Source organism: Aristolochia californica, unplaced genomic scaffold (genome assembly GCF_029961685.1).
Source record: "Aristolochia californica isolate CCGP_79_NKW_82.1479 unplaced genomic scaffold, dmAriCali1.0.hap1 SCAF_11, whole genome shotgun sequence".
NCBI lineage: Eukaryota > Viridiplantae > Streptophyta > Magnoliopsida > Piperales > Aristolochiaceae > Aristolochia > Aristolochia californica.
The window spans coordinates 14,168,819-14,295,697 of record NW_027181782.1 but is presented as its reverse complement, the minus strand read 5'-3'; the positions used below and the strand labels follow the sequence as shown (position 1 = coordinate 14,295,697).

General features: G+C 35.8%; 2 protein-coding genes across 2 annotated transcripts; one reads left to right on the top strand and one right to left on the bottom strand.

The window, feature by feature from the left end:
* Positions 1-22,586: 22,586 nt before the first annotated feature.
* LOC137944645 (protein transport protein SEC23 D-like) lies at positions 22,587-92,550 on the top strand. Its single transcript, XM_068790351.1, is given in 13 exon segments — positions 22,587-23,015; positions 23,018-23,101; positions 23,253-23,353; positions 23,355-23,426; positions 23,553-23,739; positions 24,814-24,959; positions 25,069-25,223; positions 86,260-86,341; positions 86,444-86,559; positions 86,649-86,744; positions 90,199-90,322; positions 91,147-91,231; positions 91,905-92,550. Coding segments are annotated over 13 exon segments (1,800 nt in total). The 5' UTR covers positions 22,587-22,675; the 3' UTR covers positions 92,117-92,550.
* LOC137944442 (probable DEAD-box ATP-dependent RNA helicase 48) lies at positions 76,109-76,597 on the bottom strand (the record flags this gene model as incomplete). Its single annotated transcript, XM_068790130.1, has 1 exon — positions 76,109-76,597. A coding segment is annotated over one exon (489 nt), but the record flags the coding sequence as incomplete, so codon positions are not given.
* Positions 92,551-126,879: the final 34,329 nt, after the last annotated feature.

The window sequence follows — 126,879 nt, the reverse complement described above, 5'->3', positions numbered from 1 at the left end:
CACAAGATATGAATGAAAGAGTGCAGTTTGTTTCCTCCTTGATCTTCCACCCATGAGCTTCCTTTTCTTTTCTTTCTGAGTTCACCTACGACCAACTCCTGCTTCCAAAGTAAGTGTGCATCCCAGTTATTTTCTTTCAGCCTTCAGAACTTCCCTAAGGGGAAACTTTACATCTTTGTCTGTTTAAGTCTGTACCTCTCTCCTCTAATCCAGGGTCAATCCCAAGCACAGAGTAAAAATATTGTTGTATTCCTCTGATGTTTCACGGTCCATGCGTCCCTTGTTCCTACCCGTTTATACCCAAGGAGGTTTGAGGGCTTTGTTTATCTTGGGACTAAATGCTGGAGCCCGTGGCAGAAGCATTACAGTGCTAGGAAATTGCACACCTCTCTGTGTCTTGGGTTCCCTATACCTGAAGGAGTGAGAATAAAGATTTAAACAGCTTTGATCTAAAGTATGCCTCTCGGGAATTACACATCCTATTTGATTTCAAAAATCCTTTCTATGCTTGTGCTTTTGATTACCCTAGGAATTGTTCTTACATGTTTAATCCATACTGCTTTTATTGTCTGTTAAGAATATCTATATATATTGTGTGTCTATACATAAAAGGTATATTAGGCTGGAAACTACTGGGTGAGGGCTACGCCGTGACAGACGCCTCTGCCTCTTTTGAGCCAAGCGTCGCTCTCAGAAGTCACAACGTCGTCGTACCGTTTATCTTTTTTTGGCTAGTTTATAATTTAATCAAACAGTTTTCTAGAATAATTTTACTCTTCCTATGTATCTTTTACTTATACTTAGCCCTGTTTTACAAAGCTTTACATTACGGTAAAAGATTTAAACTATAGGAACTTATTCTAGCATCCTGTTCTTAGGAATCATAGTAATAGAGTTATTTGGATATTTTGTCTTTCTGCCAGAAAAATTAGAAAATATTCTAGAATCTTATATATTTTTAATTGCTAATATTATAGTCAGAATTTTAGACGCATGATATTTGTTCTAATAGCTTTAGTGATAGTTATCTGTAATCTTTTCATTTTTAATTGTATCTGTTTTACTTTATCTTTATATTCCTATAGAAGGTTCGTAGAAACCCCTAGACAAGTTTTTACACCCAGAAGACAAAGACTTCAAAGACAAAGACCTTCAAATACTCCAGATTTAAATACTCCTGATTAATTTAAATAGAGTACCCCCTTCAATTTGGTATCAGAGTCTATAAGACCTGGAACCTTTCAGAAAAATAGATTATTTAGACCTTAGACTTCCTACAAGATTTGATACAAAATATATAGGACCTAATACTCTTAGGTGTCATTTTAATAGTGAAGAACATATTCTACACGGAAATAACCCTCAGCTCAATAGCATCATAGACCTTATTATAAGTCTAGGAAATAATCTACAAAGTACAATTTAAACAAAATACAAGAATAAACAAGAAACGTAAGAATAAGAACAGACAAATTAGCAGAAAACCTAGATTATCTTAAAACGAGTAAAGGATCCCAACAAAACATAGATAAAGAAATAGATTTAATTACCCAAAAATTAAAAGTTGTCAAAATAGAACCTAGAATATCAGCAACTACAAAATCATGGCACTTTCACAGCGAGGTGAAGGAATCACCTCAAAAATAGGAAGTTCCTCTAGAAACCTTAATATAATAGATAAGATAACAGGAAGAAGAAGTGTAGATCAACGAGACATACAATTAGATGAAATAATAGATATACATCAAGATATTACTTTATTCAGTAACAATCAAGTTAACCTTCTTAATCCTAGACAACTATATAGAACAGGACCTTTAAATTTCAACACTGGATTATTTAGACATTATAGAGAAATTCAAATTAGCTGTGTAGGAAAAGATTCAGTAAACATAAATTTAATAGTAGAACAAGCCTTCAAAGAAATTAAGAAATTATATACTTTGATTCATTTAGGTTTAATGGTCATAGGAGTTAAAGGATTAGGGAGAAAACATTTAGGAACTAAAACTCTTTTTAGCATCTATGATGATAGATGGGCAGATCCTAAAAAGGCTATGTTAGGGATTACCGAAGTAGACATGAACCAGAACGGAGGAATATTTTATTGCTCCCCTGATTTTCTTATAGGATTACAAGATTTTAGGAAATATATTAAAATAGGTATTCAGACAAAAGGATATGAATCCTTTATAGGAAACAATCTTTTATTATGCATTGGATTTTTAGGGAGATGCACTTGTTCTAGTACTACTAGGTTTAAAGTCAAGATAGACGATGTAGTAAATCTAATAGGTAAGGGAATTAAACTAATTAAGTCCATCAAATATTCCCCAGATGTCTTAGCAGGATTAGAATGGAATCTGAAATTTAGAGAAGAAAAAATAATTAGTCCTGAAAAAAGTATTATGTACACTGATACAAAAGGTAATATAAATATTAGACTTAATAGTTATGAACAAAAGAGTACAGAAGATACAAAGTCAATTTCTAGTGAAAATTATGACTTAGTTGATATAGAATTAGAAACATATGAAATAATATACCCTAAAGAATTTGAATTAAAACTGACAGAAAGAGAATTTCTTCATCTAGAAGAAGACTTAATAAAAAATGGAAAAATCCAAGAAGAAGAATATCTCTATTATGACCAAGAAGCCAACATCAGAATAGGAAAAATGCCATTGGAACCTAAAGAAGATGAAAAAATAGAAACAGAAGAAACTCTTAAGTATCAAAGAATATATGGATGAAGAAAGCTCTAATTCTATTCGTCGTAATAGCTATACCACTTACCCAAGAACTCCTCCTAGAGAAGTATATTACTCAAGAAATATGCCAAGGATTCCTTATAGTGATCCAGTAAACTTCGATCATAGGATATGTCCTAAAGGAAAAAGAAAAGAGACAGAAAGACCTATAAAGTTTCAAGAAATGGACAAAGGAAAAATTCTTAATCTTTCAGCCCATGATCCTCAAGAATGGACAACAATATTAGATCTTTGGAAAAACCAAGTAGTCTCAGACTATATCCAAAACTTTCAATCCCAAGATTTAGAAGAAAAGTATAGATACTTAGAAACATTTTTAGGAGAAAGTGTAAAAGACTTATGGGAAAGCTACAAAAGAGGAAATCTAGAAGAATTTGGTCATTTAATGAGTCTTGGATCCAATCCATAGAATTTTGTTAATAAAGTTTATCAGTTAGTAACAAGAGATGATCCCAACTTAGGATTCATTACATTACAAAAAGATGCAGTAGTTTACTTAGAACAACTTAGTCTCCATAATTACAAATATGTTAAGAAATTCCTCCAAGATTACTTTTATTATGCATGCATATCAAGGAATGCATTTAATAAAGATTTAGGTACAAAGTTATTCAGGAAATTACCAGGAGCCTTAGGAAAAGAAATTTATGATAAATGGCAAAATCTAGAAACAGCAAACCCAACAGCAGTTTACTCTATAGGGCAAAGAACTAAATTCATTATGACCATTCTTCAAGAAAAATGTACAGACATCCAAATACAAAGACAACTCAAAGGAGATGACTTTGGGTTTTGCAAACAGATATACACTACTCAAGCTTACGGTTTAAAAGACTCAGGACATAAACCTAGGAGACATAAGAAATATTTCAAAAAAGGATACTTTATCCGTAGGTCAAAAAGTAGAAAACCTTATCTAAACAAAGATAGACATGTCAAAAGATTTAACCCAAAAATAACTTATAAGAATAAACTCTCTTTTTATATTTGTGGGCAAATAGAACGTTTAGCCAATACCTGTCCCAAAAGACAAAACATTAACTCTAGAAGATCTATTCTATTAGAAAATGTCCAACAAGATCTTATAGAAGTAGATGATGTCAGATACAGAATCCATTTATAGCATAATTAGTATACCAAATGCTCCTCTAGACTCTTCAGAATCAGATGAAGACTTAGTCGTAGATACCGAAGAAAACCTTGACCTAATGGACACAACTTCCGAATGTACACATATATGGTCTTGGTATACTGGGCTGGACAGCAATCCTTGTTTTAAATGTGCTTGGTATCCCAGTAAGAAACAAAGAGCTAAATGTAATCAGTGCTTCTTAGAAGCATGCATCCCTTGTCTCAAAATACTTGGTATAGAACCTGTAGACAATATTATCCACAACAGATTACATAACACTAAGCTAGATATCTTGGCTAGAAAGATAGAAAATTGTGAAGCAGAAATCAGTATCCTAAAACACAGACTAGATACATTAGAAAAAGATTCCTATGGTGGGATTATTGTAGGATTAGATGAACTAGAAACCTCTTATGTTTGTAACCAAGACAAAACCGTTTCTAGTATCTTAGTTAGAGCCAAGATTATTTTCCCCAATAAACAATCTTTAACTTTAGATGCCTTAGTAGACTCTGGATGTACTAAATGTATTATCCATAGGAGACTAGTTCCTCTCCAATTTCTTAAGAAAACTACTAAACAAGTCTTTAGTCAACAAGTCAATGGCACATATAACCCATACACCACTTACTTTGATGAAGGCAAGATCCAATTTTATACAAATTGCTCCACCTTTTCTGGATCTTATCCTTTACCATTAACATGGGTTAGAGACCTTAAACTAAAAGTCGACTTTATTTTAGGCCTTAATTTTATCTTTCATAATAATGGCTCCCTTACTATTTCCAGAGATTATCTTCAATTCCATACGGACACCAGTACAATTCCTGTCCGAACCACATACTATCCGAACCACCTCTTCCACGGAGCGTGGTGGTCCCCTAGATTCAGAATCAAAATCCGAATTAAAAACTAGAGAATTAAAAGAATCAGAATCCAAATTAAAAACTAGTTGTCAATGTCAAATTCCAGGTAGTTGTAAACAACTCAATACCCTACTATTCTCGCATTAGAACAACAAATAGACAACAATATAGTTAAATTAGATAATAAACTATTATGTTATGAGCAAGTGGAATTATATTCCTAGATCCGCAAATCACTTGGCGGATAGTCGGGCTAAAACGGGTGTTTTTTTCCAACAGCTTGTTGTGGAGGAAGGTCCTGTTTAGTATGGTTTGTATTTTTTCTCTCTTAGTAATATATTCACACCTTTTTTAAAAAATAAAATAAAATATTATGTTATGAAGAAATAGATGAAGCTTTAACCGAAGTCCTTATTCAACAATTTCAGACTTTTCCTGAAGCCGTAGTTCATACAGGCTTAGTCCCAGTGTCAGTTCAACCCGAGACCTACATCCAACAATTACCAAGTCCTCAAGATTATCCAGAAGAGGTAATGGGTGAAGATGAAGATATGGATGATTGGATAGAAAGATTGATAGATTTAGATTATACTTTCTTAGACACAGAAAAACTATATTTAGAAATAATTAACGTTCATCATAAAGATAAACATCACTTACAACAGATCATAGACAAATTAGACCAATTAGAATATTTTGGAGAGAATCCCCTAAAACATTGGGATAATAATCATATACAGTGTAGATTAGAATTATTAAATCCCAATTATATAGTTAAAACAACCAATATAGAAGCTACTAACCTAGATAGGGAAGATTTTAAACTTCATATCACAGAACTACTAAATTTAGGAACCATTAGAAAATCTATTAGCCCCCATAGATCCGCAGCCTGTATAGTAAGAAAACACAGTGAACAGAAAAGCGGAAAATCTAGAATGGTTATTAACTATAAAAGATTAAACGATAACACTGTTACAGATAGCTATAACATACCAGATAAGTCTCAACTAATTAATAAAATTCAAGATAAAAATATATTTGGTAAGTTTGACTGCAAGTCAGGGTTTTGGCAGGTAAAAATGCACCCTGATAGTATAGAATGGATGGCATTCACATGTCCAGAAGGACATTCTGAATGGTTAGTAATGCCTTTTGGTTTAAAGAATGCACCTGCAATTTTCCAAAGAAAGATGGATAATATATTTAAAAAATATGACACTTTTGTTCTAGTTTACATAGAAGACATTCTAGTTTTTAGCAAAACTATTGAAGAACATATAGGTCATTTACAATTAGTATTAGCCACTTTTATGCAAGAAAGAATCATTATTAGCAAAACAAAAATTGAATTATTTAAAGAATATATAAAATTCTTAGGAGTAAATATAGGACAAAGACAAATAGAATTACAAGAACATATTTCCAAGAAAATTTTAGAAATGCCAGATGATCTATCAGATACAAAACAACTTCGAAGATTTTTAGGAGATGTCAATTATGCTAGACCCTTTATTAAAGACATAGGAAAAATCATTGGCCCTTTGTATGGAAAAACCTCTCCAACAGGCCAAAAATTCTTTCATCAAGAAGATAAAATTTTGGTCAAAAAGGTTAAAGAAAAAATCCAAAAGTTGTCCAAATTACAAATGTCTTTAGACTCCGATTACCTTATAATAGAAACTGACGGAAGTAATTTAGGATGGGGTGGTGTTCTTATAGCTAAACCCCATAAGTATAGCGAGAAAGAGCAAACAAAAAATTGTAGTTATGCTAGCTGGAAATTTAAAGAGAAAGGAAATATGAGTAGCATAGACTCAGAAATCCTAGCAATAATTTATTCTTTAGAATCATTTAGATTATTTATTATTAACAAACAAGAATTCACTTTAAGAACAGATTGCGAAGCTATAGTTAAATATTTTCAAAGAAGTAAAGAAAATAAAATAAGCAGAAGAAGATGGCTAAATCTAGTAGATATTATTACAGGAAATGGGTATAAGATTGAATTTGAACACATTAAGGGTAAGAATAATAGTCTCGCTGATACTCTTAGTAGGAGATTTTTTGACTAAAAAATTATGGTTAATTGAACAGATGGATTTTCCAGACCATCCTCCAGACCAACTTCATCTAGATTTAATAATTATGGTCAAGAATTTCTTAATTTTGGTAGCCAGAAATTAGTAGTTTTTCCTAAATCTAATATTACTTTTAAAACTTTACCAAGCATTTCGGTAACAAAAGAAGAACAATGTTTACTAGACAATTTATGGCTTTCTTATCAAAGAATTCCAAAAGATCAGAAGTATTTCTTAGCCAGCATAAATGGGCTTTCAGAATATTTTTCTCAGAAAAAGAAAAGTTTTAATTTTTATGTAGTTCTTTCTTTCTCCTAATTATTCAATCCTATGGTTCAATTCTCTGCGAGCTAAAATGTCTTCATGTCTCTTCATTTGCAGGGGAAAAAGGTCAGCCTAGTAAGAAGCTCAGGACTTCCTCTAAGGTTTTATAATTTTGAAAACCCCAACTCTCGTTCTGTATTTGGTTGCTTTCCTGCTCTTCCCCTGATTGTTTTTTCTTGGCAGGAGGATTATCGAATTGCTGTTGTTGATGATGATGTTGATTATGCCGAAGATTTTGATGAGGATCGTCGTGAAGGTATTACTTTTATTCATTTTTTTCGTTTTGTTTTAGCTTTTTGTTTTTAGTTTACTTTAGGTGCTTGAATTGTGTTTATGGGTACGGAATATGGATTATGAAGATGAAAGCGAACTGACGAAGAGGGGATGTTCTAAACTTGAATTAAAGCCTGATCATGCAAACCGCCCTTTATGGGCTTGCGCTGATGGCCGGATCACCGTTGTATAAGCAAGCCAATGATTTCCTCATTGCAATTGCTAAGCCCGTTTGCCAGTATTTAAGATGTCCTTCTATTTTCTTCTACATAAAACTCTGTGTGGTTGCTCATTTTCATTTTGTTGGAAAAATGTTGTGCAGGCCAGAGTCTATGCATGAGTATAACTTGGCGCCTCATTCCTTGTATGGTGCTGTTTCTGTTGGGCTCGAGACTGAAACTATAATTACTGTTTTGAACAAGCTATCAAAGACTAAGCTCCCTAAAGAAATGATTGATTTCATTTATGCTTCAACTTCTAATTATGGGAAAGTAAAACTTGTACTTAAGAAGAACCGGTACTTTATGGAGTCCCCTTTCCCGGAGGTGCGAATTTGGTCTCGTATTCTAGCACAAGTGGTTTATTATTATTATTGATGTTGTTATTATCATTATTATTATTCTTATGGTGATGAGGGGAATTTGGAACTTATGCTTTAAATGATACTTGCAGGTGCTGAAGACTTTGCTGAAGGACGAGGTTATATCTAAAGAGAGAATTTATTCCAATGAGGTAATTTAGTTTGCTATTATTTTCTTCATGCATGTCCACTATATTTTTCTGAGGTGTTATTCTGAGTTGTGCCTTTTTATTTTTAGTCTTTTCTCTTATCTTTTTGGCGAGTGACGTAAAATTTACATAGGAGTTTCTATGGATTCATCTATATGCCTATTCTTTACATATTTTACTATTATTCAAAATGGTTGAATTTACCATTTAAATCATGAAGTTGTTTGCTTGTTACAGTGGAAGAAAATAACTTCTGCTCTTGTTCTTTTTCATAGAAGGGAAGTGGAGTTTGAACATCTCTTTTGAAAAAAAAAAAAATTGTGTTGTTAAATAATTTAATCATTTTTTGTCTGCATAGTGAATCAAAACTATCATCTCCAAAGCCACTATCACACTGCAGCATGGATAGATTATTTGTCACTATGGCTAAACCTTCAAATAAATGGTTAAATTTCTATGATAGATCATGAGAACTTTGACACAATTCTGATGGTGATGCAAACTCTTGATCTACTGTTTAGGGTTCACAAGGAAGTGATGTATTTATAGTTAGCAAAGCTTTGAGTGAAATGGATGGTGGTGGTCATCAGAAGTTGTTCATTGGAGCTGATGTGGCAGCAGTAGCTGAAGAGAAAGAAACCCATTCTTTTGAAATAGATCCTGCTCAGGTAGGGTGGTCTATGAATGATGATGTATATTTAAGTGATTAGTGGTTATAATTTTTTTTACCTAACTTAAACATTTACAGGTTGAAAGTGTCAAGCAAAGGTGCTTACCAAATGCATTAAATTATCCCATGTTGCAGGAGTATGACTTCAAAAATGATACAGTAAGCTTTATTTCTCACAAATGCTTGATGTTCTGCCAGTTTTGTTCCTTGTCACACATCATGGGTATGTTGTTGACTTGATGTTGCTAACTGCAGGTGAACCCTGACTTAAACATGTAATTGAAGCCTCAGGCTTAGCCACGCCCATACCAGGAAAAGAGTCTCAGTAAAATGTTTGGAAATGGTGAGGCCTATTGTAAGACAATATTTTTCATGTCAATATAACTCTCCAGCAAAATAGTTGAGACTGTTGAAGACATTGTGTAGAATTCTCAGAGAGGCTACATTGGCTAGTGCAATAGAACTGGATATTACACACATTGGTTATCCATGATTTCTTCCAATTTCATGTATAATCTTACTTCATCTTGGTACTGATTGTCACATAGGCCAAACATAATCATGCTTACCAGTGGACATCTCCATCATGATAGGTGCAATTTCAACTGATTTTTCTATTACCAAAAATTTAAAGAATCATGTAGTTGGAAGTAGGCTGCTCTCTTTTGTAGTGTGGAATACCAAATGTCTGACATGGTCTATTTAAAGTAACTTATCAGGAACTTTGGTGGTGATGCTATTGGATGAAAAAATTTAAATTTCAGAACTTCCGTTGTGGTTGCCAGTCATTTGGAGTTGTTGTACTGACATAGTGCCTTGTGATATCTTATATCGCGATCTATATCATATAAGATTCTATATCAAGAATATGTTAATGAAGCATAATATTATCATATCCATTCTTGATAATCCTTTTCTACATTTGCTTTCATTTTCTCCTATCAAATAGTCTGGTTGTTCCATATATTTCTTAATAAATTCTTTCTTTTTACTTGTTGTCGTTGAAAAAAAATTCTTGTTGTGCCTTGGTTTTTGTGTTTTCTGCCACAAATTAGTTGAACTACATTTTACTGATTGGTGTTCTGCATCTTGTCCAAGCAATTTTGATTTGTTGTACGTTTATATTTGAACTTTTCTTCTTATATTACTTGACCTTGTAGATGTAATGTCGAGAACTTGTGTTCGATTATTTGCTATTTTGAGGGTGCCAGCTTTGGATGTACCACCCAAGAGGTGGCCTAGAGTTGGTTGGTCAATGCTACCACATGCTTGCACTTGCAAAGACATCATGCTACTGAGTTATGTAGGAGTTTGTCCTATGTAGAGGATTGAATAATGTGGCAATGATGAGGCTGTCAATTTGCTCTAACATGAGCGAGCCTCTTCATGGTATGAGCCCTCAATTGGTGGGTGCAAGCTGTCGATTGTCAGTCACTTGTTAGAAATAATGTTGGTTTTGAAGAAGACCACCTTGGATGTGTATACCCAGAGGCTTTCATTTAAGAAATGATCTCTTAAATACGATGCTAGGTTCACACCTTTCTTTAAACATTTGTGTCTTAAAGTTGAGATTTGATTATTTTGTTTACTTCTCTGTGTAGCTTGGTCTTTTCTGTTTCGATTATAGATTTTTCAGCATGAGGGTGAACTTGTAGTAAATTGTAGGAAGAGCAAGATCAGGAATTATAGTTCTTCCTTGTGGGGCCGGGAAGTCTCTTGTTGGTGTCTCTGCAGCCTGTCGAATACGAAAGAGTTGCCTCTGTTTAGCAACAAATGTTGTTTCTGTAGACCAGTGGGCCTTCCAATTCAAGTTGTGGTCTACTATTCGAGATGATCAGATATGTCGTTTCACTTTTGATAGTAATGAGAGATTTCATGGTAATGCTGGTGTGGTTGTACAACTTATAACATGGTTGCTTTTGGCGGGAAAAGGTCTGAAGAGTCTGAGAAGATAATTGAGGAGATAAGAAATCGAGAATGGGGTTTGCTTCTCATGGATGAGGTACATTTCTTGTGTAAAGCTATATTTTAGTTATGTGTGTATGCTTTGGACTTATAGTAGGTGTTTAATGGAAGAAAGGAAAAATTGATGTCAATGGCAAAAAGCGACATAAAATATGAAATAGAGTATGGGCTACGATCCAAAACTCTCACCTATTAGATAATTTTAGTTGTTAGACCATGAGGGAAAACTATTTTGAACTATGACCTAGACCCTCTTGCTGAGTATAGGTTCTTAAGTGGATGATTTTCGGAGCAACTGCTTCAGCGTAGCTAAGTTGTTTGTTGTATATACAAAGTGCATTTATGCAGCATCATTTCTTGATCATTTTGGTTAGCGAATTGTGTGTTGTCACTATTGGATGTGGATTGCACACTAGCCTTGTGAGGTTAAGCAGTTCCTGACATGGATATATGATCTTGGTGCTCTTAAATAAAGATTTCACTAAATTTAAACTCTTTCACACTGTTGATTTACACATTTTTTACTTCGGAGATTATCTACCTGCTTCCTGTGCTTTCTAATTGAATTTTTCTTACTGTTTCCTTTTATTTGGGTTTCAAACGGTGTTTTCAGGTGCATGTTGTCCCTGCACATATGTTTCAGAAGGTCATTAGTATCACTAAATCTCATTGTAAACTTGGGCTAACTGGTCAGTATTGGTATTTGATGGATTTTGGATCTGCCCTTCTTAAAGAATGTTGTCTTCACTCTTCATATTTGCTAGGAACTGACTTTCGAACTTCATACCACAGCCCTCGTGAGAGAGGATGAACGTATCACAGATTTGAACTTCCTTATTGGCCCTAAATTATATGAATCAAACTGGCTGGATCTTGTAAAAGGAGGGTTCATTGCAAATGTCTAGTGTGCTGAAGTATGGTGTCCAATGACAAAAGAGTTTTTTTTAGAATATTTGAAGAAAGAAAATTCTAAAAAAAAATAGGTTAGTTACATATGCTCTCTGCACTCGTTTGTATTTTCACCTTTCTAGATTATTCATAAATTTGGTTATGTAAAAAAACAGTTTCTGATTTTGATTGCCTTAAATATGAAATATGTTATGTCCTATATTTCTTATTGACAGCTGTTATGCATTGTGAGAGCTTGTGCCTTTTAGCATATAGTAATTTTACACCTTTAAGTGTATATCAATTGACAATGCAATTTTTAGTGACATTACAATTTTCCAACAATTTCGAGGTGTTAATAGTCCTGTTCCTAGACTAATTTAAGTGAATTTACATTTTAAAAAGACTATCTAATTGTACTTTATTTTTTCAAGTGGATGGGTTTATTAATTTAATCTGCATGAAGCTGACTTCGTTAATGAATTGCCCATAGTGTTGAAGTAACTTGATTTTGACTTCAACCAACTTAGATCTCTCTTTTGGTAGGAGTCAGCATATGTAGAAGTTCACCCTTCAGATGAGTATGCCATGATTTTGGTATTGAACAAGTACAATCTTTGCAGTTTTATTTCTTGTACTGGGGAATTTCACACTGAAATCATGGAAATGCACCGTCATAAACTAATTGGATTGTTATTAAAAAATACATTGATACTGTGTTTATGTCATCATGCTCTTATTTTTAGGATGTTAACAGTCTGCTTCACCCAAAGAGTATTTCTATTAGTTACTCTTCTTTCCTACTTAACTGTTCTTATATTTTATTTTTTGAATAAAATTGTGGTCTTATTTATTTCTTTGCAACGGTCTTTATTCTTTCAGGCTTTATATATAATGAACCCAAATAAATTCAGGGCATGTGAGTTTCTTATCCGGTTTCATGAACAACAGCGCGGTGATAAGATCATTGTGTTTGCTGATAATCTTTTTGCACTTACTGAGTATGCTATGAGAGAGAAAGAGAGAGAGAGAGAGAGAGAGAAAGAAAGGAATTTCAAAAGGGAGCAGACGGTAGAGGTGGGGCAGAAGAAGAAAGAGACAAGTCCCCCATCACTGAAAGCCTAGGGAAAAGAGCCATCACAGAAGCTAGCTCTGCATATTTCGGGTGAATTCTGCAACTGGATCAAGAAAATCGACAGTTCAGCTTTTAGGGATTTTTAGTTCTTCCGATGAAAACCAAAAATAAAACCCACATCCCAAAAACTCACTCTCCAGTCAAATTATGCGAAGTAAAGCCCAGAGTTGTCTCAACTTTTCAGTTGCAGAAGATTTTAACTCTCAGAGCAGGGGGCGGGTAACAGATAATCCATCAAAGTCTCCTCTCGCTCTTGTTCTCACCCTCTCGGCCGAAGAAGAAGAAGAAGAAAAAAAAAACAAGGAGAAGAGGAGAAGATATAGGACGGAGAGGCTGCAGAAGAGGGGAAGATATAGGATTGAAGAGACTGTAGAAGATTACAGAGGAGGAGTCTGGTTTTGTTTATGGTTTTGGTGGCAAGTGAGGTGGCCGGCCTTGCAATTATCCTGACATGGGTGTTGGATTTTGTCTTGTAATGAAAGGGAAGAAGGGGATTGGAAGTCTGTTTAGCTCACGGGCCAGGCCATATCATGAGCAAATCATTTGTAATTACTTTTAAGACTCTTAGGGTTCCGCCGCTTTTGGGGCTGGATGGAGTTTATTCCACCATTTTGGAGTCTTCCATCTTTAAGCTCGTTTAGGTATCAATAGAGAAATCAGCCTCCCCTAGCTTGATTCAATTTTTATTATTGACTAATCATATGTAGATGAAATTTATTTATCTAAATATACAATTCAACCCTCTTAAAATGTTGTAAAAAATCAACTTTGTGCATAAATAATTGATATTGAAACAATCAAGACCACATGTAGGACTTACATGAAATAGAGAAGGAGGTAGGACTTAACCTTTGTTAACCCATTATTTCTAAAATACAAAAAAAGTCATTTTCTAGCCATAATAACTAATTTTTTAAATGTTGGAACTCGTGCTATTTAACCCAAACACACCCCGAACAAACTTTCTCTCTCATCACAGTGAAAACCAAACCTCCTAAGCCCTCCCGCATGATTCAAGGAGTTTTTTACCTCCTCTAAAGCTTGAAAGGAAGCCAAACTCGATAATTTTTTTCATTGACCTATGTATTTTTTTACTTGATCATTTAAATCCTTATCGAATGCTTATATTTCAGCCTTTTAAATGTGTGCCAAGTAATTTTAAGTTCATATTTGAATCAATCATAACATTGTGAATAGCTGTGCGGTTGACAACCATTTGAAATCAATTTTGGAGCATCAATAATATCAATACATGTTTGTATGTTGTTTTAGTGGGGTATTTGAAAGGGCCTTTCTTAAGTATTAAAATGTGGATCAAATCTAAGTATTTGACATGCATATACTTTGAGATATTTCAATCATTACATTAAGTAGTTGTATGTGCATTACCCAGTTTGCAATTAAAACCAATCTCGAATTTACATGAAGACTACACTTTTTAATCAAGTCATTGAAGATTATATTGACTTGATTATATTTTTAAATCTGTCATTAATGGATATTTTAAATTGCTAATTACATGGGTAAGTACTTAGAGTTGGTGTACTTATTTGCTTGTGTTTAGATTGTTAAAATCTATCTATTAACATGTAATTTACATTGGACTATATTCTAAGCAAGTAATCATTTGCAATTGGGTCAAACTTTGAATAGGTAAAATCGTCCTAATTCCAAAATTATTTGAGAAAAATTATCGTGGTTGAGAATAGAAGTTGGAAAGTTGTGTTTGTTGTTGTGTGAGGCATAAGACCTTGTAGGTAGGCGGTGTTGAAAATCTTTTTGTAGGTTTAAGTTGATGTGCCTAGTGAGTTGTTGCAAATTTGTGGAAAAGTCTAGGCTAGACCACCCTAGTTAGCTATTGGAAAAACCTTTTGCCGGTTAGGCTAGTGAGCTTAGTGAATTGTTGTAAGTCCTTGCATGGCTAGTATTATAATTGGCCTTAAAGACAATTTATTGTAAATATCATAGGCCAACCCCAACTTAACGGAGTTTCAAGGTGCCAAAACATCTTGGGAGGGGGACTAGCAATCTGTGAAAGAATTATGAACCACCTAAAAATATTGTATATGTGTACTTTCTATGTGATTACTCCGGCTTGTACCTTGATCACTATGCATAAATGTAAACTGTGAAATTGGTTTTAAACTATATATTTAGTTTTACACATTGGATTAATTGAAGAAACAAATACATACATTGGAATTAAGCAAAACCATTTAAAATTAAAAGCAAAAGTTAACAAACTTATTCACCACCTGATAGATGCCATATTCTGACATGAGAACTAGGTTAATTATAATAGAATAACCTTTATAATTGTGTTATAGGTGGTTATTTATCGGTTTTCAAATGAAATGAGTATTTATTGAATTTGGCATTAATCACTGTCGATATTGCATATTTTTCTCTCCTGAATTATATTTCATTGTTTTTAAGGTTTATTTCTTCCTGAAATGCTTTTTATAGATTCAATTATGGAATTTCAGGAGAATTTTGGTGGAGAAGGAGATATTTACCAAAATGCCCTTAGTGAAATGGAGGTGATTTCTAGGGCAAATCGTTTTAAAAAAAATAAGATGGTATTAAAGGAAAAGAGGAGCGTCGAAGGCGAGAGGAGAGCGTCAAGAGAAAACAGGGGGCATCGACCAAAACAGAGGACCTTGGACCGGAAACAAGGGAAGACCCGAGAGGAGTTTCCCATCGTCGTTCGCCGCGCCACTGTCTTTCGCCGCGCCACCGTCGTCCACCGCCGTCCACCGCCGTCCAGCAACCGAGAACAAACCCGAGGAGAGCTCGAGAGAGTCTCCGTCGAGGTGAGTTCGACAATGCTAGTTTTCGCTCGCCAGGCCGGGAGGTGATCCGAGAGGGCTTCTCCGGTGCCAATTCCGCATTCTGACCATCCTCCGACGTCTATTACATATTTTCGACCATTCCCGGAGCTATTCTGACTCCGACCGAGACTCGAGAGAGCCGGTTAGAGGACTTCAGCTCTGTTTCGTTCTTCGCCGGACGTCAACTCCCTCCGTCGGCTTCTATCCTTCGTCGTCGGCGTCGTCTCTACCTCCGGCCACTCACTCTTGCTACCCGAAGCCATCAATTTTGGGAAATTGCAGCACCCGTGAGAACGAGTTGCTGCCCGAGCGAGAGGAAGGAGAAGGGGAGTAATTCGTCATTTTTTAATTTAATTTTTTATATAGTTTGAACTTAGTTTTGAATGTTTATTGAATCTGATTTGATAATTAATGTTTATTGAATATTTATTTTCCAGATATTTGATTAAATTAGCTAATTAGGGTAGGATTATAATTGAGGTTGGATTTTGGTATTTTAATCCAATTTCTGTCTTTCACTCTATGCGCCCGAGAGGGGCTAGACGCAAGGATTGAGAAATCGGATCCGTGGTTACGTGGCGCTCGAGAGAGGCACGAATCACCGTAAAATCCAGAGTTGACGTTTCCTGTTGTGCAAGTAGTTAACCAGATGATTGCTTGATAATTTAGGATATAATTAGTGTTTAGTTAATATTAATTCATCATATTTGGTTAGGCTAGTTGACTGAAGAATACACAAAATTCAGTCCTCCCTGTGGATATGACCCTCGGTTCCCGCTAAATTACATGAACGATTCGTACGCTTGCGAGGTATTAAAGCCGATGTAACTAAATTCTACATCAAGTTTTTGGCGCCGTTGCCGTTGATCACTATGCATAAATGTAAACTGTGAAATTGGTTTTAAACTATATATTTAGTTTTACACATTGGATTAATTGAAGAAACAAATACATACATAGGAATTAAGCAAAACCATTTAAAATTAAAAGCAAAAGTTAACAAACTTATTCACCACCCTTCTAAATTTGTTCCTTGCCAACCTTACAAACTATGCCTAATATATACAAAGCATGTGAGAGCATATAACATATTGTGGCCTTTTATCTCCAACTCAGTTTTTTTTCTAAATTTCACATCTATTAAAATCCCAACCCCAAAGTTAGGAGTCTCACAATGAGAATCTGCACCAGATAGAAAAAGGAACTGTTGGCCATCTCTATGTAGGATCCCTTTTGTTCCAGGTTCATAATAGACTACTCAGTCCCTCCCCCACCCCCCACCAAACACAAAAACCCTAGTTTCGATTTCCATGCTTTGATCCTCAGATCATCATTCCCATCATCATCGTCATCTTCGATATCATCTGCGACTGAGTCCTGGGCCCAGACTGACATCTTCTTGTCGATATCAGCCACCATCGCCAACCAGTGCTTGCATGCCTGGCCATGTGTGCGCCAAAGGGCATGTCCATGTCTTCTCACAGTTCTTCGTTTCAGCTGCACTTAGAACGAATTAGACACTCCATCTTCAGTTGTTTTAAGTTCAGTAAATCCATATTTGAGCTCTCAGTGGGTACATCTATGTCTGCATGGATATGGTAAACCATGGGAATTGACGTAGTCAATATAACAAACACATGCAGAAGCAGCATATACTGATCAACAAACCCAGATGCATTGCTAGCTCCGACTCCCGTGAGGGGTTCGGTTCTGGCATGCCATGTCCATGTCGACGATTCTGCTTTCACGGTGGGGTTGTTTCCAGCTATTTTCAGTTCCCCTCTACCTCCATTTGTAGGCAGTAGAGTTATTGCTACTATTCCATTCTTGACCAGTTCTTACAATGGATGCCTGAAACAGCATCGTTCCTTGCTCTGCTGCAGTAGGTACATAGACACCTCTGTTGGCATTTCACCATTACAAGAAAGAGAAAAAAAGGGGTCTTGATTCCATTTCCATGGAGATTACATTTTCCTTCTTTTGAGTGGCTGCTCAACAAAATTCACATGTGAGACTGTCTTCCACTATCAAACAGCTGTTCAGAGAGAGTGGTCCCAACAAAATTACTGGGAGACCCAAATGATCTGTCTGATGAAAAAAAGGAGGGTTTATAGTTCTTTCCATGAAGATCCAAGTCAAGGAGGACGACAAAGGACAGAGATGTTGTTTTCTAACGTGGGTTATTCACACTGTAGAGATTGGCATCTGTATCAAGTCGAGATAAAAAGCCAAAACAAGAATGGTCAAGGAAGACATGATTTCTTGATATCTGAAACGCATGGAGCTCAAGGACAGTATAAGAAGAATCTCAAGCAAAGCATATAATGAGAACGAGGTAAGTTAAAGCTGGAGAGTTTTTTTACTCTCTGTGAGAATTTTGAGGGTTTCTAAGCTTTTAGAAACAATAGCTATTCTGGAGTTTCTTCAATGGGATTCTCCTGAATTTTATTTTAAAAGCCCTGATGGGAGTAAGGAATGTTAGCATGTGCTCTCAGGATGCCCTTACTCAATTTGAAGTGTGAACAAACTCGGGGCCTTATTTAAATGTGTTTTTGGAGTTCAACCAGTAGATATGAAAGCCAAATAGTAGGACATTTTTATCAAATTTTGAGCTTTTGGGGTTTGGAGAAGGAGACATTTTCTCTCTCTCTCTCTCTCTCTCTCTCTCTCTCTCTCTCTCTCTTTTTCCTGACTATATTTGTTTTAAATTCATGCAAGTTAAAATGTCAGTGAGGAGAACCCAATCATTGCAAGAGATTGGACTTTCTAATGTGGGTAGGAGGGGCTGTTCGAGGCACCTGAGGGTCCCAAGGAGGTGAATCTCATGTGGTACTAACTTAAAAGGCTCTATTCTTGGAAAGATTTTTTTTAATTGGTTTTCTGCTGTTAATTTTGCTGACACTGGGCTAATTGAGGCATGGCTTGTTAATGGACATTATATTTGGAAAAATTCAGCTGACAAAATAAAGTTATGATCTTTTGTTAATTAAGAACATAAAAAAAATGAAGTAAGAGAGATGAAGATAAGGAAAAAGAAAGAAGTAAAGTAGTAGAAGACGAAGGAAGAAGAAGAAAGAAAAGAGAAACATTTAAAGAGGGCAAACTTGAAAAATTCGACTACACCTCACTCATGCATTGCATTTACTTAAGTATGAGAGTGATTACATGATTGCAAAATTACCCCCAAGGTTCTCAATAAACTACACTCGTACATATTTTAATTAACTTTTAACACTCCTCCTCAAGCTAAGAAATATGCATCAAATAATACCAGTTTGGAGCACGAGGTATCACACTATGCTCCATGCAATGCCTTAGTAAATATATTTGTCAATTGATGTTCAATTCTCATATGAGGGGTTATGATTCTTCCACTTAGTACACTTAATCTTTGGTGAAATGACCATATAATTTGATGAACTTCGTTGGTTCATAAAAAACAAATTATTGGCTATAAAGATAAAGGTCTGATCATCACTTGATAACTATCAATCAAATTTACCTCCACACCAAATTTTGACAAAAGAGATTGTATCTGGATCATTTCACAAGTGATAGGTGCCATAGATTTGCATTCAGCCTCTGTACTTGATCTTGCTATTACTTCTTGTTCATTTACTTTTCAATGCTCCAAATGTTCCCAACAAAGGTACAATAACCAGTGCTTGACTTCATGTCACCTTTTATCTAACATAGTCTCTAGCATAGTAGTCCATCACTTTTATCTGATGCTAATACTTACAAAATATTTTCTCCCTAGTCCTCCTTTTAGATGCTAAAGTATTCATTGAACAGCCTTTGCATGAACTTTTCTATGTTTTCCCATAAACCTACTAACTAGTCCCACAACATACAATATATCGGCCTCATCACCAATAACATATATGAGCTTTCCAACTAAGCATATATAAGAAGTTAGATCTTTTAAAGGAGGAGAACTAGCATAAAATAAATCATGATTAGGTTCTAGTGGTGTATCAACTAGTTTAGCTCCCAATAATTCAATTTCACTTAGAAGATAAATTATAGATTTCCTTTGAGACAAAATAATACATGATTTGTTTCTTGCCACATCTATTTCCAAAAAAAGTATTTAAGAATCCCAAAGTCTTTAATTTGAAAATGCTTTTGAAGATAGGCATTAATCTTAACAAGTCCACCTTTGTCATCTCCAGACAAAATTTTATCATCTACATAAAGTACTATCAATATCACACAACTTGTTACTCTTTCCAAAATAAATATAGATTGATCATAGTTACTTCTATGAAATTGAAACCCTAGAACAACACGATTGAATTGCTCAAACTATGATCGAAGGGTTTGTTTCAACCCATAAATGGCTTTATGCAATTTGCATGCTTTACTTAACTCTCCCTAAGCAACAAAACTAGGTGGTTGTTCTATATAGACTTTTGCATTGAGATCACTGTATAAAAAATGTCATCCAATTGTTGAAGTGAGCATCCCTTTTTCACAACCATAGATATCAAATTGGTTTGAATTTAATTTAGCAACTAGGAAAAATCTCACACGATAGTCAATGCCGTAAGTTTGTATGTGATTTAGTTACCAATTGAGCTTTGACTTGAATGGTAAAGACCCATATGCAATCTACATTTTTGGCATTTAGGGGAGGAATATAAAGAGATACCAAGTACTCTAAGACACAAGAGCAACACTTTCCTCTTCAATTCTAGATTTTCAATGAGGACTCTAAAAAGCTTCGACACAAGTAATGGGAACACATGAAACATCAAGAGTAGACAAAACAAACCTTATAGCAAGAAGAGAATCAATCAAATGATGACAAAAACTTTGAGATGGGAAATCAAGTACATTGTCTAACTCCCTTCCTAATAACAACAAGCAAATGCAAATTAGGAAATAAGGAAGAGGAGGACTCTCCTTCGGAAGAAATGACTACAGGGAGCCTTGAAGAGGCGCATCACAATTCTCAACTCTGCCATTATCTGTATCTTCCAATGCATTCATTGGTAGGACAATAAGTATTTCCCCATGAGAATGATATTTGAACATGTTGGGCCGGTAGTTAAGGATTATCTTAAAAGAAGGAAACATATGTCGAAACATACCAAGTTCTACTTTGAGGGTCATAACATCTATATACCCTTTCTCAAATCTAGGGTAACTCATGAAAAACACTGAATGGATCAATAATACATTTTTTTTCTTGGATGGACTTGAATTATTATTAAATTCCATGGTTTAATCCATATGAACTACGTTTTATAACTTTATATAAAATTTGACTTTTACGATCTTTAAGGTCTTCCACTTTACTTGCCATCTTCATAATAGTTTTCTTTCAATTTTTCCTTTGGGGTATTGACTCAACAACTTAAATCTTCTATTTTCTCGCTCCAACTCATACCATAGACCACTAGAGTGTGTAATAAAGGGTATGTATCTAACAACATCAATACTTTTTTTCACTTCAATTTCCTATTTAATGCACAATTGATGGCAATTCAGCTGTTGTAAGAGATGATTTAGTTAGTTTTAATAGTTGCATAAGACATTAACATCAACGCTTAACGATCATTTGTGTCGACTTAGGAAAATCAAACGGTGAGAAAATTATTTTTTCTTTTACTAATTTTCTCATTGGATGATGTTTTTATTGACAAATTCTCTTAGAAAATTTTCTTGCATTTGTGATGCCATTGAAAATAAAATAAAATAATAATTATGTGGCTGTAGTGTTTACAATTGGAACAAAATAAGAAATTAAATATAGAAAATGAGCAATCAACAAAAATCTTCTTGGCTTACTTTTCCCATGATATCAGATTAAACAATAAGAAACATAGTTATTTTTTTAAAAGACAAGAAGATCAAAAAGAAAACTTTTTCTATTCATTAAATAGTGCAAATATTAGAAAAAAATTAAAAAAAAAATTCCTCTATTTATTTTTCTTATAATGTTCTATCGGCATATACACACCCTTAAATTTTTTATGACTCGTTACATGTAATCTCCATAACATAAGTAAAATATGTGCTAGCTAGGGTATACCTTGTTATTTTTCAATCATGTTTCTCATGACCTCCACAAACTTGAGGTTACATTGTCCTCATCAAAGACTCGGGTCCAACACATAATCAAAACTAGGAGTGTGCGAAAAAAAAAAAACTTAAATTCACTCCGTTGGGTGGAGAAGGGATAGAAGGAGAAAACCCTAAGTTCAGGTCAAGTTTGGGACTCGAGGTCCAACACATAATCAAAGTTAGGAGTGGGCAAAAAAAAAAAAACTTAAATTCACTCCGTTGGGAGGAGAAGGGATGGAGGGAAAGAAACCGAAGTTGGAGGTAGGCTTGGGTTTTCCCAAATTTGGCCTAAACTTGATGGAAATACCTTATTGATATTTTTTTAAAATTAAAATAACATATATATAAAACTTATCTATTTTTTTATTTTTTATTATTTATATTTTGACATTGTATAATAATTTTATGCATTGTATTCTTTAACTATTTTTATATTTAAAAAATATTTTAATTGGAGAATTACTAGGTTGATTTGGGAATGAGACAATGGATAATGTTTGATTTCTAAACCGTTCGGGTTTCTGAGTTGGGGTTCGGGTTCTCAAAACCGGACCCATGCTTTCGCCTCTGAATTAACCCGTTTTTTCTTTGGCCGGACTAGCTCAAACGGCGTTTATTATATCGCTGGTTTATACGAATCGAGGCAAGCAGGGTACGAAGTCTGTGTGTTTTTTTTCTCCCTCATTATTTGGGTTTTTATCGACCTCGCGACTCTGCAACTCTGCTGCTGTCTTCTCGTCGATGGCGGTTAGGGCGACAGTATCTCGTTTCCCGACCGATCCCGATGCACAGGAAGCCTCCGGCCTTCCTTGGGGAGTCACCGTTTCCCCATTTTCTCCAGTTGACGAGCTTGGTAACCCCCCTGTTTCCGGGTCCAACGGTAACCTTGTTCCTAGCTGCGATTAGGGCGACAGTATCTCGTTTCCCGACCGATCCCGATGCACAGGAAGCCTCCTGCCTTCCTTGGGGAGTCACCGTTTCCCCATTTTCTCCAGTTGACGAGCTTGGTAACCCCCCTGTTTCCGGGTCCAACGGTAACCTTGTTCCTCGCTGCGATTAGGGCGACAGTATCTCGTTTCCCGACCGATCCCGATGCACAGGAAGCCTCCGGCCTTCCTTGGGGAGTCACCGTTTCCCCATTTTCTCCAGTTGACGAGCTTGGTAACCCCCCTGTTTCCGGGTCCAACGGTAACCTTGTTCCTCGCTGCGATAATTGCTGGGCGTATTTCAATTCCTACTGCGAGCTTGAACAATGGGCTTGGACTTGTGCTCTTCCTAGTTTTTTGTTGTACTTCTGAACATAAATGCAGCATCTGAGGAGTTTTTGGAGTTGATCAAAAGTGCGCTACTGGCTGCTTTAGAAGGTGGGCAATTGTTTATCTCAGTATTGGCCTTCATAAGGTGATCAATATTTTAGAAGATCACCCTCAGCTTTTCACACATTTGTGGTTGCATTGGTAATTATTATTCTTGTTATGATAATGTTTTAATACCAATTACCTTTTACATTTGCAGCACTTGGGCCGGGTTCTCTGTTTGGGCTTGTTACATTCAGTCATAAGATAGGCTTATACGATGTGCAAGGACCCATACCAGTTGTCAAAAATGTCTTTATTCCCCCCAGATACAGATGCTTCATTGCCCTTTGAGCTTGAAGATGCCATGCCATTGTTTTCTTTCTTGGCTCCTGTATGTTTATGATGGACAATGTCAACATACCCTTGACTTCAAATTGTTAAAAAAAAAGAATCTCTACCAACACTACAATCAATTGGAAAATGGATTTTAGCGAAGGTTTGGTTCATTCTCCAACAGGTAGATACTTCCAAAGACCGAATAGCTGCAGCCTTGGAAACACTGAAACCTACAACTTCATGGGAAAGAACTATAGCTGCTGGACAAGGACTTGATGGTATATTATTAGGTGGCAGAGGTTTTGGAGCTGCAATGGAGGCTCTAATTAACTACCTTGGATCAGAATACGGAAATACATTTGCACTGGGTATGGTAAAGTCCAATTCTTACTTCCCTGTGCTTCTTTTACATTATCATGGACCAAAATAAATTAACATATGTTTCTTTTATAGTCATCTTTGTTCTAACTATTTAGTGATGTTTGTTGAAAATCAAGTAAATGCATATTACCTGTAAATGGATTTACAGAATGACATTTTGTTTCTTAGGAAGTGGTCTTGAATTGCAAAGCCTCCATCCTCGGATGAGAAAAGGCTTCTGATTCCCATTGAGGATGGAGCAGTGCTATGAGGAAATTTCGGTTAATCTTTCAACTTATTGACATCTAGTGGCACCAGATTTAGATCATCAAACATTCTTGCAGCTACTGCCACCAAAGTGTGTCATCCATGTTTGATGTCTTCCTCTTTTCCATGCACAAGATATATCTGGTTCTGTTTTCCTTATGGGTAGACTTATTCTTTCAACTAAAATCTATCATTAACTTTTTTCTAATAAAATCTTTTTCATTATTGAAAAAATGGCCTGTACCCCTTATTGCTGGATGCTCTCTCTTTAAAAAAGTTGAGTGTTTTCATTGTTCTTTTCCCATTGATGTTCATTAGTCATATGCATGCAACTTATTGTGAGGGATAAATCTGGAGAGTCATTCCTTGTTTTTCTATTCGTATTTTTGAAGATTTCTGCTTTGAATCTAGGATTGTCTTTATCCCTCACTATGAAAAGTATATGTTAATTCTATTAATTATGTCTTGTGAAACCCTAAATGTTGCCAATTGAAAGAATTGGTTTTTCAATGGTTGATTATCAGTTTCCTGGAAAAGCACTGGTCACAATTTTTTTGGATACTTCCTCTTACCAGGTAATAACATGTTCTTTTCCTTGGGTGAAGTGTTTCCTCTCAAGGGCGACAATAGGGGCCTGGAAGAATATCTTGTCTCAATTTACCTTTCTGAATTTTGTTTTCTTAAAATTGACTGTACTAATTGTATTAGTATTTATAAACATTCGTTTATTGGTTATGTGGCTCCAAAATCGACTGCATTAGTGATTATCAGCATTTGTTTATTAGATATTTATGTGGGTCAAAAATTGATTGCAGCTAGGGTTTTTACATTTTTGTCTGGTCCTCCTGATTATGGAGCCAGTCAATTAGATACAAGGCGTTATGGTGAGCAATATGCCAGTAAAGGAGAGGATGCAGACTGTGCACTGCTTCCTGAGCAGACACCCTTCTACAAAGAACTGGTAAATTGCCTTATGCCTTATGCCTCTATATACAACCAAGTGCTGAAATGGTTGAGTTTTGTAGAATCTACAGACCTTTGGAAAAATAACCCATGATGACTTTGCACAGGCAGCTGTTGCTGTTCAATCGGGGGTTTGTGTGGACATATTTGCTGTTACCAATGAATATACAGACTTAGCTTCATTAAAATTCCTTAGCATCGAGAGTGGCGGCTCACTGTTTCTGTACTCTAATACTGATGACTCTACACTTCCTCAGGACATGTAAGTTGATTTGCTTATATCCATCATTTTGAGAAATCATACTTTTTTTTTTTGTTGTGAATGAACGTGGAATCACTTTTTTTGAATGATTGAAGAATGACATTTTTTTTGAAATGATGTAGAATGACATTAACTGTTCATCTGCATTGAAGAGTAAAATTCACTCTTAATTACTCAGAAAATATTTTTTTAATAGGGATCATTTTTTTTTAAATCGATTTTGGTGAGACGATTTGGCCTGCTCATTCATTCATGGGGTGCCATACTGTGAAAAGATCATGCTTGTAATGTTAGAGCTTAGGTGTTGCATGGGTTCAGTTATGCAGTGGAAAGTTGAATTTACTTTTACCTGTGTCGGCCTAGTTGCGTCCTCGGGATAACCCACACTAGTCAGCCTCCCTTGCATACAAATAGTTGGCACACGATAAACCTTTTCTCATATACACAAATCTGTCTACATACAAGATATTCGAGTGCTCCTTTGAGTCTCTTTGTCAATGTCTGATTGATTAACACTCATCCAGCCCCCCTATATGTAGTTGGGGAAATTGCTGGCCACATGCCCCTTCGAATGGTCATGTGCTTCTTGGCGCATGCCTCCTCATGTACAACTGCCCCAGCTAACACCCCATGACCCACGTGACTAGAAACCGTTTAGGAACCATTATAAGCTGAATTTTGATGGTAGCGCCTTTGGGAACCCGGGTTTGGATGATTTTGGTGGGGTGATTTTTGATCCGGGGCGGCACTGCCATACTCTCTTATTGTGGCCCTCTCGGAATTGCTGACTCGACCATTGCTGAGCTCTCTGGTCTCCTTCACGGCTTGTGTATTTTTAAGGATCGCTTTAGTGGTCTCCTTATCATGGAGGGAGACTCCAAGGTCGTCATCGGATGGTGCTCCACCTCATCCTTCCCCCGTGGCGTCACTGGCAGATTTTTTTTGACATTTTGGATATTGTATCCACCATTTCTTGTACTTTGTCTCATATACTTAGATCAGCCATTTCGGTTGCTGATTTGTGTGCCTAGGTCCCCCCTTTAATATCTTATTGTTAGGGGAGGTCTCCCTTGATGTATCTTCCCTTTCTTTGAAATAAGTTTATCATCATTAAAAAAAAAGTTGGCTGCCACTAATCTGACTTGCCTCCATGCCTTGGTGTTCAGGCACTAGTCCGTATGTGCCCAGCCTATACGTGCAGTGCCTAGGGGTGGCATCGAGTCGAGTCGAGCCGAGTTTGAATCTGCATATGTTCAAGTTGGGCTTGATTTAAATACTTCGAACTCAAGTTAGAGCCGAGCCCAGCCTTAAGCTTAAAATTGGAATTGAGCTTGAGCAGGGTTCAAGCTCCAACCTACATTTAAAACTTTGCATAAAATACAAGTCAAATAAACTGTGCATAAAATTATGCATAAATTTTACTTAAAATTGGGCATGACCTTTGTACATAAACTCTGCATAAAATTGTCTATAAATTTTGCATAAAATTGTTTATAAACACTGCATAATATTATGCCAATGGGACTAATATAAAAACATGACCTATATACAAAATGTGACTTTCATATACATTTCCCACTCTCTTGAGCCTAGCCAAACTCGAACCTGTATATGTTCGAGCTTTGCTTGATTTGAATACTTTGAACTTGAGTTCGAGCTCAAGCTTAGCTTTGAGACTAAAATTGGAATCGAGCTCAAGCCCAAGAATTTTAACCAAATTTGAGCTCAAGCTCGAGTCGGGTTTGAACTTTAACCTACATTTAAAACTTTCCATAAAATACATATTTAATATTAAGTTCAAAGAATCCTAAAAGTATGGAAAACAAATAGAGACAATCTTGCATATCAGAGTTATTAAGAAACAAAATATGACTAGATCTATAACTCATAAAGGATCTCAAAATAATTTGTATTGCATAAATTCTGTACTACATTGCATGGAGAGAATAAGGATGAAGGAGATCAAATGGGAGAAATGAGCTTACCTGTGGCTGACATATATTCTGTGACTTTCGTCTGCAACGCCCAGGTCAGCAATGTCTAAATGCGGTTGTGCGATGAAGAGATTGATAGCGCTGAAGATGGAACATGGCGGAAATAGGTTGAGGAAGGACTGAAATACGAAACTTCCGTAAAAATCTGAGCATGCATATTACTAGTGGTTGGTAATATGCATGCTCTCTTTTCTTTTCTTTTCCATTTTCCTTGTGCATCCAAACAAGAGAAACCACATTTTTCTTTTTTTTCTCTCTTATTTTTCATGGGCATCCAAACAAGAGAATCGATCTTTTAGTCCCATTCCTCTTCTTGGGTAAATCTTCCTCAACGTCCGTCATTTTTGAATAACTGGTGCGCCCAACACTGTCAATAATACCATACGGTTTGACATTGTGCACAGCCCCTTTAGGGAAAAACCTCGCGGAAGGGAGCCAGTCCTGGTTATGAAAAAGCTGAGTCTCATCCCGCTCCGACCACAGATCGTTGCCTCCAGAAAATTGAGACCTGTTAGCCAAAGCCTTCAATTGCTCGTCGGCTTTGATGGAAAAGAGAGTTGGGGCTCACTCAAGCTCAGAAACTGCGGCTCTAAGTTCTGCCCTCTGCCTCATTTCGTAAATCTGGCACTCACGGCAAAGACGGGCCTTTAGGAGTTGTTTGGCTTTTGTGGCCTGCATCCGCTTCCACTGTCATTTCGAGACTCCGCTGAGGTAGGTACAAGGCCCCCCACCCAGTTTGTCACGAGGTCAGATGAGCCTAAACTCACTTAGGCTAGTGGAACTCCAACTCCCGTGATGGCCTACCTTCAATTCGTCAAAGGTAGTACAACCTCTCACCCCTTAGATCAACGTTGCAAACTCCTTCCTCTCAAATGAAACACGAGCAATGAAAAGATAGAAAGACAATGGAATAGGAAGAGAAAGTAACCTTGTATTAATACTAGAGAAGATTACAAGGAGTGGCCGTCCAAGGTGGAAGGCCAGCACTCTACAAAAACTCTCCCTCTCGTCTATGCTGAATGAATCTACAAGGGTTGAATGCCTTGGTATTTACAGGCTTCAACCCCTCCCTTCTCTCATGCTTCCGTCCAATGAGAGCAGAGATCCTCCCTTATCAAATCTCCTTGATTTGATCCTCCATTCAAATCCTTGATTTGCTCCTTTTTCTTAAAATTCGTTTTACCATTGTTATTTTCCTTAGACACTTTGTTAGCCGAATCATTCTTTCTCTCATATTCGGTTAACTTTTCAGCAGTGGATAAAACTGAAGCTAATGTCTTTACTTCCCGTCTTCTCAATTCTTGCTCAGCCCATGAGAAGTAAAGACATTAGCTTCAGCTTTATCTACTGCTGAAAAGTTAACCGAATATGAGAGAAAGAATTATTTGGCTAACAAAGTGCCCAAGAAAAATAACAATGGTATAACGAATTTTAAGAAGAAGGAGAAAGGGGAGAAGAAGTCATGGGCAAAGGACGCCAAGGCTAGGCCGGAAGAGAAGAAACGAGGGGACAAACAGAAAAAGAAGGTCCATTGTTTCATATGCGAGGGATTGTCTTAGAAAGAGGTATACAATACTAAATTGGAAATTATGGCCAGAAAAATAGAAAACTGTGAGGCAGGAATAACTCTTCTCAAACATAGATTAGATACAATAGAAAAAGATTCTTATGATGGTATCACTGTAGGATTAGAAGAACCAGAATATTCCTACGTATGTAACCAAGATAAATTTTTTTCCAGTATCCTTGTTAGAGCAAAGATTATTTTCCCGAACAAACAATCCCTCGTGTTAGATGCTTTAGTAGATTTCGGCTGTACCAAATGTATTATCCATAGAAGATTAGTTCCTCCTCAGTTCCTTAAGAAAACCAATAAATAAGTGTTTAACCAATAGGTAGAAGGTACCTATAACCCATATACAACCTATTTTGATGAAGGCAAAATCCAGTTCTTTACCAACTGTTCAACTTTTTCTGGATCTTATCCTTGACCTTTAACATGGGTTAGAGATCTCAAACTCAAAGTAGACTTTATTTTAGGTCTTAATTTTATTCTTCATAACAATGGTTCTCTTTACTCCTTGTTTGCAATGTCCTTTTTACAACTATCTTTATAATTAATGTTCTGTCTTTTAGGGCAAGTGTTGGCTAAGTGTTCTGTCTGACAGAACATTAAAAGATAGAAGTGTTTTTGGAACTTCCTTCTGGAAGTTTTTACAACTATCTTTTCCTTCTCTTACGATTGCTTTCATGCTTATACTTTTCATAATATTAGGCATTGTTCTTGTTACCTTAATACTTACTGCTTTTATTGTGTGTTGAGTATTTTCGTTTTTGTTCATATTTACTACTTTATTTTAAGACGTCATTACAGAAAGGTATATAAGGCTGGAAACTACTGGGTGAGGGCTAAGCCCTGACAAACGCCTCTGCCTCAGTTGAGCCAAGCGTTGCTCTCGGTTGTCACAACACCGCTGTACCTTTTTATGTATATTTGGTTAATTAATAAGATAATAAAACAGTTTTTGAGATTTGTTTTGCGAATATTACCTATATATTACTTATACTTAGGATTATTATATAATACCTTAAGAGATTATTGTGCAATATCATAGGAACTTATAGCAACATATTGTTCTTGGTAATAATAGCATTAGAATTATTTGGATATTTTATATTTCTCCCATAACAAGTAGATAATCTTTTAGCCTCTGATATATTCTTATTCCTTAATATTTTAGCCAGAATCATAGATAGTACCTTAGATACATGATTTTTATCTTTGTAGCTTTAACAATAGTCTTTTGTAATTTAGTTATCTTTAGTTTTGTCTGATTTACCTTATTTTTATATTCATACAGAAGATTTGTAGAGACTCCTAGGCAAATATTTATACCTAGAAGACAAGTAATTAGAAGAACCCCAAATAATTCACCTCTAAATACTCCAAATTAAAGCAGATTATAGTAGTACCCCTCCGAATTGGTATCTATAGGATGGGAGGGAGGGAGGCTAAGTGTTTTGACAGAACATTAAAGACAAAAGCGTTTTAGGAACTACCTTCTGGCTAAGTGTTCTGACAGAACATTAAAAGACAAAAAGCGTTTTAGGAACTACCTTCTGGAAGTTTTTACAACTATCTTTTCTTTCTCTTACGATTGCTTTCATGCTTATACTATTCATAATATTAGGCATCGTTCTTGTTACCTTAATACTTACTGCTTTTATTGTGTGTTGAGTATTTTCGTTTTTGTTCATATTTAATACTTTATATTCAGACGTTATTACAGAAAGGTATATAAGGCTGGAAACTAACAAATGCCTCTGCCTCAGTTGAGCCAAGCGTTGCTCTCGGTTGTCACAACGCCGCTGTACCTTTTTATGTATATTTTGTTAATTAATAAGATAATAAAACAGTTTTTGAGATTTGTTTTGCGAATATTACCTATATATTACTTATACTTAGGATTATTATATAATACCTCAAGAGATTATTGTGCAATATCATAGGAACTTATAGCTACATATTGTTCTTGGTAATAATAGCATTAGAATTATTTGGATATTTTATATTTCTCCCAGAACAAGTAGATAATCTTTTAGCCTCTGATATATTCTTATTCCTTAATATTTTAGCCAAAATCATAGATAATACCTTAGATACATGATTTTTATCTTTATAGCTTTAACAATAGTCTTTTGTAATTTAGTTATCTTTAGTTTTGTCTGTTTTACCTTATCTTTATATTCATACAGAAGATTTTTAGAGACTCCTAGGCCAATATTTATACCTAGAAGACAAGTAATTAGAAGAACCCCAAATAATTCACCTCAAAATACTCCAGATTAAAGCAGATTATAGTAGTACCCCTCCGAATTGGTATCTACAAGGAGGGAGGGAGGGAGGCTAAGTGTTTTGACAGAACATTAAAAGACAGAAGCGTTTTAGGAACTACCTTCTGGCTAAGTGTTCTGACAGAACTTTAAAAGACAGAAGTGTTTTAGGAACTACCTTCTGGAAGTTTTTACAACTATCTTTTCCTTCTCTTCCGATTGCTTTCATGCTTATACTTTTCATAATATTACGCATCGTTCTTGTTACCTTAATACTTATTGCTTTTATTGTGTGTTGAGTATTTTCGTTTTTGTTCATATTTACTACTTTATTTTAAGACGTTATTTCAGAAAGGTATATAAGGCTGGAAACTACTGGGTGAGGGCTAATCCCTGACAAATGCCTCTGCCTCAGTTGAGCCAAGCGTTGCTCTTGGTTGTCACAACGCTGCTGTACCTTTTTATGTATATTTTGTTAATTAATAAGATAATAAAACAGTTTTTGAGATTTGTTTTGCGAATATTACCTATATATTACTTATACTTAGGATTATTATATAATACCTCAAGAGATTATTGTGCAATATCATAGGAACTTATAGCTACATATTGTTCTTGGTAATAATAGCATTAGAATTATTTGGATATTTTATATTTCTCCCAGAACAAGTAGATAATCTTTTAGCCTCTGATATATTTTTATTCCTTAATATTTTGGCCTGAATCATAGATAGAACCTTAGATACATGATTTTTATCATTATAGCTTTAACAATAGTCTTTTGTAATTTAGTTATCTTTAGTTTTATCTGTTTTACCTTATCTTTATATTCATACAGAAGATTTGTAAAGACTCCTAGGCAAATATTTATACCTAGAAGACATCTAATTAGAAGAACCCCAAATAAATCACCTCTAAATACTCCAGATTAAAGCCGATTAAAGTAGTACCCCGCGGGAGGGAGGGAGGAAGGGAGGCTAAGTGTTCTGTCTGACAGAACATTAAAAAAGACAAAAGCGTTTTGGAACTACCTTCTAGAAGTTTTTACAACTATCTTTTCTTTCTCTTACGATTGCTTTCTTGCTTATACTTTTCATAATATTAGACATCGTTCTTCTTACCTTAATACTTACTGCTTTTATTGTGTGTTGAGTATTTTTCGTTTTTGTTCATATTTACTACTTTATTTTAAGATGTTATTACAGAAAGGTATATAAGGCAGGAAACTACTGGGTGAGGGCTTAGCCCTCACAAACGCCTCTGCCTCAGTTGAGCCAAGCGTTGCTCTCGGTTGTCACAACGCCGCTGTACCTTTTTATGTATATTTGGTTAATTAATAAGATAATAAAACAGTTTTTGAGATTTGTTTTGCGAATATTACCTATATATTACTTATACTTAGGATCATTATATAATACCTTAAGAGATTATTGTGCAATATCATAGGAACTTATAGCTACATATTATTCTTGGTAATAATAGCAATAGAATTATTTGGATATTTTATATTTCTCCCAGGACAATTAGATAATCTTTTAGCCTCTGATATATATATTCCTTAATATTTTAGCCAGAATCATAGATAGAACCTTAGATACATGATATTTATCTTTATAGCTTTAACAATAGTCTTTTGTAATTTAGTTATCTTTAGTTTTGTCTGTTTTACCTTATCTTTATATATTCATACAGAAGATTTGTAGAGACTCCAAGGCAAATATATATACCTAGAGGACAAGTAATAAGTAGAACCCCAAATAATTCACCTCTAAATACTCCAGATTAAAGCAGATTAAAGTAGTACCCCTCCGAATTGGTATCTAGAGGGAGGGAGGGAGGCTAAGTGTTCTGACAGAACATTAAAAGACAGAAGCGTTTTAGGAACTACCTTCTGGCTAAGTTTTTACAACTATCTTTTCCTTCTCTTCCGATTGCTTTCATGCTTATACTTTTCATAATATTAGGCATCGTTCTTGTTACCTTAATACTTATTGCTTTTATTGTGTGTTGAGAATTTTTCGTTTTTGTTCATATTTACTACTTTATTTTAAGACGTTATTACAGAAAGGTATATAAGGCTGAAAACTACTGGGTGAGGGCTAAACCTTGACAAACGCCTCTGCTTCAGTTGAGCCAAGCGTTGCTCTCGGTTGTCACAACGCCGCTGTACCTTTTTATGTATATTTGGTTAATTAATAAGATAATAAAACAGTTTTTGATATTTGTTTTGCGAATATTACGTATATATTACTTATACGTAGGATTATTATATAATACCTTAAGAGATTATTGTGCAATATCATAGGAACTTATAGCTACATATTGTTCTTGGTAATAATAGCATTAGAAGTATTTGGGTATTTTATATTTCTCCCAGAACAATTAGATAATCTTTTAGCCTCTGATATATTCTTATTCCTTAATATTTTAGCCAGAATCATAGATAGAACCTTAGATACATAATTTTTATCTTTATAGCTTTAACAATAGTCTTCTGTAGTTTTGTTATCTTTAGTTTTGTCTGTTTTACCTTATCTTTATATTCATACAGAAGATTTGTAGAGACTCCAAGGCAAATATTTATACCTAGAGGACAAGTAATTAGAAGAACCCCAAATAATTCACCTCTAAATACTTCAGATTAAAGCAGATTAAAGTAGTACCCTTGGGAGGGAGGGAGGGAGGGAGGCTAAGTGTTCTGTTTGACAGAACATTAAAAGACAGAAGCGTTTTAGGAACTACCTTCTGGAAGTTTTTACAACTATCTTTTCCTTCTCTTCCGATTGCTTTCATGCTTATACTTTTCATAATATTAGGGACAGAACATTAAAAGACAGAAGCGTTTTAGGAACTACCTTCCGGAAGTTTTTACAACTATCTTTTCCTTCTCTTACGATTGCTTTCATGCTTATACTTTTCATAATATTAGGCATCGTTCTTGTTACCTTGATACTTACTGCTTTTATTTTGTGTTGATTATTTTCGTTTTTGTTCATATTTACTACTTTATTTTAAAACGTTATTACAGGAAGGTATATATGGCTGGAAACTTTCAGGTGAGGGCTAAGCCCTGGCAAACGCCTCTACCTCACTTGAGCCAAGCGTTGCTCTCGGTTGTCACAACGCCGCTGTACCTTTTTACGTATATTTGGTTAATTAATAAGATAATAAAACAGTTTTTGCGATTTGTTTTTCGAATATTACCTATATATTACTTATACTTAGGATTATTATATAATACCTTAAGAGATTATTGTGCAATATCATAGGAACTTATAGGTACATATTGTTCTTGGTAATAATAGCATTAGAATTATTTGGATATTTTATATTTCTCCCAGAACAAGTAGATAATCTTTTAGCATCTGATATATTCTTATTCCTTAATATTTTAGCCAGAATCATAGATAGTTCCTTAGATACATGATTTTTATCTTTATAGCTTTAACAATAGTCTTCTGTAATTTAGTTATCTTTAGTTTTGTCTGTTTTATCTTATCTTTATATTCATACAGAAGATTTGTAGAGACTCCTAGGCAAATATTTATACCTAGAGGACAAGTAATTAGAAGAACCCCAAATAATTCACCTCTAAATACTCCATATTAAAGCAGATTAAAGTTGTACCCCTCCGAATTGGTATCTAGAGGGAGGGAGGGAGGGAGGGAGGGAGGCTAAGTGTTCTGACTGAACATTAAAAGACAGTAGCGTTTTAGGAACTACCTTCTGGCTAAGTGTTCTGACAGAACATTAAAAGACAGAAGCGTTTTAGGAACTACCTTCTGGAAGTTTTTACAACTATCTTTTCCTTCTCTTACGAATGCTTTCATGCTTATACTTTTCATAATATTAGGCATCGTTTTTGTTACCTTAATACTTACTGCTTTTATTGTGTGTTGAGAATTTTTCGTTTTTGTTCATATTTACTACTTTATTTTTCGTGCTTTGCTTGATTTGAATACTTTGAACTTGAGTTCGAGCTCAAGCTTAGCTTTGAGACTAAAATTGGAATTGAGCTCAAGCCCAAGAATTTTAACCAAATTTGAGCTCAAGCTCGAGTCGGGTTTGACCTTTAATCTACATTTAAAACTTTCCATAAAATACATATTTAATATTAAGTTCAAAGAATCCTAAAAGTATGGAAAACAAATAGAGATAATCTTGCATATCAGAGTTATTAAGAAACGAAATATGACTAGATCTATAACTCATAAAGGATCTCAAAATAATTTGTATTGCATAAATTCTGTACTACATTGCATGGAGAGAATAAGGATGAAGGAGATCAAATGGGAGAAATGAGCTTACCTGTGGCTGACATATATTCCGTGACTTTTGTCTGTAACGCCCAAGTCAGTAATGTCTAAATGCGGTTGTGCGATGAAGAGATTGAAAGCGCTGAAGATGGAACATGGCGGAAATAGGTTGAGGAAGGACTGAAATACGAAACTTCCGTAAAAATCTGAGCATGCATATTACTAGTGGTTGGTAATATGCATGCTCTCTTTTCTTTTCTTTTCCATTTTCCTTGTGCATCCAAACAAGAGAAACCACTTTTTTGTTTTTTTTTCTCTCTTATTTTTCATGGGCATCCAAACAAGAGAATCGATCTTTTAGTCCCATTCCTCTTCTTGGGTAAATTTTCATCAACGTCATTTTTGAATAACTGGTGCGCCCAACACTGTCAATAATACCATACGGTTTGACATTGTGCACAACCCCTTTTGGGAAAAACCTTGCAGAAGGGAGCCAGTCCTGGTTATGAAAAAGCTGAGTCTCATCCCGCTCCGACCACAGATCGTAGCCTCCAGAAAACTGAGACCTGTTAGCCAAAGCCTTCAACTGCTCGTCGGCTTTGATGGAAAAGAGAGTTGGGGCTCGCTCAAGCTCAGAAACTGCGGCTCTAAGTTCCGCCCTCTGCCTCATTTCGTAAATCTGGCACTCACGGCAAAGACGGGCCTTTAGAAGTTGTTTGGCTTTTGTGGCCTGCATTCGCTTCCACTGTCATTTCGAGACTCCACCGAGGTAGGTACAAGGCCCCCCACCCAGTTTGTCACGAGGTCAGATGAGCCTAAACTCATTTAGGCTAGCGAAACTCCAACTCCCGTGATGGCCTACCTTCAATTCGTCAAAGGTAGTACAGCCTCTCACCCCTTAGATCAACGTTGCAAACTCCTTCCTCTCAAATGAAGCACGAGCAATGAAAAGATAGAAAGACAATGGAATAGGAAGAGAAAGTAACCTTGTATTAATACTAGAGAAGATTACAAGGAGTGGCCGTCCAAGGTGGAAGGCCAGCACTCTACAAAATCTCTCCCTCTCGTCTATGTTGAATGAATCTACAAGGGTTGAATGCCTTGGTATTTATAGGCTTCAACCCCTCCCTTCTCTCATGCTTCCGTCTTATGAGAGCAGAGATACTCCCTTATCAAATCTCCTTGATTTGATCCTCCATTCAAATCCTTTGATTTGCTCCTTTTTCGTAAAATTTGTTTTACCATTGTTATTTTCCTTAGACACTTTGTTAGCCGAATCATTCTTTCTCTCATATTCGGTTAACTTTTCAGCAGTAGATAAAACTGAAGCTAATGTCTTTACTTCCCGTCTTCTCAATTCTTGCTCAGCCCACGGGAAGTAAAGACATTAGCTTCAGCTTTATCTACTGCTGAAAAGTTAACCGAATATGAGAGAAAGAATTATTCGGCTAACAAAGTGCCTAAGAAAAATAACAATGGTATAACGAATTTTAAGAAGAAGGAGAAAGGGGAGAAGAAGTCATGGGCAAAGGACGCCAAGGCTTGGCCGGAAGAGAAGAAACGAGGGGACAAACAGAAAAAGAAGGTCCATTGTTTCATATGCGAGGGATTGTCTTAGAAAGAGGTATACAATACTAAATTGGAAATTATGGCCAGAAAAATAGAAAACTGTGAGGCAGGAATAACTCTTCTCAAACATAGATTAGATAAAATAGAAAAAGATTCTTATGATGGTATCACTGTAGGATTAGAAGAACCAGAAACTTCCTACGTATGTAACCAAGATAAATTTTTTTCCAGTATCCTTGTTAGAGCAAAGATTATTTTCCCGAACAAACAATCCCTCGTGTTAGATGCTTTAGTAGATTCCGGCTGTACCAAATGTATTATCCATAGAAGATTAGTTCCTCCTCAGTTCCTTAAAAAAACCAATAAATAAGTGTTTAACCAACAGGTACAAGGAACCTATAACCCATATACAACCTATTTTGATGAAGGCAAAATCTAGTTCTTGACCAACTGTTCAACTTTTTTTGGATCTTATCCTTGACCTTTAACATGGGTTAGAGATCTCAAACTCAAAGTAGACTTTATTTTAGGTCTTAATTTTATTCTTCATAACAATGGTTCTCTTTACTCCTTGTTTGCAATGTCCTTTTTACAACTATCTTTATAATTAATGTTCTGTCTTTTAGGGCAAGTGTTGGCTAAGTGTTCTGTTTGACAGAACATTAAAAGACAGAAGCGTTTTAGGAACTAACTTCTGGAAGTTTTTACAACTATCTTTTCCTTCTCTTACGATTGCTTTCATGCTTATACTTTTCATAATATTAGGCATTGTTCTTGTTACCTTAATACTTACTGCTTTTATTGTATGTTGAGTATTTTCGTTTTTGTTCATATTTACTACTTTATTTTAAGACGTTATTACAGAAAGGTATATAAGGTTGGAAACTACTGGGTGAGGGCTAAGCCCTGACAAATGCCTCTGCCTCAGTTGAGCCAAGCGTTGCTCTCGGTTGTCACAAGACCGCTGTACCTTTTTATGTATATTTTGTTAATTAATAAGATAATAAAACAGTTTTTGAGATTTGTTTTGCGAATATTACCTATATATTACTTATACCTAGGAATTTATATAATAACTTAAGAGATTATTGTGCAATATCATAGGAACTTATAGCTACATATTATTCTTGGTAATAATAGCAATAGAATTATTTGGATATTTTATATTTCTCCCAGAACAATTAGATAATCTTTTAGCCTCTGATATATTCTTATTCCTTAATATTTTAGCCAGAATCATAGATAGAACCTTAGATACATGATTTTTATTTTTATGGCTTTAACAATAGGCTTTTGTAATTTAGTTATCTTTAGGTTTGTCTGTTTTACCTTATCTTTATATTCATATAGAAGATTTGTAGAGACTCCTAGGCAAATATTTATACCAAGAAGACAAGTAATTAGAAGAACCCCTAATAATTCACCTCTAAATACTCCAGATTAAAGCAGATTATAGTAGTACCCCTCCAAATTGGTATCTACAGGAAGGGAGGGAGGGAGGCTAAGTGTTCTGACAGAACATTAAAGACAAAAGCGTTTTAGGAACTACCTTCTGGCTAAGTGTTCGGACAGAACATTAAAAGACAGAAGCGTTTTAAGAACTACCTTCTGGAAGTTTTTACAACTATCTTTTCTTTCTCTTACGATTGCTTTCATGCTTATACTATTCATAATATTAGGCATCGTTCTTGTTACCTTAATACTTACTGCTTTTATTGTGTGTTGAGTATTTTCGTTTTTGTTCATATTTAATACTTTATTTTCAGACGTTATTACAGAAAGGTATATAAGGCTGGAAACTACTGGGTGAGGGCTAAACCCTGACAAAGGCCTCTGCCTCAGTTGAGCCAAGCGTTGCTCTCGGTTGTCCCAACGCCGCTGTACCTTTTTATGTATATTTTGTTAATTAATAAGATAATATAACAGTTTTTGAGATTTGTTTTGCGAATATTACCTTTATATTACTTATACTTAGGATTATTATATAATACCTTAAGAGATTATTGTGCAATATCATAGGAACTTATAGCTACATATTGTTCTTGGTAATAGTAGCATTAGAATTATTTGGATATTTTATATTTATCCCATAACAATTAGATAATCTTTTAGCCTCTGATATATTCTTATTCCTTAATACTTTAACTAGAATCATAGATAGTACCTTAGATACATGATTTTTATCTTTATAGCTTTAACAATAGTCTTTAGTAATTTAGTTATCTTTAGTTTTGTCTGTTTTACCTTATCTTTATATTCATACAGAAGTTTTGTAGAGACTCCTAAGCAAATATTTATACCTAGAAGACAAGTAATTAGAAGAACCCCAAATAATTCACCTCTAAATACTCCAGATTAAAGCAGATTATAGTAGTACCCCTCCGAATTGGTATCTACAAGGAGGGAGGGAGGGAGGCTATGTGTTCTGACAGAACATTAAAACACTGAAGCGTTTTAGGAACTACCTTCTTGCTAAGTGTTCTGATAGAACATTAAAAGACAAAAGCATTTTAGGAACTACCTTCAGGAAGTTTTTACAACTATCTTTTCCTTCTCTTCCGATTGCTTTCATGCTTATACTTTTCATAATATTACGCATCGTTCTTGTTACCTTAATACTTACTGCTTTTATTGTGTGTTGAGTATTTTCGTTTTTGTTCATATTTACTACTTTATTTTAAGACGTTATTACAAAAAGGTATATAAGGCTGGATACTACTGGGTGAGGGCTAAGCCCTGACAAACGCCTCTGCCTCAGTTGAGCCAAGCGTTGCTCTCGGTTGTCACAACACCGCTGTACCATTTTATGTATATTTGGTTAATTACTAAGATAATAAAACAGTTTTTGATATTTGTTTTGCGAATATTACCTATATATTACTTATACTTAAGATTATTATATAATACCTTAAGAGATTATTGTGCAATATCAAAGGAACTTATAGCTACATATTGTTCTTGGTTATAATAGCATTAGAATTATTTCGATATGTTATATTTCTCCCAGAACAAATAGATAATCTTTTAGCCTCTGATATATTCTTTTTCCTTAATATTTTTGCCAGAATCATAGATAGAACCTTAGATACATGATATTTATCTTTATAGCTTTAACAATAGTCTACTGTAATTTAGTTATATTTAGTTTTGTCTGTTTTACCTTATCTTTATATATTCATACAGAAGATTTGTAGAGATTCCAAGGCAAATATTTATACCTAGAGGACAAGTAATTAGAAGAACCCTGAATAATTCACCTCGAAATACTCCAGATTAAAGCAGATTAAAGTAGTACCCCTCCGAATTGGTATCTAGAGGGAGGGAGGGAGGCTAAGTGTTCTGACAGAACATTAAAAGACAGAAGCTTTTTAGGAACTACCTTCTGGTTAAGTGTTCTGACAGAACGTTAAAAGACAGAAGTGTTTTAGGAACTACCTTCTGGATGTTTTTACAACTATCTTTTCCTTCTCTTCCGATTGCTTTCATGCTTATACTTTTCATAATATTAGGCATCGTTCTTGTTACCTTAATACTTACTGCTTTTATTGTGTGTTGAGTATTTTTGTTTTTGTTCATATTTACTACTTTATTTTAAGACGTTATTACAGAAAGGTATATAAGGCTGGAAACTACTGGGTGAGGGCTAAGCCCTGACAAACGCCTCTGCCTCAGTTGAGCCAAGCTTTGCTCTCGGTTGTCACAATGCCGCTGTACCTTTTTATGTATATTTGGTTAATTAATAAGATAATAAAACAGTTTTTGATATTTATTTTTCGAATATTACCTATATATTACTTATACGTAGGATTATTATATAATACCTTAAGAGATTATTGTGCAATATCATAGGAACTTATAGCTACATATTGTTCTTGGTAATAATAGCATTAGAACTATTTGGATATTTTATATTTCTCCCAGAACAATTAGATAATCTTTTAGCCTCTGATATATTCTTATTCGTTAATATTTTAGCCTGAATCATAGATAGAACCTTAGATACATGATTTTTATCTTTATAGCTTTAACAATAGTCTTCTGTAATTTAGTTATATTTAGTTTTGTCTGTTTTACCTTATCTTTATATTCATACAGAAGATTTGTAGAGACTCCAATGCAAATATTTATACCTAGAAGACAAGTAATTAGAAGAACCCCAAATAATTCACCTCTAAATACTCCAGATTAAAGCAGATTAAAGTAGTACACCTGGGGAGGCAGGAAGGGAGGGAGGCTAAGTGTTCTGTCTGACAGAACATTAAAAGACAGAAGCGTTTTAGGAACTACCTTCTTGAAGTTTTTACAACTATCTTTTCCTTCTCTTACGATTGCTTTCGTGGTTATACTTTTGATAATATTAGGCATCGTTCTTGTTACCTTAATACTTACTGCTTTTATTTTGTGTTGAGTATTTTCGTTTTTGTTCATATTTACTACTTTATTTTAAGTCGTTATTAAAGAATGGTATATAAGGCTGGAAACTACTGGGTGAGGGCTAAGCCCTGACAAATGCCTCTGCCTCAGTTGAGCCAAGCATTGCTCTCAGTTGTCACAACGCCGCTGTACCTTTTTATCTATATTTGGTTAATTAATAAGATAATAATACAGTTTTTGAGATTTGGTTTGCGAATATTACCTATATATTACTTATAGTTAGGATTATTATATAATACCTTAAGAGATTATTGTGCAATATCATAGTAACTTATAGCTACATATTGTTCTTGGTATTAATAGCATTAGAATTATTTGGATATTTTATATTTCTCCCAGAACAAGTAGATAATCTTTTAGCCTTTGATATATTCTTATTCCTTAATATTTTAGCCAGAATCATAGATAGATCCTTGGATACATGATTTTTATCTTTATAGCTTTAACAATAGTCTTCTGTAATTTAGTTATCTTTAGTTTTGTCTGTTTTACCTTATCTTTATATTCATACAGAAAATTTGTAGAGACTCCTAGGCAAATATTTATACCTAGTAGACAAGTAATTAGAAGAACCCCAAATAATTAACCTCTAAATACTCCATATTAAAGTAGATTAAAGTAGTACCTCTCCGAATTGGTATGTAGAGGGAGGGAGGGAGGGAGGCTAAGTGTTCTGACAGAATATTAAAGACAGAAGCGTTTTAGGAACTACCTTCTGGCTAAGTGTTCTGACAGAACATTAAAAGACAGAAGCGTTTTAGGAACTACCTTCTGGAAATTTTTACAACTATCTTTTCCTTCTATTACGATTGCTTTCATGCTTATACTTTTCATAATATTAGGCATCGTTTTTGTTACCTTAATACTTACTGCTTTTATTGTGTGTTGAGAATTTTTCGTTTTTGTTCATATTTCTGCTTTATTTTAAGACGTTATTACAGAAATAGGATTAGATACAAGGTGAAGGATTTACCTCGGAAATAGGTAGTTCTTCTAGAAATCTTAATATAGTAGACAAAATAACAGGAAGGAGAAGTGTAGACCAAAGAGATATACAATTAGACGAAATAATAGATATAGATCAAGACATTGCTATATTTAGCAAGAATCAATTAAACCTTCTTAACCCCAGACAATTATATAGAACAAGACCATTAAACTTTAATACCGGATTTAGACATTACCGAGAAATCCAGATTAGTTGTGTAGGACAAGATTCTGTTAACATTAACTTAATAGCAGAACAAGCCTTTAAAGAAATAGGGGTAAAAGGATTCATTTAGGTCTGATTGTAATAGGGGTAAAAGGATTAGAACGAAAACATCTAGGAACTAAAACCTTACTTAGTATCCACGATGATAGATGGGCAGACCCTAAAAAGGCAATGTTAGGAATCACTGAGGTAGATATGAATCAAAATGGAGGAATATTTTATTGCTCCCCAGACTTCCTTATTGGAATACAAGATTTTAGAAAATATATCAAAATAGGTATTCAGACAAAAGGATATGAATCCTTTGTAGGAAACAATCTTTTATTGTGTATTGAATTCTAAGGAAGGTGTACTTGTTCTAGCACTACTAGGTTCAAGGTTAAAATAGATGATGTAGTTAATTTAATAGGAAACAATGGAATAAAATTAATTAAGCCTATTAAATATTCTCCAGACATTTTAGCAGGATTAGAATGGAACCTTAAATTTAGAGAAGAAAAAATAATCAGTCCTGAAGAAAGTATCATGTACACAGATACTAAAGGTAACAGAAATATTAGATTTAATAGCTATGAACAAAAGAATATAGAAGATACAGAATCAATCTCTAGTGAAAATTATGACCTAGTCAATATAGAATTAGAAACAGATGAGATAATATACCCTAAAGAATTATATATATATATATATATATATATATATATAGAGAGAGAGAGAGAGAGAGAGAGAGAGAGAGAGAGAGAGAGAGAGAGAGTCTGGTCTGCAGCTTCTATACCTAGGGCTTTTAGACAAGGGATGCAAGCTTCTAGGGAACACTGATTGCATTTTAGCTCTTTGTTTTTTGCTAGGATACCAAGCACATTAAAAAGAGGATTACTATCTAACCCTGTATTCCATGACCACGCATGTACACATTCTGAAGTAGTGTCCACTCTTAAGGTTCTTAATTACTCAGAAAATATTTTTTTAATAGGGATCATTTTTTTTTTTAAATCGATTTTTATGAGACGATTTGGCATGCTCATTCATTCATGGGGTGCCATACTGTGAAAAGATCATGGTTGTAATGTTAGAGCTTAGGTGTTGCATGGGTTCAGTTATGCAGTGGAAAGTTGAATTTACTTTTACCTGTGTCGGCCTAGTTGCGTCCTCGGGATAACCCACACTAGTCAGCCTCCCTTGCATACAAATAGTTGGCACACAATAAACCTTTTCTCATATACACAAATCTGTCTACATACAAGATATTCGAGCGCTCCTTTGAGTCTCTTTGTCAATGTCTGATTGATTAGCACTCATCCAGCCCCCCTATATGTAGTTGGGGAAATTGCTGGCCACATGCCCCTTCGAATGGTCATGTGCTTCTTGGCGCATGCCTCCTCATGTACAACTGCCCCAGCTAACACCCCATGGCCCACGTGACTAGAAACCGTTTAGGAACCATTATAAGCTGAATTTTGATGGTAGCGCCTTTGGGAACCCGGGTTTGGATGATTTTGGCGGGGTGATTTTTGATCCGGGTGGCACTGCCATACTCTCTTACTGTGGCCCCCTCGGAATTGTTGACTCGACCACTGCTGAGCTCTTTGGTCTCCTTCACAGCTTGTGTACTTTTAAGGATCGCTTTAGTGGTCTCCTTATCATGGAGGGAGACTCCAAGGTTGTCATCGGATGGTGCTCCACCTCATCCTTCCCCCCGTGGCGTCACTGGCAGATTTTTCTTGATATTTTGGATATTATATCCACCATTTCTTGTACTTCGTCTCGTATACTTAGATCAGCCATTTCGGTTGCTGATTTGTGTGCCTAGGTCCCCCCTTCAATCTCTTATTGTTAGGGGAGGTCTCCCTTGATGTATCTTCCCTTTCTTTGAAATAAGTTTATCATCATTAAAAAAAAAGTTGGCTGCCACTAATCTGACTTGCCTCCATGCCTTGGTGTCAGGCACTAGTCCGTATGTGCCCAGCCTATACGTGCAGTGCCTAGGGGTGGCATCGAGTCGAGTCGAGCCGAGTTTGAATCTGCATATGTTCAAGTTGGGCTTGATTTAAATACTTCGAACTCAAGCTAGAGCCGAGCCCAGCCTTAAGCTTAAAATTGGAATTGAGCTTGAGCAGGGTTCAAGCTCCAACCTACATTTAAAACTTTGCATAAAATACAAGTCAAATAAATTGTGCATAAAATTATGCATAAATTTTACATAAAATTGGGCATGACCTTTGTACATAAACTTTGCATAAAATTGTCTATAAACTCTGCATAAAATTGTTTATAAACACTGCATAATATTATGCCAATGTGACTTATATAAAAACATGACCTATATACAAAATGTGACTTTTATATACATTTCCCACTCTCTAGCCAAACTCGAACCTGTATATGTTCGAGCTTTGCTTGATTTGAATTCTTTGAACTTGAGTTCGAGCTCAAGCTTAGCTTTGAGACTAAAATTGGAATCGAGCTCAAGCCCAATAATTTTAACCAAATTTGAGCTCAAGCTCGAGTCGGGTTTGAACTTTAACCTACATTTAAAACTTTCCATAAAATACATGTTTAATATTAAGTTCAAAGAATCCTAAAAAGTATGGAAAACAAATAGAGATAATCTTGCATATCAGAGTTATTAAGAAGCGAAATATGACTAGATCTATAACTCATAAAGGATCTCAAAATAATTTGTATTGCATAAATTCTGTACTACATTGCATGGAGAGAATAAGGATGAAGGAGATCAAATGGGAAAAATGAGCTTACCTGTGGCTCACATATATTCCGTGACTTTCGTCTGCAACGCCCAGGTCAGCAATGTCTAAATGCGGTTGTGCGATGAAGAGATTGAAAGCGCTGAAGATGGAACATGGCGGAAATAGGTTGAGGAAGGACTGAAATACGAAACTTCCGTAAAAATCTGAGCATGCATATTACTAGTGGTTGGTAATATGCATGCTCTCTTTTCTTTTCTTTTCCATTTTCCTTGTGCATCCAAACAAGCGAAACCACATTTCTCTTTTTTTCTCTCTTATTTTTCATGGGCATCGAAACAAGAGAATCGATCTTTTAGTCCCATTCCTCTTCTTGGGTAAATCTTCCTCAACGTCCCAACACTGTCAATAATACCATACGGTTAGACATTGTGCACAACCCCTTTAGTGAAAAACCTCGCGGAAGGGAGCCAGTCCTGGTTATGAAACAGCTGAGTCTCATCCCTCTCCGACCACAGATCGTAGCCTCCAGAAAATTAAGACCTGTTAGCCAAAGCCTTCAATTGCTCATCGGCTTTGATGGAAAAGAGAGTTGGGGCTCGCTCAACAACCTCCCACGGTCGCTCAAGCTCAGAAACTGCGGCTCTAAGTTCCGCCCTCTGCCTCATTTCGTAAATCTGGCACTCACGGCAAAGACGGGCCTTTAGGAGCTGTTATTTTTTTTGGCCTGCATCCGTTTCCACTGCCATTTTGAGACTCCGCCGAGGTAGGTACAAGGCCCCCCACCCAGTTGGTCACGAGGTCAGATGAGCCTAAACTCACTTGGGCTAGCGGAACTCCAACTCCCGTGATGGCCTTCCTTCAATTCATCAAAGGTAGTACAACCTCTCACCCCTTAGATCAACGTTGCAAATCCTTCCTCTCAAATGAAGCACGAGCAATGAAAGATAGAAAGACAATGGAATAGGAAGAGAAAGTAACCTTGTATTAATACTAGAGAAGATTACAAGGAGTGACCGTCCAAGGTGGAAGGCCAGCACTCTACAAAAACTCTCCCTCTCGTCTATGCTGAATGAATCTACAAGGGTTGAATGCCTTGGTATTTATAGGCTTCAACCCCTCCCTTCTCTCATGCTTCCATCCAATGAGAGCAGAGATCCTCCCTTATCAAATCTCCTTGATTTGATCCTCCATTCAAATCCCTTGATTTGCTCCTTTTTCTTAAAATTCGTTTTACCATTGTTATTTTCCTTAGACACTTTGTTAGCCGAATCATTTTTTCTCTCATATTCGGTTAACTTTTCAGCAGTAGATAAAGCTGAAGCTAATGTTTTTACTTCCCGTGGGCTTAGCAAGAATTGAGAAGACATGAAGTAAAGACATTAGCTTCAGCTTTATCTACTGCTGAAAAGTTAACCGAATATGAGAGAAAGAATTATTCGGCTAACAAAGTGCCTAAGGAAAATAACAATGGTATAACGAATTTTAAGAAGAAGGAGAAAGGGGAGAAGAAGTCATGGGCAAAGGACGCCAAGGCTAAGCCGGAAGAGAAGAAACGAGGGGACAAACTGAAAAAGAAGGTCCGTTGTTTCATATGCGAGGGATTGTCTTAGAAAGAGGTTCCTCAATGCTGCTCAAACTGAGGTGAACAATGGAGGGATTGAGCCTAGGTTGGGCTCCTTAACACTTCTCCATGCTGTTGTCCGTTCAAAGGAAGAAGGCTACTCCACTTCCGGTAAGACCCTTAAGAGAACTTCTTTTTATCTCTCTAACACTTGCTGGACGTACTGTTAGAGTAGTGGTAGACATTGGCGCCACCCACAACTTCCTTTCGTCGGTGGAGGCTAGGCGCCTAAATATACGAGGAGAGAAAGATGGGAGCAAAATGAAAGCTGTAAATTCTGCTGCTCGTGAAGTCCAAGGCATTCCCAAGAACGTCCCGGTGGAGATAGGCAAGTGGGTTGGATTTCTGAATTTTACTATTGTTGTCATGAATGATTTCAATGTGATTTTGGGAATGAAGTTTTTCACGGTTTGTAAGGCATTTGTAATGCCGCATGTTGGGGTAGTGGGGATTATGGACGAGAAAAGTCCTTGTACTATTTCTGAACTTGACAACAATGATGTAACAAAAAAGGACTTAATGCTATCAGCCCTCCAGCTTAAGAAAGGTCTTAAGCAGGGCCGCTCTACTTACATTGCTTTTATTTGTGCTGGTAGAGGTCATGCCTACCCCTAAAGAGATACAAGCCGTACTGCATGAATATAGAGATGTCATGCCTGAACAACTTCCAGCGAGGTTACCACCTAGGAGAGGGGTAGACCATCGCATAGAGCTTGAGCTCGGAGCAAGAAAGCCAGCACAAGCACCATACCAAATGGCGCCCAAAGAGCTGGACGAACTGCGAAGACAACTCAGTGAGCTGCTGGACGCTGGGTTCATAAGGCAAAGCAAAGCACCTTATGGGGCCCCTATACTGTTTCAGACTAAGAAGGATGGAAGTATGAGACTGTGCATCGATTGTAGGGCGCTCAACAAGGTAACTATAAAGAATAAGTACCCTATTTCTCTCATTGCAAATCTCTTTGATCAGTTGAAAGAAGCGCAAGTTTTCTCCAAATTGGATTTTCAAAGTGGTTATTACCAAGTCCGGATTGCTGAAGGAGACGAGGGGAAGACTACTTGTGTAACCAGATATGGGGCTTACGAATTCATGGTTATGCCCTTTGGCCTAACCAATGCACCTGCAACATTTTTCAATCTCATGAGCGAGGTATTTTCCGAATACTTGGACAAGTTTGTCGTTGTTTATTTGGATGACATCGTGGTGTATAACAAGAGTATGGACAAGCACAAGAAACACCTGCGAAATGTTGAGAAATAATCAGCTGTATGTCAAGGAGGAGAAGTGCTCCTTTGGGTTGCAAGAGGTGTCCTTTCTTGGACATTGGATAGGGGGAGGACGGATATGGATGGACAGCAAGAAGGTGGAGGCTGTGCATGACTGGTCGATCCCTTCCAAGGTGATTGAGCTTAGGAGTTTCCATGGTCTTGCAAATTATTACAGGAGGTTTATCAAGGGTTTCTCAGCTATAGCAGCCCCCTTGACCGACCTTCTCAAGAAAGACCAAAAGTGGCAATGGACGGACTCATGCCAAAGAGCTCCAACGGCTAAAGGACACCATGGTGGCTGAACCTGTGCTGCACCTTGCTGATTTCAGCGAGCCGTTTGTGGTAAATACAGATGCCTCCAAACAAAAGGATATGAATCCTTTGTAGGAAATAATCTATTATTATGTCTTGGATTCTTAGGAAGATGGACTAGTTCTAGTACCACCAGGTTTAAAGTTAAGGTAGATGATGTAGTAAATGTAATAGGTAATAAAGGAATCAAATTACTTAAACCTATTAAGTATTCTCCAGATATTTTGGTAGGACTAGAATGGAATCTTAAATTTAGAGAAAAAAAAATAATTTGTCCCGAAGAAAGTATCATGTATACAGACACAAAGGGTAACATAAACATTAGATTTAATAGCTACGAACAGAAAAATACAGAGGACACTGAATCAGCCTCCTGTGAGAACTATGATTTAGTTAATATTGAATTAGAAACAGATGAAATAATATATCCTAAGGAACTAGAATTAAAACTGGTAGAAAGAGAACTTCTTCACCTGGAAAAAGATCTGATAAAAAACAAGAGGATAAAAGTAGAAGAATACTTGTATTACGACAGTGAAATGAAACATTAGAATAGGAAAATTGCGTTTAGAACCAAAAGAAGATGAAACCTTTAGTATCAAAGAATATATGGATGAAGAAAGTTCTACTAATATTCCCGGAAGTAGTTACACTACGTATCCAAGACCTCCACCTAGAGAAGTATATTATTCAGGCAACATGCCTAGGATTCCTTATAGTGAACCCATAAATTTGGATAGAAAAATACATCCAAAGGGAAAACATAAAAGAAATAGAAAGACCTATAACTTTTCAGGAAATGGGCAAAGGAAAAATTTTTAATCTTTCAGCCCATGATCCTCAAGAATGGACAACTGTATTAGACCTTTGGAAAAACCAAGTAGTATCAGATTATATACAGAATTTTTCATCCCAAGATGTAGAAGAAATGTATAGGTACTTAGAAACACTCCTAGGGGAAAGCGTTAAAGCTTTATGGGAAAGCTACAAAAGAAGTAATCCAGAAGAATTTGGTCATTTAATTGGCCTAGGATCCAACCCTTATAATTTTGTTAAAAACGTTTACCAGTTAGTAACAGAAGATGACCCTAATTTAGGTTCTATAACACTACAGAAAGATGCTGTAGTTTACTTAGAACAACTTAGTTTACATAATTATAAATATGTTAAAAAATTCCTACAAGACTACTTTTATTATACCTGCATTTCAGGTAATGCCTTTAACAAAGACTTAGGAATCAAATTATTTAGAAAACTACCTGGAGCTTTAGGAAAAGAAATTTATGACAATGGCAAAACATAGAATCAGCAAACCCTACATCGGTATACTCCATCGGACAGAGAACAAAATTCATTATGACAGTTCTCCAAGAAAAATGTACAAATATCTAGATACAAAGACAACTTATGGGAAATGACTTTGGCTTTTGCAAACAGATATATACTACTCAAGCTTATGGTCTAAAAGATTCAAGACAAAATCCTAGAAATAAAAGATATTTTAAGAAAGGATATTTTATCCGAAGATCTAAGAGTAGAAAGCCTTACCTGAACAAAGATAGACATGTCAGAAGATACAACCCAAAAAGAACTTATAAAAATAAATTATCATGTTATATTTGTGGTCAGACTGAACACTTAGCCAACACTTGCCCTAAAAGACAGAACATTAATTCTAGAAGATCCACCCTTGTAGAAAACGTACAACAAGATCTTATAGAAGTAGATGAATATATGTCAGACACAGAATCCATCTATAGTATTGTAAGCATACCCAATGCTCCTTTAGATACATCAGACTCTGATGAAGATCTTGTCCTAGACCTTAATATTGAAGAAAACCTTGACCTTATGGATACAGTAATAGAATGTACCCATACCTGGTCCTGGAATACTGGTTTAGACAGTAACCCCTGCTTTAAATGCTCCTGGTATCCTAGTAAGAAACAAAGAGCAATATGCACTCAATGTTTCCTAGAAGCTTGTATTCCTTGCTTAAAACTCTTAGGTATTGAACATGTAGAATCCCCTAATCATAATAAGGTATACAATACTAAATTGAAAATTATGGCTAGAAAAATAGAAAACTGTGAGGCAGAAATAACTCTTCTCAAACCTAGATTAGATACAATAGAAAAAGATTCTTATGCTGGTATCACTGTAGGATTAGAAGAACCAGAAACTTCCTACGTATGTAACCAAGATAAATCTTTTTCCAGTATCCTTGTTAGAGCAAAGATTATTTTCCCTAACAAACAATCCCTCGTGTTAGATGCTTTAGTAGATTCCGGCTGTACCAAATGTATTATCCATAGAAGATTAGTTCCTCCTCAGTTCCTTAAGAAAACCAATAAACAAGTGTTTAGCCAACAGGTAGATGGTACCTATAACCCATATACAACCTATTATGATGAAGGGCAAATCCAGTTCTTTTCCAATTGTTCAACTTTTTCTGGATCTTATCCTTTACCTTTAACAGGGGTTAGAGATCTAAAACTCAAAGTAGACTTTATTTTAGGTCTTAATTTTATTCTTTATAACAAAGGTTCTCTTTACTCCTTGTTTGCAATTTCCTTTTTACAACTCTCTTTAGAATTAATGTTCTGTCTTTTAGGGCAAGTGTTGGCTAAGTGTTCTGTCTGACAGAACATTAAAAGATAGATTATAGTAGTACCCCTCCGAATTAGTATCTACAAGGAGGGAGGGAGGGAGGCTAAGTGTTCTGACAGAACATTAAAAGACAGAAGCGTTTTAGGAACTACCTTCTGGAAGTTTTTACAACTATCTTTCCCTTCTCTTACGATTGCTTTCATGCTTATACGTTTTCATAATATTAGGCATCGTTCTTGTTACCTTAATACTTACTGCTTTTATTGTGTGTTGAGTATTTTCGTTTTTGTTCATATTTACTACTTTATTTTAAGACGTTATTACAGAAAGGTGTAAGGCTCGAAAATACTGGGTGAGGGCTAAGCCCTGACAAACGCCTCTGCCTCAGTTGAGCCAAGCGTTGCTCTCGGTTGTCACAACACCGCTGTACCTTTTTTAGTATATTTGGTTAATTAATAAGATAATAAAACAGTTTTTGAGATTTCTTTTGTGAATATTACCTATATATTACTTATACTTAAGATTATTATATAATATCATAAGAGATTATTGTGCAATATTATAGGAACTTATACCTACATATTGTTCTTGGTAATAATAACATTAGAATTATTTGGATATTTTATATTTCTCCCAGAACAAGTAGATAATCTTTTAGCCTCTGATATATTCTTATTCCTTAATATTTTAGCCAGAATCATAGATAGAACCTTATATACATGATTTTTATCTTTATAGCTTTAACAATAGTTTTCTGTAATTTAGTTATCTTTAGTTTTGTCTGTTTTACCTTATCTTTATATTCGTACAGAAGATTTGTAGAGACTCCTTGGCAAATATTTATACCTAGAAGACAAGTAATTAGAAGAACCCCAAATAATTCACCTCTAAATACTCCAGATTAAAGCAAATTAAAGTAGTACCCCTCCGAATTGGTATCTAGAGGGAGGGAGGGAGGCTAAGTGTTCTGACAGAACATTAAAGATAAAAGCGTTTTAGCAACTTCCTTCTGGCTAAGTGTTCTGACAGAACATTAAAAGACAGAAGCGTTTTAGGAACTACCTTCTCGATGTTTTTACAACTATCTTTTCCTTCTCTTATGATTGCTTTCATGTTTATACTTTTCATAATATTAGGCATCGTTCTTGTTTCCTTATTACTTACTGCTTTTATTGTGTGTTGAGTATTTTCGTTTTTGTTCATATTTACTACTTTATTTTAAGACGATATTACAGAAAGGTATATAAGGTTGGAAACTACTGGGTGAGGACTAAGCCCTGACAAACGCCTGTGCCTCAGTTGAGACAAGCGTTGCTCTCGGTTGTCACAACGCCGCTGTACCTTTTTATGTATATTTGGTTAATTAATAACATAATAAAACAGTTTTTGAGATTTGTTTTGCGAATATTACCTTTACATTACTTATACTTAGGATTATTATATAATACCTTAAGAGATTATTGTGCAATATCATAGGAACTTATAGCTACATATTGTTTTTGGTAATAATAACATTAGAATTATTTGGATATTTTATATTTCTCCCAGAACAAGTAGATAATCTTTTAACCTCTGATATATTCTTATTCCATAATATTTTAGCCAGAATCATAGATAGAACCTTAGATACATGATTTTTATCTTTATAGCTTTAACAATAGTTTTCTGTAATTTAGTTATCTTTAGTTTTGTCTGTTTTACCTTATCTTTATATTCGTACAGAAGATTTGTAGAGACTCCTTGGCAAATATTTATACCTAGAAGACAAGTAATTAGAAGAACCCCAAATAATTCACCTCTAAATACTCCAGATTAAAGCAAATTAAAGTAGTACCCCTCCGAATTGGTATCTAGAGGGAGGGAGGGAGGAGGCTAAGTGTTCTGACAAAACATTAAAGATAGAAGCGTTTTAGCAACTTCCTTCTGGCTAAGTGTTCTGACAGAACATTAAAAGACAGAAGTGTTTTAGGAACTACCTTCTCGATGTTTTTACAACTATCTTTTCCTTCTCTTACGATTGCTTTCATGCTTATACTTTTCATAATATTAGGCATCTTTTTGTTACCCTAATACTCAATGCTTTCATTTTGTGTTGCGTATTTTCGTTTTTTTTCATATTTACTACTTTATTTTAAGTCGTTTTTACAGAAAATATATAAGGCTGGAAACTACTGGGTGAGGGCTAAGCCCTGACAAACACCTCTACCTCAGTTGAGCCAAGCGTTGCTCTCGGTTGTCACAACACTGCTGTACCTTTTTATGTATATTTGGTTAATTAATAAGATAATAAAATAGTTTTTGAGATTTGTTTTGCGAATATTACCTATATATTACTTATACTTAGGAGTATCATATAATACCTTAAGAGATTATTGTGCAATATCATAGGAACTTATAGCTACATATTGTTCTTGGTAATAATAGCATTAGAATTATTTGGATATTTTATATTTCTCCCAGAACAAGTAGATAATCTTTTAGCCTCTGATATATTCTTATTCCTTAATATTTTAGCCAGAATGATTGATAGATCCTTAGATACATGATTTTTATCTTGATAGCTTTAAAAATAGTCTTCTGTAATTTAGTTGTCTTTAGTTTTTGCTGTTTTACCTTATCTTTATATTCATACAGAAGATTTGTAGAGACTCCTAGGCCAATATTTATACATAGAAGACAAGTAATTAGAAGAACCCCAAATAATTCACCTCTAAATACCCCTGATTAAAGCAGACTAAAGTAGTACCCCTCCGAATTGGTATCTAGAGGGTGGGTGGGAGGGAAGCTAAGTGTTCTGACAGAACATTAAAGACAGAAGCGTTTTAGGAACTACCTTCTGGCTAAGTGTTCTGATAGAACATTAAAAGACATAAGCGTTTTAGGAACTACCTTCTGGAAGTTTTTACAACTATCTTTTCCTTCTCTTATGATTGCTTTCATGTTTATACTTTTCATAATATTAGGCATCGTTCTTGTTACCTTAATACTTACTGCTTTTATTGTGAGTTGAGTATTTTCTATTTTGTTCATATTTACTACTTTATTTTAAGACGATATTACAAAAAGGTATATAAGGATGGAAACTACTGGGTGAGGGCTAAGCCCTGACAAACGCCTCTGCCTCAGTTGAGCCAAGCGTTGCTCTCGGTTGTCACAACGCCGCTGTACCTTTTTATGTATATTTGGTTAATTAATAAGATAATAAAACAGTTTTTGAGATTTGTTTTGCGAATATTACCTTTATAATACTTATACTTAGGATTATTATATAATACCTTAAGAGATTATTGTGCAATATCATAGGAACTTATAGCTACATATTGTTTTTGGTAATAATAACATTAGAATTATTTGGATATTTTATATTTCTCCCAGAACAAGTAGATAATCTTTTAACCTCTGATATATTCTTATTCCATAATATTTTAGCCAGAATTATAGATAGAACCTTATATACATGATTTTTATCTTTATAGCTTTAACAATAGTTTTCTGTAATTTAGTTATCTTTAGTTTTGTCTGTTTTACCTTATCTTTATATTCGTACAGAAGATTTGTAGAGACTCCTTGGCAAATATTTATACCTAGAAGACAAGTAATTAGAAGAACCCCAAATAATTCACCTCTAAATACTCCAGATTAAAGCAAATTAAAGTAGTACCCCTCCGAATTGGTATCTAGAGGGAGGGAGGGAGGCTAAGTGTTCTGACAGAACATTAAAGATAGAAGCGTTTTAGCAACTTCCTTCTGGCTAAGTGTTCTGACAGAACATTAAAAGACAGAAGCGTTTTAGGAACTACCTTCTCGATGTTTTTACAACTATCTTTTCCTTCTCTTACGATTGCTTTCATGCTTATACTTTTCATAATATTAGGCATCTTTTTGTTACCCTAATACTCAATGCTTTTATTGTGTGTTGCGTATTTTCTTTTTTTTTCATATTTACTACTTTATTTTAAGTCGTTTTTACAGAAAGATATATAAGGCTGGAAACTACTGGGTGAGGGCTAAGCCCTGACAAACACCTCTACCTCAGTTGAGCCAAGCGTTGCTCTCGGTTGTCACAACACTGCTGTACCTTTTTATGTATATTTGGTTAATTAATAAGATAATAAAATAGTTTTTGAGATTTGTTTTGCGAATATTACCTATATATTACTTATACTTAGGAGTATTATATAATACCTTAAGAGATTATTGTGCAATATCATAGGAACTTATAGCTACATATTGTTCTTGGTAATAATAGCATTAGAATTATTTGGATATTTTATATTTCTCCCAGAACAAGTAAATAATCTTTTAGCCTCTGATATATTCTTATTCCTTAATATTTTTGCCTGAATTATAGATAGAACCTTAGATACACGATGTTTATCTTTATAGCTTTAACAATAGTCTTCTGTAATTTAGTTATCTTTAGTTTTGTTTGTTTTACTTTATCTTTATATTCATATAGAAGATTTGTAGAGACTCCTAGGCAAATATTTATACCTAGAAGACAAGTAATTAGAAGAACCCCAAATAATTCACCTCTAAATACTCCATTATAAAGCAGATTAAAGTAGTACCCCTCCGGATTGGTATCTAGAGGGAGGGAGGCTAAGTGTTCTGACAGAACATTAAAAGACAGAGGCGTTTTAGGAACTACCTTCTGGCTAAGTGTTCTGACAGAACATTAAAAGACAGAAACGTTTTAGGAACTACCTTCTGGAAGTTTTTACAACCATCTTTTCCTTCTCTTCCGATTGTTTTCATGCTTATACTTTTCATAATATTAGGCATCGTTCTTGTTACCTTAATATTTACTGCTTTTATTGTGTGTTGACTATTTTCGTTTTTGTTCATATTTACTACTTTATTTTAAGACGTTATTACATAAAGGTATATAAGGCTGGAAACTACTGGGTGAGGGCTAAGCTTTGACAAACGCTTCTACCTCAGTTGAGCCAAGCATTGCTCTAGGTTGTCACAACGCCGCTGTACCTTTTTATGTATATTTGGTTAATTAATAAGATAATAAAACAGTTTTTGAGATTTGTTTTGCGAATATTACCTAGATATTACTTATACTTAGGATTATTATATAATACCTTAAGAGATTATTGTGCAATATCATCGGAACTTATAGCTACATATTGTTTTTGGTAATAATAGCATTAGAATTATTTGGATATTTTATATTTCTCCCAGAACAAGTAGATAATCTTTTAGCCTCTTATATATTCTTATTCCTTAATATTTTAGCCAGAATCATAGATAGCTCCTTAGATACATGATTTTTATCTTTATAGCTTTAACAATAGTCTTCTGTAATTTAATTATATTTAGTTTTGTCTGTTTTACCTTATCTTTATATTCATACAGAAGATTTGTAGAGACTCCAAGGCAAATATTTATACCTAGAAGACAAGTAATTAGAAGAACCCCAAATAATTCACCTCTAAATACTCCAGATTAAAGTAGTACCCCTCGGGAGGGAGGGAGGGAGAGACAGAGAGACAGAGAGACAGAGAGTCTGGTCTGCAGCTTCTATACCTAGGGCTTTTAGACAAGGGGTGCAAGCTTCTAGGGAACACTGATTGCATTTTAGCTCTTTGTTTTTTGCTAGGATACCAAGCACATTAAAAAGAGGATTACTATCTAACCCTGTATTCCATGACCACGCATGTACACATTCTGAAGTAGTGTCCACTCTTAAGGTTCTTAATTACTCAGAAAATATTTTTTTAATAGGGATCATTTTTTTTTAAATCGATTTTGGCGAGACGATTTGGCCTGCTCATTCATTCATGGTGTGCCATACTGTGAAAAGATCATGCTTGTAATGTTAGAGCTTAGGTGTTGCATGGGTTCAGTTATGCAGTGGAAAGTTGAATTTACTTTTACCTGTGTCGGCCTAGTTGCGTCCTCGGGAACCCGGGTTTGGATGATTTTGGCGGGGTGATTTTTGATCCGGGTGGCACTGCCATACTCTCTTACTGAGGCCCCCTCGGAATTGCTGGCTCGACCATTGCTGAGCTCTCTGGTCTCCGTCACGGCTTCTGTATTTTTAAGGATCGCTTTAGTGGTCTCCTTATCATGGAGGGAGACTCGAAGGTCGTCAACGGATGCTGCTCCACCTCATCCTTCCCCCCGTGGCGTCACTGGCAGATTTTTCTTGATATTTTGGATATTGTATCCACCATTTCTTGTACTTCGTCTCATATACTTAGATCAGCCATTTCGGTTGCTGATTTGTGTGCCTAGGTCCCCCCATCAATCTCTTATTGTTAGGGGAGGTCTCCCTTGATGTATCTTCCCTTTCTTTGAAATAAGTTTATCATCATTAAAAAAAAAGTTGGCTGCCACTAATCTGACTTGCCTCCATGCCTTGGTGTTCAGGCACTAGTCCGTATGTGCCCAGCCTATACGTGCAGTGCCTAGGGGTGGCATCGAGTCGAGTCGAGCCGAGTTTGAATCTGCATATGTTCAAGCTGGGCTTGATTTAAATACTTCGAACTCAAGCTAGAGCCGAGCCCAGCCTTAAGCTTAAAATTGGAATTGAGCTTGAGCAGGGTTCAAGCTCCAACCTACATTTAAAACTTTGCATAAAATACAAGTCAAATAAACTGTGCATAAATTTTACTTAAAATTGGGCATGACCTTTGTACATAAACTCTGCATAAAATTGTCTATAAACTCTGCATAAAATTGTTTATAAACACTGTATAATATTATGCCAATGTGACTTATATAAAAACATGACCTATATACAAAATCTGACTTTTATATACATTTCCCACTCTCTTGAGCCTAGCCAAACTCGAACCTGTATATGTTCGAGTTTTGCTTGATTTGAATACTTTGAACTTGAGTTCGAGCTCAAGCTTAGCTTTGAGACTAAAATTGGAATCGAGCTCAAGCCCAAGAATTTTAACCAAATTTGAGCTCAAGCTCGAGTCGGGTTTGAACTTTAACCTACATTTAAAACTTTCCATAAAATACATGTTTAATATTAAGTTCAAAGAATCCTAAAAGTATGGAAAACAAATAGAGATAATCTTGCATATCAGAGTTACTAAGAAACGAAATATGACTAGATCTATAACTCATAAAGGATCTCAAAATAATTTGTATTGCATAAATTCTGTACTACATTGCATGGAGAGAATAAGGATGAAGGAGATCAAATGGGAGAAATGAGCTTACCTGTGGCTGATATATATTCCGTGACTTTCGTCTGCAACGCCCAGGTCAGCAATGTCTAAATGCGGTTGTGCGATGAAGAGATTGAAAGCGCTGAAGATGGAACATGGTGGAAATAGGTTGAGGAAGGACTGAAATACGAAACTTCCGTAAAAATCTGAGCATGCATATTACTAGTGGTTGGTAATATGCATGCTCTCTTTTCTTTTCTTTTCCATTTTCCTTGTGCATCCAAACAAGAGAAATCACATTTCTCTGTTTTTTCTCTCTTATTTTTCATGGGCATCGAAACAAGAGAATCGATCTTTTAGTCCCATTCCTCTTCTTGGGTAAATCTTCCTCAACGTCCGTCATTTTTGAATAACTGGTGCGCCCAACACTGTCAATAATACCATACGGTTTGACATTGTGCACAACCCCTTTAGGGAAAAACCTCGCGGAAGGGAGCCAGTCCTGGTTATGAAACAGCTGAGTCTAATCCCTCTCCGACCACAGATCGTAGCCTCCAGAAAATTGAGACCTGTTAGCCAAAGCCTTCAATTGCTCGTCGGCTTTGATGGAAAAGAGAGTTGGGGCTCGCTCAACAACCTCCCTCGGTCGCTCAAGCTTAGAAACTGCGGCTCTAAGTTCCGCCCTCTGCCTCATTTCGTAAATCTGGCACTCACGGCAAAGACGGCCTTTAGGAGTTGTTTGGCTTTTTTGGCCTGCATCCGTTTCCACTGCCATTTCGAGACTCCGCCGAGGTAGGTACAAGGCCCCCCACCCAGTTTGTCACGAGGTCAGATGAGCCTAAACTCACTTGGGCTAGCGGAACTCCAACTCCCGTGATGGCCTACCTTCAATTCGTCAAAGGTAGTACAACCTCTCACCCCTTAGATCAACGTTGCAAACTCCTTCCTCTCAAATGAAGCACGAGCAATGAAAGATAGAAAGACAATGGAATAGGAAGAGAAAGTAACCTTGTATTAATACTAGAGAAGATTACAAGGAGTGACTGTCCAAGGTGGAAGGCCAGCACTCTACAAAAACTCTCCCTCTCGTCTATGCTGAATGAATCTACAAGGGTTGAATGCCTTGGTATTTATAGGCTTCAACCCTTCCCTTCTCTCATGCTTCCGTCCAATGAGAGCAGAGATCCTCCCTTATAAAATCTCCTTGATTTGATCCTCCATTCAAATCCCTTGATTTGCTCCTTTTTCTTAAAATTCGTTTTACCATTGTTATTTTCCTTAGACACTTTGTTAGCCGAATCATTCTTTCTCTCATATTCGGTTAACTTTTCAGCAGTAGATAAAACTGAAGTTAATGTCTTTACTTCCCGTGGGCTTAGCAAGAATTGAGAAGACGGGAAGTAAAGACATTAGCTTCAGCTTATCTACTGCTTAGAAGTTTACCGAATATGAGAGAAAGAATTATTCGGCTAACAAAGTGCCTAAGGAAAATAACCATGGTATAACGAATTTTAAGGAGAAGGAGAAAGGGGAGAAGAAGTCATGGGCAAAGGACGCCAAGGCTAGGCCGGAAGAGAAGAAACGAGGGGACAAACAGAAAAAGAAGGTCCGTTGTTTCATATGCGAGGGATTGTCTTAGGAAGAGGATCCTCAATGCTGCTCAAACTGAGGTGAACAATGGAGGGATTGAGCCTAGGTTGGGCTCCTTAACACTTCTCCATGCTGTTGTCCGTTCAAAGGAGGAAGGCTGCTCCACTTCCGGTAAGACCCTTAAGAGAACTTCTTTTTATCTCTCTAACACTTGCTGGACGTATTGTTAGAGTAGTGGTGGACACTGGCGCCACCCACAACTTCCTTTCGTCGGTGGAGGCTAGGCACCTAAATATACGAGGAGAGAAAGATGGGAGCAAAATGAAAGCTGTAAATTCTGCTGCTCGTGAAGTCCGAGGCATTGCCAAGACCGTCCCGGTGGAGATAGGCAAGTGGGTTGGATTTCTGAATTTTGCTATTGTTGTCATGGATGATTTCAATGTGATTTTGGGAATGGAGTTTTTCACGGTTTGTAAGGCATTTGTAATGCCGCATGTTGGGGTAGTGGGGATTATAGACGAGCAAAGTCCTTGTACTATTTCTGAACTTGACAACAATGATGTAACAAAAAAGGACTTAATGCTATCAGCCCTCCAGCTTAAGAAAGGTCTTAAGCAGGGCCGCTCTACTTACATTGCTTTTATTTGTGCTGGTAGAGGTCATGCCTACCCCTAAAGAGATACAAGCCGTACTGCATGAATATAGAGATATCATGCCTGAACAACTTCCAGCGAGGTTACCACCTAGGAGAGGGGTGGACCATCGCATAGAGCTTGAGCTCGGAGCAAGAAAGTCAACACAAGCACCATACCGAATGGCGCCCAAAGAGCTGGACGAACTGCGAAGACAACTCAGTGAGCTGCTGGACGCTGGGTTCATAAGGCCAAGCAAAGCACCTTATGGGGCCCCTATACTGTTTCAGACTAAGAAGGATGGAAGTATGAGACTGTGCATCGATTGTAGGGCGCTCAACAAGGTAACTATAAAGAATAAGTACCCTATTCCTCTTATTGTAGATCTCTTTGATCAGTTGAAAGAGGCACAAGTTTTCTCCAAATTGGATTTTCGAAGTGGTTATTACCAAGTCCGGATTGCTGAAGGAGAGGAGGGGAAGACTACTTGTGTAACCAGATATGGGGCTGATGAATTCATGGTTATGCCCTTTGGCCTAACCAATGCACCTGCAACATTTTTCACTCTCATGAGCGAGGTATTTTCCGAATACTTGGACAAGTTTGTCGTTGTTTATTTGGATGACATCGTGGTCTACAACAAGAGTATGGACGAGCACAAGAAACACCTTCGAAACGTTGAGAAATAATCAGCTGTATGTCAAGGAGGAGAAGTGCTCCTTGGGTTGCAAGAGGTGTCCTTTCTTGGACATTGGATAGGGGGAGGACGGATATGGATGGACAGCAAGAAGGTGGAGGCTGTGCATGACTGGTCGATCCCTTCCAAGGTGATTGAGCTTAGGAGTTTCCATGGTCTTGCAAATTATTACAGGAGGTTTATCAAGGGCTTCTCAGCTATAGCAGCCCCCTTGACCGACCTTCTCAAGAAAGACCAAAAGTGGCAGTGGACGGACTCATGCCAAAGAGCATTCCAACGGCTAAAGGACACCATGGTGGCTGAACCAGTGCTGCACCTTGCTGATTTCAGCAAGCCGTTTGAGGCAAATACAGATGTCTCCAAACAAAAGGATATGAATCCTTTGTAGGAAATAATCTATTATTATGTATTGGATTCTTAGGAAGATGGACTAGTTCTAGTACCACCAGGTTTAAAGTTAAGGTAGATGGTGTAGTAAATGTAATAGGTAATAAAGGAATCAAATTACTTAAACCTATTAAATATTCTCCAGATATTTTGGTAGGACTAGAATGGAATCTTAAATTTAGAGAAAAAAGAATAATTAGTCCCGAAGAAAGTATCATGTATACAGACACAAAGGGTAACATAAACATTAAATTTAATAGCTACGAACAGAAAAATACAGAAGACACTGAATCAGCCTCCAGTGAGAACTATGATTTAGTTAATATTGAATTAGAAACAGATGAAATAATATATCCTAAGGAACTAGAATTAAAACTGGTAGAAAGAGAACTTGTTCACCTGGAAGAAGACCTAATAAAAAACAAGAGGATAAAAGAAGAATAATACTTGTATTACGACAGTGAAATGAACATTAGAATAGGAAAAATGCCTTTAGAACCAAAAGAAGATGAAACCTTTAGTATCAAAGAATATATGGATGAAGAAAGTTCTACTAATATTCCCGGAAGTAGTTACACTACGTATCCAAGACCTCCACCTAGAGAAGTATATTATTCAGGCAACATGCCTAGGATTCCTTATAGTGAACCCATAAATTTGGATAGAAAAATACATCCACAGGGAAAACATAAAAGAAATAGAAAGACCTGTAACTTTTCAGGAAAAGGGCAAAGGAAAAATTCTTAATCTTTCAGCCCATGATCCTCAAGAATGGACAACTGTATTAGACCTTTGGAAAAACCAAGTAGTATCAGATTATATCCAGAACTTTTCATCCCAAGATGTAGAAGAAATGTATAGGTACTTAGAAACACTCCTAGGAGAAAGTGTTAAAGGTTTATGGGAAAGCTACAAAAGAAGTAATCCAGAAGAATTTGGCCATTTAATGGGCCTAGGATCCAACCCTTATAATTTTGTTAACAAAGTTTACCAGTTAGTAACAGGAGATGACCCTAATTTAGGTTCTATAACACTACAGAAAGATGGTGTAGTTTACTTAGAACAACTTAGTTTACATAATTATAAATATGTTAAAAAATTCCTACAAGACTACTTTTATTATACCTGCATTTCAGGTAATGCCTTTAACAAAGACTTAGGAATCAAATTATTTAGAAAACTACCTGGAGCTTTAGGAAAAGAAATTTATGACAATGGCAAAACATAGAATCAGCAAACCCTACATCGGTATACTCCATCGGACAGAGAACAAAATTCATTATGACAGTTCTCCAAGAAAAATGTACAGATATCTAGATACAAAGACAGCTTAAGGGAAATGACTTTGGCTTCTGCAAACAGATATATACTACTCAAGCTTATGGTCTAAAAGATTCAAGACAAAAACCTAGAAATAAAAGATATTTTAAGAAAGGATATTTTATCCGAAGATCTAAGAGTAGGAAGCCTTACCTGAACAAAGATAGACATGTCAGAAGATACAACCCAAAAAGAACTTATAAAAATAAATTATCATGTTATATTTGTGGTCAGACAGAACACTTAGCCAACACTTGCCCTAAAAGACAGAACATTAATTCTAGAAGATCCACCCTTGTAGAAAACGTACAACAAGATCTTATAGAAGTAGATGAATATATGTCAGACACAGAATCCATCTATAGTATTGTAAGCATACCCAATGCTCCTTTAGATACATCAGACTCTGATGAAGATCTTGTCCTAGACCTTAATATTGAAGAAAACCTTGACCTTATGGATACAGTAATAGAATGTACCCATACCTGGTCCTGGAATACTGGTTTAGACAGTAACCCTTGCTTTAAATGCTCCTGGTATCCTAGTAAGAAACAAAGAGCAATATGCACTCAATGTTTCCTAGAAGCTTGTATTCCTTGCTTAAAACTCTTAGGTATTGAACATGTAGAATCCCCTAATCATAATAAGGTATACAATACTAAATTGGAAATTATGGCCAGAAAAATAGAAAACTGTGAGGCAGAAATAACTCTTCTCAAACATAGATTAGATACAATAGAAAAAGATTCTTATGATGGTATTACTGTAGGATTAGAAGAACCAGAAACTTCCTACGTATGTAACCAAGATAAATCTTTTTCTAGTATCCTTGTTAGAGCAAAGATTATTTTCCCTAACAAACAATCCCTCGTGTTAGATGCTTTAGTAGATTCCGGCTGTACCAAATGTATTATCCATAGAAGATTAGTTCCTCCTCAGTTCCTTAAGAAAACCAATAAACAAGTGTTTAGCCAACAGGTAGATGGTACCTATAACCCATATACAACCTATTTTGATGAAGGCAAAATCCAGTTCTTTACCAACTGTTCAACTTTTTCTGGATCTTATCTCAAACTCAACGTAGACTTTATTTTAGGTCTTAATTTTATTCTTCATAACAATGGTTCTCTTTACTCCTTGTTTGCAATGTCCTTTTTACAACTATCTTTAGAATTAATGTTCTGTCTGACAAAACATTAAAAGACAGAAGCGTTTTAGGAACTACCTTTTGGAAGTTTTTACCACTATCTTTTCCTTCTCTTACAATTGCTTTCATGCTTATACTTTTCATAATATTAGGCATCGTTCTTGTTACCTTAATACTTACTGCTTTTATTGTGTGTTGAGTATTTTCGTTTTTGTTCATTTTTTTTTTGAAAAAAGTGTGAATATATTACTAAGACAGAATAATGCAAACCTTACTAAACAGGACCTTCCTCCACAACAAGCTATTGGAGAAAAACACCTTTTTTAGCCTGACTATCCGCCAAGTGATTTGCGGATCTAGGAATATAATTCCACTTACATTGTATTTGGGAAATTAAAGTGCATATATCATCAAAAAGATTCCAATGCCGCCATGGGGGTTTGCAAGTCTTCTTACACCAACTGATAACAACTTGTGAATCGCCTTCGACAAATAAAGGTCCGTCCATTCTCTGATGAAACAACTTCAGGCAATTGAACAACCTAGATAACTCGGCAGTCGTTGAGTCTGATATGCCGAGTGGGCCGCAAAAAGAGTGGAGTAATTTTCCTTGGTCATCATGGATAACCCCCCCATATTCAGCTAACCCCAGACAACCTAACGCACTTCCATCAAAGTTTAGTTTAAAAATTCCAGCCGGAGGAAGAGACCAAGTCTCCATAGTCGGAGGGCGGGGGGGGGGGGGGGGGGGGGGGGGAGGACAATTTTGCAAATAAAGGTCCGTCCATTCTCTGATGAAACAGCTTCAGGCAATTGAACAACCTAGATAACTCGGCAGTCGTTGAGTCTGATATGCCGAGTGGGCCGCAAAAAGAGTGGAGTAATTTTCCTTGGTCATCATGGATAACCCCCCCATATTCAGCTAACCCCAGACAACCTAACGCACTTCCATCAAAGTTTAGTTTAAAAATTCCAGCCGGAGGAAGAGACCAAGTCTCCATAGTTGGAGGGCGGGGGGGGGGAGGACAATTTTGCAATAAGATCCCAACTCTCACGAAGAATGATCCCTCCAAAACTTTTGAATTCTTTTCTCATCCGAATCCAAGAGATTACTTGCCCCACAATCTGATTACAGAGAATGTAGTCAGGAAGGGATTTGTTATTAAACCTTCTGTTATTTCGTTCTTTCCAAAGGCCCCAGATAATGTGACCGACGCTGCAGGAGATTAATAACTTTCCAATTTTAGGGAGATTAACCTTAGTAATCGTGTGGATTGAGCATGGGAGGGGGGTAGAAGAGCATGGGAGGGGGGTAGAAGAGCTTTATAGGCAGATGAGACAGAAAACGTACCTTTGGGACAAAGTGTCCATATCAAGGTGTCCGGGCCATTTTTGGCACGGGCCGAAGAAAGACTCGTAATGAGTTCGGCGGCTTCAATAGTTTTTGCTTCTGTGAGCCCTCTACAGAGATTTAGGTTCCAATCACAAGAATTTTGTCCAACAGTAGAAATATAAGCCTCCTTGTTTCTGGCGAGAGAGTAGATTTGACCATAGCAAGAGTTTAGACTTGCCTGACCTATCCACCAATCCGTCCAAAACCTTGTCGTACTTCCAGATCCAATATAACACTTGACAACGGTTTTGAAGACAGGCAACAACTTAGCAATTTTTTTCCAGATAGGAGAATTTGTTATACCTTTCTCCTTCAGTCAACCATCCCAAGAATTTATCTGCTTTACTCGCCACCATGTTTCGCCAAACTAAAGATGGGGTCATGTTGAATTTCCAGATCCACTTCAAAAGCAGGGCCGAATTTGTTGTTGCAGTGTCGCGAATTCCAAGGCCACCCTCAGCAAAAGGTTTACATATGTCAACCCATTTTACAAGGCAATATTTTTTTTCACCATTTTGCCCACCCCATAAAAATCTTCTTTTTAAAAACTCTATTCTCTTCCTTACAGAGGCTGGGCAACAGTACAATGATAAAAAATAAGATGGAATACCATGTAAACATGAATTAATCAGAGTGAGTTTACCAGCTTTAGACAAAAACTTCCCTCTCCATGAAGCCAGCCTACCTTCAAGCTGTTCAATTACTGGGTGCCAAGAAGACTTTTTGGGTAATAAAGGAGAATGGGAGAGGCCCAAATACGTACCCGGAGAGGAGGCAACTTTACAACCCAAATAGTTTGCCATGGAATTAAGAACCAAAGGATCAATATTGAAACCCAGAATGGAAGATTTAGACCAACTTACCTTCTGCCCAGAAGACAACTCAAAGAGGTTCAATAGAGCTTTCGAGTGGGATACTCGAGAAAGTGAACCTTCTCCAAAAAATATAGTATCATCAGCATATTGTAATATAGGAATGTCCTGGTCAGAATCAGTCGAGATAGGCTTAAGCCAACCAGTCCGTTTGGCAAATCCTCTTTTTTGTCCAAATTTACTACTTTATTTTAAGACGTTATTAAAAAAAGGTTTATAAGGCTGAAAACTACTGGGTGAGGGCTAAGCCCTGACAAACGCCTCTGCCTCAGTTGAGCCAAGCGTTGCTCTCGGTTGTAACAACGCCGCTGTACCTTTTTATGTATATTTGGTTAATTAATAAGATAATAAAACAGTTTTTGAGATTTGTTTTGCGAATATTACCTATATATTACTTATACTTAGGATTATTATATAATACCTTAAGAGATTATTGTGCAATATCATAGGAACTTATAGCTACATATTGCTCTTGGTAATAATAGCATTAGAATTATTTGGATATTTTATATTTCTCCTAGAACAAGTAGATAATCTTTTAGCCTCTGATATATTCTTATTCCTTAATATTTTAGCCAGAATCATAAATAGAACCTTAGATACATGATTTTTATGTTTATTGCTTTAACAATAGTCTTCTGTAATTTAGTTATCTTTAGTTTTGTCTGTTTTACCTTATCTTTATATTCATAGAGAAGATTTGTAGAGACTCCTAGGCAAATATTTATACCTAGAAGACAAGTAATTAGAAGAACCCCAAATAATTCACCTCTAAATACTCCAGATTAAAGCAAATTAAAGTAGTACCCCTCCGAATTGGTATCTAGAGGGAGGGGGGGAGGGAGGGAGGCTAAGTGTTCTGACAGAGCATTAAAGACAGAAGCGTTTTAGGAACTACCTTCTGGCTAAGTGTTCTGACAGAACATTAAAAGACAAAAGCGTTTTAGGAACTACCTTCTGGAAGTTTTTACAACTATCTTTTCCTTCTCTTACGATTGCTTTCATGCTTATACTTTTCATAATATTAGGCATCGTTCTTGTTACCTTAATACTTACTGCTTTTATTGTGTGTTGAGTATTTTCGTTTTTCTTCATATTTACTACTTTATTTTAAGACGTTATTACAGAAAGGTATATCAGGCTGGAAACTACTGGGTGAGGGGAAACGCTTCTGCCTCAGTTGAGCCAAGCGTTGCTCTCGGTTGTCACAACACCGCTATACCTTTTTACGTATATTTGGTTAATTAATAAGATAATAAAACAGTTTTTTAGATTTGTTTTGCGAATATTACCTATATATTACTTATACTTAGGATTATTATATAATACCTTAAGAGATTATTGTGCCATATCATAGGAACTTATAGGTACATATTGTTCTTGGTAATAATAGCATTAGAATTATTTGGATATTTTATATTTCTCCCAGAACAAGTAGATAATCTTTTAGCCTCTGATATATTCTTATTCCTTAATATTTTTGCCAGAATCATAGATATAACCTTAGATACATGATTTTTATCTTTAAAGCTTTAACAATAGTCATCTGTAATTTAGTTATCTTTAGTTTTGTTTGTTTTACGTTCTCTTTATATTCATACAGAAGATTTGTAGAGACTCCTAGGCCAATCTTTATACCTAGAAGACAAGTAATTAGAAGAACCCCAAATAATTCACCTCTAAATACTCCAGATTAAAGCAGATTAAAGTAGTTCCCCTCCGAATTGGTATCTAGAGGGAGGGAGGGAGGGAGGGAGGCTAAGTGTTCTGACAGAGCATTAAAGACAGAAGCGTTTTAGGAACTACCTTTTGGCTAAGTGTTCTGACAGAACATTAAAAGACAAAAGTGTTTAAGGAACTACCTTCTTGAAGTTTTTACAATTATCTTTTCCTTCTCTCATGATTGCTTTCATGCTTATAGTTTTCATAATATTAGGCATCGTTCTTGTTACCCTAATACTTACTGCTTTATTGGGTGTTGAGTATTTTCGTTTTTGTTCATATTTACTACCTTATTTTAAGACGTTTTTACAGAAAGGTATATAAGGCTGGAAACTACTGGATGAGGGCTAAGCCCTGACAAACGCCTCTGCCTCAGTTGAGCCAAGCGTTGCTCTCGGTTGTCACAACGCCGCTGTACCTTTTTATGTATATTTGGTTAATTAATAAGATAATAAAACAGTTTTTGGGATTTGTTTTGCGAATATTACCTATATATTACTTATAATTAGGATTATTATATAATACCTTATGAGATTATTGTGCAATATCATTGGAACTTATAGCTACATATTGTTCTTGGTAATAATAGCATTAGAATTATTTGGATATTTTATAATTCTCCCAGAACAATTAGATCATCTTTTAGCCTCTGATATATTATTATTCCTTAATATTTTAGCCTGAATCATAGATAGAACCTTAGATACACGATTTTTATCTTTATAGCTTTAACAATAGTCTTCTGTAATTTAGTTAACTTTAGTTTTGTCTGTTTTACCTTATTTTTATATTCATACAAAAGATTTGTAGAGACTCCTAGGCAAATATTTATACCTAGAAGACAAGTAATTAGAAGAACCCCAAATAATTCACCTCTAAATACTCCAGATTAAAGCAGATTAAAGTACTACCCCTTGGGAGGGAGGGAGGGAGGCAGGGAGGGGGGGAAGCTAAGTGTTCTGTGTGACGGAACATTAAAAGACAGAAGCGTTTTAGGAACTACCTTCTGGAAGTTTTTGCAACTATCTTTTCCTTCTCTTACGATTGCTTTCATGCTTATAGTTTTCATAATATTAGGCATCGTTCTTGTTACCTTAATACTTACTGCTTTTATTATCTGTTGAGTATTTTCGATTTTGTTCATATTTAATACTTTATTTTAAGACATTAATACAGAAAGGTATATAAGGCTGGAAACTACTGGGTGAGGGCTATGCCCTGACAAACGCCTCTACCTCAGTTGAGCCAAGGGTTGCTCTCGGTTGTCACAACGCCGATGTACCTTTTTATGTATAGTTGGTTAATTAATAAGATAATCAAACAGTTTTTGAGATTTGTTTTGCGAATATTACCTTTATATTACTTATACTTAGGATTATTATATAATACCTTAAGAGATTATTGTGCAATATCATAGGAACTTATAGCTACATATTGTTCTTGGTAATAATAGAATTAGAATTATTTGGATATTTTATATTTCTCCCAGAACAAGTAGATAATCTTTTAGCCTCTGATATATTCTTATTCCTTAATATTTTTGCCTGAATCATAGATTGAACCTTAGCTACATGATTTTTATCTTTATAGCTTAAACAATAGTCTTCTGTAATTTAGTTATCTTTAGTTTTGTCTGTTTTACCTTATCTTTATTTTCATACAGAAGATTTGTAGAGACTCCTAGGCAAATATTTATACCTAGAGGACAAGTAATTAGAAGAACCCCAAATAATTCACCTCTAAATACTCCTGAGTAAACCAGATTAAAGTAGTACCCCTCTGAATTGGTATCTAGAGGGATGGAGGGAGAGAGGGAGGGAGGGAGGGAGGCTAAGTGTTCTGACAGAACATTAAAAGACAGAAGCGTTTTAGGAACTACCTTCTGGCTAAGTGTTCTGATAGAACATTAAGTGTTCTGATAGAACATTAAGTGTTCTGATAGAAGTTTTTACAACTATCTTTTCCTTCTCTTACGATTGCTTTCATGCTTATACTTTTCATAATATTTGGCATCGTTCTTGTTACCTTAATACTTACTGCTTTTATTGTGTGTTGAGTATTTTCGTTTTTTTTCATATTTACTACTTTATTTTAAGACGTTATTACAGAAAGGTATATAGGGCTGGAAACTACTGGGTGAGGGCTAAGCCCTGACAAACGCCTCTGCCTCAGTTCAGCCAAGCGTTGTTCTCGGTTGTCACAACGCCGCTGTACCTTTTTATGTATATTTGGTTAATTAATAAGATAATAAAACAGTTTTTGAGATTTGTTTTGTGAATATTACCTATATATTACTTATACTGAGGATTATTATATAATACCTTAAGAGATTATTGTGCAATATCATAGGAACTTATAGCTACATATTGTTCTTGGTAATAATAGCATTAGAATTATTTGGGTATTTTATATTTCTCCCAGAACAAGTAGATAATCTTTTAGCCTTTGATATATTTTTATTCCTTAATATTTTAGCCAAAATTATAGATCGAACCTTAGGTACATGATGTTTATCATTATAGCTTTAACAATAGTCTTCTGTAATTTAGTTATCTTTAGTTTTGTCTGTTTTACCTTATCTTTATATTCATACAGAAGATTTGTAGAGACTCCTTGGCAAATATTTATACCTAGAAGACAAGTAATTAGAAGAACCCCAAATAATTCACCTCTAAATACTCAATATTAAAACAGATTAAAGTAGTACCCCTCCGAATTGGTATCTAGAGGGAGGGAGGGAGGGAGGGAGGGAGGCTAAGTGTTCTGACAGAACATTAAAGACAGAAGCGTTTTAGGAACTACCTTCTGGCTAAGTGTTCTGACAGAACATTAAAAGATAGAAGCGTTTTAGGAACTACCTTCTGGAAGTTTTTACAACTATCTTTTCCTTCTCTTACGATTGCTTTCATGCTTATACTTTTCATAATACTAGGCATCGTTCTTGTTACCTTAATACTTACTGCTTTTATTGTGTGTTGAGTATTTTCGTTTTTGTTCATATTTACTACTTTATTTTAAGACGTTATTATAGAAAGGTATATAAGGCTGGAAACTACTGGGTGAGGGCTAAGCCCTTACAAACGCCTCAGCCTCAGTTGAGCCAAGCGTTGCTCTCGGTTGTCACAACGCGGCTGTACCTTTTTATGTATATTTGGTTAATTAATAAGATAATAAAACAGTTTTTGAGATTTGTTTTGCGAATATTACCTATATATTACTTATACTTAGGAGTATTATATAATACCTTAAGAGATTATTGTGCAATATCATAGGAACTTATAGGTACATATTGTTCTTGGTAATAATAGCTTTACAATTATTTGGATATTTTATATTTCTCCCAGAACAAGTTGATAATCTTTTAGCCTCTGATATATTCTTATTCGTTAATATTTTAGCCAGAATCATAGATAGAACCTTAGATACATGATTTTTATCTTTATAGCTTTAACAATAGTCTTCTATAATTTAGTTATCTTTAGTTTTGTCTGTTTTACCTTATCTTTATATTCATACAGAAGATTTGTAGAGACTCTTCGGCAAATATTTATACCTAGAAGACAAGTAATTAGAAGAACCCCAAATAATTCACCTCTAAATACTCCAGATTAAAGCAGATTAAAGTAGTACCCCTCCGAATTGGTATCTAGAGGGAGAGACAGACAGAGGGAGGGAGGGAGGGAGGGAGAGAGAGAGATGGAGAGAGAGAGAGAGAGAGCAGCCTATCCATAATAGGATACATAACACTAAGTTAGAAATTATGGCCAGAAAAATAGAAAACTGTGAATTACTCTCCTCAAACATAGATTAGATACAATCGAAAAAGACTCCTGTGATGGGATTACAGTAGGCATAGAAGAACCAGAAACTTTCTACGTCTACAACCAAGACAAATCTTTTTCTAGCTTACTTGTCAGGGCCAAGATTGTTTTCCCTAATAAACAATCCTTAATATTAGATGCCTTAGTAGACTCTGGCTGTACAAAATGTATCATCCATAGAAGACTCGTTCCCCCTCAGTTTTTCAAGAAAACAACTAAACAAGTTTTTAGCCAACAAGTAGATGGTACTTATAACCCATATACCACCTATTTCGATGAAGGAAAGATCCAATTCTTTACCAACTGCTCTAGCTTTTCTGGATCTTATTCTTTACCTTTGACATGGGTTAGAGCGTTGCTAATATACTTTTATGTATTATGTATTAAACACACACCATCTATAAAACTTAGGAAACAATAAACGCAGTAAGTACCAAAGCGATAAGAACAATTCCTAAGGTTATGAAAAGCACAAGCATAGAGAATCTTTTAGGTTCCTATATATTCTTAATTATTAATATTATAGTTAGAATCGTAGATACATGATCTTTGTCTTTATAGCCTTAGTAATAGTTTTCTGTAATTTGGTTATTTTTAGTTTTATCTATTTTACTTTGTCTTTATATTCTTATAGAAGATTCGTAGAAACCCCTAGGCAAATCTTTATACCTAGAAGACAAATAGTAAGGAGACCTGCAAATCATTTAGCTTTAAATACTCCAGATTAATCAGTACCCCCTCCAAATTGGTATCAAAGCCCTAAGACCTGGAACCCTCCAAAAAATTAGATTATTTAGACCTTAGACTTCCATCAAGATTTGAGATAAAATATATAGGACCTAATTCCCTTAGGTGTCATTTCAACAGTGAAGAACATATTTTACACGGGAATAATCCCCAATTAAATACTATCACAGATCTTATTATAAGTCTAGGTAATAATCTTCAAACAAAGTAACTGAAAAAGAATTCACTTTAACTAAGATACAAGACGAAATTAAGACTTTAAAAATAAAAACAGAAAAACTCTCTGAGAATTTAGACTATCTAAAAAGTAGTAAAGGATCGCAACAAAATATTGATAAAGAAATAGATTTAATATCCCAGAAATTGAAAGGTATCACAATAGAACCTAGAACCTCCTTAGCTAAAAAACCATGGCACTTTTACAGCAAGGTGAAGGATTTACCTCGGAAATAGTAAGTTCTTCTAGAAACCTTAATATAATAGACAGAATAACAGGAAGGAGAAGTGTAGACCAAAGAGATATACAATTAGACGAAATAATAGATATAGATCAAGATATTACTATATTTAGCAAGAATCAATTAAACCTTCTTAACCCCAGACAATTATATAGAACAGGACCATTAAACTTTAATACCGGATTATTTAGACATTACCGAGAAATCCAGATTAGTTGTGTAGGACAAGATTCTGTTAACATTAACTTAATAGCAGAACAAGCCTTTAAAGAAATAGGGGTAAAAGGATTCATTTAGGTCTGATTGTAATAGGGGTAAAAGGATTAGGACGAAAACATCTAGGAACTAAAACCTTACTTAGTATCTACGATGATAGATGGGCAGACCCTAAAAAGGCAATGTTAGGAATCACTGAGGTAGATATGAATCAAAATGGAGGAATATTTTATTGCTCCCCAGACTTCCTTATTGGAATACAAGATTTTAGAAAATATATCAAAATAGGTATTCAGACAAAACGATATGAATCCTTTGTAGGAAACAATCTTTTATTGTGTATTGAATTCTTAGGAAGGTGTACTTGTTCTAGCACTACTAGGTTCAAGGTTAAAATAGATGATGTAGTTAATTTAATAGGAAACAAAGGAATAAAATTAATTAAGCCTATTAAATATTCTCCAGACATTTTAGCAGGATTAGAATGGAACCTTAAATTTAGAGAAGAAAAAATAATCAGTCCTGAAGAAAGTATCATGTACACAGATACTAAAGGTAACATAAATATTAGATTTAATAGCTATGAACAAAAGAATATAGAAGATACGGAATCAATCTCTAGTGAAAAATATGACCTAATCAATATAGAATTAGAAACAGATGAGATAATATACCCTAAAGAATTATATATATATATATATATATATATATATATAGAGAGAGAGAGAGAGAGAGAGAGAGAGAGAGAGAGTCTGGTATGCAGGTTCTATACCTAGGGCTTTTAGACAAGGGATGCAAGCTTCTGGGGAACACTGATTGCATTTAGCTCTTTGTTTTTTGCTAGGATACCAAGCACACTTAAAATAAGGATTACTATCTAACCCTGTATTCCATGACCACGTATGTACACATTCTGAAGTAGTGTCCACTCTTAAGGTTCTTATTTACTCAGAAAATATATTTTTTAATAGGGATCATTTTTTTTTAAATCGATTTTGGTGAGACCACTATCTAACCCTGTGTCGGCCTAGTTGCGTCCTTGGATAACCCACACTAGTCAGCCTCCCTTGCATACAAATAGTTGGCACACAATAAATCTTTTCTCATATACACAAATTTGTCTACATACAAGATATTCGAGCGCTCCTTTGAGTCTCTATGTCAATGTCTGATTGATTGGCACTCATCCAGCCCCCCTATATATTGTTGGGGAATTGCTGGCCACATGCCCCTTCGAATGGTCATGTGCTTCTTGGCGCATGCCTCCTCATGTACAACCGCCCCAGCTAACACCCCATGGCCCACGTGACTAGAAACCGTTTAGGAACCATTATAAGCTGAATTTTGATGGTAGCGCCTTTGGGAACCCGGGTTTGGATGGTTTTGGCGGGGTGATTTTTTATCTGGGCGGCACTGCCATACTCTCTTACTATGGCCCTCTCGGAATTGCTGACTCGACCATTGCTGAGTTATCTGATCTCCTTCACAGCTTGTGTATTTTTAAGGATCGCTTTAGTGGTCTCCTTATCATGGAGGGAGACTCCAAGGTCGTCATCGGATGGTGCTCCACCTCATCCTTCCCCCCGTGGCGTCACTGGCAGATTTTTCTTGGTATTTTGGATATTGTATCCACCATTTCTTGTACTTCGTCTCATATACTTGGATCAGCCATTTAGGTTGCTGATTTGTGTGCCTAGGTCCCCCCTTCAATCTCTTATTGTTAGGGGAGGTCTCCTTCGATGCATCTTCCCTTTCTTTGAAATAAGTTTATCATCATTAAAAAAAAAGTTGGCTGCCACTAATCTAACATGCCTCCATGCCTTGGTGTTCAGGCACTAGTCCGTATGTGCCCTGCCTATACGTGCAGTGCCTAGGGGTGGCATCGAGTCGAGTCGAGCCGAGTTTGAATCTGCATATGTTCGAGCTGGGTTTGATTTAAATACTTCAAACTCAAGCTAGAGCCGAGCCCAGCCTTAAGCTTAAAATTGGAATTGAGCTTGAGCAGGGTTCAAGCTCCAACTTACATTTAAAACTTTGCATAAAATACAAGTCAAATAAACTGTGCATAGAATTATGCATAAATTTTACTTAAAATTGGGCATGACCTTAGTACATAAACTCTGCATAAAATTGTCTATAAACTTTGCATAAAATTGTTTATAAACACTGCATAATATTATGCCAATGTGACTTATATAAAAACATGACCTATATACAAAATGTGACTTTTATATACATTTCCCACTCTCTTGAGCCTAGCCAAACTCGAACTTGTATATGTTCGAGCTTTGCTTGATTTGAATACTTTGAACTTGAGTTCGAGCTCAAGCTTAGCTTTGAGACTAAAATTGGAATCGAGCTCAAGCCCAAGAATTTTAACCAAATTTGAGCTCAAGCTCGAGTCGGGTTTGAACTTTAACCTACATTTAAAACTTTCCATAAAATACATGTTTAATATTAAGTTCAAAGAATCCTAAAAGTATGGAAAACAAATAGAGATAATCTTGCATATCAGAGTTATTAAGAAACGAAATATGACTAGCTCTATAACTCATAAAGGATCTCAAAATAATTTGTGTTGCATAAATTCTGTACTACATTGCATGGAGAGAATAAGGATGAAGGAAATCAAATGGGAGAAATGAGCTTACCTGTGGCTGACATATATTCCATGACTTTCGTCTGCAACGCCCAGGTCAGCAATACCTAAATGCGGTTGTGCGATCAAGAGATTGAAAGCGCTGAAGATGGAACATGGCAGAAATAGGTTGAGGAAGGACTGAAATACGAAACTTCCCTAAAAATCTGACCATGCATATTACTAGTGGTTGGTAATATGCATGCTCTCTTTTCTTTTCTTTTCCATTTTCCTTGTGCATCCAAACAAGAGAAACCACATTTCTCTTTTTTTTCTCTCTTATTTTTCATGGGCATCGAAACAAGAGAATCGATCTTTTAGTCCCATTCCTCTTCTTGGGTAAATCTTCCTCAACGTACGTCATTTCTGAATAACTGGTGCGCCCAACACTGTCAATAATACCATACGGTTTGACATTGTGCACAACCCCTTTAGGGAAAAACCTCGCGGAAGGGAGCCTGTCCTGGTTATGAAAAAGCTGAGTCTCATCCCGCTCCGACCACAGATCGTAGCCTCCAGAAAATTGAGACCTGTTAGCCAAAGCCTTCAACTGCTCGTCGGCTTTGATGGAAAAGAGAGTTGGGGCTCGCTCAACAACCTCCCACGGTCGCTCAAGCTCAAAAACTGCGGCTCTAAGTTCCGCCCTCTGCCTCATTTCGTAAATCTGGCACTCACGGCAAAGACGGGCCTTTAGGAGCTGTTTGGCTTTTTGGGCCTGCATCCGCTTCCACTGCCATTTCGAGACTCCGCCGAGGTAGGTACAAGGCCCCCCACCCAGTTTGTCACGAGGTCAGATGAGCCTAAACTCACTTGGGCTAGCGGAACTCCAACTCCCGTGATGGCCTACCTTCAATTCGTCAAAGGTAGTACAGCCTCTCACCCCTGAGATCAACGTTGCAAACTCCTTCCTCTCAAATGAAGCACGAGCAATGAAAAGATAGAAAGACAATGGAATAGGAAGAGAAAGTAACCTTGTATTAATACTAGAGAAGATTACGAGTGACCGTCCAAGGTGGAAGGCCAGCACTCTACAAAAACTCTCCCTCTCGTCTATGCTGAATGAATCTACAAGGGTTGAATGCCTTGGTATTTATAGGCTTCAACCCCTCCCTTCTCTCATGCTTCCGTCCAATGAGAGCAGAGATCCTCCCTTATCAAATCTCCTTGATTTGATCCTCCATTCAAATCCCTTGATTTGCTCCTTTTTCTTAAAATTCGTTTTACCATTGTTATTTTCCTTAGACACTTTGTTAGCCGAATCATTCTTTCTCTCATATTCGGTTAACTTTTCAGCATTAGATAAAGCTGAAGCTAATGTCTTTCTTCCCGTGGGCTGAGCAAGAATTGAGAAGACGGGAAGTAAAGACATTAGCTTCAGCTTTATCTACTGCTGAAAAGTTAACCGAATATGAGAGAAAGAATTATTCGGCTAACAAAGTGCCTAAGGAAAATAACAATGGTAAAACGAATTTTAAGAAGAAGGAGAAAGGGGAAAAGAAGTCATGGGCAAAGGACGCCAAGGCTAGGCTGGAAGAGAAGAAACGAGGGGACAAACAAAAAAAGGTCCATTGTTTCATATGCGAGGGATTGTCTTAGAAAGAGGTTCCTCAATGCTGCTCAAATCGAGGTGAACAATGGAAGGATTGAGCCTAGTTTGGGCTCCTTAACACTTTTCCATGCTGTTGTCCGTTCAAAGGAGGAGAAGGCTGCTCCACTTCTGGTAAGACCCTTAAGAGAACATCTTTTTATCTCTCTAACACTTGCTGGACGTATTGTTAGAGCAGTGGTGGATACTGGCGCCACCCACAACTTCCTTTCGTCGGAGGAGGCTAGGCGCCTAAATATACGAGGAGAGAAAGATGGGAGCAAAATGAAAGCTGTAAATTCTGCTGCTCGTGAAGTCTAAGGCATTGCCAAGAACGTCCCGGTGGAGATAGGCAAGTGGGTTGGATTTCTGAATTTTACTATTGTTGTCATGGATGATTTCAATGCGATTTTGGGAATGGAGTTTTTCACGGTTTGTAAGGCATTTGTAATGCCGCATGTTGGCGTAGTGGGGATTATGGACGAGCAAAGTCCTTGTACTATTTCTGAACTTGACAACAAAGATGTAACAAAAAAGGACTTAATGCTATCAGCCCTCCAGCTTAAGAAAGGTCTTAAGCAGGGCCGCTCTACTTACATTGCTTCTATTTGTGCTATAGAGCAGGTAGAGGTCATGCCTACCCCTAAAGAGATACAAGTCGTACTGCATGCATATAGAGATGTCATGCCTGAACAACTTCCAGCGAGGTTACCACCTAGGAGAAGGGTGGACCATTGCATAGAGCTTGAGCCCGGAGCAAGAAAGCCAGTACAAGCACCATACCGAATGGCGCCCAAAGAGCTGGATGAACTGCGAAGACAACTCAGTGAGTTGTTGGACACTGGGTTCATAAGGTCAAGCAAAGCACCTTATGGGGCCCCTATACTGTTTCAGACTAAGAAGGATGGAAGTATGAGACTATGCATCGATTATAGGGCGCTCAACAAGGTAACTATAAAGAATAAGTACCTTTTTCCTCTTATTGCAGATCTCTATGATTAGTTGAAAGAGGCGCAAGTTTTCTCCAAATTGGATTTGCGAAGTGGTTATTGCAAAGTTCAGATTGCTGAAGGAGACGATCTGAAGAATCTAAAGGTGCATTTTGGATACTTACTATGCTATAAATAGATTCCGTATCTGACATGTATTCATCTACTTCTATGAGATCTTGTTGGACATTTTCTACAAGGGTGGATCTCTTAGGGTTAATGTTTTGTCTTTTGGGATAGGTGTTGGCTAAGTGTTCTGTTTGGCCGCAAATATAGCAAGAAAGTTTATTCTTATAGGTTCTTTTTGGGTTAAATCTTCTAACATGTCTATCTTTGTTTAAATATGGTTTCCTACTTTTGAATCTACGGATAAAGTATCCTTTCTTGAAGTATTTTTTATGTTTTCTTAGTTTCTGTCCCGAGTCTTTTAGACCATAAGCTTGGGTAGTATATATCTGCTTACAGATCCCATAATCATCTCCTTTAAGTTGTCTTTGTATTTGAATGTCTGTACATTTTTCTTGAAGGATGGTCATAATAAACTTGGTTCTTTGTCCTATTGAATACACTGCTGTAGGATTTGTTGTTTCTACGTTTTGCCATTTATCATATATTTCTTTTCCTAGTGCTCCTGCTAATTTCCTAAATAACTTTGTGCCTAAGTCTTTGTTGAAAGAATTTCCTGAAATACAGGTATAATAATAATCTTGGAGAAATTTCTTATCATATTTATAATTATGTAAACTAAGTTGCTCTAAATAAACTACTGCATCTTTTTGTAATGTTACAAATCCTAGATTAGGGTCATCTCCTGTTACTAATTGATAAACTTTATTAACAAAATTATAGGGATTGGATCCTAGGCTCATTAGATGGCCAAATTCTTCTGGATTCCCTCTTTCATAACTTTCCCATAAAGCTTTTACGCTTTCTCCTAAAAATGTCTCCAAGTATATGTACATTTCTTCTACATCTTGAGACTGAAAGTTCTGAATATAGTCTGACACTACCTGATTTTTCCAAAGGTCTAATACTGTTGTCCATTCTTGGGGATCATGGGCTGAAAGATTAAAAAAATTTCCTTTGCCCATTTCTTGAAACTTTATAGGTCTTTCTATTTCTTTTCTTTTTCCTTTGGGACGTATCTTGTGATCAAAAGTTACTGGGTCACTATAAGGAATCCTTGGCATATTACCAGAATAATATACTTCCCTAGGAGGAGTTCGTGGATAAGTGGTATAACTATTTCGGGGAATAGTATTAGAGCTTTCTTCATCCATGTATTATTTGATACTTATAGTTTCTTCATCTTTTGTTGGCTCTAGAGGCATTTTTCCTATTCTGATGTTAGTTTCTTGGTCATAGTACAGATCTTCTTCCTCTTGGAGATTTCCATTTTTAATTAAGTGTTCTTCTAAATGAAAAAGTTCTTTTTCTGTTAATTTTAATTCTAGTTCTTTAGGCTATATTATTTCATCTGTCTCTGATTCTCCTTCTATGTGAACTAAATCGTAATTTTCGCTAGAAATTGATTCTGTGTCCTCTGTATTCTTTTGTTCATAACTATTAAATCTAATATTTATATTACCTTTTGTATATGTATACATAATACTTTCTTCAGGACTAATTATTTTTTCTTCTCTGAATTTAAGGTTCCATTCTAATCCAGCTAAGATATCTGGGGAATATTTGATAGGCTTAATTAATTTAATTCCCTTGTTACCTATTAAATTAAGTACATCATCTATTTTAACTTTAAACCTAGTAGTACTGGAGCAAGTACATCTTCCTAAAAATCCAATACATAATAAAAGATTGTTTCCTACAAAGGATTCATATCCTTTTGTCTGAATACCTATTTTAATATATTTTCTAAAATCTTGTAGTCCTAGGAGGAAATCAGGGGAGCAATAAAATATTCCTCCGTTCTGATTCATATCTACTTTGGTGATTCCTAACATAGCTTTTTTAGGATCGACCCATCTATCATCATAGATGCTGAGCAGAGTTTTGGTTCCTAGGTTTTTTCGTCCTAATCCTTTTACCCCTATGACAATTAAACCAAAATGAATTAAAGTATATAATTTCTTAATTTCTTTGAAAGCTTGTTCTGCTATTAAGTTTATGTTGACGGAATCCTGTCCTACACAACTAACTTGAATTTCCCTATAATGTCTGAATAATCCAGTATTAAAATTCAAAGGTCCTGTTCTATATAACTGTCTAGGATTAAGGAGATTTAATTGATTATTACTAAAGAAAGTAATATCTTGGTCTATGTCGATTATTTCGTCTAACTGAATATCTCTTTGGTCTACACTTCTTCTTCCTGTTATTCTATCTATTATGTTAAGATTTCTAGAAGAATTTTTCCGAGGTAAATCCTTCACCTCGCTGTGAAAGTGCCATGGTTTTGTTGATGATGAAGTTCTAGGTTCTATTTTGACAGCTTTTAATTTCTGAGTTATTAAATCTATCTCTTTATCAATATTTTGTTGCGATCCTTTACTAGTTTTTAGATAATCTAAATTTTCAAAGAGTTTTTCTGTTTTTACTCTTAAGGTTCTTAATTCGTCTTGTAGTTTGTTCAAAGTAAATTCTATTTCTATTACTTTGCTTTGTAGATTATTGCCTAAACTTATAATAAGATCTGCGATACTATTTAATTGTGAATTATTTCCGTGTAATATGTGTTCTTCACTATTAAAATGACATCTAAGACAATTAGGTCCTATGTATTTTATATCAAATCTTGATGAAATTCTTAAGTCTAAATAATCTACTTTTTTAAAAGGTTCCAGGTCTTAAGGCTCTGATACCAAATTTAGGGGGTACTAATTTAATTTAGTCTGGAGTATTTAAAGGAGAATTATTAGGAGATCTTCTTATTACTTGCCTTTTGGGAATAAAAACTTGCCTAGGGGTTTCTACTATTCTCCTATAGGAATAGAGGGATAAAGTGAAACAGATAATACTAAATATGAAAAAGTTACAAATAACTATTGTTAATGCTATAAAAACAAAGATCATGTATCTAGGATTCTTCCTATAATATTAGCAATTAAAAATATATAGGTGACTAAGAGGTTTTCTAGTTGTTCTGGTATGAAAACAAAATAGTTAAATAACTCCACAACTAATATAAATAAAAATATATAGGAGACTAAGAGGTTTTCTAGATGTAAGGTTCTGTTTGGACGGAAACTTGAACTAAGCCTGTATGTACTACTGCTTCAGGCAAAGTCTGGGAGTGTTGGATAGGAACTTTTGTTAGGGCTTCATCTATTTCTTCGTAGCATAACAATTTATTATCTAATTTGACTATGGAGTTGTCTATCTATTGTTCAAGGGCAAGAATTGTAGAATTATTGGGTTGTTTACAGCTTCCTGGAAGTTTACAGGGACAAGATGTTGATTCTGATACCAATTTAAAGGGGGTACTAATTTAATTTAATCTAGTCTGGAGTATTTAAAGGTGAATTATTATGAGATTTTCTTATTACTTGCCTTCTAGGTATAAATATTTGCCTAGGGGTTTCTACTACTCTTCTGTAGGAATAAAGGATAATATAAGACAGATAATACTAAATATGAAAAGATTACAAATAACTATTGTTAATGCTATAAAAACAAAGATCATGTATCTAATATTCTACCTATAATATTAGCAATTAAAAATATGTAAGAAACTAAAAGGTTTTCTAATTGTTCTGGCAGGGAAACAAAGTAATTAAATAATTCAACCACTATATAAATAAAAACAGGATACTAGTATAAGTTCCTATATTTTAAATCTTCTACCGTAATATATGGAGTTGTAAAAAAGAGTTAGATATATATAGTATATAGGTAATATGGGTAAGATTATTCTAAAAAACTGTCTTAATATTTTATTAACTAACCAAATAAACATAAAAGTATAGCAGCGTTGTGGCTTCTGGGAGCAACGCTTGGCTTCGAAGAGGTAGAGGCGTTTGTCAGCCCTCACCCAGCAGTTTCCAGCCTAATATACCCTTATGTATAAACACAAAAACAAACACCAAGCCACACAATCTATAAAACTTAGCAGACAATAAAAGCAGTGAAGATTAAACAGATAAGAACAATACCTAAAGTTATAAAAAGCACAAGCATGGAGATGATTACGAAAAATAAGTAAGAAGTGTAATTCTCGAGGGGTTTATCTTTAGATCAAAGCTGTTTAGATCTTTATGGTTACTCCTTCAGGTATGGGAAACGCAAGACACAGAGAGGTGTGCAATTTCCTAGCATTAAGCTTCTGCCACGGGCTCCAACATTTAGTCCCAAGAAAACAAAGCCCTGAAACCTCCTTGGGTATAAACGGGCAGAAACAAGGGACGCATGGACCGTGAAGCATCAAAGGAATACCGCAATGCTTTTACTCTGTGCTTGGGATTAACCCCGGGTTAGAGGAGGAAGGTACAGATCTAAACAGACAGAGATATTCTTTGATTAAATATCTTTGGGTTTGAGGATCTTCCTCTTGATCAATGTTCTTAAGCACAAGTTGTTGTTCATTCGTAAGAACATTAATTTTATGCATTTGTGCCATAGATTGTAGATGAGAACAGCTACAATCTTGGTCTTCTTCTGATTGGCTGGATGAGGCATAATCAATATCATCCCCAGAATCAGAGTTTAAGAGAATTTTGGCCAACTGAATTCTTAATCCTTCATCAATCTGAAGTTTGTTAAGTTTCTCTTTAGTTTTGCATCTATTTGAATAGTGGCCTAATTTACCGCATTTGTAACAGACAATTTTCTTTTTGTCTGGAGGATTTCTTCTAGGAGGTGGTCTCTGACGAGGAGGAGGTCTCCTAGATTCATGACGAGTCTTTTGATGAGACTGTCTTTTTGGATATCTCCTACTCTGGTGTGAATAGGGTTCATGTCTCTTAGAGTGAGAGACTTTACCTTTTCCCTTCCTTTGATTGGAAGGTGATGGACCTGTGTCACAAGCAAATTGTTCACAGAATTCACCAAGCTCACGCTTTCCAGTAAGATTTTGTTTCTTAAGCTGAGCTTGAAGCTTTAAATCATTACATAAGGTCAGCCCTTCTTGGATGATAGCACTGGTAAGGAGACCATATGTATATTGATGGTAGTTTATAATTCCTACCTCATTACCTAACCTTTTTCTTACCTTGCTGGCAAAAAGAGTTGGTAAACCATCAATAAATTTTGCTTTCCAATATTCATTATTGGCATCTGGTCTTTGTGTAACCTTAGTGAGGAAAACATCTTTATACCAGCAAAACTGGCTAAGTGTTCGACACCTAAGATTTTGCAAAACCTCTCTTCCCTTATCTGATTGGGAAGTCAGATTTCCAATGAAATGATGAACAATACAGGAAATCAAGGTATAAACTGCATCGTCCTCACCTAGTTAGGCTTGGCCAGATTCAGTTTTGATAACCTTCTTTGAATTATAAATTTCCTGATGTTGTTTAGGGGTGAGGATATTATCCCACCCCTGCAGTAAGCATTTCTGCAATTCCTTGATCGAAATTCTTATGTTGCCGACAGATTGTACAATACATAAGCATTCGGTGACAATGTTCTAATATCTGATATTCAGATAATCCATCTATATTCCATTCATAAATGGATTTGCCATCATAAGATTTTTTATCTAAATAAACATTCTCCTCATACAATAGGTCTTGAGGTGTAGGCCTATGGTAATAGAGTTTGTTAGGTAGATCCCATTTCCGAGTAGAGTTTTTCTCATAATCCAATTTTTGGATACGCGGATCTTGTATCATGTCTTGAAGAATTTCTTCAGTCTGATTGACATTGGTTAAACCTAAATCTTTGAGATTAGAGTTTTGACCAATATCAGAATCAGAATATGCTGAAGGAGTTAAATCCTCAGAATTTTGAGATGAAAAACCTTCATTTAGTGAGATTCTAATGTTTGAATACTTTTCAGAATCTTCGCAGCTTTTGCTTCTTTGGCTTGTTTTAGTTGATCTTCAGAAAGATTCAATCTTCCAAGCTGAGATAATAATTCATCAACAACTTCAGAATTATTATCCCATTTAAAGTTCCTAATAGGAGCGGGTGGTTTGATGAGCGGTTTATTGTTCATCAACAAAGGTAATTTTCGAGAAGATAAGTTATAAGGATTCTGACAATATTTCTCTGGATTTTACCTTTATCCAAAAAATCTTCAATACGAATTAGCTGTTGGCCAATTGTTTTGAGATTTAAATTGGTAAAATTGTTTTGTCTCCTGATTTGACCCATAGGATTAAGAGTGGAGAGAGAGAGAGAGATGCTCGTGCTTGTCAGCCAACCAGATGATTATTGTCGGAGAGTAGACAGTTAATGACCCTATGTGCTGTCTTTCCAAACCATGAGGTCAACAACCTGTCCTAAGAATGTATCTGTTCTCAAGGTGGTTAAGAAGGTTTCTTGCCTCATCCATCCCAGTGTTGGTCAAAGCACGCCTCTGATTAAGGTCTCAAGGACAAAATGTACCACTGTGATGAAGGGAATTTTGGACCTTAATTTGAGTGTGTTTGGCATATGCATGTAGACCTCTGACCCAGGATCAAGCAAACATCTGGTGAAGTTATCTTTCTGGACATCAATTCGTAATCCACTAAAAAAACTGAGTGAGCTTGCAGATGGATTTCATAGCACTAAATGCAGAGTGAGGGAGGGGATGTGGAGGAAACCATGAGACTGTTCAAGCATTGTGGCCTCTGCTTCATGGTTTGAGGCTGTCTAGAGATTGCTTTTTCATCTTGCTTAGACTTGAAGGAGCCTCTTCAAATGTCACCTAGTGGGCTTAGGCTAGATCCCTCCATTTTGGAAGCTCTCACATATGTTTAAGGAGATCGATGACAAGTTTTTTTTTTAAAAAGTTCTCTTGCTGTTTCTTGGGTATGCACCCTTTGCTCAGCAATTCTCCATGATATTTCTTTCGTTGGGAGTGGCTACAGCAGTCAATCCTATCATGGGTGATTGCATTCCCCTCGTATAGATGGACTGGCGATGATGGGCTCCTTGCAGTCATCTAATGTTTTTAGTAGCCAGCTCATGTATCTATTCTGTACTATCTAAAAATAAAAATGACAGAGAGAAGGAAAAGGAAGTGCTGTGCAGTGATGGGGAAGATGCAGTCATTAGATTTTGTTGGTTCTCTTATAAATGTTTCTTGGGAAGGGGCTTAGAAGCTCTGTTTGTGCACCAAATTGGTGTATTGGTCTTTGTTTCACCCTTATGATGTTATTTGTGGTTGTGATTTGGAGCTTGGATGCAGGTGGTACGAAGCTGAAAGCTGCTTAGCCTTTGCATGCATCCGCTCTTTGCCCTTGATTTCTCATAGTGGAAGACATAAAGGCAGATTATGTTGTTGTTTTTTCTATTGAATTTCTTTAATATTACATAAAAAAATTTATGGGAGAGGAAGGGAGGAGGGGAAATTAACAGATTAGTGTCTGGAGTGCCAAAAAATGTAAAAAAGGGCTTGCCGTCTTTGCTGCCTGCCACAATGGTAATGAGGCTCTGTGCTTTCATGGACATTTTGATTGTGTGGTCACTACCTTCTCCATTGATTACATGAAAATTTTGCGTTATCTTTATTCTTAAATAAAACATCTATGAGTAAGCTGATTGGTAGTGAGTGCTAGATTACCCTCAAACTGGTTTGTTTGACTGTTTTATTAATTGAAAGAGGGTGAAGCTTTATTCCGATATTACATGTATGACTCAACACAAGTATATGACTCATAATGGGCAAGGATAAGCTATAGTCCACTACTGTCTATATTTTGACAGTTTCATGGGTAGCTTAATCTAAGTTCATTTTTGAAAATATAATTGATGTTTCAGATACCGGATGCTTAGCCGTTCATATGCCTTTCGATGCATACTAAGATTGAGAACATCCTCTGATTTCCAGCCAGGACGCTCGGTATGGTCTTGGAGATCTTCAAAAACATTTAAGTTTTGCTTCTGATTCATATCTAACTAAGAGCTGCTCTTATGTGGTCTGATTTACTTTTTTCTTCTATAGTATGGTCATTTCTTTGCAGATCCTCAGTATGAGAACGTTCAGCACATTATATGTTGCGACTCTTATGCCACTTATGGTTATGACTTTGATTTTTCTAATTCTGTGGGATTCTCGAGGTATTCAGATCCTGTCTTGATGTCATATACTGAGAAGGATGGGTCTTTATTTTAGAAATATGAAACAATATGTCTTAAATCATGTACAGACAGACAGAGCCTCCTGTGGTACAAATTGCTTTCCAGTATACTGTCATTGTGCCACCTGAGGAATCTTCAGTTTCAGGATCAAGTGCTGAAAACAAGTACGTATAACCAGCTGCCATGTGCTAGGAAGTCCTTGTCTTTTCATTTGTGGTCATTCTGTGTTTTAATCAACTCTAAAATTTATAATTGCTCTTACCTACAGTTAAAGTTGTGTAAACATCAAAGTTTTTTTAACCCAGAATCATATGTATTTTAGGTTTCTTGTACTATGTCATCACAAGGATTTCTCTGGTTTTTCATATTATATTGTAATTAGTATTATAGAAGCAGTGTATGGAGATCAGAAATTGGTCTAATATTAGAGTTTCTTGGGAAGAGGAGTAATAAGCTGTTCTCTATCTCTTTTTTCTTTTTTTGTATAAAAGCGAGATAGTAATTTATTAGTAGAGAGAGGTACAAGATGTTAAAAGCAAACTTAAAAAGCATACAACTGAATAGTTATTAGCTGTTCTCTATCTCTTTTTTCTTTTTTTGTATAAAAGCGAGATAGTAATTTATTAGTAGAGAGAGGTACAAGATGTTAAAAGCAAACTTAAAAAGCATACAACTGAATAGTTATTAGAGGACATTAAAGAAAACAAATACAATAGCACAACCAATCTATTACAATGTTAAGCAATGGGAAGGGAATCTCCCACAATGAGTTGTTGTTCCAAGAAATCAGTTAGATGATTCACATCCCCATAGAGTGGCATCCAACTCTTCCATCAAATGCCTATAAAGGTCGATAATTTTCTCAAAAATCAGAATTAAGCATCAAGGTGAGGACTTCCCTGAACATCCTGCTGGAAACAACAGCCAAATCACCTCAATGATGGCAGGATTAGAAAAAAGATTTGGTAAACACTCTTAAGGCCTATGAGGAGGATCAAAAACTCTACCTCAATGGGTCACACTGCATCCACCAGCTAGGCTAGGATTGCTCTGAGATCAAAATTGTGCTTTTACCACCTGTTCTATGGTGGTGTCTACTCCTTGATTGTCTCCATTCTAGCAGTCAAATGTGAGGCAATCAGCTTTCTGTTTCTCTCTGAATGGATCCAAGGAGAGGAAAAAGGTAAGGAATTTCATTGGACCAAAATTTTATGTAGTTCTAAATCTTAGTTGATTAGTCAATTTGGGAGGTCCACTCCTCAACCTGTAGACCTTACTGTTTTCAAGGCTAAACTTATCGGGACTTATTCTTCTCTCTCTGACCGGACCTAACATCTTATACTGAGATGAAGACTATCTTGGCAACTTATTCAACTCTAGCCCTCATAGAGCAATAAACAACACTGTTATGCTGGAAATTTGCTGCCATTTTCATCATTACTTTGTTTCTCTTATTCATGCAAACTTTTTTTTAGGGGATTGTTTGACTTTCTTCAAGCATCTTCTAGGGGGTTTTGTTGGCAAAGAAATGAGTTTTGCCAGCCTCAAACAGCAGCTGCAGCATTTGATAATTACTCTTTGCTTTGGTCAATGCTCTTGTTAATGTCACAAAAAAGATCTTGGTCATTGTTATTGTAAAATAATCAGATATGAGAAAGATGAAGTTTTGGAGTGAAGAATAGCCAATTCTGGGAAGTCTCACTTTGCGTCAACATTGATCAACCCCTATATAAAGATGTCATCGAGTTGATGTGCAGAGCAAACATACCATGTTATAATCTTGCCACTCATAATTGCATCGTGAATGAAATGACAATTTGCTTCAATGTATTTAGTTCTCTCGTGAAATATTGGATTGTTAACAATAAAACTAACAGCCTGATTGTCACAAAATATTGCCATAAGTTTTCAATTGAGAACCCAAACTCTATCGCTAAAGACTTAATCCACATTATTTCACAAGCGGCATACGCTTGACCTTGCTAGTATAGTTTGTTTTGGTACTTTTTCTAGGTCACAAGGTTACTGCTCATAAATGTGCAATAAGCACTCACTGAGGTTCTACTGATTTTAGACTTTACATTGTCAACATTTTGAAAACCTCATTATTTCTAGATTATGGTGTGGTTTATGAAACAATCCCTGTCCACATTTTAAATACCATAATATCTGTTTCACAACTTCAACTCCTCAGGTTTTCCATAAACTGACTGACAACACCATCAACATAGGAAATATTAGGTTGAGTCTTAAATCAGCTTACCAACAAGTCTTGTAGTATTGGGTCTTATCTTTAGGTATTGGAGTCTGACATTATCAACATAGGAAATGTTAGGTTGAATCATTGGATCGTTATTCAGTTTGCTAACAAGTTGTCTATATTGGGTCTTATCTTTAAACATTGGGTTTTGTTCATCATGCAAATTTGCATTTGTTTGCATCACTCTCTGTTGACTTTGCTCCAAATAAACCTCTCTCAGCTTATCTTAGTCTACATATCAGTTGTATATTTCCTTTGTGTTCGTATAATTCTCTCCTTGTTTCATGCAACATCAATATTGAGGAAGTAATTCAGGTGTCTTAAATCCTTGGTTTGAAAATGTTGTTTGATATTCTCACTTTCTTGTTGTGTAGTCATCTACATAGACTATTAAGATAACAATACTTTTGTCCCTCTGGAGAACAAAGATAAAGTGGTATGAATGGCTCTTTTTAGACCCCAAGCCTATCATCGTTTGACTGAATTTATCAAACCAAACTCTTGGCTCGGTTTTAGACCATATATTGCCTTTCCAATCTACGAGCCCTATATTTCTCCCCTTGAGCAACATATCTAGGATATTGCTTGATATAGGCCTTTACAATAATATCTTCATAACAAAAAGACATTTTTAATGTCCTACCCTTTATTAACAGTAATAGAATTGGATGAAATTTAATTTGACATCAGGAGAGAATGTTTCATAAAAACCCAGTGACAACTACAACAATGTGGCTCTGATACCATTAAAATAATCAGAATTAGGAAAGATGAAGTTTTGGAGTAAAGAATAGCCAACTACAGGAATTCTCTCTTTGCGTTAATCTGAGATTAGGATATATATCGAACCTTCATCCCTTAATAAATTTGTCTAATGAGTTTTTACAAGATGAGACTAAAATACCTGTGAGTAAAAGCCTACCTGTCACTCAGAATAAGTTGAGGGACTGAACTACCATTAACTTAAAAAGCAAGCTCTAAGCATAAACCACTATAACAGGAATGCCCCTGAATTATAAGAAACACCTGTCCACAGTTGTTAAGAAAATCTTATTTGCCTTTTAGAAAGAAAAAAATATGAACATTGATGTTAACAATATTTTGTGGAATTGGATTCTTTTGACTGATGATTGATAGGTACTAGTATTTAATTACTCGAGGAAAGAAAATTTTGAAACTGTTTCTTTTTTTTTTTAATTCAAAGATGTTTGTTGGTAACTACTCCGTGAAAAACTTTCTCGTATATTGTTTCTGTTTTGGCCTTTTTCATTGTTGAAATGTGGTTGTCAATGTCTTCCCCTAACTGTCAACATTCTTCTCACTGCATTTTTTATGGCATAACAATGTACTTTCTTTAGGTCCAGATACTCCCTTAAGCGGCACTTAAGTATAAGGACATTTCAATATGCTACAGCTGCAAATATGAATGAACTTTACGACAGCGTTGATCCTGAAGTTGTGTTGTCAATCCTTGTTCATAAGGTTGTTTCGTATCAAATTTTTTTTGCTGTATTTTATTATTAGATTTCATTTGTTTCTTAGTGTAGAACAAGCTAGTTTTATTGAGAGTTTGGAATATCTTGGTTGAGTAAGACACTTCTGTATTTGAGAGGCCTAATATGCATCACCATTCTGAATGGCTTTTTGAGCATTGGCGGGAAATTTGGTTTAAGGCAACAATCTATACCTGAAGCTCATCTAAACGTTTTGGGTCCAAAACAGTTAGTGTTGTTGGATTAAAAAATTGGACCAGGGGCTATGGATGAACTCAAGTACACATGAGCATTATCTAGGTAAAAGGGGTGTTACATCTTTTAGGTAAGCTAGAGATTGATGCATTAGTGCCTTTTCCGTGTGATACATTCTGTAAATTGTCACTGTTGATGAGTGTGTGTGTGTAGATATATATATTTGGTTTTGTTTTCTCATTAGCATTTTTTTCTTTGTATGCATTTAATAATATGGAATTGACCATTTCAGAAAAAAAAAAGGGGAATTTGTCAAATGCTTAGCTATCTGCAGTATTTTTTTGACTTGATTGTGGTAATATGGTTTGTGAACATGATTTCTCTGCCATTGATGTTGAATCATAAATTTCCTGTGCCAAATATGCCTTCTGGTTTACTATACTACTTAAAGTTCCATCACATGTGGAGAAGGGAAAAAGAAGGAAAACTGTTGTGTTTTCGAGTCAATTAAACTAGTCAAAAACATTAAGGTCAGTCCTGACTGGAGACTTGAGTACCACAATCTACTTTATATTGATCCTTCCTGCTCATTTGCCCTTGTTTGGCACAAATTTTCAGGTAATTTCAGCTTCTTTGGAGCAAGGAATTAGGGAGGGAGGCATAACAGCAGATCCGGCACTCCCCTTTCCTCCTCCACAAGACTGTAAGTTATTTCCTTTTTGGTTCTTCAAATACTGATGCTAGGAGGAAGGCATAAAATTTGGGTTTACATTCCAGGTTTTGGAATTTGATTCCTACCTGTAGCCTGTAGTTAGGATTTAAAAAATCCTTTAGTTGTTAAGTTTGATTGTGAGCTCATAAATATTTAACCAAGTTATTCCAACTGCACTGTCACAAGAAATGTGTTTCCTTTTTGTGGTTCATCAAGTAATCATACCAGGAGAAGGCCCTAAAATTTAAACATAAGATTTGGGGGTTAGAATCCAGTCATTCTGTTTGTCAAGTCCCATAAGGATGTTGTGTGACATCCTTGTGCAGAAACAGATCGATATGTGATCTTAACTGGGGTCATATTCTTGCAATCACATGTTAAATAGATTATGTTTGTTGAGTCTAATGGTGGGTTTGGAAATATTTAGCTCAAATGCTGCAGGGTTACAGGAAAGTAATCCTGACATGATGGGGCCACCGAGTGGAAATCAAGGATCATCTGATTGCTCATTTTTCTTGGATTATATGCATAATCTTTTTGGAATGACCAGCCAGATGGACCCTACTCTCTCCTTTGGGTTCTAGACCTTTTTTAGTTAACGATTTCAATAACAGTGTTTAGATTGTTTTGCTTCACCTACTAATACTAATGTTATTTGGTGCAGGCCTCTTGCGAACAACAATTAACAAACTGAAACAAGACAGAAGTATCACTCCAAAGCTCACATTTATTCAAGGGGGACAGGACGATGCCACTGTGTTCGAAAACTATCTCATAGAAGAGCAGGATGTTGATGGTAATGGTTTAACAAGTGTGGTAGGCTTTGTATCCTTCTTGGATGAAGTGACTCAGCGGGTGGCGGAGTATCTTGCATAAATGAGTTAGCTAGATAAATGTTCTTGCAGTACCAAATCATGCTTTGTGTCAAAACCCATGGAGCAGCCTTTGATATCGCATTGGTATTTTGCTTCCTCGTCTTTTAGTTTCTGCTCTTTTCAGAGGCGGTAGTCAGAAGGGGCGACGAACGAGTCGTCCACCCCTATAATCACTTTCGAGTGAAGAAAGAAATAGGTCCCTCATCTGTGTCCCTTAGAGTGAGCGACAGAGAACTAATTAGAATCGAGAATACTGAAACCGAAAAGTATTTCTTCCCTTTTTAGAAGCAACTCGTTCATTTTGACGGTTACTACATCGAACTGTGGGACTCATAAAATATGGCTGGACATCGTACTACTTTCTTTCTTTCTCCTAATTATTCAATCCTATGGTTCAATTCTCTGCGAGCTGAAATGTCTTCATGTCTCTTCATTTGCAAGGGAAAAAGGTCGGCCTAGTAAGAAGCTCAGGACTTCCACTAAGGTTTTATAATTTTGAAAACCCCAACTCTCGTTATGTATTTGGTTGCTCTCCTGTTCTTCCCTTGATTGTTTTTTCTTGGCAGGAGGATTATCGAATTGATGTTGTTGATGATGATGTTGATTATGCCGAAGATTTTGATGAGGATCATCGTGAAGGTATTACTTTTGCTCGTTTTTTCGTTTTGTTTTAGCTTTTTGTTTTTAGTTCACTTTAGGTGCTTCAATTGTATTTATGGGTACGGAATATGGATTATGAAGATGAAAGCGAACTGACGAAGAGGGATTTTTCTAAACTCGAATTAGAGCCTGATCATGCAAACCGCCCTTTATGGGCTTGCGCTGATGGCCGGATCTTTCTTGAGACATTCTCACCGTTGTATAAGCAAGCCTATGATTTCCTCATTGCAATTGCTGAGCCCGTTTGCCAGTATTTAAGATGTCCTTCTATTTTCTTCTACTTAAAACTCTGTGGTTGCTCATTATCATTTTGTTGGAAAAATGTTGTGCAGGCCAGAGTCTATGCATGAGTATAACTTGACGCCTCATTCCTTATATGCTGCTGTTTCTGTTGGGTTCGAGACTGAAACAATAATTACTGTTTTGAACAAGCTATCAAATACTAAGCTCCCTAAAGAAATGATTGATTTCATTTATGCTTCAACTTCTAATTATGGGAAAGTAAAACTTGTACTAAAGAAGAACCGGTACTTTGTGTTGTCCCCTTTCCCAGTGGTGCGAATTTGGTCTCGTATTCCACAAGTGGTTTATTATTATTATTGATGTTGTTATTATCATTATTATTATTCTTATGGTGATGAGGGGAATTTGGAACTTATGCTTTACATGATACTTGCAGGTGCTGAAGACTTTGCTGAAGGACGAGGTTATATCTAAAGCGAGAATTTATTCCAATGAGGTAATTTATTTTGCTGTTATTTTCTTCATGCATGTCCACTTTATTTTTCTGAGGTGTTATTCTGAGTTGTGCCTTTTTATATTTTGTCTTTTATCTTATCTTTTTGGCGAGTAATAGAAAATTTCTCTCATCATGGTAATTTTAATATTTTTAACGACATCAAGTAACTAGTAATGGAAGAGTATTTTTTTATCTGACAATAACTAATTTTATTTTTTTGTTTTTGTCGTAGGTGGAGATTTTGCTCATGCAAGGACGTATATTATTTTCTAGCATTAAGAGAAACAATTATAGTTTGTAATTTTATAATGGATTTATAGTTTTTATTTGGGTGATTGTAAAGTGATAGTGATATTTCATTTAATTTTGTTGTGTTTGATTATTGTTTATAATATTATGCAGTGTATAAAGTGTTTAGACTATTTTATGGAGTGTTTATGGAATGTATAGATAATTTTATGAAGTGTTTATGGAGTGTTTATGGAGTATTTTTGGAGTGTTTATACAGGTATTATGTATATTGATTATGCCCAATTTTAAGTAGAGGTCATGTCGAATTTTATACAGGTATTATATACATAAATTATACTCAATTTTAAGAAGAGGTTATGCCTCAATCTTATACATGTATTATATAAATAGGTTATGCCTAATTTTTTGTAGAGGTCATATCCAATTTATGTAAAATGTATGTATAATTTTATATATAATTTATTTGATATATATTTTTTGAAAATTTTTAAATGTATGTTGAGGCTCGAGTTCGGCTCGAGCTCGGTTAAAATTTTTGGGCTCGAGCTCGATAACAATTTTAGGCTCGGCTTGAAGCTTGGCTCGAAATATTTAAATCAAGCTCGACTCGAACATAGGCAGGTTCGGGCTCGGCTCGGCTCGGCTCGATGCCACCCCTAATTACACACATTGGTTATCCACGATTTCATCCAATTTCATCTATAATCTTACTTCATCTTGGTACTGTGATTATACTGATTGTCACATGGGCCAAACATAATCATGCTTACCAGTGGACATCTCCATCATGATAGGTGCAATTTCAACTGATTTTTCTATTACCAAAAATTTAAAGAATCATGTAGTTGGAAGTAGGCTGCTCTCTTTTGTAGTGTGGAATACCAAATGTCTGACATGGTCTATTTAAAGTAACTTATCAGGAACTTTGGTGGTGATGCTATTGGATGAAAAAATTTAAATTTCAGAACTTCCGTTGTGGTTGCCAATCATTTGGAGGAGTTGTACTCACGTAGTGCTTGGTGATATCTTATATCGCGATCTATATCATATAAGATTCTATATCAAGAATATGTTAATGAAGCATAATATTATCATATCTATTCTTGATAATCCTTTTCTACATTTGCTTTCATTTTTCTCCTATCAAATAGTCTGGCTGTTCCATGTATTTCTTAATAAATTCTTTCTTTTTTCTTGTTGTCATTGAAAAAAAATTCTTGTTGTGCCTTGGTTTTTGTGTTTTCTGCCACAAATTAGTTGAGCTGCATTTTACTGATTGGTGTTCTGCATCTTGTCCAAGCATATTGATTTGTTGTACGTTTATATTTGAATTTTTCTTCTTATATTACTTGACCTTGTAGATGCAATGTCGAGAACCTGTGTGGCTCGATTATTTGCTATTTTGAGGGTGCCAGTTTTGGATGTACCACCCGAGAGGTGGCCTAGAGTTGGTTGGTCAATGCTACCACATGTTTGCACTTGCAAAGACATCATGCTACTGAGTTATGTAGGAGTTTGTCCTATGTAGAGGATTGAATAATGTGGCAATGATGAAGCTGTCAATTTGCTCTAACATGAGCGAGCCTCTTCATGGTATGAGCCCTCCATTGGTGGGTGCAAGCTGTCGATTGTCAGTCACTTGTTAGAAATAATGTTGGTTTTGAAGAAGACCACCTTGGATGTGTATACCTTGAGGATTTCATTTAAGAAATGATCTTTAAATAAGATGCTAGGTTCACACCTACATAAGATGTATGAGTCCATGTTAAAAGTCAGTTTTCTACAATGACAACCATATATATGATTTTTTTAAATATTATATTGGTATTTATCAAATAAATATTTATTTTCTTCTATTTTAAAAGAAAAAAACCCTCTTTGGATATGTGCTTAATGATGATCAGTTCTTCTCTATTAAGGGTAAAACAAAGCATCAATTATGGCTTGATAGATAGATAGATAGATAGATAAATATTCTTGCAGTACCAAATCATGCTTTGTGTCAAAACCCATGGAGCAGCAACCTTTGATATCGCATTGGTATTCTGCTTCCTCGTCTTTTAGTTTCTGCTCTTTCCAGAGGCGGTGGTCAGAAGGGGCGACGAACGAGTCGTCCACCCCTGTAATCACTTTCGAGTGAAGAAAGAAATAGGTCCCTCTTCTGTGTCCCTTACAGTGAGCGACAGAGAACTAATTAGAATCGAGAATACTGAAACCGAAAAGTATTTCTTCCCTTTTTAGAAGCAACTCGTTCGTTCATTGTCTAACTCCCTTCCTAATAACAAGAAGCAAATGCAGATTAGGAAATAAGGAACAGGACTCTCCTTCGGAAGAAATGACTACAGGGAGCCTTGAAGAGGAGCATCACAATTCTCAACTCTGCCATTATCTGTATCTTCCAATGCATTCATTGGTAGGACAATAAGTACTTCCCCATGAGAATGATATTTGAACATGTTGGGCCGGTAGTTAAGGATTATCTTAAAAGAAGGAAACATATGTCGAAACATACCAAGTTCTACTTTGAGGGTCATAACATCTATATACCCTTTCTCAAATCTAGGGTAACCCATGAAAAACACTGAATGGATCAATAATACATTTCTTTTCTTGGATGGACTTGAATTATTGTTAAATTCCATGGTTTAATCCATATGAACTAGGTTTTATAACTTTTATATAAAATTTGACTTTTACAATCTTCTATTTTCTCACTCCAACTCATACCATAGACCACTAGAGTGTGTAATAAAAGGTATGTATCTAACAACATCAATACTTTTCTTCACTTCAATTTCCAATTTAATGCACAATTGATGGCAATTCAGCTGTTGTAAGAGATGATTTAGTTAATTTTGATAGTTGCATAAGACATTAACATCAACGCTTAAGGATCATTTGTGTCGACTTAGGAAAATAAAACGGTGAGAAAATTATTATTTTTTTTACTAATTTTCTCATTGGATGATGTTTTTATTGACAAATTCTCTTAGAAAATTTTCTTGCATTTGTGATGCCATTGAAAATAAAATAAAATAATAATTACGTAGTTGTAGTGTTTACAATTGGAACAAAATAAGAAATTAAATATAGAAAATGAGCAATCAACATAAATCTTCTTGGCTTACTTTTCCCATGATATCAGATTCAGCAATAAGAAACATACTTATTTTTTTTTAAGGACAAGAAGATAAAAAAGAAAACTTTTTCTATTCATTAAATAGTGCAAATATTAGAAGAAAATTAAAAAAAAAATTCCTCTATATATTTTTCTTATAATGTTCTATCGGCATATACACACCCTTAAATTTTTTATGACTCGTTACATGTAATCTCCATTACATAAGTAAAATATGTGCTAGCTAGGGTATACCTTGTTACTTTTCAATCATGTTTCTCATGACCTCCACAAACCTAAGGTTGCATTGTCCTCATCAAAGACTCAGGTCAAACACATAATCAAAACTAGGAGTGTGAGAAAAAAAAAAAAACTTAAATTCACTCCGTTGGGTAGAGAAGGGATAGAAGGAAATAACCCTAAGTTCAGGTCAAGTTTGGGACTCGAGGTCCAACACATAATCAAAGTTAGGAGTGGGCGAAAATAAAAAACTTAAATTCACTCCGTTGGTAGGAGAAGGGATGGAGGGAAAGAACCCTAAGTTGGAGATAGGCTTGGGTTTTCCCAAATTTGGCCTAAACTTGATGGAAATACCTTATTGATATTTTTTAAAAATTAAAATAACATATAAATAAAACTTATCTATTTTTTATTTTTTATTATTTATATTTTGACATTGTATAATAATTTTATGCATTGTATTCTTTAATTATTTTTATATTTAAAAAATATTTTAATCGAAGAATTACTAGGTTGACTTGGGAATGAGACAATGGATAATGTTTGATTTCTAAACCGTTCGGGTTTCCGAGTTGGGGTTCGGGTTCTCAAAACAAACCCATGCTTTCGCCTCTGAATTAACCCACTTTTTCTTTGGCCGAACCACCTCAAACGGCGTTTACAAGATCGCTGGTTTAGACTAATCAAGCCGAGCAGGGAAAGAAGTTTGTGTTTTTTTTGCTTCCTCATTATTTGGGTTTTTATCAACCTCGCGACTTTGCAACTCTGCTGTTGTCTTCTCGTCGATGGCAGTTAGGCCGACAATATCTCATTTCCCGACCGATCCCAATGCACTGGAAGCCTCCGGCCTTCCTTGGGGAGTCACCGTTACCCCATTTTCTCCAGTTGACGAGCTTGGTAACCCCCCTGTTTCCGGGTCCGATGGTAACCTTGTTCCTCGCTGCGATAATTGTTGGGCTTATTTCAATTCCTACTGCGAGCTTGAACAATGGGCTTGGATTTCTTCTCAATTCTTACTTAGCCCACGGAAAGTAAAGATATTAGCTTCAGCTTTATCTACTGCTGAAAAGTTAACCGAATATGAGAGAAAGAATTATTCGGCTAATAAAGTGTCTAAGAAAAATAACAATGGTAAAACGAATTTTAAGAAGGAGAAAGGGGAGAAGAAGTCATGGGCAAAGGACGCCAAGGCTAGGTCGGAAGAGAAGAAACGAGGAGACAAACAGAAAAAGAAGGTCCATTGTTTCATATGCGAGGGATTGTCTTAGAAAGAGGTTCCTCAATGCTGCTCAAACTGAGGTGAACAATGGAGGGATTGAGCCTAGGTTGGGCTCCTTAATACTTCTCCATGCTATTGTTCGTTCAAAGGAGGAGAAGGTTGCTCCACTTTCGGTAAGACCCTTAAGAGAACTTCTTTTTATCTCTCTAACACTTGCTGGACGTACTGTTAGAGCAGTGGTGGACACTGGCGCCACCCACAACTTCCTTTCGGAGGAGGAGGCTAAGCGCCTAAATATACGAGGAGAGAAAGATGGGAGCAAAATGAAAGCTGTAAATTCTGCTGCTCGTGAAGTCCAAGGCATTGCCAAGAACGTCCCGGTGGAGGTAGGCAAGTGGGTTGGATTTCTGAATTTTACTATTATTGTCATGGATGATTTCAATGTGATTTTGGGAATGGAGTTTTTCACGGTTTGTAAGGCATTTGTAATGCCGCATGTTGGGGTAGTGGGGATTATGGACGAGTAAAGTCCTTGTACTATTTCTGAACTTGACAACAAAGATGTAACAAAAAAGGACTTAATGTTATCAACCCTCCAGCTTAAGAAAGGTCTTAAGCAGGGCCGCTCTACTTACATTACTTCTATTTGTGCTATAGAGCAGGTAGAGGTCATGCCTACCCCTAAAGAGATACAAGCCATACTGCATGAATATAGAGATGTCATGCCTGAACAACTTCCAGCGCGGTTACCACCTAGGAGAGGGGTGGACCATCGCATAGAGCTTGAGCCCGGAGCAAGAAAGCCAGCACAAACACCATACCGAATGGCACCCAATGAGTTGGACGAACTGCGAAGACAACTCAGTGAGCTGTTGGACGCTGGGTTCATAAGGCCAAGCAAAGCACCTTATGGGGCCCCTATACTGTTTCAGACTAAGAAGGATGGAAGTATGAGACTGTGCACCGATTGTAGGGTGCTCAACTAGGTAACTATAAAGAATAAGTACCCTATTCCTCTTATTGCAGATCTCTTTGATCAGTTGAAAGAGGCGCAAGTTTTCTCCAAATTGGATTTGCGAAGTGGTTATTACCAAGTCCGGATTGCTGAAGGAAACGAGGGGAAGACTACTTGTGTAACCAGATATGGGGCTTACGAATTCATGGTTATGCCCTTTGGCCTAACCAATGCACCTGCAATATTTTGCACTCTCATGAGCGAGGTATTTTCCGAATACTTGGACAAGTTTGTCATTGTTTATTTGGATGACATAGTGGTGTACAACAAGAGTATGGACGAGCACAAGAAACACCTTCGAAAGGTGTTCAAAACGTTGAGAAATAATCAACTGTATGTCAAGAGGAGAAGTGCTCCTATGGGTTGCAAGAGATGTCCTTTCTTGGACATTGGATAGGGGGATGACGGATATGGATGGACAGCAAGAAGGTGGAGGTTGTGCGTGACTGGTCGATCCCTTCCAAGGTGCGTGAGCTTAGGAGTTTCCTTGGTCTTGCAAATTATTACAGGAGGTTTATCAAGGGCTTCTCAGCTATAGCAGCCCCTTTTACTAACCTTTTCAAGAAAGACCAAAAGTGACGATGGACGGACTCATGCCGAAGAGCATTCCAACGGCTAAAGGACACCATGGTGGCTGAACCAGTGCTCCACCTTGCTGATTTCAGCAAGCCGTTTGAGGTAAATATAGATGCCTCGAACTATGCCATTGGAGGTGTACTAGAACAAGACAGACACCCAATCGCTTATGAGAGTAGGAAGCTGAATGAAACTGAGCAACGCTGTATTGTACAAGAGAGAGAGATGACGACTATAGTACATTGTTTACGTCTTTGGAGGCACTATCTTTTAGGCTCCAAATTTACTGTAAAAACGGACAATGTCGCATCTAGCTACTTTCTTACGCAGAAAAAGCTCAATCCAAAGTAGGCTCGGTGGCAAGATTTATAGGAAATGGACTTCTAACTGATCCTAACATGCTTTAAATGTGGTGGACATGCATGCCAGAAACATGTTGCGGATGCAAATGACCTAATGATCCAAAAATTTCAAGTAGAAAAACTCAAATTCTCAAGTGGTTGGATATTCACCAGAGCTAAACAACCCACTTTTTGCCTATCCTTAAAAATCACAAATACTTTTTGGAATTATCTTTCTCAGCATTAGTGCATTTTCATTTTGGATGTTCAAATTTTTTTTCACATCCAAAACTCACTCTCCTATTTTTCTCGTAAACAAAAAAGATATGAGGCATAACAAAATGAAAATTTTATGCAAAAAAATCTGAAAATTATAATAAATGTAAGAGAACGCACTAAAAATGAACTCCAAGGTTTTGTTATCCATGTTTGGGAAATTCGACAAGTACAACCCCTAATAATAAGCTTGGTGGAATTTTATAGGAAAGGACTTCTAACCGATCCAAACATGCTTTAAATGTGGTGGACATGCATGCCAGAAACATGTTGAGGATGCAACTGACCTAATGATCCAAAAATTTCAAGGAGTAGAAAAAATCAAATTCTCAAGTGGTTGGATATTTACCAGAGCCAAACAACCCACTTTTTGCCTATCCTTAAAAATCACAGATACATTTTGGGATTATCTCTCTCAGCGTTTGTGCATTTCCATTTTGGATGTTCAAATTTTTTTTCAGATCCAAAACTCACTCTCCCATTTTCTCGTAAACAAAAAAGATATGAGGCATAACAAAATGAAAATTTAAGAGTTCATGTGTGAAAAAAAATTTGAAAACTATAATAAATGTAAGTGAACGCACTAAAAATGAACTCCAATGTTTTGTTATCCATGTTTGGGAAATTCTACTAGTACAACCCCTAATAATAAGCTTTGTGGAATTTTATAGGAAAGGGACTTCTAACTGATCCTAACATGCTTTAAATGTTGTGGACATGCATGCCAGAAACGTATTGAGGATGCAAGTGACCTAATGATCCAAAAATTTCAAGGAGTAGAAAAAATCAAATTCTCAAGTGGTTGGATATTTACCAGAGCCAAACAACCCACTTTTTGCCTATCCATAAAAATCACAGATACTTTTTGGAATTATCTCTCTTAGCATTTGTGCATTTCCATTTTGGATGTTCAATTTTTTTTCAGATCCAAAACTCACTCTCCCATTTTTTCGAATACTTGGACAAGTTTGTCGTTGTTTATTTGGATGACATCGTGGTGTACAACAAGAGTATAGACGAGCACAAGAAACACCTTCGAAAGGTGTTCGAAACGTTGAGAAATAATCAGCTGTATGTCAAGGAGGAGAAGTGCTCCTATGGGTTGCAAGAGGTATCCTTTCTTGGACATTGGATAGGGAGAGGATGGATATGGATGGACAGCAAGAAGGTGGAGGTTGTGCATGACTGGTCGATCCCTTCCAAGGTGCGTGAGCTTAGGAGTTTCCTTGGTCTTGCAAATTATTATAGGAGGTTATCAAGGGCTTCTCAGCTATAGCAGCCCCCTTGACTGACCTTTTCAAGAAAGACCAAAAGTAACGATGGACGGACTCATGCCGAAGAGCATTCCAACGGCTAAAGGACACCATGGTGGCTGAACCAGTGCTGCACCTTGCTGATTTCAGCAAGCCGTTTGAGGTAAATACAGATGCCTCGAACTTTGCCATTGGATGTGTACTAGAACAAGACAGACACCCAATCGCTTATGAGAGTAGGAAGCTGAATGAAACTGAGCAACGCTGTATTGCACAAGAGAGAGAGAGATGACGACTGTAGTACATTGTTTACGTCTTTGGAGGCACTATCTTTTAGGCTCCAAATTTACTGTAAAAACTGACAACGTCGTATCTAGCTACTTTCTTACGCAGAAAAAGCTCAATCCAAAGCAGGCTCGGTGGCAAGATTTCTTGGCCGAGTTTGACTTTCAGATGATGTATAAAGCAGGGAAGGCCAATGGTGCTACAGACGCACTGAGCAGGATGGTGGACGCACCTAACTCTTACGAGGAAGAGACTAGCCTGAGCTTGGCGCACAAGGTGCAACTAGCACCAGCAAGTGCAGTCTTGGCGCACGCAGCAACCCTTCCAACTTGCGCGGCAACCAGGTGCAAATGAAAAGGGTGCAGCAGCCGCTGGCAAGGGCACAGACGCACACGGTGCAGCAAACTGGAGCAACATGCGTGTGCGCGACTAAGGAGGAAACGCGTGCGACACCTTGCTTTCGAGCGGCTGCAACCCCACACACCGCAGCAAGCGGCACTTGCTTCACGGGTGGTGCAGTAGCATCAGAACATGAAGAGGCGCGATGAGAAGGACCGAGGAAGTGTGGTAGTTGTCACACTCCCTGCTTTCCAAAGGTGCCTAGAGGACGGGCCAGATGCAGCAGAGCGACGACCCAGGAGCGGATTCCCCACCGGCAGTGGGACAGGAGACGGCCATCTCGAGGCACATCACGACCTACCGGCAACACCGGCGAGACCTACCGGCAACACCTGCAAGACCCAGTTTGGCAACCCGATTGGGAGTCAGTGGATCCATAGTACCTGCTGCCTCCCGAACTTCATCTTAATCATTTTGAAATGCGGGGGTAAGGGAACCCGTGTTGGCTTTTATAGAGAGGCAGTTGACATGTATGTCGACAAAAGAATGTCACTATCACTCTATTTGGAAAATCTTTTTATATTTCCAACAACACATGAGATTTGGCCGCTTGCCGCCATAATAATGGAAGACAGCTGGTTCAAAGCAATTGGCCCTCCAGCAGTACCAAAGACAGCTAGATATATAATAATGGCAAGGCCCACTTAGAGAACCTACAACCTCAATAATGGAGGCATACTTCGGCCGCCTCAATAATGGAGGCATCATGTTACATTTTTATTGGTGGACTTGTAAAAAAGTTGTATCCACCTTTGCAAGCTCCATCTATATAAGGAGCGTTGTTTTATTGTAGAAGGTATCACTTGGAAAATAATTTTCTCTGTCTCCAAGGTTGCTTAGCAGTGTGCTTGTTTTTTGCAGTTTAAATTGTAAGTTTGTTTTCCTTCTTTTCTTGTTCTTTTTAAAGTTGAATTTCCTTCGCTTTCTGTGTATTCATTTTTTGTTGAATTCGATATTCAACTAATTGTGAATTCTTCACAGATCTTCTACTACTAGAAGCCATTGGAACTAAATTGAAATGAATGTTCTATATGACTATTGATGTTTTATGAAAATTATAAAATAAGAGGAAGTGTGTTAATCAAAGCATAGCAAATTAAACTTCTATTCTACTGTTCATTATACAGTACATGTCTATCAATGATTTAAGAGTATGCACGGCTTTCAACGCCTTTCTGGCAACACGGCCTAACTCAACTCGACTTGGGTGACATCCCATACTTTCTCAGGAAGATGGTGAGCAGAAGAAACGATGTTTAAGCAACAAGCTTGAATAAACACATTACTAATTATGATATAAGAAACCTAGAACATCATAGAGTCATATAGAAACATTCTTATTTAGCCAATCATGACTCTGATATCATACACGAAAAGCGAAGGAAATTCAACTTTAAAAACAACAAGAAAAGAAGGAAATCAAACTTATAATTTAAACTGTAAAACACAAACACATTGCTAAGCAACCTGGGAGACAGAGAAGATTATTTTCCAGGTGATGCCTTCTACAGTAAAACAATGCTCCTTATATAGATGGAGCTTACAAAGGTGCATTCAAATTTTTAAATAATTCTATTTTTGTTTTACTAATAATGATTCCTTCTTGCATGAATGTGGCTAGTACTAATTGTAAGTGTCCTATATGTTCTTCAATGGTTTTTTTGAAGACTAAAATGTTGTCTATATAAACTAAAACAAAAGTATCATATTTACTAAATATGTCATCCATTTTCCTTTGGAAAATAGCAGGTGCATTCTTTAAATAAAATGGTATGGTTAACCATTCAAAATGTCCTTCAGGGCATGTAAATGCCCTCATAGATCTGCTGCTTTTATAGTAAAAAAACATAGTGAAGAAAAAAGAGGCAATTCTAGAATGGTTATAAATTATAAAGATTAAATGATAATACTATTACTGACAGTTATAACATACCAGACAAATCACAGTTAATTAATAGGATTCAAGATAAGAAGATATTTAGTAAAAGAGAGAGAGAGAGAGAGAGACAGAGAGATTCCATTATTGTACCTTTTGACTTTGTGTACTTTTTGTACAGTTTATTTTTTGTAACCGCACACCTGGAAAGCAGTAAGAGAAAACTCACTGACGATGGGGCCCAATGAGCACCTGGGTGATTCCCTTTGTCTCCAAGTGTCAGCAACCCTTGGCTATAAATAGCCTTATGTATGTTTCACAAGATATGAATGAAAGAGTGCAGTTTGTTTCCTCCTTGATCTTCCACCCATGAGCTTCCTTTTCTTTTCTTTCTGAGTTCACCTACGACCAACTCCTGCTTCCAAAGTAAGTGTGCATCCCAGTTATTTTCTTTCAGCCTTTAGAACTTCCCTAAGGGGAAACTTTAGATCTTTGTCGGTTTAAGTCTGTACCTCTCTCCTCTAATCCAGGGTCAATCCCAAGCACAGAGTAAAAATATTGTTGTATTCCTCTGATGTTTCACGGTCCATGCGTCCCTTGTTCCTACCCGTTTATACCCAAGGAGGTTTGAGGGCTTTGTTTATCTTGGGACTAAATGCTGGAGCCCGTGGCAGAAGCATTACAGTGCTAGGAAATTGCACACCTCTCTGTGTCTTGGGTTCCCTATACCTGAAGGAGTGAGAATAAAGATTTAAACAGCTTTGATCTAAAGTATGCCTCTCGGGAATTACACATCCTATTTGATTTCAAAAATCCTTTCTATGCTTGTGCTTTTGATTACCCTAGGAATTGTTCTTACATGTTTAATCCATACTGCTTTTATTGTCTGTTAAGAATATCTATATATATTGTGTGTCTATACATAAAAGGTATATTAGGCTGGAAACTACTGGGTGAGGGCTACGCCGTGACAGACGCCTCTGCCTCTTTTGAGCCAAGCGTCGCTCTCGGAAGTCACAACGTTGTCGTACCGTTTATGTTTTTTTGGCTAGTTTATAATTTAATCAAACAGTTTTCTAGAATAATTTTACTCTTCCTACGTATCTTTTACTTATACTTAGCCCTGTTTTACAAAGCTTTACATTACGGTAAAAGATTTAAACTATAGGAACTTATTCTAGCATCATGTTCTTAGGAATCATAGTAATAGAGTTATTTGGATATTTTGTCTTTCTGCCAGAAAAATTAGAAAATATTCTAGAATCTTATATATTTTTAATTGCTAATATTATAGTCAGAATTTTAGACGCATGATATTTGTTCTAATAGCTTTAGTGATAGTTATCTGTAATCTTTTCATTTTTAATTGTATATGTTTTACTTTATCTTTATATTCCTATAGAAGGTTCGTAGAAACCCCTAGACAAGTTTTTACACCCAGAAGACAAAGACTTCAAAGACAAAGACCTTCAAATACTCCAGATTTAAATACTCCTGATTAATTTAAATAGAGTACCCCCTTCAATTTGGTATCAGAGTCTATAAGACCTGGAACCTTTCAGAAAAATAGATTATTTAGACCTTAGACTTCCTACAAGATTTGATACAAAATATATAGGACCTAATACTCTTAGGTGTCATTTTAATAGTGAAGAACATATTCTACACGGAAATAACCCTCAGCTCAATAGCATCATAGACCTTATTATAAGTCTAGGAAATAATCTACAAAGTACAATTTAAACAAAATACAAGAATAAACAAGAAACGTAAGAATAAGAACAGACAAATTAGCAGAAAACCTAGATTATCTTAAAACGAGTAAAGGATCCCAACAAAACATAGATAAAGAAATAGATTTAATTACCCAAAAATTAAAAGTTGTCAAAATAGAACCTAGAATATCAGCAACTACAAAATCATGGCACTTTCACAGCGAGGTGAAGGAATCACCTCAAAAATAGGAAGTTCCTCTAGAAACCTTAATATAATAGATAAGATAACAGGAAGAAGAAGTGTAGATCAACGAGACATACAATTAGATGAAATAATAGATATACATCAAGATATTACTTTATTCAGTAACAATCAAGTTAACCTTCTTAATCCTAGACAACTATATAGAACAGGACCTTTAAATTTCAACACTGGATTATTTAGACATTATAGAGAAATTCAAATTAGCTGTGTAGGAAAAGATTCAGTAAACATAAATTTAATAGTAGAACAAGCCTTCAAAGAAATTAAGAAATTATATACTTTGATTCATTTAGGTTTAATGGTCATAGGAGTTAAAGGATTAGGGAGAAAACATTTAGGAACTAAAACTCTTTTTAGCATCTATGATGATAGATGGGCAGATCCTAAAAAGGCTATGTTAGGGATTACCGAAGTAGACATGAACCAGAACGGAGGAATATTTTATTGCTCCCCTGATTTTCTTATAGGATTACAAGATTTTAGGAAATATATTAAAATAGGTATTCAGACAAAAGGATATGAATCCTTTATAGGAAACAATCTTTTATTATGCATTGGATTTTTAGGGAGATGCACTTGTTCTAGTACTACTAGGTTTAAAGTCAAGATAGACGATGTAGTAAATCTAATAGGTAAGGGAATTAAACTAATTAAGTCCATCAAATATTCCCCAGATGTCTTAGCAGGATTAGAATGGAATCTGAAATTTAGAGAAGAAAAAATAATTAGTCCTGAAAAAAGTATTATGTACACTGATACAAAAGGTAATATAAATATTAGACTTAATAGTTATGAACAAAAGAGTACAGAAGATACAAAGTCAATTTCTAGTGAAAATTATGACTTAGTTGATATAGAATTAGAAACATATGAAATAATATACCCTAAAGAATTTGAATTAAAACTGACAGAAAGAGAATTTCTTCATCTAGAAGAAGACTTAATAAAAAATGGAAAAATCCAAGAAGAAGAATATCTCTATTATGACCAAGAAGCCAACATCAGAATAGGAAAAATGCCATTGGAACCTAAAGAAGATGAAAAAATAGAAACAGAAGAAACTCTTAAGTATCAAAGAATATATGGATGAAGAAAGCTCTAATTCTATTCGTCGTAATAGCTATACCACTTACCCAAGAACTCCTCCTAGAGAAGTATATTACTCAAGAAATATGCCAAGGATTCCTTATAGTGATCCAGTAAACTTCGATCATAGGATATGTCCTAAAGGAAAAAGAAAAGAGACAGAAAGACCTATAAAGTTTCAAGAAATGGACAAAGGAAAAATTCTTAATCTTTCAGCCCATGATCCTCAAGAATGGACAACAATATTAGATCTTTGGAAAAACCAAGTAGTCTCAGACTATATCCAAAACTTTCAATCCCAAGATTTAGAAGAAAAGTATAGATACTTAGAAACATTTTTAGGAGAAAGTGTAAAAGACTTATGGGAAAGCTACAAAAGAGGAAATCTAGAAGAATTTGGTCATTTAATGAGTCTTGGATCCAATCCATAGAATTTTGTTAATAAAGTTTATCAGTTAGTAACAAGAGATGATCCCAACTTAGGATTCATTACATTACAAAAAGATGCAGTAGTTTACTTAGAACAACTTAGTCTCCATAATTACAAATATGTTAAGAAATTCCTCCAAGATTACTTTTATTATGCATGCATATCAAGGAATGCATTTAATAAAGATTTAGGTACAAAGTTATTCAGGAAATTACCAGGAGCCTTAGGAAAAGAAATTTATGATAAATGGCAAAATCTAGAAACAGCAAACCCAACAGCAGTTTACTCTATAGGGCAAAGAACTAAATTCATTATGACCATTCTTCAAGAAAAATGTACAGACATCCAAATACAAAGACAACTCAAAGGAGATGACTTTGGGTTTTGCAAACAGATATACACTACTCAAGCTTACGGTTTAAAAGACTCAGGACATAAACCTAGGAGACATAAGAAATATTTCAAAAAAGGATACTTTATCCGTAGGTCAAAAAGTAGAAAACCTTATCTAAACAAAGATAGACATGTCAAAAGATTTAACCCAAAAATAACTTATAAGAATAAACTCTCTTTTTATATTTGTGGGCAAATAGAACGTTTAGCCAATACCTGTCCCAAAAGACAAAACATTAACTCTAGAAGATCTATTCTATTAGAAAATGTCCAACAAGATCTTATAGAAGTAGATGATGTCAGATACAGAATCCATTTATAGCATAATTAGTATACCAAATGCTCCTCTAGACTCTTCAGAATCAGATGAAGACTTAGTCGTAGATACCGAAGAAAACCTTGACCTAATGGACACAACTTCCGAATGTACACATATATGGTCTTGGTATACTGGGCTGGACAGCAATCCTTGTTTTAAATGTGCTTGGTATCCCAGTAAGAAACAAAGAGCTAAATGTAATCAGTGCTTCTTAGAAGCATGCATCCCTTGTCTCAAAATACTTGGTATAGAACCTGTAGACAATATTATCCACAACAGATTACATAACACTAAGCTAGATATCTTGGCTAGAAAAATAGAAAATTGTGAAGCAGAAATCAGTATCCTAAAACACAGACTAGATACATTAGAAAAAGATTCCTATGGTGGGATTATTGTAGGATTAGATGAACTAGAAACCTCTTATGTTTGTAACCAAGACAAAACCGTTTCTAGTATCTTAGTTAGAGCCAAGATTATTTTCCCCAATAAACAATCTTTAACTTTAGATGCCTTAGTAGACTCTGGATGTACTAAATGTATTATCCATAGGAGACTAGTTCCTCTCCAATTTCTTAAGAAAACTACTAAACAAGTCTTTAGTCAACAAGTCAATGGCACATATAACCCATACACCACTTACTTTGATGAAGGCAAGATCCAATTTTATACAAATTGCTCCACCTTTTCTGGATCTTATCCTTTACCATTAACATGGGTTAGAGACCTTAAACTAAAAGTCGACTTTATTTTAGGCCTTAATTTTATCTTTCATAATAATGGCTCCCTTACTATTTCCAGAGATTATCTTCAATTCCATACGGACACCAGTACAATTCCTGTCCGAACCACATACTATCCGAACCACCTCTTCCACGGAGCGTGGTGGTCCCCTAGATTCAGAATCAAAATCCGAATTAAAAACTAGAGAATTAAAAGAATCAGAATCCAAATTAAAAACTAGTTGTCAATGTCAAATTCCAGGTAGTTGTAAACAACTCAATAACCCTACTATTCTCGCATTAGAACAACAAATAGACAACAATATAGTTAAATTAGATAATAAACTATTATGTTATGAGCAAGTGGAATTATATTCCTAGATCCGCAAATCACTTGGCGGATAGTCGGGCTAAAACGGGTGTTTTTTTCCAACAGCTTGTTGTGGAGGAAGGTCCTGTTTAGTATGGTTTGTATTTTTTCTCTCTTAGTAATATATTCACACCTTTTTTAAAAAATAAAATAAAATATTATGTTATGAAGAAATAGATGAAGCTTTAACCGAAGTCCTTATTCAACAATTTCAGACTTTTCCTGAAGCCGTAGTTCATACAGGCTTAGTCCCAGTGTCAGTTCAACCCGAGACCTACATCCAACAATTACCAAGTCCTCAAGATTATCCAGAAGAGGTAATGGGTGAAGATGAAGATATGGATGATTGGATAGAAATATTGATAGATTTAGATTATACTTTCTTAGACACAGAAAAACTATATTTAGAAATAATTAACGTTCATCATAAAGATAAACATCACTTACAACAGATCATAGACAAATTAGACCAATTAGAATATTTTGGAGAGAATCCCCTAAAACATTGGGATAATAATCATATACAGTGTAGATTAGAATTATTAAATCCCAATTATATAGTTAAAACAACCAATATAGAAGCTACTAACCTAGATAGGGAAGATTTTAAACTTCATATCACAGAACTACTAAATTTAGGAACCATTAGAAAATCTATTAGCCCCCATAGATCCGCAGCCTGTATAGTAAGAAAACACAGTGAACAGAAAAGCGGAAAATCTAGAATGGTTATTAACTATAAAAGATTAAACGATAACACTGTTACAGATAGCTATAACATACCAGATAAGTCTCAACTAATTAATAAAATTCAAGATAAAAATATATTTGGTAAGTTTGACTGCAAGTCAGGGTTTTGGCAGGTAAAAATGCACCCTAATAGTATAGAATGGATGGCATTCACATGTCCAGAAGGACATTTTGAATGGTTAGTAATGCCTTTTGGTTTAAAGAATGCACCTGCAATTTTCCAAAGAAAGATGGATAATATATTTAAAAAATATGACACTTTTGTTCTAGTTTACATAGAAGACATTCTAGTTTTTAGCAAAACTATTGAAGAACATATAGGTCATTTACAATTAGTATTAGCCACTTTTATGCAAGAAAGAATCATTATTAGCAAAACAAAAATTGAATTATTTAAAGAATATATAAAATTCTTAGGAGTAAATATAGGACAAAGACAGATAGAATTACAAGAACATATTTCCAAGAAAATTTTAGAAATGCCAGATGATCTATCAGATACAAAACAACTTCGAAGATTTTTAGGAGATGTCAATTATGCTAGACCCTTTATTAAAGACATAGGAAAAATCATTGGCCCTTTGTATGGAAAAACCTCTCCAACAGGCCAAAAATTCTTTCATCAAGAAGATAAAATTTTGGTCAAAAAGGTTAAAGAAAAAATCCAAAAGTTGTCCAAATTACAAATGTCTTTAGACTCCGATTACCTTATAATAGAAACTGACGGAAGTAATTTAGGATGGGGTGGTGTTCTTATAGCTAAACCCCATAAGTATAGCGAGAAAGAGCAAACAAAAAATTGTAGTTATGCTAGCTGGAAATTTAAAGAGAAAGGAAATATGAGTAGCATAGACTCAGAAATCCTAGCAATAATTTATTCTTTAGAATCATTTAGATTATTTATTATTAACAAACAAGAATTCACTTTAAGAACAGATTGCGAAGCTATAGTTAAATATTTTCAAAGAAGTAAAGAAAATAAAATAAGCAGAAGAAGATGGCTAAATCTAGTAGATATTATTACAGGAAATGGGTATAAGATTGAATTTGAACACATTAAGGGTAAGAATAATAGTCTCGCTGATACTCTTAGTAGGAGATTTTTTGACTAAAAAATTATGGTTAATTGAACAGATGGATTTTCCAGACCATCCTCCAGACCAACTTCATCTAGATTTAATAATTATGGTCAAGAATTTCTTAATTTTGGTAGCCAGAAATTAGTAGTTTTTCCTAAATCTAATATTACTTTTAAAACTTTACCAAGCATTTCGGTAACAAAAGAAGAACAATGTTTACTAGACAATTTATGGCTTTCTTATCAAAGAATTCCAAAAGATCAGAAGTATTTCTTAGCCAGCATAAATGGGCTTTCAGAATATTTTTCTCAGAAAAAGAAAAGTTTTAATTTTTATGTAGTTCTTTCTTTCTCCTAATTATTCAATCCTATGGTTCAATTCTCTGCGAGCTAAAATGTCTTCATGTCTCTTCATTTGCAGGGGAAAAAGGTCAGCCTAGTAAGAAGCTCAGGACTTCCTCTAAGGTTTTATAATTTTGAAAACCCCAACTCTCGTTCTGTATTTGGTTGCTTTCCTGCTCTTCCCCTGATTGTTTTTTCTTGGCAGGAGGATTATCGAATTGCTGTTGTTGATGATGATGTTGATTATGCCGAAGATTTTGATGAGGATCGTCGTGAAGGTATTACTTTTATTCATTTTTTTTGTTTTGTTTTAGCTTTTTGTTTTTAGTTTACTTTAGGTGCTTGAATTGTGTTTATGGGTACGGAATATGGATTATGAAGATGAAAGCGAACTGACGAAGAGGGGATGTTCTAAACTTGAATTAAAGCCTGATCATGCAAACCGCCCTTTATGGGCTTGCGCTGATGGCCGGATCACCGTTGTATAAGCAAGCCAATGATTTCCTCATTGCAATTGCTAAGCCCGTTTGCCAGTATTTAAGATGTCCTTCTATTTTCTTCTACATAAAACTCTGTGTGGTTGCTCATTTTCATTTTGTTGGAAAAATGTTGTGCAGGCCAGAGTCTATGCATGAGTATAACTTGGCGCCTCATTCCTTGTATGGTGCTGTTTCTGTTGGGCTCGAGACTGAAACTATAATTACTGTTTTGAACAAGCTATCAAAGACTAAGCTCCCTAAAGAAATGATTGATTTCATTTATGCTTCAACTTCTAATTATGGGAAAGTAAAACTTGTACTTAAGAAGAACCGGTACTTTATGGAGTCCCCTTTCCCGGAGGTGCGAATTTGGTCTCGTATTCTAGCACAAGTGGTTTATTATTATTATTGATGTTGTTATTATCATTATTATTATTCTTATGGTGATGAGGGGAATTTGGAACTTATGCTTTAAATGATACTTGCAGGTGCTGAAGACTTTGCTGAAGGACGAGGTTATATCTAAAGAGAGAATTTATTCCAATGAGGTAATTTAGTTTGCTATTATTTTCTTCATGCATGTCCACTATATTTTTCTGAGGTGTTATTCTGAGTTGTGCCTTTTTATTTTTAGTCTTTTCTCTTATCTTTTTGGCGAGTGACGTAAAATTTACATAGGAGTTTCTATGGATTCATCTATATGCCTATTCTTTACATATTTTACTATTATTCAAAATGGTTGAATTTACCATTTAAATCATGAAGTTGTTTGCTTGTTACAGTGGAAGAAAATAACTTCTGCCCTTGTTCTTTTTCATAGAAGGGAAGTGGAGTTTGAACATCTCTTTTGAAAAAAAAAAAAATTGTGTTGTTAAATAATTTAATCATTTTTTGTCTGCATAGTGAATCAAAACTATCATCTCCAAAGCCACTATCACACTGCAGCATGGATAGATTATTTGTCACTATGGCTAAACCTTCAAATAAATGGTTAAATTTCTATGATAGATCATGAGAACTTTGACACAATTCTGATGGTGATGCAAACTCTTGATCTACTGTTTAGGGTTCACAAGGAAGTGATGTATTTATAGTTAGCAAAGCTTTGAGTGAAATGGATGGTGGTGGTCATCAGAAGTTGTTCATTGGAGCTGATGTGGCAGCAGTAGCTGAAGAGAAAGAAACCCATTCTTTTGAAATAGATCCTGCTCAGGTAGGGTGGTCTATGAATGATGATGTATATTTAAGTGATTAGTGGTTATAATTTTTTTTACCTAACTTAAACATTTACAGGTTGAAAGTGTCAAGCAAAGGTGCTTACCAAATGCATTAAATTATCCCATGTTGCAGGAGTATGACTTCAAAAATGATACAGTAAGCTTTATTTCTCACAAATGCTTGATGTTCTGCCAGTTTTGTTCCTTGTCACACATCATGGGTATGTTGTTGACTTGATGTTGCTAACTGCAGGTGAACCCTGACTTAAACATGTAATTGAAGCCTCAGGCTTAGCCACGCCCATACCAGGAAAAGAGTCTCAGTAAAATGTTTGGAAATGGTGAGGCCTATTGTAAGACAATATTTTTCATGTCAATATAACTCTCCAGCAAAATAGTTGAGACTGTTGAAGACATTGTGTAGAATTCTCAGAGAGGCTACATTGGCTAGTGCAATAGAACTGGATATTACACACATTGGTTATCCATGATTTCTTCCAATTTCATGTATAATCTTACTTCATCTTGGTACTGATTGTCACATAGGCCAAACATAATCATGCTTACCAGTGGACATCTCCATCATGATAGGTGCAATTTCAACTGATTTTTCTATTACCAAAAATTTAAAGAATCATGTAGTTGGAAGTAGGCTGCTCTCTTTTGTAGTGTGGAATACCAAATGTCTGACATGGTCTATTTAAAGTAACTTATCAGGAACTTTGGTGGTGATGCTATTGGATGAAAAAATTTAAATTTCAGAACTTCCGTTGTGGTTGCCAGTCATTTGGAGTTGTTGTACTGACATAGTGCCTTGTGATATCTTATATCGCGATCTATATCATATAAGATTCTATATCAAGAATATGTTAATGAAGCATAATATTATCATATCCATTCTTGATAATCCTTTTCTACATTTGCTTTCATTTTCTCCTATCAAATAGTCTGGTTGTTCCATATATTTCTTAATAAATTCTTTCTTTTTACTTGTTGTCGTTGAAAAAAAATTCTTGTTGTGCCTTGGTTTTTGTGTTTTCTGCCACAAATTAGTTGAACTACATTTTACTGATTGGTGTTCTGCATCTTGTCCAAGCAATTTTGATTTGTTGTACGTTTATATTTGAACTTTTCTTCTTATATTACTTGACCTTGTAGATGTAATGTCGAGAACTTGTGTTCGATTATTTGCTATTTTGAGGGTGCCAGCTTTGGATGTACCACCCAAGAGGTGGCCTAGAGTTGGTTGGTCAATGCTACCACATGCTTGCACTTGCAAAGACATCATGCTACTGAGTTATGTAGGAGTTTGTCCTATGTAGAGGATTGAATAATGTGGCAATGATGAGGCTGTCAATTTGCTCTAACATGAGCGAGCCTCTTCATGGTATGAGCCCTCAATTGGTGGGTGCAAGCTGTCGATTGTCAGTCACTTGTTAGAAATAATGTTGGTTTTGAAGAAGACCACCTTGGATGTGTATACCCAGAGGCTTTCATTTAAGAAATGATCTCTTAAATACGATGCTAGGTTCACACCTTTCTTTAAACATTTGTGTCTTAAAGTTGAGATTTGATTATTTTGTTTACTTCTCTGTGTAGCTTGGTCTTTTCTGTTTCGATTATAGATTTTTCAGCATGAGGGTGAACTTGTAGTAAATTGTAGGAAGAGCAAGATCAGGAATTATAGTTCTTCCTTGTGGGGCCGGGAAGTCTCTTGTTGGTGTCTCTGCAGCCTGTCGAATACGAAAGAGTTGCCTCTGTTTAGCAACAAATGTTGTTTCTGTAGACCAGTGGGCCTTCCAATTCAAGTTGTGGTCTACTATTCGAGATGATCAGATATGTCGTTTCACTTTTGATAGTAATGAGAGATTTCATGGTAATGCTGGTGTGGTTGTACAACTTATAACATGGTTGCTTTTGGCGGGAAAAGGTCTGAAGAGTCTGAGAAGATAATTGAGGAGATAAGAAATCGAGAATGGGGTTTGCTTCTCATGGATGAGGTACATTTCTTGTGTAAAGCTATATTTTAGTTATGTGTGTATGCTTTGGACTTATAGTAGGTGTTTAATGGAAGAAAGGAAAAATTGATGTCAATGGCAAAAAGCGACATAAAATATGAAATAGAGTATGGGCTACGATCCAAAACTCTCACCTATTAGATAATTTTAGTTGTTAGACCATGAGGGAAAACTATTTTGAACTATGACCTAGACCCTCTTGCTGAGTATAGGTTCTTAAGTGGATGATTTTCGGAGCAACTGCTTCAGCGTAGCTAAGTTGTTTGTTGTATATACAAAGTGCATTTATGCAGCATCATTTCTTGATCATTTTGGTTAGCGAATTGTGTGTTGTCACTATTGGATGTGGATTGCACACTAGCCTTGTGAGGTTAAGCAGTTCCTGACATGGATATATGATCTTGGTGCTCTTAAATAAAGATTTCACTAAATTTAAACTCTTTCACACTGTTGATTTACACATTTTTTACTTCGGAGATTATCTACCTGCTTCCTGTGCTTTCTAATTGAATTTTTCTTACTGTTTCCTTTTATTTGGGTTTCAAACGGTGTTTTCAGGTGCATGTTGTCCCTGCACATATGTTTCAGAAGGTCATTAGTATCACTAAATCTCATTGTAAACTTGGGCTAACTGGTCAGTATTGGTATTTGATGGATTTTGGATCTGCCCTTCTTAAAGAATGTTGTCTTCACTCTTCATATTTGCTAGGAACTGACTTTCGAACTTCATACCACAGCCCTCGTGAGAGAGGATGAACGTATCACAGATTTGAACTTCCTTATTGGCCCTAAATTATATGAATCAAACTGGCTGGATCTTGTAAAAGGAGGGTTCATTGCAAATGTCTAGTGTGCTGAAGTATGGTGTCCAATGACAAAAGAGTTTTTTTTAGAATATTTGAAGAAAGAAAATTCTAAAAAAAAATAGGTTAGTTACATATGCTCTCTGCACTCGTTTGTATTTTCACCTTTCTAGATTATTCATAAATTTGGTTATGTAAAAAAACAGTTTCTGATTTTGATTGCCTTAAATATGAAATATGTTATGTCCTATATTTCTTATTGACAGCTGTTATGCATTGTGAGAGCTTGTGCCTTTTAGCATATAGTAATTTTACACCTTTAAGTGTATATCAATTGACAATGCAATTTTTAGTGACATTACAATTTTCCAACAATTTCGAGGTGTTAATAGTCCTGTTCCTAGACTAATTTAAGTGAATTTACATTTTAAAAAGACTATCTAATTGTACTTTATTTTTTCAAGTGGATGGGTTTATTAATTTAATCTGCATGAAGCTGACTTCGTTAATGAATTGCCCATAGTGTTGAAGTAACTTGATTTTGACTTCAACCAACTTAGATCTCTCTTTTGGTAGGAGTCAGCATATGTAGAAGTTCACCCTTCAGATGAGTATGCCATGATTTTGGTATTGAACAAGTACAATCTTTGCAGTTTTATTTCTTGTACTGGGGAATTTCACACTGAAATCATGGAAATGCACCGTCATAAACTAATTGGATTGTTATTAAAAAATACATTGATACTGTGTTTATGTCATCATGCTCTTATTTTTAGGATGTTAACAATCTGCTTCACCCAAAGAGTATTTCTATTAGTTACTCTTCTTTCCTACTTAACTGTTCTTATATTTTATTTTTTGAATAAAATTGTGGTCTTATTTATTTCTTTGCAACGGTCTTTATTCTTTCAGGCTTTATATATAATGAACCCAAATAAATTCAGGGCATGTGAGTTTCTTATCCGGTTTCATGAACAACAGCGCGGTGATAAGATCATTGTGTTTGCTGATAATCTTTTTGCACTTACTGAGTATGCTATGAGAGAGAAAGAGAGAGAGAGAGAGAGAGAGAAAGAAAGGAATTTCAAAAGGGAGCAGACGGTAGAGGTGGGGCAGAAGAAGAAAGAGACAAGTCCCCCATCACTGAAAGCCTAGGGAAAAGAGCCATCACAGAAGCTAGCTCTGCATATTTCGGGTGAATTCTGCAACTGGATCAAGAAAATCGACAGTTCAGCTTTTAGGGATTTTTAGTTCTTCCGATGAAAACCAAAAATAAAACCCACATCCCAAAAACTCACTCTCCAGTCAAATTATGCGAAGTAAAGCCCAGAGTTGTCTCAACTTTTCAGTTGCAGAAGATTTTAACTCTCAGAGCAGGGGGCGGGTAACAGATAATCCATCAAAGTCTCCTCTCGCTCTTGTTCTCACCCTCTCGGCCGAAGAAGAAGAAGAAGAAAAAAAAAACAAGGAGAAGAGGAGAAGATATAGGACGGAGAGGCTGCAGAAGAGGGGAAGATATAGGATTGAAGAGACTGTAGAAGATTACAGAGGAGGAGTCTGGTTTTGTTTATGGTTTTGGTGGCAAGTGAGGTGGCCGGCCTTGCAATTATCCTGACATGGGTGTTGGATTTTGTCTTGTAATGAAAGGGAAGAAGGGGATTGGAAGTCTGTTTAGCTCACGGGCCAGGCCATATCATGAGCAAATCATTTGTAATTACTTTTAAGACTCTTAGGGTTCCGCCGCTTTTGGGGCTGGATGGAGTTTATTCCACCATTTTGGAGTCTTCCATCTTTAAGCTCGTTTAGGTATCAATAGAGAAATCAGCCTCCCCTAGCTTGATTCAATTTTTATTATTGACTAATCATATGTAGATGAAATTTATTTATCTAAATATACAATTCAACCCTCTTAAAATGTTGTAAAAAATCAACTTTGTGCATAAATAATTGATATTGAAACAATCAAGACCACATGTAGGACTTACATGAAATAGAGAAGGAGGTAGGACTTAACCTTTGTTAACCCATTATTTCTAAAATACAAAAAAAGTCATTTTCTAGCCATAATAACTAATTTTTTAAATGTTGGAACTCGTGCTATTTAACCCAAACACACCCCGAACAAACTTTCTCTCTCATCACAGTGAAAACCAAACCTCCTAAGCCCTCCCGCATGATTCAAGGAGTTTTTTACCTCCTCTAAAGCTTGAAAGGAAGCCAAACTCGATAATTTTTTTCATTGACCTATGTATTTTTTTACTTGATCATTTAAATCCTTATCGAATGCTTATATTTCAGCCTTTTAAATGTGTGCCAAGTAATTTTAAGTTCATATTTGAATCAATCATAACATTGTGAATAGCTGTGCGGTTGACAACCATTTGAAATCAATTTTGGAGCATCAATAATATCAATACATGTTTGTATGTTGTTTTAGTGGGGTATTTGAAAGGGCCTTTCTTAAGTATTAAAATGTGGATCAAATCTAAGTATTTGACATGCATATACTTTGAGATATTTCAATCATTACATTAAGTAGTTGTATGTGCATTACCCAGTTTGCAATTAAAACCAATCTCGAATTTACATGAAGACTACACTTTTTAATCAAGTCATTGAAGATTATATTGACTTGATTATATTTTTAAATCTGTCATTAATGGATATTTTAAATTGCTAATTACATGGGTAAGTACTTAGAGTTGGTGTACTTATTTGCTTGTGTTTAGATTGTTAAAATCTATCTATTAACATGTAATTTACATTGGACTATATTCTAAGCAAGTAATCATTTGCAATTGGGTCAAACTTTGAATAGGTAAAATCGTCCTAATTCCAAAATTATTTGAGAAAAATTATCGTGGTTGAGAATAGAAGTTGGAAAGTTGTGTTTGTTGTTGTGTGAGGCATAAGACCTTGTAGGTAGGCGGTGTTGAAAATCTTTTTGTAGGTTTAAGTTGATGTGCCTAGTGAGTTGTTGCAAATTTGTGGAAAAGTCTAGGCTAGACCACCCTAGTTAGCTATTGGAAAAACCTTTTGCCGGTTAGGCTAGTGAGCTTAGTGAATTGTTGTAAGTCCTTGCATGGCTAGTATTATAATTGGCCTTAAAGACAATTTATTGTAAATATCATAGGCCAACCCCAACTTAACGGAGTTTCAAGGTGCCAAAACATCTTGGGAGGGGGACTAGCAATCTGTGAAAGAATTATGAACCACCTAAAAATATTGTATATGTGTACTTTCTATGTGATTACTCCGGCTTGTACCTTGATCACTATGCATAAATGTAAACTGTGAAATTGGTTTTAAACTATATATTTAGTTTTACACATTGGATTAATTGAAGAAACAAATACATACATTGGAATTAAGCAAAACCATTTAAAATTAAAAGCAAAAGTTAACAAACTTATTCACCACCTGATAGATGCCATATTCTGACATGAGAACTAGGTTAATTATAATAGAATAACCTTTATAATTGTGTTATAGGTGGTTATTTATCGGTTTTCAAATGAAATGAGTATTTATTGAATTTGGCATTAATCACTGTCGATATTGCATATTTTTCTCTCCTGAATTATATTTCATTGTTTTTAAGGTTTATTTCTTCCTGAAATGCTTTTTATAGATTCAATTATGGAATTTCAGGAGAATTTTGGTGGAGAAGGAGATATTTACCAAAATGCCCTTAGTGAAATGGAGGTGATTTCTAGGGCAAATCGTTTTAAAAAAAATAAGATGGTATTAAAGGAAAAGAGGAGCGTCGAAGGCGAGAGGAGAGCGTCAAGAGAAAACAGGGGGCATCGACCAAAACAGAGGACCTTGGACCGGAAACAAGGGAAGACCCGAGAGGAGTTTCCCATCGTCGTTCGCCGCGCCACTGTCTTTCGCCGCGCCACCGTCGTCCACCGCCGTCCACCGCCGTCCAGCAACCGAGAACAAACCCGAGGAGAGCTCGAGAGAGTCTCCGTCGAGGTGAGTTCGACAATGCTAGTTTTCGCTCGCCAGGCCGGGAGGTGATCCGAGAGGGCTTCTCCGGTGCCAATTCCGCATTCTGACCATCCTCCGACGTCTATTACATATTTTCGACCATTCCCGGAGCTATTCTGACTCCGACCGAGACTCGAGAGAGCCGGTTAGAGGACTTCAGCTCTGTTTCGTTCTTCGCCGGACGTCAACTCCCTCCGTCGGCTTCTATCCTTCGTCGTCGGCGTCATCTCTACCTCCGGCCACTCACTCTTGCTACCCGAAGCCATCAATTTTGGGAAATTGCAGCACCCGTGAGAACGAGTTGCTGCCCGAGCGAGAGGAAGGAGAAGGGGAGTAATTCGTCATTTTTTAATTTAATTTTTTATATAGTTTGAACTTAGTTTTGAATGTTTATTGAATCTGATTTGATAATTAATGTTTATTGAATATTTGTTTTCCAGATATTTGATTAAATTAGCTAATTAGGGTAGGATTATAATTGAGGTTGGATTTTGGTATTTTAATCCAATTTCTGTCTTTCACTCTATGCGCCCGAGAGGGGCTAGACGCAAGGATTGAGAAATCGGATCCGTGGTTACGTGGCGCTCGAGAGAGGCACGAATCACCGTAAAATCCAGAGTTGACGTTTCCTGTTGTGCAAGTAGTTAACCAGATGATTGCTTGATAATTTAGGATATAATTAGTGTTTAGTTAATATTAATTCATCATATTTGGTTAGGCTAGTTGACTGAAGAATACACAAAATTCAGTCCTCCCTGTGGATATGACCCTCGGTTCCCGCTAAATTACATGAACGATTCGTACGCTTGCGAGGTATTAAAGCCGATGTAACTAAATTCTACATCAAGTTTTTGGCGCCGTTGCCGTTGATCACTATGCATAAATGTAAACTGTGAAATTGGTTTTAAACTATATATTTAGTTTTACACATTGGATTAATTGAAGAAACAAATACATACATAGGAATTAAGCAAAACCATTTAAAATTAAAAGCAAAAGTTAACAAACTTATTCACCACCCTTCTAAATTTGTTCCTTGCCAACCTTACAAACTATGCCTAATATATACAAAGCATGTGAGAGCATATAACATATTGTGGCCTTTTATCTCCAACTCAGTTTTTTTTCTAAATTTCACATCTATTAAAATCCCAACCCCAAAGTTAGGAGTCTCACAATGAGAATCTGCACCAGATAGAAAAAGGAACTGTTGGCCATCTCTATGTAGGATCCCTTTTGTTCCAGGTTCATAATAGACTACTCAGTCCCTCCCCCACCCCCCACCAAACACAAAAACCCTAGTTTCGATTTCCATGCTTTGATCCTCAGATCATCATTCCCATCATCATCGTCATCTTCGATATCATCTGCGACTGAGTCCTGGGCCCAGACTGACATCTTCTTGTCGATATCAGCCACCATCGCCAACCAGTGCTTGCATGCCTGGCCATGTGTGCGCCAAAGGGCATGTCCATGTCTTCTCACAGTTCTTCGTTTCAGCTGCACTTAGAACGAATTAGACACTCCATCTTCAGTTGTTTTAAGTTCAGTAAATCCATATTTGAGCTCTCAGTGGGTACATCTATGTCTGCATGGATATGGTAAACCATGGGAATTGACGTAGTCAATATAACAAACACATGCAGAAGCAGCATATACTGATCAACAAACCCAGATGCATTGCTAGCTCCGACTCCCGTGAGGGGTTCGGTTCTGGCATGCCATGTCCATGTCGACGATTCTGCTTTCACGGTGGGGTTGTTTCCAGCTATTTTCAGTTCCCCTCTACCTCCATTTGTAGGCAGTAGAGTTATTGCTACTATTCCATTCTTGACCAGTTCTTACAATGGATGCCTGAAACAGCATCGTTCCTTGCTCTGCTGCAGTAGGTACATAGACACCTCTGTTGGCATTTCACCATTACAAGAAAGAGAAAAAAAGGGGTCTTGATTCCATTTCCATGGAGATTACATTTTCCTTCTTTTGAGTGGCTGCTCAACAAAATTCACATGTGAGACTGTCTTCCACTATCAAACAGCTGTTCAGAGAGAGTGGTCCCAACAAAATTACTGGGAGACCCAAATGATCTGTCTGATGAAAAAAAGGAGGGTTTATAGTTCTTTCCATGAAGATCCAAGTCAAGGAGGACGACAAAGGACAGAGATGTTGTTTTCTAACGTGGGTTATTCACACTGTAGAGATTGGCATCTGTATCAAGTCGAGATAAAAAGCCAAAACAAGAATGGTCAAGGAAGACATGATTTCTTGATATCTGAAACGCATGGAGCTCAAGGACAGTATAAGAAGAATCTCAAGCAAAGCATATAATGAGAACGAGGTAAGTTAAAGCTGGAGAGTTTTTTTACTCTCTGTGAGAATTTTGAGGGTTTCTAAGCTTTTAGAAACAATAGCTATTCTGGAGTTTCTTCAATGGGATTCTCCTGAATTTTATTTTAAAAGCCCTGATGGGAGTAAGGAATGTTAGCATGTGCTCTCAGGATGCCCTTACTCAATTTGAAGTGTGAACAAACTCGGGGCCTTATTTAAATGTGTTTTTGGAGTTCAACCAGTAGATATGAAAGCCAAATAGTAGGACATTTTTATCAAATTTTGAGCTTTTGGGGTTTGGAGAAGGAGACATTTTCTCTCTCTCTCTCTCTCTCTCTCTCTCTCTCTCTCTCTCTCTCTCTCTCTCTCTCTCTCTCTCTCTCTCTCTCTCTCTCTCTCTCTCTCTCTCTCTCTCTCTCTCTCTCTCTCTTTTTCCTGACTATATTTGTTTTAAATTCATGCAAGTTAAAATGTCAGTGAGGAGAACCCAATCATTGCAAGAGATTGGACTTTCTAATGTGGGTAGGAGGGGCTGTTCGAGGCACCTGAGGGTCCCAAGGAGGTGAATCTCATGTGGTACTAACTTAAAAGGCTCTATTCTTGGAAAGATTTTTTTTAATTGGTTTTCTGCTGTTAATTTTGCTGACACTGGGCTAATTGAGGCATGGCTTGTTAATGGACATTATATTTGGAAAAATTCAGCTGACAAAATAAAGTTATGATCTTTTGTTAATTAAGAACATAAAAAAAATGAAGTAAGAGAGATGAAGATAAGGAAAAAGAAAGAAGTAAAGTAGTAGAAGACGAAGGAAGAAGAAGAAAGAAAAGAGAAACATTTAAAGAGGGCAAACTTGAAAAATTCGACTACACCTCACTCATGCATTGCATTTACTTAAGTATGAGAGTGATTACATGATTGCAAAATTACCCCCAAGGTTCTCAATAAACTACACTCGTACATATTTTAATTAACTTTTAACACTCCTCCTCAAGCTAAGAAATATGCATCAAATAATACCAGTTTGGAGCACGAGGTATCACACTATGCTCCATGCAATGCCTTAGTAAATATATTTGTCAATTGATGTTCAATTCTCATATGAGGGGTTATGATTCTTCCACTTAGTACACTTAATCTTTGGTGAAATGACCATATAATTTGATGAACTTCGTTGGTTCATAAAAAACAAATTATTGGCTATAAAGATAAAGGTCTGATCATCACTTGATAACTATCAATCAAATTTACCTCCACACCAAATTTTGACAAAAGAGATTGTATCTGGATCATTTCACAAGTGATAGGTGCCATAGATTTGCATTCAGCCTCTGTACTTGATCTTGCTATTACTTCTTGTTCATTTACTTTTCAATGCTCCAAATGTTCCCAACAAAGGTACAATAACCAGTGCTTGACTTCATGTCACCTTTTATCTAACATAGTCTCTAGCATAGTAGTCCATCACTTTTATCTGATGCTAATACTTACAAAATATTTTCTCCCTAGTCCTCCTTTTAGATGCTAAAGTATTCATTGAACAGCCTTTGCATGAACTTTTCTATCTTTTCCCATAAACCTACTAACTAGTCCCACAACATACAATATATCGGCCTCATCACCAATAACATATATGAGCTTTCCAACTAAGCATATATAAGAAGTTAGATCTTTTAAAGGAGGAGAACTAGCATAAAATAAATCATGATTAGGTTCTAGTGGTGTATCAACTAGTTTAGCTCCCAATAATTCAATTTCACTTAGAAGATAAATTATAGATTTCCTTTGAGACAAAATAATACATGATTTGTTTCTTGCCACATCTATTTCCAAAAAAAGTATTTAAGAATCCCAAAGTCTTTAATTTGAAAATGCTTTTGAAGATAGGCATTAATCTTAACAAGTCCACCTTTGTCATCTCCAGACAAAATTTTATCATCTACATAAAGTACTATCAATATCACACAACTTGTTACTCTTTCCAAAATAAATATAGATTGATCATAGTTACTTCTATGAAATTGAAACCCTAGAACAACACGATTGAATTGCTCAAACTATGATCGAAGGGTTTGTTTCAACCCATAAATGGCTTTATGCAATTTGCATGCTTTACTTAACTCTCCCTAAGCAACAAAACTAGGTGGTTGTTCTATATAGACTTTTGCATTGAGATCACTGTATAAAAAATGTCATCCAATTGTTGAAGTGAGCATCCCTTTTTCACAACCATAGATATCAAATTGGTTTGAATTTAATTTAGCAACTAGGAAAAATCTCACACGATAGTCAATGCCGTAAGTTTGTATGTGATTTAGTTACCAATTGAGCTTTGACTTGAATGGTAAAGACCCATATGCAATCTACATTTTTGGCATTTAGGGGAGGAATATAAAGAGATACCAAGTACTCTAAGACACAAGAGCAACACTTTCCTCTTCAATTCTAGATTTTCAATGAGGACTCTAAAAAGCTTCGACACAAGTAATGGGAACACATGAAACATCAAGAGTAGACAAAACAAACCTTATAGCAAGAAGAGAATCAATCAAATGATGACAAAAACTTTGAGATGGGAAATCAAGTACATTGTCTAACTCCCTTCCTAATAACAACAAGCAAATGCAAATTAGGAAATAAGGAAGAGGAGGACTCTCCTTCGGAAGAAATGACTACAGGGAGCCTTGAAGAGGCGCATCACAATTCTCAACTCTGCCATTATCTGTATCTTCCAATGCATTCATTGGTAGGACAATAAGTATTTCCCCATGAGAATGATATTTGAACATGTTGGGCCGGTAGTTAAGGATTATCTTAAAAGAAGGAAACATATGTCGAAACATACCAAGTTCTACTTTGAGGGTCATAACATCTATATACCCTTTCTCAAATCTAGGGTAACCCATGAAAAACACTGAATGGATCAATAATACATTTTTTTTCTTGGATGGACTTGAATTATTATTAAATTCCATGGTTTAATCCATATGAACTACGTTTTATAACTTTATATAAAATTTGACTTTTACGATCTTTAAGGTCTTCCACTTTACTTGCCATCTTCATAATAGTTTTCTTTCAATTTTTCCTTTGGGGTATTGACTCAACAACTTAAATCTTCTATTTTCTCGCTCCAACTCATACCATAGACCACTAGAGTGTGTAATAAAGGGTATGTATCTAACAACATCAATACTTTTTTTCACTTCAATTTCCTATTTAATGCACAATTGATGGCAATTCAGCTGTTGTAAGAGATGATTTAGTTAGTTTTAATAGTTGCATAAGACATTAACATCAACGCTTAACGATCATTTGTGTCGACTTAGGAAAATCAAACGGTGAGAAAATTATTTTTTCTTTTACTAATTTTCTCATTGGATGATGTTTTTATTGACAAATTCTCTTAGAAAATTTTCTTGCATTTGTGATGCCATTGAAAATAAAATAAAATAATAATTATGTGGCTGTAGTGTTTACAATTGGAACAAAATAAGAAATTAAATATAGAAAATGAGCAATCAACAAAAATCTTCTTGGCTTACTTTTCCCATGATATCAGATTAAACAATAAGAAACATAGTTATTTTTTTAAAAGACAAGAAGATCAAAAAGAAAACTTTTTCTATTCATTAAATAGTGCAAATATTAGAAAAAAATTAAAAAAAAAATTCCTCTATTTATTTTTCTTATAATGTTCTATCGGCATATACACACCCTTAAATTTTTTATGACTCGTTACATGTAATCTCCATAACATAAGTAAAATATGTGCTAGCTAGGGTATACCTTGTTATTTTTCAATCATGTTTCTCATGACCTCCACAAACTTGAGGTTACATTGTCCTCATCAAAGACTCGGGTCCAACACATAATCAAAACTAGGAGTGTGCGAAAAAAAAAAAACTTAAATTCACTCCGTTGGGTGGAGAAGGGATAGAAGGAGAAAACCCTAAGTTCAGGTCAAGTTTGGGACTCGAGGTCCAACACATAATCAAAGTTAGGAGTGGGCAAAAAAAAAAAAACTTAAATTCACTCCGTTGGGAGGAGAAGGGATGGAGGGAAAGAAACCGAAGTTGGAGGTAGGCTTGGGTTTTCCCAAATTTGGCCTAAACTTGATGGAAATACCTTATTGATATTTTTTTAAAATTAAAATAACATATATATAAAACTTATCTATTTTTTTATTTTTTATTATTTATATTTTGA